General features: G+C 38.4%; 2 protein-coding genes across 3 annotated transcripts; both read left to right on the top strand.

Moving 5' to 3' along the window:
* Positions 1 to 11,821: 11,821 nt before the first annotated feature.
* TBC1D23 (TBC1 domain family member 23) lies at positions 11,822 to 74,490 on the top strand (the record flags this gene model as incomplete). 2 transcript variants are annotated; one of them, XM_079704687.1, is made up of 19 exons in its annotated part: positions 11,822 to 11,913; positions 37,910 to 38,021; positions 39,545 to 39,650; positions 40,677 to 40,881; positions 46,073 to 46,196; positions 49,695 to 49,819; positions 49,919 to 49,965; positions 50,993 to 51,096; positions 52,452 to 52,574; positions 53,735 to 53,827; positions 56,065 to 56,235; positions 59,087 to 59,129; positions 61,024 to 61,133; positions 63,965 to 64,104; positions 65,590 to 65,634; positions 68,729 to 68,817; positions 71,720 to 71,855; positions 73,317 to 73,511; positions 74,320 to 74,490. In XM_079704687.1, 19 exons carry the CDS (start codon positions 11,861 to 11,863, stop codon positions 74,399 to 74,401), a joined length of 2,103 nt encoding a protein of 700 aa, XP_079560813.1. In that variant the 3' UTR covers positions 74,402 to 74,490. The 2 variants fall into 2 exon arrangements, with proteins under 2 accessions (XP_079560813.1, XP_079560812.1); XM_079704686.1 differs by lacking the exon at positions 65,590 to 65,634 and having other exon boundaries at positions 11,861 to 11,913.
* A 6,033-nt stretch (positions 74,491 to 80,523) lies between these two features.
* Positions 80,524 to 101,809, top strand: NIT2 (nitrilase family member 2; the record flags this gene model as incomplete). Its single annotated transcript, XM_079705272.1, has 11 exons — positions 80,524 to 80,626; positions 82,612 to 82,890; positions 86,587 to 86,705; positions 88,264 to 88,384; positions 89,789 to 89,877; positions 94,627 to 94,720; positions 95,238 to 95,312; positions 96,410 to 96,488; positions 98,436 to 98,534; positions 101,279 to 101,334; positions 101,681 to 101,809. 11 exons carry the CDS (start codon positions 80,524 to 80,526, stop codon positions 101,770 to 101,772), a joined length of 1,206 nt encoding a protein of 401 aa, XP_079561398.1. The 3' UTR covers positions 101,773 to 101,809.
* Positions 101,810 to 111,660: the final 9,851 nt, after the last annotated feature.

The following is a 111,660-nucleotide window of genomic DNA, read 5'->3' as shown; positions in this document are numbered from 1 at the left end:
ACCTATTACTCCCAATATGAATTAACAACATGAAACTTCTTAAATCTCTTCTTAGATCTCACAGATTGAGATGCCAAACTTAGTTCCTCTATCTTTTATTTTTGTTGCTAAATCCTTGGGTACTACTACTGTGGTCCTTGATTGAGGGAGAAGCATCTGAAAGGTGTCTTGGGTGATTTTTGCTGATGAAGAAAGTATCACCTTTGAGATAATATCCTGATCATGAAGGTCAAGTTCTGAAGCCAGGTTGATCCAGACTGCATTCTTGAAATGAACCTAGACCAGAAGGAACCTCTTGGAAACATCAGGACAAACCAGCTGTGGGGAGCAAGACTTTGAACAAAAGCCATGTCTGGGTCACCCTGTTCGGGGGCAACTCATCGCAGGGAAGAATCTCATTTGCTTGAAGTTCAGTGCTGGGACAGTGGGTCTCTCTCCTAGAAGTTACTCGTGTAGTGGCATGTGACTGGGAGAACTTGGTACTTGCTAAGGTAATACCACATGCTCTTATGTCACACAAGCCTGTTTGTCTGGATAAGATTACAAATGTAGCTAAGCCATAGGAAATAGCTTTCTCTACAGTATTTTAAAATTTGAGATGGTAAAAAGGAGAGGAATATGAAATCAAAAGTACATTGTAAAAGTAGCTGGTAAAACACAACAGACATCCACAGATTCAAAAACTCTTCTTGGTGAAAGGAAGCCCAAGCAGTCTTCCTAAAACTGCATTATTTCCCAAGTTGCATTTATCATGTCCTTGGGTCTTTTAAGGGACAGAAGGAGCCTGGCAGCCAACATGTTCCAACCGTTCCCCACTGGAGTTACATGAGTGCCACCTAGTGTCACTTGCTACTGCTGAAGGGGGTTTGGATAGACCATATAGTTCAACTTAACCTCATCTGAAGGAACCGAGGCCCTGAGAGCAGAGGTGACTTAAGCAGGCCACATCTGTGGTGACTAGTGGCTAAGCCAAGACTAGGAATCAGATGTCCTGCTTCAGACAGGACACCTGGTGATAACCTCTGGTGTTTGGGAGTCAGGTGTCCTGGGAGATGGACTGTGCTGAAGAATAAGGCCTAAAACTTCCAGGGCCTCAGGTGCCCCATGCATTAAACTCCTAAAATAATACTTGCTTGTTCTGAAAGTCTTTGAGACACATGAGTAACAGAGAACAGAACCTGAAAGCTAATATGGGTCCCCACAGGCATTTAATCTGCTCTCCTCCATGAATGCCTGCCCCTAATCTAGCTGTACAAGTGATCAAACTATTTCCTACAAGCAAATGTTCTGGTCCAAAGTCATCAGCCTTAATTCAGGGTGATGCTTCAGCTGTCACCTTTTATGCTTTCTGCCTTCAGCCTCTACCTTTGTGAACAAAGCAAGTCTGACCCCATCTAAGAGATTAATGCCATTGGAACCACCCAGGCTTTGATTTCCATAAGTCAGGTGTTCTCCAGTTCTCCAAGTAGAGTTTCTGTTTCAAGATTAATCTCAGCCAGTGGTACTTAATGCTTCCCCCACATTAGCATCACCCAAGGAACTTTCAGAACACCCCTGTGTTTGGGTCTGACCCTAGACCAGCAGAATCAGAATCCCTGAGGGTGAATTCCCACATTTTTTTTAAAGCTCCTCAGGTGATTCCAATGCTCATGAGATTGAAAATCACAGTGATGGACTGAGCTTGCACTGAATAAGAGAGTAGAAGAGGAAAAAGTAGGAAAGGTGGGCGGTAAATAAGGTTATTCCACCCAGGGTCTCGAACAGAACTTAGTGCTCAATAAACGAGTGCAGAAAGGAATTTGTCCAAAGGGAAATTGTACAATGATACTGCAGGAATTCACAGTCTATTAATGATTTCAGGCTTCTCTTACCGCCCTGCATAGGAAACATCTAAGAAGAACCACAAGTAAACTTAAAAGTAGGAAAAGCAGGTAGACTAGACAACATAGATTAAGAAGAAAGGTTTCAAAACATGAATACCATTAAAGCATTAGTCACTCTCTGCTGTCCTTCTCCCTTCCCGTTTTAAATTTCTTGTTTTCCCATTCAAATCACGTGTAGCGTATTTAGAAACACATGTAACAAAGGGGCCTGCTGTATTCTGAAAGGCTGCCCTCTCACTTCTCTGAGGAAGTGACAACTGAGCTGAGGTGTGAAGTAACAGCAAGGTGTGTACATGTCGGAGGCTGTGTGTTTGGGGTGGGGATTTTTTCAGGGCAGAGACAGCATGTGCAGAGGCCATGTGTTGAAAGCCTTATTCAAGGAACAGAGAGGAGGCTGGTGTAAGGGGGAGGGGAAGGTGCTATGAAAGGGGACTAGAATGTTCAGGAGGTGCCAAACCAGGCAGGGCCCGTCTGCTCGTTTTCATATATCAATACATACACACCATGTACTACTTTCACATACTCAGTCCACCGCACGTTTTCCTGCCTTGCTTTGACCTACTTTTATCTCACCTTTAGTACCAGTGACTGAATGACCTCATTAAGAAAGTCTGAAAGTGTTTTTTTGTAAAATTCCAAACTTTTATTCTTATTACAAATAATACATGCTCAGTGGAAAAAACGTCTAACAATTTATAGCTGTAGAAGGTCAATGTCTGCTTAAGTCGAGCCCAATCTAAACTCACAGTTAACAATTCCACATATTCTTTTAGACCTTTCTGTGTGCTTGTCCAAATATATATCTCACTTTTTTTGAAAAGTGGAATTATATTAGACACACCATTTTGCAACTTGCTTTTCTCCCCACCCTTTTGTTTTATTTAAAAATAAATAAAGTGGTTAACACAATTCCTGGGGGATGGAGAAGTGACTTGCTGTTGGACCCAGCTTTTCAAGGCTAGGTAGAACCAGACAGAACATGCACCAACTGAACTCTTCTGTTAGTAGTCATGGGGTGGGAGGGGAATTTTAAGAGGTTTTTTTTTTTTTTTTGCGGTACGCGGGCCTCTCACTGTTGTGGCCTCTCCCGTTGCGGAGCACAGGCTCCGGACGCGCAGGCTCAGCGGCCATGGCTCATGGGCCCAGCCGCTCTGCGGCATGTGGGATCTTCCCGGACCGGGGCACGAACCCATGTCCCCTGCATTGGCAGGCGGACTCTCAACCACTGTGCCACCAGGGAAGCCCTAAGAGGTTTTTCTTTTTTCTTTTTTTTTTTTTTTTTGCGGTACGCGGGCCTCTCACTGTTGTGGCCTCTCCCATTGCGGAGCACAGGCTCCCGACACGCAGGCTCAGCGGCCATGGCTCACAGGCCCAGCCGCTCCGCGGCACGTGGGATCCTCCCAGACTGGGGCACGAACCCGTGTCCCCTGCATCGGCAGGCGGACTCTCAACCACTGCGCCACCAGGGAAGCCCCCTAAGAGGTTTTTTTAATTGAAAAATTTTCAGCTTTATTGAGGTATAATTGACAAAATGGAAAGATATTTAAAGTGTACATGAAAACAATAAAGTGTACATGGTGATGATTTGATATACTTATTCATTGTGAAAAGATTCCTCCCGTCTAGTTAATTAACACACCTACAACTTGCTTTTTTTTTGCTTAATACATGGTAGACACCTTTCTGTGTCATTATATATAGCTTTACCTCATTCTATTATATTTAACAGCAATGTAGTATTTCATCATATAGAGGTACCATCCAATGATGGACAATTAAGTTGACTCCAATTTTTTTTGCCATTACAAGCCAAACAGTACATCAATGAGCATCCTTGTATATACTCTTGCTCAATTGTGCAAATATCTCTGTAAGATAAATTCTACAGAGAATATTTCAAAAGGTACATATACTTTAGATGTTGATGAGTATTTCCAAATTCTAATCCAAAAACATTTGCACAAATTCACTTCCTATAGTGGCATATGAGAGTGCCCATTGCCAGTCTCTGTCTCCTGATTGGTTACCTCTCATCCTACAGAAAGAACCAGAATCAGAATTTTACAGGATTTGTATCCTTAGACCTAGTCCATTTTCTGGGCCACAGCCCTATTTCCAACTGCCTAATATATCCCATTTCCATCAAACCTCTATCCACAACAGATCCCTCCTGAGGGCTCTGCTCCTGCTGTGGCTACTGTCATCAGGACCACACACCCCTTCTTTTGATCAGGAATTCGGTCTCTCATAATCTTTCTCTTCCCACAATCTTTCTCATTTTTATTACTTTTTTCTAGCTCTATGGCTAATATCCCAGCTTAGGATCTTACTGGCCCCTGGCTGACCTCCCTGTCTCTGATCTCTTCTACCTTCAATCCAACTGTTCATCTTTGTAAAACTGTCCTTGGGTCATAGAGTCCTCTAATATTTGAGAACCTTCAGTTGCTCTCCATTCCCTGCCAGATCCTGGCTGAACTGTCTCTCCCATCACTGGCCTACTCTCTGAACCACCAACATGCCTGGTGCTTTTCTGCATTTGATCTTGTCAGTCCCTCCCTGAAGTTCTTTTCCTTATCTCTGCCTACCTGAACACTATCTACCCACTGAGCCTAAATATATCTGGGCAAAGAGATTTCCAGATGGAGGGAACACTGGGGTTGCAGATTATGTAGAGCCTCTTAGGACATTGTAAAGACTGTGACTAGACAAAACTGAAGCAGTATCATTATCTGTGGATATAGGCTTTGTCTCTGCTCACAGATTATCACCAAATGCTTTATACAAATCAAAGATTTAAAAAATAATAATGTTTTTATGGCAGGAAGAAATTAATTTGCTTCAGGTTAGAAATGATGACACAAGATTTTGCCTCTCCCAGGAAGGATTTCATTAAGCAGAAGCAGAAACACTCAATTGAGCAATTGCACCTACTTGTGATGTATAAGGACCCTGAAGTAATGTCCGCCCTCTTCTTCTTCTTTTGTGTGTCTTCATTAACTTATTTTTTTTAATTTAATACAAACATGACAATCATTTCTACTTCTAAAAAAATGCTTCTTAAATCATGATAGAAAACTACTTGCCTATTTGATCTAACTTGATTTCAGATTTCATATTTATTCATTACTAATTCATAGGGTTGTTGGGAGGATTGAATGAGTTAACAGAAGTGCTTAGAACAATGCCTAGGACATGGTAAATGGTCTATAAGTGTTTGCAGTAATAATGTTACACACGTACACACACACACACACGCATGCACACAGTCCATTCATCCATTTACTCATACAGCAGATTACAGCTATGTATCAAGTACTGTGCTAGGCACTAGAAATGTAAAGACATATTAAGCTGGTCCCAAGGATATCAGGTCTAGCAGAGAAAACAAATATATAAGCATATAATTTTGAGGAATATTTAAGGGGAAGTGATAGCAAAAGGCAGGAATGAATAATTCTGCTTGAGAGAGAGGGTTACAAAGAAAATGTTGCTCAAGCCATATGGCTAAGTGTAACCAGTTGAAGGAAGTTAGAATGTAACAAAGCAGAGGAAGCAAGTCTCAACAAAGACATAAAGTCATGGAGCAGCAGGGCGTATCTGGGGCCTGTAAATATAGAATGGCTGAGGGACTTCCCTGGTGGTCCAGCAGTTAAGACTCCACACTCCCAATGCAGGGGGCCTGGGTTCAATCCCTGGTGAGGGAACTAATCCCGCATGCCGCAGCTAAAAGAAGAAAGATTTCGCATGCCACAACTAAGGATCCCGTGTGCCGCAACTAAGACCTGGCGCAGCCAAATAAATATTTTTTAAAAATCAAGCAACTGACTTAAAAAATACAGAATGGCTGAAGCATATGTTAAAAGGGAAGATGGGAAAGTACTCAAGATTCTGAGAGTATTGTATCCATGATAAAGAATTTAGACATTCTTTATAGGGGATAATGGGCAATTGAAGGATTTTAGGCAAACTTCCATTTTAGAAATATGCAACAAGAGGCACAAATACAAATACCTCTGAGGATCAAGCAAATAAAAAATGTGTAAATTGGGGGCTGGTCCAAAGTGGTGGGGAATGGTGGAGGAGACAAACTGAAAAGTGTATAAAGGTATTCAAGTGATTAAAAATGACAAGAGAATAAAAATTGCTAAGTAAATCTAGCCTGAGGGCTGCCAGTTTGAACCCCTAGTGTAGAGCCTGTGTTGACTCTTTGGGGAAGAGAGTGGCAGGAGGTTGGAGACTAATTAAGGACTCCCTTCATGCAAAACAAAATGAGGAGCAAAAGCAAGAGAAAAACTGCGGGGGTGGTGAAGAACGACCTGACTTGAAAAATGCCTAGGGAGGAAAATATGCATAGGTCCATGATGACCCATGGGAAATAAGAAGGAAAGAAAGCTAGAATAATTCCCAAGTTTCTGGCTTAGATGACTAGATATATAATAAAACCATTTACCTCTATAGAAATGGAATGGACTGGGGAGCAGGTAGACATAATGAGTTTGGTTTTAGAAATATTGTGTTTGGAGTGTTTGTGGGTCATCCAAGTGCAAGCTCCCAGGAGATGGCTAGATTCATAGATGCAAACTATAAAAGGCCAGGGTTGGAAATACAGATTTAGGAGTTAGGTTACAGATGGAAATTAACAACACAGAAGTAGTTGATATTGTCTAGAAAAAAGTGTGAGCAAAATTATAGAGAAGAAATTCTTCATCTAAATGTTTTAAATGCTTTTGTTTCTGTGGTCATTTTCATATTCATTATATCCTAAGAATTCTTTTTACTTAATGTTTTAATTCTTCTTATGTGAATTTGGAATGTAGTAATGACAGTGATAAGCTGTATAATTTATTTATTTTTCTTTTTTTTTAAATTGAAGTGTAGTTGACTTAACAATGTTGTGTCAATCTCTGCTGTACAGCACAGTGACTCAGTTATACAAATATGGACATTCTTTTTTTTATATTCTTTTCCATTATGGTTTATCCCAGGAGATTGGATATAGTTCCCTGTGCTGTACAGTAGGACCTTGTTGTTTATCCATTCTAAATGTAATGGTTTGCATCTACCAACCCAGAACTCGCAGTCCATCTCTCTCCCTCCCTGCCTCCCCCTTGGCAACCACAAGTCTGATCTCTATGTCTGTGAGTCTCTCTGTTTCGTAGATAGGTTCATTTGTGCCATATTTTAGATTCCACATACAAGTGATATCATATGTATTTGTCTTTTTCTTTCTGACGTACTTCAGTATGATAATCTCTAGTTGCATCCATGTTGCTGCAAATGGCATTATTTCATTCTTTTTTATGGCTGAGTAGTATTCCATTGCATATCAGTACCACATCTTCTTTATCCATTCACCTATTGATGGACATTTAGGTTGTTTCCATGTTTTAGCTATTGTGGATAGTGTTGCTATGAACATAGGGGTGCATGTATCTTTTCAAATTATAGTTTTGTCCAGGTATATGCCCAGGAGTGGGATAAGCTGTACAATTTAGCATGGGTATTAGAGAAACCAGTCTGTAAATAACATATTCATAGAAATTGTAACACATAACTGTATTTTTTACACATATCATTAAAAGCATATATCATGCAATTTCATCCAATTACCTTAGATGGTTGCTTGCTAACTCTTTTATTTGGAAAGACATATGCCTAAAAGGAAGGGTGAGTATAAGTGTATGAGGTGAATGGAGACAGATCATACATAAAGAATAGCACAGTCATTGTCTAAAGATACTGTTTACATATTGTGAGTGTGTGAACTCACAAAAAGCAAGAAGTTAAGTTTTTAAAATGAAGGCTAGTTCCAGCTAACATATTGTTTACTATCTCTGTTTCTAACCAGCAGCGACTCAACCCTAATAAGAGCCTTTTGTCCCTTTTGTCTGGAACATTTGGAAACAAATCTGGAATGAGGAGAGAGTGAAACAGGCTCCCACGTTAAAGCATAACTATCCCAAAGCCAGAATGGGTCAATCCCTGTCCAAATGTTTACTTTGGGTCCATCTATATAACCTATTAAGAGTCAACTTCAATTAGCAAAGACAACTACTGAAAGATAAGGGAGAAATATTTTTTTTTTTTTTTTTGCAGTATGCGGGCCTCTCACTGTTGGGGCCTCTCCCGTTGCGGAACACAGGCTCCGGACGCGCAAGCTCAGCGGCCATGACTCACGGGCCAAGCCGCTCCGCGGCATGTGGGATCTTCCCAGACCTGGGCACGAACCCGTGTCCCCTGCATCGGCAGGCGGACGTTCAACCACTGCGCCATCAGGGAAGCCCCAAGGGAGAAATATTTTTTTATCACTGTTTGCTCAACACTTGCCCCCAATCCCAACCAGCTGTTTGTATATAGCTGAATGACTTCATCTATTCCAAAATACTTCAAAAAAAATCTTCAGTTCATTTAACAAATATTTATTGAGAATAGACTGTGTCATAATATGACTTAAGTACATATAATACAATATGAACTACATAATTACATAGTTATATGGCACACAACACCAAATAATAGATGAAAAATATTCTTTTTTTTACAGTTTCATTCAAAACCAAGAAACTTTAATTTTCCCTTTATAAAAATGCAATTCGATGTTATCCAAGGATAATATAGAATAATACCATACTTTTCTATTTGGGCACGGGAGTACAAATAGCTGCAGAATTGCAGGCCAATAACACACCCTATGTGGGTGATAGGATGTGCCTTTCTTGAAGACATATCTTGGAATGGCTGCATTGTGCACAGATCCAGATGGTCACCACCATTAGCATCACCAGGTCTATGAAAAAAGAAATTCCAACTTCCTCTGTTCCAGAAAGATATAAAGATATATAAAAGCAGAGAGAGCTTCTAGTGTCGTTGATGGAATCTTCTCATAATTAGGAGAAAAGAGTAAAGAAAGAAAATACAGGGAGATAATTTCATAATAAAACCTCTCTAGCTCTTGAAATTTTTTTTTTAAGCAGAGATTTACTACTAGAATTTAACAAATTCTACTTGTAATCCCATACTTATATTTTTTAAAGCTCATAACAATCCCGGTAAAAGGCAGGACTTTGAGATTTTTTTTTAAAGCACAAAAATACTCAGAAAGTTACACCCATAAAAACTTGTAGCCAGCTATAAAATGTTCTTTGGGCATAGTGATATCCTTGTCACCTCAGGAAGTGAGGCATGTTGGGGAAAATGTGGACAAACTGGATCCAAATGAAGAGGAAGGACTTACCAGAAAACTCATCAACTATGGAGTCTACACTAACTCAGGAGCCTGGATATCAAACACAAGCAAACACTTGATGTATTTTAAATGGAATAATACTTTTACCACATGGAGTATTAAGCAGTCACTGTTTTAATTACACTGAGAATGAATTACAATTGAGGGTTATGATCACCTTAATCAATGAACAACTGCTTGTCATGTCACTGAATTAACAGTTTTACAAAACATTGTAGAAAACTTTTGAAAATCCACTGACAGCAACTGAAGAGACCCAGCAGAGGTCCTGAATATCAGGATGGTAATTTGACCTAGATTCATGTCTTTTATTCTTTTTGATAGCTGTCATGTAAACTCTCACTCCATATTAAAAGAAATTTTCCCCATAGAAGGACTGAACATCATGCAGAGATCCTTGGCTTAGAAGTAGGTGCAATAATGTGGCTCTGTATTATCTCCCCTTTGGGAAGAGAATGAACATGTTTTTGGTTGTAAATGAAAGAGCTGTACTATGCTTTGTGCTTATTTAGTCAAATAGTTTTTAAAATTATGAAACATTTTAGATACCAAAGCATAGACTCTATAAAGAATACTGAACACCTATGTAGCCATTTCTCAGCTCTTTAGAAACAAAATATTAAAAATATAATTGAAGCCATTTCCTCTCCTTCCACAAATGTAACTGTGAGAACTGCAGAACTTTTGGCACCTAACAGCTCTGTCCAAACCCTTGCACTAAGAGACTTGATCAAACTCTAGCATGGTTTTTAGCAACTTTAGGCTGTGTCCCTAGGATGACCCTGGCCTCCAATGAACCCCATTAAAATGCCTGATTGAGAAAGTGCAATGGCTGCCAGGAGAGTTTACTGTTTGATCTAGCCAACACCTGATGATAGGTTACTGACGTCTCTTGGAGCATTTACTACAAAGGGCTTACATCTGTGAATATGTATCTCTTACAACTTAGACGTGTCCTTCTCAAGGACCTGAGAGCCATTCCTTTGAAATGTAATCATCAAGAAGGGCAGGGTCTCTGTCTCTCAGGCTCTGTGGGAGGGAAGAATCCTGACCTCGAAAATTGCCAGCTAGCAGACACAGCTGGTCTAATCACAACTACACTGACCAATGCATTGTAATTTTTCACTTGTCTGACTCTGAGTCCCGCTCTCCCTGCTCCCTCTTTCTCCCTTTAAAACCCCTAATCACCTCTGCACAAATCAGAATGGAACAGCCCATTCCCCTACTGTCCGTAGTTTCTGAATAACATCTGTTTTCACTACTTAACTAATGTCTGGTTTTGTTTATCTTTGAGAACTGCCATTCCAATTTTTCTATATATCATTCTTGCGCATTTTTTAAAAGCACATACATTCTATAAAAATGTATATTGTGCTGCCTATTTTTATTTTTTTTATTTTTTATTTATTTATGGCTGTGTCGGGTCTTCGTTTCTGTGCGAGGGCTTTCTCTAGTTGCGGCAAGTGGGGGCCACTCTTCATCGCGGTGCGCGGGCCTCTCACTATCGCGGCCTCTCCTGTTACGGAGCACAGGCTCCAGACGCGCAGGCTCAGTAATTGTGACTCACGGGCCTAGTTGCTCCGCGGCATGTGGGATCCCCCCAGACCAGGGCTCGAGCCCGTGTCCCCTGCATCGGCAGGCAGACTCTCAACCACTGCGCCACCAGGGAAGCCCTGTGCTGCCTATTTTTAAAGCCAAATATAAATGACACCATACTTTACCTACCCTTCCACAATGTTTTGTTCATTTAACATCATATTTTCCAGATTAATCCATATTGTTACACGTGGCTCTACTTCATCAGCATTAGGTCCAGGGCTTACAAAAGCATTTCCCTAGGTCCGTCTTCCTGAACCCTGTGCTCAGCCCTAGGCCCAGGGATGGTCAAGGGGAAACAAAAAGCCGGTGCTTTGCTGGTGACGGTAGACACCGAGTTTGGATGTGGAGGCCGAGGAGTCCACCCACGTGGAGTGAAGGGGAAGTAGGGTGGGAAGAGAAGAAACATGGCAGCTCTCCCTGCTTGGAAATCCAGAGTTCTAGAATTCTAAATTTGGACTTGACCTTCTATGTTGTTAGAAAGATATGTTTATAAAGGTGGGAGGTTAGAACATATTTCCTTTACTATTTAGCTTAAAAAAAAAACTTTTAAAGTATTCAAACATAAAGTACGTGGCCTCCATTTGTACTTCTGACCGCGCCCCACAAACAGGGGTGAGCGTGCCTTTTCCTTACATCCCACTCTTTTCTCAAACACAGCTGTTGCACTAGGAAATGGCCCAAATGTGGCTATGCTCCTATCTCCACCCTCCCTGTAGAATTCCCACCTCCCCTCGCCTCTCCACTATTTAAGACAGTCAAACATGACTTTAAGCAGGACGCCAAGACGCAGAGGAGACACTAACTGGACGCCAAGAAGCGACGCTCTCAAGGGCCTCCTACTGGGACGCACGCCCTCGCCAAGCCCCGCCCACTGCGCCTGGCCCGGGCCCCGCGGCATCCTGGGACATATAGTCTTTGGAGGGGCACCGGCTGTCCACGTCTCCTCCTTCAAGTTACCTTTCGCCCTCGGGACGTCGTGACGTTGCGTTCCTCGCGTCGTCGCCTCTTCCCTCTTCCCTTCCCTCTCCAGAAGCTGAGTCCCAGACTTCCGAGGACCTTTTACGACGTTGGGTCTGAGTCGGCCTCGGCACCGGGTCCACTTTTCGGCAAAGTGACGTGGACGTCAACAGCAATGGCGGAAGGAGAAGAGGTCCTGCCACTGCCAACGTCGGGCGGCGACGGCTGGTGAGTGAAAGCCCCGGGCTGCTTTGCACTGCCTTTCTGTTCTGCCTTGTCACCACCCTGCGGGTCCCCGCGGCACCGGCAGGCGCCGGCATGGAACGGGAAGACCCGTCCTCGAAGTTCGGCGCCCTGCCCCGCCCCCTCTGCTTACTGGCTCTTCTCTGCCAGCCCAGTCCTGCCCAAGGGGTTAAGCCCGGACTCGAAGGGAGAGGGGTGTCGTCCAGCTGCTGGGTCTCAGTTCGGCCCTCCCGGTTCATCCGACGGTTTCCAAACTGTGCTGGAGAAGGGTGGCTTCAGGGTTGGGTTTGGCCGTAATTCCTGGCCCGGGGAGTCAGAATAGGCTGGTGAGGAAGGAAGATTTGCGGATGCAGATCTCAGGCAGTGGAATACCATTTGAAGAAAAGACCACTTGAAATGATCACCGCGACCTTTGCCTCAGGGTTCAGAGGTTGAGAGATACACGCAGGGAGGATCCCTCCCACATAATTCAGACATTTTTTGTGCTAGGTTTTATTTCTCGTTTCGCGTTCCAATAGTTAACACCCTTCGTCTCTTGCACACAAGCCGTTTTTTCCCTTCCTATCACTTTCCTCACAGCTCGATTTCAGATCTTTGGGTGCGATATAAGACACTGCTCTTACTTTACTCAAGCCTTTGTATGCTTACCTGATCTATTCTCAGGGTTGTGGGAGGATCTCGGACAATTTTTGGTAGACTTTAGTCACCCAGTGTCGTTAATCTCTGGTCTCTGGGAAAGTCTCCTACATTTGAATTAGTTGATCTTCACAATACACTTTTAGGGACAGTATCATAAAAAAAAAAAAAAGTGGAACCTTTAGAGGCTTGTCGAATTTTTACAGTTGATGTAAGTGTATTGACTACTGGTATTAGATAGTTTTAGATCTGCTTGTTCATCATATATGTACAGCTCACTGGCACTCTGTCTAATTATAATCCAGGACATTTGTAGACATGGAGTTTAATTCCTCAGGAAGAAATGGAAATCGGTGAAAGGGATGGATAATACAGTAATTGAGAAGTTCAACTCTCAATTAGCAGACATCAAGCATCAACTTAGTACATGCACTCTCCAAGGTGTAGGATGAAAATTTATGTGACCTAGATGTAGTTTCTTTTCTTGATTTGCTTATCTTGGAGTTGGGGAGCTGTAATAGGGACACTCACTAAGAAGGTAAAATTGCTCTGGTTCTTTGGGAGTGTGAAGAAAAGTGATATGAAAGTTCAGGGAGGGCTTCCCTGGTGGCGCAGTGGTTGAGAGTCCGCCTGACGATGCAGGGGACGCGGGTTTGTGCCCCGGTCCGGGAGGATCCTGCATGCCACGGAGCGGCTGGGCCCGTGAGCCATGGCCGTTGGGCCTGCGCGTCCGGAGCCTATGCTCCGCAACGGGAGAGGCCACAACAGCGAGAGGCCCACATACCGCAAAAAAAAAAAAAAAGAAAAAGAAATTCAGGGAGACAGAAACCATGTCCACTTGGAGTCATTGGGGAAAGTTTTACGGGGCTGGAGGTGTTTGAATTAGGCCTTGAAGAATGAGTAGGATCTAGACCAGCACTGTCCAATAGAAGTGTAATGTGTACCACATATGTAATTTAAATTTTCTAGTAGCCACATTAAAAAGAAACAGGTGAAATTAATTTTAATTATCTATTTTATTTAATTGAATATATCCAAAATATTATTTCAACATGTAATCATTGTTAAAAAAACAATACGGTTACATCTTTTTTGTACCAAGTCTTAAAATTCGATGTGTATTTTACATTTATCATACATCTCTGTCTGGTTTAGCCACATTTCAAATGTTAAGTAGCCACACACGGCTGGTGGCTAACATGCAGGGTCAGATTAACAGAGCAGAAAGTTCTCTATGAAGTAATAGCATGAGCAAGGACATAGGCAAGAAAACTAATGATTTGTTTGGAGCGTAATGACTAGAACATCATGAAATTTGCTGTTTTGGAAGAGTGAATTTGTTGTATTATAAACTGGCTGTAATAGCTGATTGCAGGCCACAAGGGGAAGTGTTTCTAGAGCTAAGGTGTCTTTAAGTTTTTAGGTTAGGAGGATTGTGAGCAGGTGTCTGGTTTACAGGGGCAAGGACCATGGAGTGAATGGTTGCTAGAGGTAGTATTTTTTCTCCTTTTCTCTTTTTATTTTCACGAGTGGAGGAACCCTGAGTGTTCTCTGATTTTTATTCTCCCTCCATTCTCTTCTAATCTGTTTCTCTACTCACTCCACGCACTGGTCCCCTAGAAGTGAGTTTGAATAGAGTCAGAAAAGATTTGGATTTGGAGCCACAAGTTCAGTAAAGCCTCTGTTCTTAGAGTGCTTGTTGATTGGGTTGTTATAGAATGGAGAGGCTTTATTCTTTAAAAAAAAAAAAATGCTGTGACATTTTTATTGTAATTTTTTTTTTTTTTTTTGGCGGTACGCGGGCCTCTTGCTGTTGTGGCCTCTCCCGTTGCGGAGCACAGGCTCCGGACGCGCAGGCTCAGCGGCCATGGCTCACGGGCCCAGCCGCTCCGCGGGCATGCGGGATCTTCCCGGACCGGGGCACGAACCCGTATCCCCTGCATCAGCAGGCGGACTCTCAACCACTGCGCCACCAGGGAAGCCCTGTAATTTTTTTAGATAGAATTTTTTCTGAAATGTATTATACATCTCATTGCCTAACCAAACTCATCTTAATGCTTTAGGGTCATTCAGTTTACAAATATAAGTGTATAAGAATAAAACTAGGTCCCTGTCCTCAAGGAATTTGTGGTCTAGTTAGAGGAGACACATTTAAGAACATCAATAACTGTTATACTTCTGTAACACACTGACACCTTTCGGGCCTATTTAGGCAGAAAGGGTAGATTGTTGCTGTTTAAATGGTCCCCTATAGCCATCCCTTTCTGAGATTGCTTTTTATTAGTTTTTCCTGTTTTCTTTCTTTGTTGTCAGTGGTATCTCCCAGTTTGTTCCTGATCTGTGAAGGTAAGTAGCTGAACTTGTTAAATTATCTATTCATTTGTAAAAAGGCTCAGGATGGGGCCTGAAGAGCTTAAAAGTACAAGATGTCACTTTTACTTATTTACTGTTTTTCAATTATGTTCTAGATCATTGTTTCTCAAAAGTTAAATGTGCATTGGGGTTACCTGGAGAGCGTGTTAAAATGCAGATTCTGATTCAGTAGATTTGCTTGGGACCCGAGATTCCATATTTCTGACTGACCACCCACTGGGTGATGGCATTTCTGGTTCATGGACCATACTCTAGTTATCAAGGTTCTAGATGATGTGTATCTCCGAATGAGTTGGTTAGAGGAATATCTGTATGTATGTTATGTCTTTGTATGTTATAGTGTATCACCTAATACATTATACTATATATATTACATAATTATACTATAATTTATCTGACTACATGATTTATCATTGCTCTTTAGCTAGTGAACTTCTCATGGGCAGTGCTGATGGCAGGTGGCTCAGTAAATGTTTATTGTCTGAATGTGTGCATGAATGAATACAGACTTTTGTAAAATCATGTGCAGTAATATACCAAGCTGTCAATTCATATACATTTTCTGACTCCATTGTTTTTGTGAGCTGTGTAATTGTCTGCTGGTGTAATGCTCATTTTTTATGGAAAACCAGGGTTATCAGAAACTGCCTCAGCTCTCAAAACTTTCTGAAATTGCAGCCATGTAAGCTCAGAGGGCATGGAGAAATCCTTGTAAAAATGTTTACAGTTTGAAATGATTTAAGTTTAATTAAAAAGTTAGTATAAGCTACAGGTTTGAAAATAAAAGAAATGTTAAATTATTACAGTCTAAAGATTGGTCATTATTCTTCTTGGTATTGAAGAAACTAGCTTTGAAATTGAGGCTTTCATTTTCTGAGACTTTCTTTCTGAAATAACTCCTTAAGATCTAAAGTCATGATTAAAGAAAATTTTCTTTTTGGTGTACACATTGATTGTACAACAACTGTTGGTATTCTGAGTTTGCTTAGTTAAATTTTTTTGTACAACTTTTCTTAAATTGTTGCTAAACTTTTATTAAAATTGTAGAAATATCAGTTCCATAAAGAAGCTTCTATTGTTGTAATTTGAAATGTGAATAGGAATTGTTTTGAGAATAATGGGGTCTTTTTCAAAGTTTTGTGCACTTTGTGAATAGTACTCTCAGTGCTTTCCATTTCATAAGCATTGAAATAGAGATTTAAAGTGTCACTTAGGGAGCAGGTGATTGCAATTTCAGACATGATAAAATCAATAAAGAAATACATTTAATATGAAAGAAAATGTAACCCATTGCTTAAGAAGAATATTGGTAGCTTGTAGTTCTAGCAAGACTAGATATTACCTTACAAAAAAGGAAGAGAAAATGAACCTTACTGGCTGGAATTAGGAGTTTTTAAGTGACAACTGTTTGATTTTGTAAACTGTAAGTAGAGGGTAGACAAAAATTAGAAATTAAGACTTATTTTGTTATAGTATTTATATTAATGTTATTATTATAATTCAGATTTTACTGTTTTTAGAGGTAATTCCTAAAAAATAATTCACTTTTAGGATTTTGTTCCTGTAGATGTTTTAATATCCGCAGGTAAGAGTTAGTAATTGGTTTTTGCACGCTAAAGAAATGTATTCAATTAATTTATTTCTATTTATTTGTACTCACTGCTGAGAATACAGGTGCATTCCCTGAGTACAGTGAGGCAATTCAGGTAATTCTGGAGCACTAGTTAAGTGTACTGTGATACACAGCCAACTCATGAGTAGGCGTCTTCTGAACAGAATCGATAAAGTATGTTTGGCAAATCTTTTCTGCTGCTTATGATGAAATGTGGATCCTACTTGGTATAAACGAAAGACAGTGCGCCCCCCGCCCCGCCCCACGTATCAAAAAGCAAAATAGAGGCAAAGCATTCTAATTCATTCAGCAAACATCAACTAAATACTGGTTATATTCAAGCTGCTATGTAGTGTTGTAGAAAAAATTTGAAACATTTAAAACCAGAACTGTGCATTGTTCTGACATTCTTGGGCACTTCAGTTTTTCATCATTTTAGCCCTAGGAATAGATACATGAAGATATCTTCTGAAGATACTTAAGTACTTGTGTTGTTGGAAATTACATGCTTCAGTAGAGTAGAATAGGATTATACAGCTTGAAAAGGGACAGTGCTTGAAGTGGCTTATTTAGATATTGAGAATTACACATGGAAAACAAATCAGTCCCATATGTTAGGTTCATAAGAGCAAATTGTTGTTTGTGGAAATGCAAGAGCAGTAAGAGCCAATTAAAGAAAAACTATTTCCTGAAATTTAATGTATATTTGTTTTTAAGGGTCTGTCTTACCTTTTGACCTGAGTTGAGAAAATGATGACTAATTCAATCATTTGTTTCACATCTTCCTTCTTCTCGAAGGTTAAAGGAGTTTTTTCTTATCCTGAAGCTGACATAGCATTTCGTAGTTGGGTGGGAATGCTGTAGCCTGTGCTTTCCTTACTTTAAAGCAGTTGTTACATAAAACTAGTTGCTATGGTGGTATTTAATAATTTCGCTAAGAAGATATAAGAAAATACTATGTTTACGTAGAGCTTTATCCTTTGTATACTATCTCATTTTGGCTCTTAGAACAATTCTATGAAGAAGGGAAATTATGAATTATTTTCCTTTCCTTGTTAGAGATGAGAGAACAGGCATAGGGAGGTTAGACAGTAGACCCAGTGAGTGGAAAATCTGGGACTTAAACTCATGGCTCTTTAAGCCCTGTGCTCTTTCTAAAGTTGACTGCGTGTACAGTATATAGTTCACAAATACTTTAACAGATAGCTAGAGAGAACCCAGTTAAAAATATGTTAATCCTATACTCAATTAGCCATGTGTTTTGAAACATACAATATGCAAAGTTGTGCTTTGTTCAACATATGGTGTGTATTTTCTGTGGCACTTTACAAGGCTCTAAGGATATGCATAAGCTGTGAAACACATTATTGTTCTTGTATCCACAGGAAGGGACAATTCATGCTTGATATGGTGGGATATGATACAGAGCATTATATACTGTAACTTTATATCTCTATGGTTTTCATAATGTGTTCTCATATCTCTTGCCAAAAATCACTTAAATAGATTAGTTTTTTATCTTAAGATATTATGGTTACAGGGACTTCCCTGGTGGAGCAGTGGTTAAGAATCCGCCTGCCAATGCAGGAGACACAGGTTCGAGCCCTGGTCTGGGATGATCCCACATGCCGCAGAGCAACTAAGCGCGTGCGCCACAACTGCTGAGCCTGCGTGCCCTAGGGCCTGTGCTCTGCAACAAGAGGATCCACTGCAAGGAAAAGCCCATGCACTGCAACGAAGAGTAGCCCCCTCTCACTGCAATGAGAGAAAGCCTGCGCGCAGCAACGAAGACCCAACACAGCCATAAGTAAATAAATAAATAAAATTTAAAAGATATTATGGTTACAAATCTAGATTATATAATATGTTATATATTTAAATGTATTTATGTAATAAGTTATATATTAAATATATGTAGATATATAAGCAATACAATTATATGTATATGTATCATTTATGGAAGTAAAATTATAATTTTTTTTTTTTTTTTTTTTTGCGGTACACGGGCCTCTCACCTTTGTGGCCTCTCCCGTTGCGGAGCACAGGCTCCGGACGTGCAGGCCCAGCGGCCATGGCTCACGAGCCCAGCCGCTCTGTGGCATGTGGGATCTTCCCAGACTGGGGCACGAACCTGTGTCCCCTGCGTTGGCAGGCGAACTCTCAACCACTGCGCCACCAGGGAAGCCCTAAAATTATAATTTTTGATTTACTTATCTAGTTTGTGAGAGCACAGTAGTGGTATTTAATTAGAACATGTAAACAGTTACACAGTTTTAATAACTCTCACCTCAGTAATTTTTTCATTGTTTTTATTCAGTGATGTTGGAGAAATAAGAAACTTGCTTTTAAAATAGCTTGCTTGTGGTTATTGTCCCTCTTTAAAGAGTTTCTGGTCTCTGTTTTGAAGTATAAAAGTGACGCATAGAAGGATGTATTCATCTCATATGGGTGTGCAGCTGAATACCAAACATTCTTGAGCTTATTTTGTAGATTCCATTTAGATTTAACCACTGACATGAAAATAAATGAGAGCCTATTTTATTGAATAAGTTGTTACTAATGTTGGAATTCAGGTTTAAAAAATAAATCCGTTATGTATTTCTTTGCCAAGCTATGATCTCCATAGGTAAAGTACCTTTGGAAAGAATTGCCCAAATGTTGCAAATATTGTCACCTCATTTGCAATAATTGTTCCTTTATCTTCCAAAATGATGGTTTCAAGAAAAGGAATATTGGGGGTATTTCTTTTCTCATTACATTTTGAGTAAAGTGGAAATTTGTAATAGAAACAGGTAATTTGCTGTTTCATGTTGACTTGTGCTGTTTTCATCCCATTCTTTCTTTGAAGCAAAAGGTATACACTATTTTCAGTTTCCAGATAAACTAGTGCTTTGGTTGGGGGGTGAGGGGAAAGACGCTGATGCATTTCTTTGTGCCTTAAAAGTGCTAGAAAGTCACCTTATATGTATAGTAAAGAACAGTGTGTTGGGGACTTTTTATTTTGGGGAAGCATGGAAGAGGAAAAGGATTTAGAACACTCTCTAAAGTTAACTACTCATTAGTAGAGAGATATTCTTTCATTTTGTAAGCCAAGTCTTACAGCAAATGCATTGCAACATTACCCATATGGTAAAGTTATAAGCAGCTTTTTTTTTTTTTAATGCTTACACAAAAATTCCTGTGTTTTTTCTTAGCAGAGGAAGGTATACCATTGGTGCAATTTGATCCACGTGGATTATGGATCAAAAATAAGTTTATGAAAATTTAAAGCATCTGGTCCATTTGTACTGTAGTTAATTTTAGTAGTTTACAAAGCAGTCTGTGATCACTGTCTCCTTCGCCTATTGCACAGTGCTGAAATATTGTAGCTATCATGTTTGTTTGTCCTCTCAAGCCAAGAGGACTAGATTTAGCACCTTTTTTACTTGGCCAAGATCCTAGTTAAACACACATTCTGCAGAGGATTACAGTATTTGATAGGGGAGTCTCCCAAAGCTGCTTTTGTGGCTCTAATCCTGATACACAGTTTCACTTTTTTTTTTTTTCAAGCTCGTGGATGGGGTGTTTTTCCCCTTGGCATTCAAATATACATTTTGTTAAAATACTGTAGCAAGTGTGTCTGACAAGAATCCAGATAACTTCAAGATTTCACAGTTAACAAATTGTGCTCTCATGGACTGTAAGGTGTCACGGTCATTTCCAAATGTGCCATCATACTATTTGCTGTTAGAATGCTTTGATAATTTGAGATTGGTATTTAAAAATAAGTTGCATAATACATATTATGGTCAACTCCATCCATATCTACTGTACAAGTAAATCTGTAACAAAGTTCTGCTATTTCCATTTCAAACAAATGTCACACAAAATATTCAGGAACAAAGTAGGGAGTTTTGGTTTGGTAGTAATTTGTAACAAGTGTGCTAACAATAGTAGCAAAATAAGTTCAGACAAAGCTTTGGTGCTGATGTCTCATGACCTGGGCATTAAGAAATAACCAGAAGTCTGATGGCACAAATTAAGTCATGAAACCACAACTCAACATGTGCAACTTGTCACTGTTACACAATTTGCTGGTGCTCATGACTAGTTAGCTGGCTACTTTTGAGTTTTAAATAATTGATCAGAAGCTTGTGCCTGGATATAATGTGTATACATGAGCAAGCTGGCCTGTCATTGTTTAATCTGTGCTCATCAGCGGTTTACATTCTAAACAAATTGGAATGAACTACAGCTCTAAAAGAGCCGCTCCCATCTGTGTTCAATGGGATTAGATAATAGGACCTGGGCTAAAACCTTGGAGGAGCCAGCTAGACTGTAAGCCACATGAGAGCACCGGCTTTGTTTACTGCTAGATCTTCAGTGCCTCACACAGTGGTTAGCATGTAGTAGGTGCTTCAATACATATTTATTGAAGATTTGAAAAAAGAATACTTTTGTTAGGGAGGAAAGAATTCAGAGCATGGGTTAGAGAGAGTTACAGGAGAAGTACTGCAAACTGAAGGCAGAGTGTTTTAATGAGAGAGTCTAACTTTGCAGAATATGTGAAGAAGATGAGGACCAGGAAAGATGACTGATGACTCCTTGGAGCAGTTTTATTAGAGCAATGGAGGGTTTGAGTGAATGAGGAGAGATGACGTGGAGGCGAGTGGAGACTACAGTTTGCAGGGCGTTGAACCGTAAAGGGAAAGAGAGAGATGACTTTTTGAAAGGGAGGTCACATGTAGGACCTTTTGAATGAGCAAATGTGGAAATATTGGGGGAAAGGAGAATAATCATAGGCTATATTGTTCTTTATATACTTGAATGCTAGGAATACTTTCAGTGAAGAGTTCTGAGTCCATTTTATCTCTTGGCTCTGTTTAATACAGTAGCCCCTCTGTATCCTTGAGTTCCATATACAGGAGTGTAGAACCTGTAGTTTTGGAACCCGAGAATACAGAGGGCCGACTGTACTATGGCATTTTATATAAGGGATTTGAGCATCTTTGGGTTTTTGGTATCTGCAGCGGGCCCTGGAATCAATCTCCAACCAATACGGAGGGATGACTATACTACTGCTAGCAGTCAGAGGTTTGAACAATATCCTTTGCAGTAGAAATAACACATTTAAGATGTTTACACAGCAGGTGTTGGGCTTTTATTGATTTCCCCTGTAATGCGGCTTTTGTATTTTTCTTTTAATCACATAATAATGTATCTTAGATCCTGACCACTTTAAGACACAAAATTAATTTTTTTAAAAATTGGTAATTTGGGTTTTCTCTAGTTTCTCTGTACTCTGCATTTAAGCTTAGGTGATTATGTATATTCTAGGTCCTAAGTGGTCTTTTTGAACTACTATAATTTTTGATTTTTTAAATAATTACAGGAAAGGATTGGATTTTAAAGAATTTTCAAAACTAGTGAAGTTGACTTAGCTTACTTGGTAGACTGAGAAGCTTGATGAATTAAAACGATTTGTTTCCAACCCAGAAAACATTCTGTCTTAAGTGTTTTAGCAATTTATCTCAGTATGCTTTTGGGTGACAAGAGTCTATTTTGAAGTTGAATAGGCTAGGGGAAGTCATACAGGCCATCTAATAAGTTGCTGGGAATGATTGCTAATTGCTTAATTCTGGGGCTACTTCATTATTTCATATGTATGCTTTCTATTGAAAAAAACTTATTGAGTGCTTACTTTGCCTTTAAAGATTTAATCTTGACTTAAATGAAGAGTTACTTAGTATTCCTACACTCGTGTTTTCGCTTGTCTTCTAATTTTAGTTTTTTCCACATTTTACTATTGTCTCATTTGTGCCTCAGGATTTGTGTCACATGTACCCAGCAGTGGTTCATGTGAACAGCAACTCACTGTCTGACACACTACTTTTTGGGGAAACAGTGAATCTTCAATGCCTGCGGAGTCTTGTATGGAGACCGTCCTGAAAAATAAAGTTGGAAAGGACAAATTCAGGCAAAGTGTAGTCATTAAGATGGAATGAAAGAGGAGTGGGAGTGATAGTCTAGTAGAACAGAAGATAATTCATGTGCTGTATAAATACTCTCCACCTCTTTTGATTGGATGGTATCTGATACTATCCCTGTTCTACAGGTGAAGAAACTGAGTTGGTATCTTAGGTCACACAGCTGTTAAAAGTGTATAGAATCTGGTGTCATGTTTTCTGATTTTAAATTTTATATTATTTTCTCTGTAACACATTGTTTCTAAGCCTTTATATTCTTAATTCTTGATGCTTTTGCTATTGAGCTGCCATGGCAACTGTTTATGATTCTGTTCCTTTCCCACACGGTAGTTAGCAAGTAGTATCAATTTGAGAAGTTAAGAGACAAGGCAAGCTGTTATCCCCTTAACAAGGCTAAGGTGTGGCTTGGACCCTTCATAGTGATACACTCCCTTCATTGAAATAGTAAATGAGGGTTGACACAAAAGCTTCCTCTTAAAGCCCTAAATTAAAAGAGTCTGTAAACTATTTCTAATGAAGTTACTTTTTTGTAACATTTTTATTGAGATGTAATTTATGAATCATAAAAATACATCCATTTAAAGTGTACAGTTCACTGGTTTTAGTATATTCCCAGAGTTAAGCAGTCATCACCATGATCTAAGTTTAGAGTGTTTTCATTACCCCCAAAGAAACCCCATACCCATTAGCATCCGTCTTACTCCCCTGTCACCCCAGGGCATAATGATCTACTTTCTATCTCTTTACATTTGCCTATTTTGGACATTTCATGTGAATGAAATCATATAATATGTGGCCTTTGTGTCTGGTTTCTTTCACTGAGCATAATTTTCAAGGTTCACACGTGTTGCATGTTATCAACACTTCATTCCTTTCTATTGCTTAGTATTCCAGTGTATGAATACACATTTTATTTATTCATCAGATGATGGACATTTGGATTGTTTCTACTTTTTTGGCTATTATGAATAATATAGTACTGTTATAAATATTCTTTAGAAGTTTTTTGTTGTTGCCTTTTTTAATGTGATAAGACATACATAATATAAAATTTGCCATTTTAACACGTACAATTAAGTGACATTAAATACATTCACAGTGTTGTGCAACCATCACCACTGTCTGTTTCCAGAATTTTTCATCATCCCAAACAGAAACTCTCTACCTAATAAACAATAGCTCCCCATTGCCTCCTACCTCCAGCCTCTGGTTACCTCTATTCTACTTTTTGTCTCTATGAATTTACCTATTTTAGGTACCTCATATAAGTGGAATCATACACTGTTTGCCCTTTTGTGACTTTTTTTCCCACAGTTGGCATTTGTCTTCAGAGTTCATTCATGTTGTAGCATTTGTCAGAATTTCCTTCCTTTTTAAGGCTAACATTCCATTGTATATATATATGTACCACATTTTGTTTATCCATTCATACATCAATGAATATTTGGGTTGTTTCCACTTTTTTTGGCTGTTGTGAATAATACTGCTGTGAACATGGACGTACAAATACCTGTTTGAATCCTTGCCTTCAGTTCTTTTGGGTATATACCCTGAAGTGGAATTGCTAGGTAATATGCTAATTCTGTGTTTAACTTTTAAAAAACTGCCAAACTTTTCCACAGTTGGCTGTACCATTTTTCATTTCCACTAGCTAGCAATGCACAAGAATTCTGATTTCTCCATATTTTTGCCCCCTCCCCCCTCTTTTTTTGGATACTAGCCATCCTAATGGATGTGTTGTGTAGTATCTCATTGTGGTTTATGTACAAGTTTTTGTGTGGTGTATGTATTGTATTCTCTCCTGTGTATGTATACCTAGGAGTAGAATTGCTGTGTCATATTGCAACTTTAACATTTTGAGGGTCTGTCAAACCAATTTCAAAAATAGCTGAACCACTTTACATTCCTACCAGCAATGTATGAAGGTTGCAGTTTCTCTTATGACTTTTTGGTATTAGCCATCCTTGTGAGTGTGAAGTGGCATCTCCTTGTGGGTTTTCTTTTTTCTCATTGTGGTTTTGATTTGAGTTTCCCTAATGGCTAATGATGATGTGTGTCTTTTTATGTACTTATTGGCTATTTGTGTATCTTTTTTTTTTTTAAAGAAACATGAGTAGTTTTTATTTATTCATTCTTTCATTCACTTAGGCTGTGTTGGGTCTTTGTTGCTGCACGCGGGCTTTCTCTAGTTGCAGCGAGCAGGGGCTACTCTTCGTTACCGTGCCCGGGCTTCTCATTGCAGTGGCTTCTCTTGTTGCGGAGCATGGGCTCTAGGCACAAGGGCTTCAGTAGTTGTGGCTCGTGGGCTCCAGAGCGCAGGCTTAGTAGTTGTGGTGCAGGGGCTTAGTTGCTCCGTGGCATGTGGGATCTTCCCGGACCAGGGATTGAACCCGTGTCCCCTGCATTGGCAGGCGGATTCTTAACCACTGCGCCACCAGGGAAGTCCCTGTGTATCTTTTTTTTGGAGAAAGGTGAGTCGTCAGATGCCTTGGAAAGGTCAAATTAAGGTAAAGATTTGATTATTGGGAAGGAGCATAGGGAGAGTGGTCCCTCTGGATTTGTGGGTGTCAGAGAAGGAGGAGGAATGATTGGGTGCGTAAGAGGAGGAGTTGAGTGGAAGATGAGGGAGAAGTGGTGCCATACGTTGTCAAGAATACTTTCAGAAAGCTTTGCTGGGAAAGGAACAACCAAGAGTTTGGTTACCTACCTGAAAGGAAAGTTTGGAGAAGTTTTTGTGGTTGTCATTATTGATGTTGTTTCTAATAGCAATACTTGAGTATATGGCTCAGAGGAAAGAGCCAGTGGAGAAAGAGAAGTGGAAGATAGGAGAGAGGGGGATAATTGGTGGCACATGGCTCTAGAGGAGTTGGGGTGGGGGGGGGGTGGGGGAGGGAGGGATGAGGGAGATAAGACCCAGGTGAAGTTATCAGTCTTGGACTAGAGAAAGGACACCTAGACATCTGTGCATCTAGGGAAGAAGGAAATGATGTCTGGGATAATAAGTTACTTATGTTTGGTTTTGGAGAGTGGCTGAGATCAAAGGGAAGAGAAGCCTGCTGTCCTATATTTTCTCTTTGGAGTCAGAAGTAACGTCACTTGAGGTAAAGTGGCTGGGTAGGGAGTCTGAAGAAAGTGGTAAATAGAAGATTTTCAGGTAGCATTGATGCCTAGAAGAAATACATGGTGGTGAATCTATGATAGCATCATGAAGTTGTCTTAATTTCTTTTCCCATGAAGTCCTCAGTGAGCAGAGTATGGGAACAAAGAAGGCAGAACTGGTTAGATTATCCCAGTGTTAGGAGTTTGCAGCTTTCTGAATGTGGCAGGAAGACAAAGGAGTGAAGTTCAGGGTGTTAAGAATGTGCTTGAAGTCTTAGGCGATGGAACTAATACTGAGGACATAAAGTGAAGCCACATGAAAGTTCTTATAGCAAATCTGTGCCACCCTTCCACCCTCTACTTTTAACTCCTTACACAGGAAGCATGGGGAGGACATGCCTTCTCCAAAATTAATTTTCTTCCATGCTCAAAACTAGAAACAAATATTTTTACATCTTTTAACTTCCTTCCAAGTTTATCATATATTTAAACTTTTAGAAAAGTTTGTTGTCAGTATGGGTTGCACTTGTTTATTTTATTTTATTTATTTATTTATTTATTTTGCGGTACGCGGGCCTCTCACTGTTGTGGCCTCTCCCGTTGCGGAGCACAGGCTCCGGACGCACAGGCTCAGCGGCCATGGCTCACGGGCCCAGCCGCTCCACGGCATGTGGGATCTTCCCAGACCGGGGCACGAACCCGTGTCCCCTGCATCGGCAGGTGAACTCTCAACCACTGCGCCACCAGGGAAGCCCTTGTTTATTTTTTTTACACTTTCAGTATTCAGTATGAGAGAACTAAAATAAATTAATATATGTATGTTACATATGCCACATTGTTTTCTTCTTACTGATTGTTTTCTTCTTACTGATTATGTGAAATAGTCTTAAGTAGTAGATACTTAATACTTTAAGCAAGGACATGTATGTTTGAGGTGAGAATTATTATTTTTTTCTCCTTGCAAATATTTGTGCATTTTCGAGGATACAGATAATAATCCCCCCTAAAACAAAACAAAACAAAACAAATTAAAATTCCCCTGTAAGTAAACCACTAGAAATAAACTTTTTTTATATCCTTCCCCATGTGTATGGGAAAGACTGGGTGGGGAGTGGGCATAATGTACTTTTTCTTTTAAACATGTATGCTTGGATGTTTATTTTATTTTATTTTATTTTATTTTTTTTTTTTTTTTTAGTTATTTCTGAGATATACATTTTAAAGTAATAACTAGAATTATGACTTATAACATTATACCTTCTACTCCGCCATCTTGGTTCCTCCCTGGATGTTAATTTTAAAACTCTTTTTTTCTTAACTTAATACATTTCCTTAATATCATAAACATTTTCCATGTTATTAATTGTTTTTTAGCATTTTAAACTGTTGCTTAGTATTCCATCTGCTGATTTAAATCAATTCCTCATTTTAGGACAATTTACATTGTGTGTAGTTTTTCATAGTTAAAATAAGCACTGCTTTGAACGTGCCTGTAGCTGACTCACTTTACTCATTTTTTTTTTTTTTTTTTTTTTTTTTGTGGTACGCGGGCCTCTCACTGTTGTGGCCTCTCCCGTTGCGGAGCACAGGCTCCAGACGCGCAGGCTCAGTGGCCATGGCTCACGGGCCCAGCCGCTCCGCGGCATGTGGGATCTTCCCGGACCGGGACACGAACCCGTGTCCCCTGCATTGGCAGGCGGACTCTCAACCACTGCGCCACCAGGGAAGCCCTACTCATTCTTAATTATTGCTTGGTGAAAGATATATATGTTAAAAAGGAATCCATAAATGTTATTTAAATTATTCAAAAAGTACATACAAATATAATATGTATTATAAGTATACTCAAGCTGTACTGACTGATGCTATGTGAGAAGTGAAAGTTTCCTTCCCATTTCATTTCTCTGAAGTACCCACCTTTCACGATTTTGTTTTTTGTTCAAATGGATACTATCATAATTCTAAATAATATTTGATGCCTGCATTACCTAACTTTTAACATTAAAGAATATTGATTATTGAATAATTCTTGAGGGAATTTGTGCTAAGGATAAGTGGGAAAAGATTAACGCAAGGAAAATTAAATACCAAGCAGTAGGGGGACAGCCAAATCAATTACTCAGCCATTAAAAATCTTATTTTTTAAGAACATTGAATGGCTCAGAGAAATGTGTACGATATTTTTGAAAAATATAAATAAGTGAATCCTGCAGAGCATAAAATTATATATTCAATATAAGGACTTACCTGGTAGTCCAGCGGGTAAGACTCCAAACTCCCAGTGCAGGGGGCTCGGGTTCGATCCCTGGTCGGGGAACTAGATCCCTCACACATGCTGCAACTAAGAAGTCAGCATGCCGCAACTAAAGCTCCTGCATGCCACAACTAAGACCTGGCGCAGCCATAATAGATAAATAAATATTTTTAAAAATACGCTTATTAAAAATATACATATATTCAGTATAACAGTTTTTATGTGTATATATGTTTTTGTACACACACACATACACTTACATACATACATATATATGAAGAACTGAAAAGTTATTTACGGAATGTTAATCTTATGGTAATAGAGTTGTGGTTGTTTTTTTTTTTTTACTTGGAGTATGGTTGATTTACAATGTTTTGTTAGTTTCAGGTGTACAGCAAAGTGAATCAGTTATGCACATGCATATATCCACTCATTTTTAGATTCTTTTCCCATATAGGCCATTACAGAGTATTGAGTGGAGTTCCCTGGGCTATACAGTAGGTCCTTTTTAGTTATCTATTTTATATGTAGTAGTGTGTATATGTCAATCCCAATCTCCCAATTTGTCCCTCCCCCCCGACTTGTGGTTGGTTTTTAAATTTTTTTATACATTGACCAAATTCTCTAAAATGACTTTTAAAAATGGAATAATATCATTAAAATAAAGTAATATAAAGATAGTGTATTGATTTTTGTTTGACTGTTTTACCGAAAAAGGCCATAATAGAACATGTAAGTGCCATATAGACCAGTTAGCTGTTCAGAATTAGAAAAAGCCATTTTAGAGCCACATACTTCCCTCCAAGCCTTACTCCTTCACTCATAAATACTGGTCACAAGGAGTGCCGTTCCTATGAAAATGACTGAACAAAAATCTCACCAAGATAGTAAAGAAAGCAGAAAATTTATCCTCAGAAGCATTTTCACATTTTAAAGAGAGAGGCAGTATTTTAATGCATTTATTTACTTGGTTTAACTTAAACTTAAAAATAAATTATTTGACTATGTGATCCCTAAATTATTTTGAAATTCCATGTAAAGAAATCCCATAGTAACATGCTATCCCAAGTTCTTTATTCATAATAACACCATTAACTTTATAATGATGAAATATATTTGTAAGAATCTTAAGGTCCCTTACATATTTTTAGTTATCTTTTTTTGTAATATAATTTAAATACATGAAAATGCACCAATTTTAAGGGTACAGTTTGATGAGTTTTACCCAGCATGTACAATCATGTAGCCAGCACTGCACTTCCATCACCCCAAAAAGTTCCCTGTACTGCTTCGTAGTCAGTCCCCTTTTTTTCCTACCCCCGGCCCTGGAAACCACTAATCTGTTTCTATCCCTATAGTCAGCCTTTTGTAAAGTTTCAGTTAAATGGAACCATTCAGTATATACTAGTCTTTTGTTCTAGCTTTTTTCACTAAAAACATAATGCTTTTGAGATTCATCCATGTTGTTACATATAGTTTTTGCCTTTGAAATTCTGAGTAGTATTCCATTTTATACTACAATTTGTTTTTCCAATGATCAGTGTGATGGGCATATGTATTTTTCCATTTGGGGGCTGTTATAAACAAAGTTACTATGAATATTCATATATAAGTCTTTGTGTGAATATATGCTTTTGTTTTTCTTAGGTAAATATCTAGAAGTTGAATGGAAAAAATTATGTTTAACTTTATGAGAAACTGCCGAACTGGATACCAAGTTCAGTTCCATTTTTCATGCCCACCAACTACGTATGAGAGTTGCAGTTTTGCCCTACAATAAATAACATTTGGTACTGTTAGTCTTTCAGTTTTTCTGGTGGGAATGTAGTGCTATCTCATCATGGGTTTGATTTTTATTTTACTTTCCTAATGACTAATGATGTTGAGCTTCTTTTCGTGTACTTATTTGCCATTCATATGTCTTCTTTTGTGAAGTGTCTGTTCAAATTACTTGCCCATTTTTTGTTAATCAGGCTTTTGTCTTACTATTAATGTTACTGAAAGTGGAAGTGTGGCTGCTCCCTGCTCTGAAACCAATAAAGAGGCATGGTGGAAAGGAAAGTTTGTTTTATTTTGGGGGCCAGCAGAAGGGGGGTGGGGGGTGGACTCCTGCCCATAAGCCAACTCCCACCCACTGACAGTCAGTGGGCAAGAGCTTTTATAGGTGAAAAGAGGGGACTACATGCAGAAACAGCATAGTCAGCTCTGACAGTCACCTTGAAATTGGACATGTGGTGGTCTGATCAGCGTCACCTTGTTTGTTTTAAGTACAGTTAATCTTCAGTTCCAGGGTCAGTTTGTTCCCATTTCTTTGAGGCCAGCTCTCAGAATTGTGGCAGCTTATGTCGTGGCTGCAATCTGGTCGTCAAGTAGTTAACTTCTTCCACCTGGTGGGGGTTTTTAGTATCTATAAGACAGCTCACAGGTTATGGCTCGGAATACTATCTGTAGCCCTTAAAGAGGAGCTAAAGGTCCTTGACTATGCTTAATGACTAAACTATTATTATTTAGTTTGTTGGACTGTTTTCCTTTGTTTCTGCATTTTCGCACTTCTCTGATTAACCTTATTCTTTGGCTGAAGTTTTTCCACACACAAAAGGCTGGCTGAGGACATGGGGGCAAGGACCATAAGGTCCTGCTCCGTTTCATTAAGTTGTAAGCATTTGGTGTATTTTTTGGACACGTCCTTTATCAGAAATTTTATATATTTTTTCTCTCAATCTGTGGCATGCCCTTTCCTTGTTTTTCTTTTCAAGAGAAGTTTCTAATTTTAATGAAATCTAATTCATCAGTTTTTCCTTTTATGGATCATCCTTTTGGTACATATCTAAGAACTCCTTTGTAACCAAGGTTACAAAGATTTTCTCCTATGTTTTTCTTTCCAGAAGTTTTATAGTGTTGTTCTTGCTTTCAGATCTAAGACCTGCACCGTGCCTGCCTCTTGTCTGTGCTAATTTGAGATCCTTTCTCACTCTTCCCATTTGGTTCTTTACTTCCTTTTCTGTCTGTTTCTGGCTTTGCACACCTTCTGATCAGAATATATCCTGTTGCCTTTTCTGGGGACTCTGAGTTCCAGTCCTGTCCTATTTCTTCCTGGAGGTCAAAATACATTGGAAATCCCCTTTGATTTTGTTACGATAAGAAAAAGTCAATTTTTATTTTTCAATTTTTTAAAATGAATTATTTGTTTTCTAATGCTGGTCCTGCCTTTTAAAAAATTTTTATTATTTTAAAAAGTTTTTGGCTGCATTGGGTCTTCGTTGCTGCACACGGGCTTTCTCTAGTTGTGGTGTGCGGGCTTCTCATTGCAGTGGCTTCTCTTGTTGTGGAGCACAGGCTCTAGGCACGCGGGCTCAGTAGTTGTGACACACGGGCTCCAGAGCGCAGGCTCAGCAGTTGTGGTGCAGGGGCTTAGTTGCTCTGCGGCACGTAGGATCTTCCTGGACCAGGGATTGAACCTGTGTCCCCTGCATTGGCAGGCAGATTCTTAACCACTGCACCACCAGGGAAGTCCCAAAAAGTCAGTTTTTAAAAGTCAGCTATTGGATTCTCTTTGGTTTTCTATATAAATGATTTTAGTTAGAAATAATAATTATATATTTCATTTCACTTATTCTACTTATATTTGTTTGTCTTACTGCATTGGTCAGGTATCTGGTAATAACGTTGGTAAGTAGAAGCAACTCAGGCATTCTTGTCTTGTTCCCAATCTTAATAGGAATGCGTTTCAAGTTTTGTTTTTTCCATTAAAAATGACATCTGCAATAGGTTTTTAGGAGAAAGCCTTTAAAAAGCTAAAAAAATTCCCTATTTCAAGTTTGCTAAGAGTTGATTCCATCTGGAGAAGAAAAAAACTTAACTTTATTAAATGCTTTTTCTTTATCATTGATCACCCAATCTCTCATTCTTTGCCATTAATGTGGTAAATTACAGTGAAAGATTTTTTTAAACACTGAAACTTCCTTTCACTTTTATGATTAATTCAACTTAGTTACAATGTACTATTTTTTAATACGTTGCTAGATTTGAATTCTTTGTGTTTTTCAATGTCATAAGTCAAGTTGGCCAATATTTTTTACCTGTTTTTTGTTTTCAAAATTAAACTTAATGGCTTGGCTTTTTTCTTTGTTCTATAAGAAGTTTTATGAACAAGGATTTTCTGTTCCTTGAGAATTAAATAGAACTTGCTTGTCAAAAAAAAAAAAGTCAGCTATTGTTCAGTAATAATAACAACAGTAATAGTATTCGTGGCTTCTATTTATTGAAGAATTATTATGTGCCAAATATTGCACTGAATGCTTTGTGTTCAGAAATTTGTTTAAATGTTAACTGATCTAAGATAAGCACTGTTTCTAAATATGTTACTTGCTTAAGATTACATGGCTATTGAGTTGGGCCAATATTGGATCTCAGATCTGACTCTAAAGCCTGGATTCATGAACTTTTAAAAAAGATTTATTTATTTTATTTTTGGCTGCATCAGGTCTTAGTTGCGGCATGCGGGCTCTTTGTTGTGGTGTGCAGGCTTCTCTGTAGTTGTGGCGTGCAGGTTTTCTCTCTAGTTGTGGCGCGCAGGCTCCAGGGTGCGTGGGCTCTGTAGTTGTGGTGCGTGGGCTTAGTTGCCCTGCATCATGTGAGATCTTAGTTCCTTGACCAGGGATTGAACCCGCGTCCCCTGTGTTGCAAGGCAGATTCTTTACCACTGGACCACCAGGGAAGTCCCATGAACTTTTATGATATATTGAATATAGCTGAATTTTTAAAATTATGGTAGGATACATAAAACTTATCATTTTGACCATTTAAGTATACAGTTCAGTAGTGTTAACTATATTCCCATTGTTGTGCAACTAATCTCCAGAACTCTTCTCATCTTGTAAAACTGAAACTCTATACCCATTAAACATAAAATCCTCATTCCCCCACTGCCTCCAGTCCCCAGCAACCGCCATTCTGCTTTCTGTCTCTATGAATTTGACTATTCTAGGTGTTCATATAAGTGGAATTGTACATCATTTGTCTTTTTGTGACTGGCTTATTTCATTTTGTATAATGTCCTCAAGATTCATCCATGTTGTAGCACGTGTCAGAATATCCTTTTCTAAGGCTGTATAATATTCCATTGTGTGTGTGTGTATATTTATGTATACATGCATACATACATACATGCATATGTATACACACACACACCCTATTTTGTTTATTCATCCATCAAAGGGTATTTAAGTTGCATCCACCTTTGGCTATTATGAATAATGCTGTTATGAACATGAGTGTACAGATACCTGTTTAAGTTTCTGCTTTCACTTCTCTTGGGTATATATCCAGAAGTGGAATTGCTGGAGCATATGGTAGTTCTATTTTTAAATTTTTTTGAGGAATAGCCATACTGTTTTCCAAAGGGGCTACACCATTTTACATTCCCACCAACAGTGCATGGAGTTGCAGTTTCTCCACATCCTCACCAACATTTATTTTGGGTTATTTTTTCATTCTTTTTTAAAATAATAGCCATCCTAATGGGTGTGAAGTTTTAATAGACTTGATTTTTAAATTCTTCCAGACTTTCTTGGGAAGAATGAATAATTAGTAAGTATTATGTATGCATCATACACTTAACCAATTGAATTATTGGTATGAATGTTCAAAATTATGAGACAGTCATGGATTTCCCTGGTGGTGCCCTGGTTAAGAATCTGCCTGCCAATGCTAATGCAGGGGACACAGGTTCGATCCCTGGTCCTGGAAGATCCCACATGCCGCAGAGCAACTAAGCCTGTGTGCTGCTGGTATTGAAGGCCGTGTGCTCTAGGGTCCATGCTCGGCAACAAAAAAAGCCACTGCAATGAGAAGCCTGCGCACCGCAACAAAGAGTAGCCCCCACTCACCACAACTAGAGAAAGCTCACACACAGCAACGAAGACCCAACGCAGCCAAAAATAAATTTAAAAAAATAAAATTAAAAACAAAAAAGAGACACTCATAATAGCCACAAAGTTGAAACAAATCAAATGTCCATTAAGTGATAAATGGATAAAATATAGTACATTCAATGAAATATTTTTTGGCAATAAATAGCATGTGCTGATACATGCTACAACATTGAAAACGTTATGCTAAGTGAGAGAAACCAGACATAAAGACCATGTATATATGGTTTTATGTATAAAGTGTCCAGAATAGATAAATGTATAGAGACAGAGAGTAAATCAGTGGTTGCCAGGCTCTGAGAGGTGGGTATAGGGGAATTCAGAATGGCTGATGAGGAATATGGATTTTAAGTGCAGAAAGATATGTAAAAAAATTTTAGGCAATGGACTGTCTTGTTTTCATCTCCTATTTGGAGTGTGTACAATTAAACTTTGCAAACATTTTGAAATTATAGGGAAGAGAAGTGTTTAGAACATGATTAGGAAGAAAACAGAATTTAGAAAAAAGTGTAATATATAGTTAGTTTTTTCCAGTGGCAGATTTTCCGTAACTTTTTAAGTTTTAGGAACACAACGTATAGTATGATCTAGTTGCTTTTAAAAATTAAAACTTTAAATATGATTCAATGTACAGCTTATTTGGAAAATAATTACAAAATTTCAAATTGAATTTATTAATTCTAGAAGCATTTAGAAATGAATGCTTAATTTGGTAGTGTTTGAAAATTCATGTCCCCTCACCCCCTTAACTTGCGTTGTGCAAATGCTTCAGTGTGCTAGAAGTTACTCATCATTTGGTTGAGGAAGAAAAATCTAATTCAGTTGCTAACTTAAATATAATCATTAAAATAATTTCATATAAATTTAGTCACATTGTTTGCCTTGCTGTGATTAGCAGATCGGGTTACAGTGCTTAGATTAGGTGATTTTGCCACAGAACATCAGATATGGAGAAATTCCATTAGGATTTATTTAAGTTTTGAAAATATGTCATTGATAGATCATTGACAGAAACCTATACTATTTTTAAAAATTAATTTATTTGTTTTTATTTTTGGCTGTGTTGTGTCTTCGTTGCTGTGCATGGGCTTTCTCTAGTTGAGGCAAGCGGGAGCTACTCCTCGTTGTGGTGGGTGGGCTTCTCATTGTCGTGGCTCCTCTTGTTGCAGAGTATGAGCTCTAGAGCGCAGGCTCAGCAGCTGCTGTGCGCGGGCCCGCCCAGCTGCTCTGCTGCATGTGGGATTCTCCCAGGCCAGGGATCGAACCCGTGTCCCCTGCATTGGCAGGTGGATTCTTAACCACTGCGCCACCAGGGAAGCGCTATACTGTCATACAAACAAATGTTATAGTTTCAAGGTACAGAGTCAGGAAGAGATGCCTTTCTGCTTCTTGCCAACCCTAAAACTTTGGATTTGTTTTGCCTTAAATCTTTGAGCAAAGAAGACAATTACTTATTTTTCATATTTACTAGGATAAATGGACAAGGCCTGTACTTTTCTGTTTTTAAGACCTGTCTGAATATCCAGTACATTTCTATCAACTTTATCTTGTAAGGATAGTAAGAAGCCACCATAATCAAAGAAGACTTAAAAAATCGCAACCCACCCAGTCATACTCCACCAGACATGCGTTTTTCTTTTGGATATTAGGTATTGCTTGTTCAAAAGTAAAAAGAAATTTGCTTTCCGGGAAGGAAAGTTCTGTCTGAGAGCTAAATGCCATAGAGTTCCTATCTCTTGATAGGAAATTGACTCTTTTATGAATTAACTTCACTGTTTTCAGCTCTTTTACTACTTTTACATGCACATTTGTAACGTTGAAGGTCTGATAACTAAACCTTTGAACACCTTGTTCAGAAGATAACATTACTTTTAATTGTTTAGTTTGTGAAAAGTGCCTTTGACTACTTAAGGTGCAGCATTTTCTGGTCTCTTGCTCATAGTTGTGTTCCTGGAAACCACTTTTTTGGTTCCCTGGGGGCAGCATCAAATAATCCAATAGTAGTTGTATCAACAGAGATGTGCTTGTATATTATTATCATTATTATCAAGTACACTGAGGATTGGACATTTTGCTCCAAAGTACTGACTTTGTTGTCTGGAATAGTAAGGGATTTGGCAAAGTTCAAAAAGAAACCAAAGATTTTACACTGAAAAAAGGAAAAATTCTAGGGACTTCCGTGGTGATCCAGTGGCTAAGACTCCGTGCTTCCAGTGCAGGGAGCCAGGGTTCAGTCCCTGGTCAGGGAACTAGAACCCACATGCCGCAACTAAAGATCCCGCCTGCCACAACTAAAGATTCTGCATGCGGCAACTGAAAGATCCCGCATGCTGCAACGAAGATCCCACGTGCCGCAACTAAGATCTGACACAGCCAAATAAATAAATAAATATTTAAAAAAAAGAAAAATGGGAAAATTCTAGTTCTTCATTAATTTGGTAAAAAGAATTTTATCTCATTAAATGGTGTTTTCAGTTTATTTACACATTTAATCATTTAAAAGTATGGTATTTATTAAGAAAGATTCCATTATATTTTCATTGTGTAATGATTACAAACAATCCTTTGAATTCTAACAGGCTGTCATGTACATTTTGGCCAAATAGAATAGATAAATCCCAGTCTTTATCAACTATAGACCTTAATTAACTGTCTCAACAGTAGACATGACGTTTCTTTCACTTTCTCGTCCAACATTTTGGTGACCATATAGCAAAAGAACGAAATGTTTCTTGTGTGGTTACTAGTTAGATTCTTAAACATATGAGTTTGTAGTAGCTTTGTTAAGAAATCTTTCAAATTTGATCACTGCTTTTCTGTTGAATATGAGCCCAAGTGATTACATTTTCGTTGAATTCCTTTCCCTTAAGGGGGCAACACTTTGGGAAATTTATACAGTTAAACTAATATTCTTGGAATCCTATGCGTAGAGGAAGGGATTTACATTATCTTATTGAGAGAATGTAATGGGAGTAATTTATTTTCCTAAAAAACCACAAAAATGACAAAATCCTGGTTTTCTGATCCTAGTGGGACGCTCTGCCTTTTAGCCTGCTCCAAAGAATTTTAGAAATTGGCTAAGTTAGGGATTTTTATTTGTACAGATTTCTTATGTATTGTATACTAAAATTGTAAACAATGACTGGAACCTTAGCTTTTGAGAATTCTGAGGGAATTAGCTATTTTAAGTAGTTATTTCCTGGCTAAAAAACAATTCATACCTTTGTGAAAGTTTTTTTTTAAGTATTATTTTAACCATATACAAATGAAAATAAAATTTATTTCATACTTACTTTTCTCCTTAAACATAGTAGACTAAACATAACTGCTTGATGATTTACTTGATAATTTACTTGATGATGTGGTATTATTTTGCTTTAATATATAATAAATACAGTGATGCTGTTAGAGTTTTTTTAGTTCCTCTAACAGTTATTGAATATTCACTGTAAGACAGGTATTGTTCTAGGCATGAGATCTGTGTAGTTTTGTACTAGTATTCCCATACCTTGAAGTCTTGGCCCAATTTTATGGTTTCTCCTTCTTGCCAGTATCTGGCATAATGTTAAGAGCATAAATTCTGGTACCAGACTGTTAAAATTTGAATCCTAGTCCTACTGCTTAGTAGTTGTATGACTATAAGCTATACAACACCCCTTTGCCTCAGTTTTTATGTCTGTAAGCTAGGGCCAGTGATATAACCTGTTTCATAGGGTTATTGCAAGAATTTAAAGGCATGTGAAATGTTTGAACGGTGCTTGGCACAAAGTTAGTGCTATAGAAAGTTATTAGTCATTATCACTACTATGAACATTACTATTACTATGACTTCTCAATGCTGTTTGCCCTGTTTCCTGATTTTAAATTTCTTTAATCTTAGCAAACAGATAACTAAGCTTGCTAGAACTAAGTGTAAAATAATAAATTGTATGAAAGCTGAGATTTCCTTTCAAGAAAACAAAATGTGGTGTATGCCTTGGCATTACATTTTGGCTGCCAAGAACCTTTCTTTCTTAGACATAACCTTTAATAGGTCATACTTATAAATGACTACTGAGGAAACAAAAACAAGAAATAAAATTTTTCTTAATAAATGGGACTTGTTTTTCAGGGAAAAAGATCTTGAAGAAGCTTTGGAAGCAGGAGGTTGTGATCTTGAAACTTTGAGAAATATAATTCAAGGGAGACCACTGCCTGCTGATCTGAGGGCTAAAGTTTGGAAGGTAACTAGAAACTGAAACAAATAAAATGTAATGACTTAAGAATAATATTTTAGAATTTTTATTTTCAGTTGTCTTATTTGCAGAAGCACATGCCACACTTAGAAAATTTATCAAACAGAGCAGCTTGCTAAAAATGTGTGTTTCTGTAGTGTTTGGTATATTTAATAATTCAGGTTTTGAAAGGCAGTGCTTTCTTTTGTAGCCATTAGAAATGATGTTTATGAAGATTGTTCAGTGAAATGGGAAAATGCAACCAATGAGTAAAATAGGATATATAATTACAGATGTGGAATGATCTCAGCTATGTTTAAAAAAAAAAAAGGTAGGGAGAAGAAACAGGTCTCTGGGTGTTAGAATTACAGGAGATTTTCCTTTGCTTTATTTTCTGCTTCAGCTGTTCTCTAGTACATGTGTATTATCATTTTTAAATTTTAAATTAAGATTTTTTTATGATGAAAAAAGAAGTAGTTCCCTTTGTTAAAACGTGTAAGCAAAGGATAAGATAAAAAACCATCTGTTATTTACCACTTATAGGTAAAACACATAATAATGCCTTGGTGACACATCTTATTTTTTCCACTCTGCACATATATATGTAACAGAAATGGAATTACAACTGTATATAGCATTCTGAATGTTTTGTTATAGAAATTTAAAACACATACAAAAGTAGAGAGACTTGTTAGTGAACCCCCATTTACCCATCATTTAACTTTAACTGTTACCAACATTTGGCCAGTCTTGTTTGATTAGTATTCTATCCTTTCCTCCCCACCCCACCCACTGGATTATTTTAAAGCAGATCCTTGGTAGCACACTCAAATATTTTAGAATGAGTGTCTAAAAGATAAAGACTTTTAAAATAACCATAACACTATTAAATTGAAAAGAATAGTAATTCCTTAATGTGTCCTCACATGGCTGAAGGGACAAGGGAGCTAACTGGGGTTTCTTTTATAAGGGGGCTAGGGCTTCCCTGGTGGCGCAGTGGTTGAGAGTCTGCCTGCCGATGCAGGGGACACGGGTTCGTGCCCCAGTCTGGGAAGATCTCACATGCCGCAGAGCAGCTGGGCCTGCGCGTCCGGAGCCTGTGCTCCACAACAGTGAGAGGCCCACGTACCGCAAAAAAAAAAAAAAAAAAGGTTATAAGGGGGCTAATCCCATTCATAAGTGCTCCACCCTCATGTCCTAATCACCTCTCAGAGGCTCTGCCTGTAATTACCAAAACATCGGGGATTAGGTTTCAACAAAATGAATTTGGGTGAGGGGACACAAACATTCAGTCTATAGCATTAATGATGTTTGCTTGAAATAAATTTACATATATAATTATGTAAATATTTTGTGTAATTCATTTTATTCACTGGATTAACATGAAGTAGTAAAATTTGATATAGATACATTACTTTGTAATCTTTGAAGTGTGCATTATTCCTAAATTCAGGCCTCCATTATTATAGCATATTTTCCGAGAATGAGAAATAACATATGAAGCTATTTGCTTTTTTAAATCTTTCTTCCAGATTGCTCTAAATGTTGCAGGAAAAGGAGATAGTTTGGCATCCTGGGATGGTATTTTAGACCTGCCAGAACAGAACACTATTCACAAAGATTGTCTGGAGTTTATTGGTAAGTTTAATAATTGTTTTCAAACAGTGAAAAAATTTTCAAATAATAATTTTTGGATGGAGGAGTTGCTCTTTAGTAGAATTAACTTGTTATAATTTGGGATATGTTGAATTTGTAAAGGGCTAATAAATAGCTTTAGAACTTCTCTTTTGAAATTCTTATGAAATAATGTCTAATATTTTAAGAGAGTCTGATTTTTAGTGTTTCTTTTGCATTATGTTTGATTAAACATTAACATAGTTATGTTTAATTCTTCAAGTACCTTTACAGTTTTGTGGCAGTTTTAAAATTGGTTTTTGGATAATTGAAGATCTGTATGATTGTATACAGTCCTCAGATTTAAGGGGGCTGTGTTCCAAAAGTTTATCTGTAAGTTGTAAGTCACGATCTGCTATAGAAAAAGTATTGTAAATCATGGGTGAATAGGTTTCCAATCACCCCACAAGGTCTTTTGAAGATTAAATTAATTTGGTTTATATTTTTCTTTTTTAATTCATCTATAGTCCATTGGTCTTTTTGTTTCTCTCTCTGTCACATTTTAGTTAAATTATTGGCTAAATAGGCTTTTATGTGCTAACCTCAACAGAAACATTATTGCTGATGTGGGCAAAGGAAAGGGAATCCATCCCCTTGACAAAGCTGTAGTGGCAGCTGCCCATTTTGGGGCAGATGATAATCCGTTATTTGGAAAACACTTTTTTGCTTTCCAGGAATGCAGGTTATGCCTACCTTTCCTGCTTCAGATTATCTATTCTTGTATATATCTATATGTTATATAGATATATATAAGATATATATATATCTATAACATATATATAGGTCAAGTGTTATTAAGTTAGTAAATACTGAATAGCTAGTGAATATGAATAAGTATAAGGAAAAATGTGCTTTTATGTAGTTCTATTTTGCCCTTGACATACTCTAAATATAGTAAGATAGTATTGTATGTTTGTAACCCAGTATTTTGTCCAATAACTGAGCATCTAACAGGCCCTTGGTAACTTTATTTTGACACTTATTTTCTAGACCAGCTTTCAGTGCCTGAAGAGAAGGCAGCAGAATTACTTCTGAATATTGAATCTGTAATTACCTTTTATTGTAAATCACGTAACATTAAATATAGCACATCCCTTAGCTGGATACATCTACTCAAACCGTTGGTGCATCTTCAACTGCCACGCAGCGATTTATACAACTGCTTTTATGCTGTCATGAATAAGTACATTCCCAGGTAAAATATGATTTAGTTATTACACTTTTAAAAATGAATAAAGGTCTAGTTTGTTTTGAACTAAAGTTGTTAGATTTATTTTGATGGTAAAGTAAAAGGTTCAAATAATTTTTAAGGTTGTTTGAATCATAATTGTTATTTGACTTTATTTTTGTGGTTATAAACATTTTTTAAAGGATTCTTTAGTTAAGAATTTATGCAATGGAATATTACTTAGCCATAAAAAGGAACGAAATTGGGTCATTTGTAGAGACGTGGATGGACCTAGAGTTTGTCATACAGAGTGAAGTAAGTCAGAAAGAGAAAAACAAATATCGTATATTAATGCATATATGTGGAATCTAGAAAAATGGTACAGATGAACCTATTTGCAGGGCAGGAATAGAGATGCAGATGTAGAGAACCGGGGGGTAAGGGGGAGTGGGATGAATTGGGAGATTTAGATTGACATATATACACTAACGTGTAAAATAGGTAGCTAGTGGGAACCTGCTATATAGCACAGGGAGCTCAGCTCAGTGCTTTTAGATTGACATATATACATTAACGTGTAAAATAGATAGCTAGTGGGAACCTGCTGTATAGCACAGGGAGCTCAGCTCAGTGCTTTTAGATTGACATATATACATTAACTTATAAAATAGATAGCTAGTGGGAACCTGCTGTATAGCACAGGGAGCTCAGCTCAGTGCTTTTAGATTGACATATATACATTAACTTGTAAAATAGATAGCTAGTGGGAACCTGCTGTATAGCACAGGGAGCTCAGCTCAGTGCTCTGTGATGACCTAGGTGGGTGGGATGGGGGTGGGGTGGGAGGGAGGTCCAAGAGGGAGGGGGTATATGTATACATATAGCTGATTCACTTCGTCATACAGCAGAAGCTAACACAGCATTGTAAAGCAATTATACTCCAATTTAAAAAAAAGTAATTTATGCTTCTAGGGTTTATATATGCAGTATAACTCTTCATAGTTTTTTGATTTCTTTACTTATAAAACAGTAACATTATAGTGTCTAAGTAAAAAGTAAAATTTTTGGAGTGCTGCTACTTTAAATGAGGTGCTGGGGTTACAACTTGGAATATAGTCCTAGAAATACAGGCGTTGAACAAGTAATTAGAACTGCGCTGAGTGTCAGGAAGGTGAAATATAGAGTGCTATGGGAATGTATAATGGGGTGACGTAACTTTCCCTGGAGGTCAGGGAGGTCGCCTCTGGGAACGTGACACTTAAGTTGAGTCTAGACAGATGTGTAGGTCATTGTGGGAGGCAGGGGAAAGGAGGTGGGTAGTAGCAGGTGTGGCACTTACGAGGCCAGAAAGAATTCTTGTAGTTCTCAGTGCTCTGGATCAGGTAGTCAGAATTTTAGAGCCAAAAGGAACTTCTGACATAATCTAGACCAGTGGTTTGGCTGCACAGTGAACCTTTGATGCACATTGGAATCATTGGGGGGAGTTCTTAAAAATTCTGATGCCTGTTTACATACCTGACTAATTAAATCACATCTCTGAGGAGGACATCGGTGCACTGATGTTTGTTTAGGTTTAGAGCTTCTCGGTTGATTGCAGTGTGCAACTATTCTGGAGCTTGATAATTAAATGACTACCATTTTTTTCTGCTTTTCTGCACGATAACACACTATGTTAGGTGTAGGTCCTTTGTGTATTTTCTCATTTAAACAGTGACCACTGTAAGGTATGTATCTGATTTACAGCTGCAGAAACTGAGGCAAAGAAAGGCACTAAATGACTTATTAAGGATTACACTTCTGCTGTATGACTGTGTCAGGATTTGAACCTAAGTTTGATTGGACACCTGTGCTTTAAATAATAAGGTTCTCCACCCTCGTTGCTTATTAGAATCAACTGAAGAACTTTTTTTTCTTTTTCTTTTATAGCTTAAAGTATCATTCACATATTACAAAATTCATTCTTTTAGTATGTACAATTCAGTGGTTTTTAGTATGCTCACAGAGTTGTGCAACCATAGCCACAATCATTTTTAGAATGTTTGTCACCCCCAAAAGAAACCCCAATACTCATTAGCAGTCAACTCTCCGTTTTCCCCTAACACTCTCAGCCCTAGGCAACCACTTATCTTTCTCTATGGATTTGCCTATTCTGGAGATTTTATATAAATGGAATCATATAATATGTGGTCTTTTGTGACTACCTTCTTTCACTTAGTATAGTGTTTTAAGGATTCATCCACATTATGGCATATATCATTACTTACTTTTTTTTTTTTTTTTTTTTTTTTCCGGTACGTGGGCCTCTCAGTCTTGTGGCCTCTCCCGTTGCAGAGCACAGGCTCTGGACGTGCAGGGTCAGCAGCCATGGCTCACGGGCCCAGCCGCTTGGTGGCATGTGAGATCCTCCTGGACCGGGGCACGAACCCGTGTCCCCTGCATTGGCAGGCGGACTCTCAACCACTGCGCCACCAGGGAAGCCCTACTTACTTCTTTTTATTGCCAAGTAATATCTCATTGTATGCACAATATAAATAAAATACCACATTTTATTTACTCATGCAACAGTTGCTGGACATTTGGATTGTTTTCACTTTTTAGCTATTATGAATAATGCATTTGTGAACATTTGTGTACAAGTTTTTATGTGGACATGTATTTCATTTCTTTTGGGTATATACCTAGGAGTGGAAATGTTGAATCATATGGTAAATCTGTGTTTAACCTTTTGAGGAATTGCCAGATTTTTCTACAATAACTGCAACATTTTATATTCCCACCAGCAGTGAATGAAGATCCCAGTTTCTATGCATCCTTGTCAACATTTTTTTTAAAAATTATAGCCAGACTGAGTGTGAAGTGGTATCTCATTATGGTTTTGATTTGCATTTCCCTGACAGCTAATGATTTTCTGCATTTTTTCATGTGCTAAGTGACAATTTGTATATCTTCTTTGGAGAAAATAAATGTCTGTTCAGCCAAAGAACTTTTAAAACATACTGGTTCTTGAAGTTTCAAATATAAATAGACTATGTAGAGCCATGTAGGGTTTTTTTGTTTTTGTTTTAACTCCCAGGTGATTCTAGTGTACTCCAGAGTGGAGAACCTCTGTGCTACCTGGAAGCGATAGTGCTTCATGTTAGGAAAACAGACCCAGAGATGCCAGAATACAGGGCTAAGGTCATGGTAAAGCTGAGACTGGAATTCATATTTGGGAGTCATTCTGTTATACTAAGTCTCTCAACTGCTTATATTTTACCACCTCTCAGTGTAACAGAGCTAGTAATAGCAAGGGACATGGTATTCCAGCTTTTTCTCTACAGAATGTTGGCGGTGATAGTTACTAATAGAGGGATTGGGGTTTACATTGAACTGTGTAACATACCGTCTTGTCAGGTTCCTCCAGTTACTGTTTCCATGAGTTCCACATGTAACACAGTACTCCAGCCAGGGTCAGTGTTAATACCCCTGCATAGGGCCCAGCCCCACAAAATGTTGCTAGAACAACTCCACTATAATATATCTTCTTATTACAGATTCAGATATAACATGGGTAGAATTCTGTCAAGCACAGTGCTTTGCAGTGGAGAGTAACTTTGTAATACACAGCTATTAAATGAATAGATGCTGTTGCAATGGCTGACTCTCTGAGATGTTCCACTTTTTCTGATGCAAACTAGGCAATTGTCCTCACAGTGTATGTCCCTACTCTGCTTACAACCTGTGTTTATGTGTTTTGTTTTAGCAGTCTGTTGCCTTGCATATGTAGAGTGGGGAAAGTATTCAGACTAAGGAGGAGGTAATCTTGCCAATATGAATCCACTTCTGTCTTTGGGCATCTGAATTACCAATTTAGGGCTATTTCTACAAAACTTCCCTGTTTTCTGCAGTATTAGAAAATGGTAGATAGAGGGTCATACCAAATCCTGGCATTGACCTTAGAGCTTAGTTTTGTAGAAATTATTTTTCATTATTCCCATTGGAATAGCATTTTGAAACATTCTTTATCAATGCTTTTATGTTAAAACTGACATTCATTTCATTAACTTTTTTGCATGAAGCCTTTTACCTTGTTTCAGTGGTTTTTTTTTCTTTGGCCATGCCCTGCAGCATGCAGGATCCTAGTTCCCCGACCAGGGATCAAACCCCCACCCCCTGCAGTGGAAGCATGGAGTTCCAACCACTAGACTGCCAGTGAAGTCCTTCAGTTTTTTTATAGTTTGCTTTTTTTAGACTGTATATCTACCAAAATACCACTTGTTGAAATATTAAGTTACATATGTGGAAGGGTAGTATGCATAATGGTTTAATGCCCAGTTTCTGTGTACAAGTCTTAGCTCCATCACTTATTAGCTACATGACCTTGGGTGGACTGCTTGACCGCAGCTAAGCCTCATTTTTCTCATCTGTAAAGTGAAGATGATAATAGTATCTTTCATAGTTGCCTGTAAAGATAAAATGAGGTAACTTTGTAAAGTGTCTATTGTCGTGTCTGGCACATGGTATTTCCTCAATAAATACTGACTTTTATTATGATGGCCTGTGCTTTGAGCTGTTTAAATTTTTTTAAATTTTTAATGATTTATGAGACATAGGGGAACAAGGTAAGAAGTAGTACAGTTACTCAATAAGGTCAGTGTTTGGCACCTCCCAGGATTCACTCTGAGCACCTGATACCCAGGCCACTTCAACAGCTTCTAAGGCTCTGGGTCCGCTATTTTGGAATGTTCATCTGTGGCCATTTCAGATTTGTACCTTTGCTGAAGGATTTCTAATTGAGTACATTAACTGTGGAGCTAACCTGAAGCCTTTCTAGGAGTTTCTTCTTATTTGGCAGGGAAGAAGGGAACTGGACTTCCTCAGGACTCTCCAGATATCCTTTTGGGATCCAAAACTTATCAAAATAACCTAAGTGGTCCCACTGTTTTAATTGGTCCTTGTAGTTCTTTCTCCTGAGTGCTGCCTGGGTTCACCTGGAAAGATTCTGCCTAGAGTTGGCTGTAGACCTGATGTTTCTACAGACTTTCTTTCAGGTCAGGTATATTAGGTGTTAGCAAGAGAGGTCTGCCTGGTTGTATCAGGCAGGCTTGCTGTTGTCAGTGCTGTGGTGTTCAGATGTTCTGGGGTAGGGAGGGGAGGTGGGTATTGCAGGAGGATTGGTTACTGACATGATCATTTCTGACCTATTAATGAAAGAAACTTTGCTTCTTTTGTTTTTTAGGGATTGTTCCCTGAAGGGGAGACCATTTCATCTTTTCCGATTACTCATCCAGTACCATGAGCCAGAGCTTTGTTCTTTTCTTGATACAAAGAAAATTACTCCAGACTCCTATGCACTCAACTGGGTAATAAAGTGAAAGTAGGAGCACTTAATGAAAAATAGCTTTCTATAAAACTATAGTTAGGTGTTTTTTTTCCCCCAAGGAAGAGAAAGAAAAGCACTAAATTATAGACTCTTACTATTTAAACCAAAGGAGTAAAATTATTGGCATTTCAAAAATGATTTGTTTTGCTCTTCACTTACATTAGTTTAAATTATTTAATATGAAGTTTAGCCTTTTGTTGTTTTACAAATATATGTATATATGTGTGATATATTTACTTATGTATAATATATATGTAATATATATAAATATATATGTATCAGTTCACTTTAAAACTGTGATTAAATTGTTGATAGTATGTATAAGAATTGATATCCAATGACAAGGAAAATAACAAGATTATCAAGTGATTAATATAAAAGAATATAAAGTACATCTCAGGGACTTTCCTTGTGGCGCAGTGGTTAAGAATCCGCCTGCCAATGCAGGGGACATGGTTTCGAGCCCTGGGCTGCGAAGATCCCACATGCCACGGAGCAACTAAGCCCGTATGCCACAACTACTGAGCCTGCGCCCTACAGCCCGCGAGGCACAACTACTGATCCCACACACCACAACTACTGAAACCCACGTGCCCTAGAGCCCGTGCTCTGCAACAAAAGAAACCACCTCAATGAGAAGGCCGCGCACTGCAACAAAGAGTAGCCCCTGCTCGCTGCAACTAGGAAAAGTCCGTGCACAGCAATGAAGACCCAACACAGCCAAAAAAAAAATTAATAAATTTAAAAAAATTTAATAAAAGTACATCTCAGTACTCTGTCATTCTATATTTGTCTTTTTATTTTTTTAAATTTTATTTATTTTTGGCTGCGTTGGGTCTTCATTGCTGCGCGTGGGCTTTCTCTAGTTGCGGTGAGCGGGGGCTACTCTTCGTTGTGGTGCGCGGGCTTCTCATTGTGCTGGCTTCTCTTATTGTAGAGCACTGGCTCTAGGCGCGTGGGCTTCAGTAGTTGCGGTGCGTAGGCTCAGTAGTTGTGGCACACGGGCTTAGTTGCTCCGCAGCATGTGGGATCTTCCCGGACCATGGCTCAAACCCGTGTCCCCTGCATTGGCAGGTGGATTCTTAACCACTGCGCCACCAGGGAATCCCTATATTTGTATTTTGAAATGGGAAGTTTTATTATTCTAGGTCAGTGGTTCTTAAACCTTTTGGTCTCAGGACCTCTTACACTCAACATTTATTGAGCCACAATTTATGTGGATTATGTTGGTTAGAAATTAAGAAATTTTAACCATTTATTAATTCATTTAGAAGTAGTGATAAATCCAATACATGTTAACATAAATAGCCTATTTTTAAATGAAAATTAACTATTTTCCAAAAAGAAAATCAGAATAGTGACATTTTTTAATATTTTTGAAAATCTCAATATTTGGTTAGAGCACAGGCAGGTACATTCTCATATCTACTTCTCTATTTAATCTGTGATGATACCATATTTCATATAGCCTTTGGAAAATTCTGTTGTTCATTTGTGAGAAAATGAATATGAAAAAGGCAAAATCTAAGTAGTATTATGAAAATAGCTTTGACATCACAAATACTCTGTAAATACTCTTGGGGACTTCCAAGGCTCCTCAGACCATACTCTGAGAACTGCTCTTCTAGGGTAACTTGAAGATCTTTCTAAAACAGTGATTGGGTTCTAGAAGAATATACGTATATTCAAAATTTTTAATGTATTCCTTGATCATGTCTTACCTAGCTTTTCTTCAGGAAGGATTCCATTTCTGCCACTTATTAACCGTGTGATTTAATACACTTAGCCTCTGAGCTTCAATTTCTTCATCTGTAAAATGGAACTAATAAATAGTACCTATCTCAGAAGGTGATGAGATGAGTAATGAGGAAATGGTGACTAGAGAGTCACAACTGGTTTCAGCTCTGGCATACTAAATCTCATACTGCAGCAGCCTATTCTTTCATTCCCTCTCGGCTGCAGTCTTCTCACTTTGAGTAAAAATAATAAAATTGTAGTTTCTCTGAGATTCATATGTTGCTATTAAATCTACTTATTTGTGTTGAAGTAAGAAACTGTCTTTTAAGCATTCTGATACGTTAATAGAGATCTCTCTTGTCACGTCATGCCTGGGAAATGCCATTTCTGTGACCAGAACTCTGAAGTAGTACTCAGTGCTGCTAGCAGATTTTAACTGAGCACTGAAACTACCAGGTTCACTTTGTCAATGCCCCAAGTAGTTCATTCTTGCTACTAGTATCATGTCTATGGAATGGAGTCTTTTTTTTTTTTTTTTCAATCATGAGATGAAACAAAACGAATTCGTAAAATTTGAGAACTCATAACTGAATGATGCAGTGGTAGCTTTAGTTTAGCTAACTGAATTTAATGATGACCATATCTTGCTATTCTGTTTGTATTTGCATCTTCTGTATTTGTAATAGTAATTTTTAAACAGTTATAGAAAACATTAGAAGCATTATGTACTTTAAAAGCTTTGTGGTCAACTGTAATAGCAGTTACATCAGCTGTGGAGTGTCCAGCTTTTTCTAGCCCAAACATCACCATTTACTACCTCTGTGATGTTAGGAAGGTTATTTAATAGATGTCTGTTTTCTTACCTATAATATGGGAGGAAAATGTCTATTTTGAAGGACTGTTGTGAGAATATTTAGAATAAGAGATATTTAATAAAAGATAAGTGGCAGTAATTTAGTACCTGGCACAAAATATTCACTAAATGTACGTGTTCTCATTAGCTCCCTTTAGCCATTAAGAATGTTTGAAATTTAACTTCTAGATGGAATTGTTTCTGTATCTAATAAAAATGGAATAATCTAAAAATATCACTGAATTTATGCAATTTAAAACACAGTTGGGCTCTAGAGGAACTTACACATTAACAATTCTTTTATTTGAAGTAGAAAACCATAGAGCTCCTGAAATGTTTTGAGGGACATGAATGTTGTCTCATCTGTTTCAAATGATGTACAAAGTAAGATTGGGGAACAATTTGTCTTTAAATTGTCCTTACAATTTCATTTGGTGCTCTTAACTCAAATTACCATGCTTGATCCTTACAATTACCTTGCAAGTTAAGTACTATAATAGTTACCCTTACAGAGCTCGTGGGTAATTATGCTAGTTATTATGCTGTGGCAGATATGTGCTAGTTACTGTATATATCCTAGTTTAGTTGTCTTTCTCTTTACCACAACAGTGGTAGAGGATGGGTAGTAGTATTCCTTTTTTTTTTTTTTAAAAAAAACAAAAACAAAAAACAGAAGTAGAAATGGAAGCTCTGGAGGTTAAGTGACCTACCCTAAGTCATACAGCTAGTAAGTGGCTTCATTGTACCTTTACCTACAGTAAAGTTAAGGTACAAGTTAAATATCAGGTACAGACAGTTTGATATAATGTTACACATTTGCCTGAATACTTTTAAAAGAACAAGTCGTTGCCAGTGGTTTATATCTCTCATTTCATTTCCTGATTACAGCTTGGAAGTCTTTTTTCCTGTTACTGTTCCATTGAAGTCACTCAGGCAATATGGGATGGATATCTACAACAAGCAGATCCATTTTTTATTTATTTCTTAATGTTAATAATCCTTGTTAATGCAAAGTAAGTATCAAGTTGGCTAGTTGGCTAGATTTATTCCTCTCTGTTCTCAGGGTGCTCTGTTAATATTTAACTCAAATTCATTTGATTCTGTTTTTACAGAGAAGTCATTTTAGCACAGGAGTCTAACAGCAAAGAAGAAGTTATCAGTAAGTATTATTTAATGTGGAGAAAACATTTCAAGTCAGTTTTCTGAAACTCAGTTTCCTCATCTATAAATTTAGAAGATTACTCTAGAAGAGCTCTGAGGTTCCATTCAACTCTTACACACTCTCCAGGTACAGACCTTAAAGACTGTTGCCCCTGATTTCCCACCCTTATTCATTCCTTCTATGTATTTTTCACTCTTTCAGTTCTTTTCCATATACTCTTTCTTTGGTTTCATTGTTCAGATAAACTGCCCTCCTCTCACTCTCCCCTTCCTTCTTCCTTAATTTGCCTTTGAATACTCAGCTCTTACAAGCATATCCATTGTTGAAGTCTTGGTTCTTCTTTTGGGTTCTCCCCCACTCTAGCTCCCACACAGATTTAGTTACTTGCTCTCTATAGTGCCTGGCACTTTGTACTGTCTGTGTTACAGTGTTTATCTCACTATGTTATAATGATTTATCATCACATTTCTCAAACCAGACAAAGTTCCTTAAGTCAGGAACCATTTCTTGGTCTTTTTTTTCTTTCTTTTTTTTTTTGCGGTACGCGGGCCTCTCACTGTTGTGGCCTCTACCGTTGCGGAGCACAGGCTCCGGACGCGCAGGCTCCACGGCATGTGGGATCTTCTCGGACCGGGGCACGAACCCATGTCCACTACATTGGCAGGCGGACTCTCAACCACTGCGCCACCAGGGGAGCCCTCTTGGTCATTTTTTATTTCCAGGGGCCCTGACATTTATTATGTGTTCACTGAATAAATCACACTATTCCAATCGAGGCTAATGAATTTGATTTGATTGCCAGATACCGTCATTCACTAAGAGCAGAACTGTATTAACAGTTTCAGTTCCTTTGGGGAAAATCCACTTCTCAAGCAGTTTTCAATGCATCACTGTTGAGATTCCATTTATATAGTTCAAATGTTGAAGATAAACCAACTTTGATATGTAAATAATGTTCATTACTGTATTTTTCACAAACAAAAAACCTTTTTAATATTATAATATATTTGTAATCGTATTTCAGAGTGCTTGGAAAAAACTCCATCCAGTTTGAATCTAGAAGATACAGAAGACCTTTTCTCTCTGGCTCAGTATTATTGCAGTAAAACACCAGCTTCATTTAGGAAGGTATCAGACAAGAAATCACCTACTTCAGTATTTCACATTTTGTGCATTGTTGTATGTTTATGTTGTATCCACTTCAGTTAAAATACTCTAGGTTGTCCTTCTTTTCTTTTTATGTGTTACAGTTTTGTGTGATTTTTTTCACTGTAAATACTCTCCCTAATGGAGGAACAGACATTAAAAAAATACTATACAAATATGCTAGGAACCATTTCACCTCTACTCTGATTATTATTTCTGATCATGAGGCTATTGACTATAAGGTATTTCTTAAATTAATGCTTCCTTGACTCTAAAAAAATGTAAATATTACAAAAATCTGATGGAGGATATATAATTATGCCTTCTTTATCTGGAGTTTAGCTTTGCACAGCTTTAATGTTGCTGAGCTGTCTTTTAAACAAAAAAGGGTCACTTAGCTCCATAGAGACCTAGAGCCTTTCTCAGATCAGACAGGTGCTTTCAAGAGAAAGGACACCAGATTAGAAGCCCAAGTGCTGTGAGCTCCTAGAAAGTAAAACTCTAAGAAGCAAAAGCTAGTAACGGGGAGGCACAGGAGTACCATTTATAAACAATTTGTGACCTCAGGTGCTCATGAGAGCATTATTGTCTTTTTTTTTTTTTTTTAAGGCATTCTACCATCATAATTGCTAGTTGGAAGTTATCATGTCACTGAAACATTAAGATGAGATTAAATTGTGTTCAATATAGTGTGTTCAGGAGGCAGATAAGGGAAACCTTGCAAGAACATTTCCTTCAAAACTAATTAATTACAAAAGAGATTTATTTCTAGGGACTAGTTTCAGCTATTTTAATAATTGCCTTATGTAGATCACCTCATTTCCCAACAGTGTTGACTAAGTTAGATGGTGGGGTAGTGGTTATGCTACTGGATGAAAAAGAAGTCTCATCCTTTTCTTTCCAGTCTTTTAAGAGAATAGCTTTTATTCTTCAGACATAAATAATCTGCACTAGCAGTTGCTAATTAGAGCAGGTTTTAGCAGTATGTTACACAATTTATGCCATGTTTTTGTTTCTATTTTATTAAAATATAAAAAGTTGTGAGTAACCATTTAAAAATTTACTATTTAAATATAGGTGATATTATAGAAAATAGCTGTGTAGAATGTGTTATTTTTTCTTAGTCTTTCATTTTGTGTGAAATCTAATGGGGACTTTGTACGTGGACTTTTTGTAGCTTTTAGCCTGTAAGATACGAGAGGATATGTTAAATCACATGACTCAAAGATGTTATGTGATTATTTTACCTTTTGTCTTCATCTATTGAGAATAGTTTTAGGAAGAAAGTTTGATTTTATTTTTTCTGCATAATGTTTCAAAAATTCCTCTTCACACAGGATAATCACCATCTCTTTGGTAGTACTTTGTTGGGAATTAAGGATGATGATGCAGATTTGAGTCAGGCACTTTGTCTGGCCATCTCCGTGTCAGAGATCCTTCAAGCAAATCAGCTTCAAGGGGTAAGTAAAAAAAAAAAAACCCACTGTTTATCAGAAGACTATCCCCTTTAAATGCAAGGAATCAACATTTCCTCCCTGTTTGTTGATTCTCACAAAATTAATTTACTATAACAATGTAGTTGTTTTGCTTTTTTTGAATGATTAATGTGTTAGATCTTCTGTCCATATGCTCATTTTTAAACTGCCAGCTTGCGTGTTATTTTACTTGTCAACAACTAATTAATTTTGACACCAATTTTTGTAAATTGCCAAATCTTTTTTCTTATTTTAGCAAAGCAACTGAATGTTATATAAAGTACTTAAAAGGGTGGATTTAGCATTTAACAGTTAAATTCTGGATACTTATACAGCTAATTGAATTACATGGTTTAATGCCAAAAGTCATGTTACAAAGGAGAATTGAGGATATACCATGATTTTCTGTCTGTTGCTGTCTTCATGAATATCTTTTTGCTAATAGTGCAACAGTTAACCGTGTGTGTGTGTTTGGAAGGTGGGATGTATTTCGAAGATGGAGAGAAGAGGAACGGACATGGAAAGACAGACCTTTTACAGTAGATCTTTTTAAAACAAGCATTTCACATATTTTTCTTATTAGAACTATTACTTAAAAACAAATCAAAACATGTAATCTAGTTTAAAGAGACCCATGTGAACTTCTTCAGTTCAGACTGGCACTGGAGAACCTCCTCTCACCCCCAAAAGACATTTATTTAATCCTTATGTGAATTGCATTGTAGATAAGTGTGGGCTTATTTTCAGAAACAGGAATTGTATCTACATCTGTGTTTATTTTCAGAAACAGGAATTGTATCTACATCTGTGTTTATAACTACATAGTGTTTTTAAAAGTGTTTAACATGATATACATTAAATTATTAAATTCCAGTATAATTAGTTTTATAGCTCAAACTAACATTCTTCTGCTACATATTTTAAGAGTTTCTAGTCAAGAACAGTATATAGAGTATTTTAACTATTTAAAATGAATAAAACTATTTAAGATCTTGAGGTTATTTTCTTGAGTCTGTATGGGTCATCCTATGTGAGATCCATTTCTAATCTATCTGTTTCCCCTTCTTTGGTTAATTGTTAATATTATATTGTGTAAAATGGGACCCTCATGGCAAATTTTATTTTGTCAAATGTTTCCCTTTTAGGAAGGAGTCCGGTTCTTTGTGGTGGATTGCCGTCCTGCAGAACAGTATAATGCTGGGCATTTATCAACTGCTTTCCACTTAGATTCAGATCTGGTTAGTATAAATGCTGATTAAAAAATTTTAAAAAGTAAGAGAAGAAATGGATTTCTTTTCTTTAGCCCATAAATAAATATACATGTACCAGATTGGGGTGTTTTTCTTTCTGCTTAAGGAGGGAGTCTCTGCCCTTATAAAAGTTTTGCCTCAGGTTTCCTTTTCACCTAGAACACCCTTTTGCCATCATAAAGGGTAGATGAAAGCACTGTTAACTATGGCTTACTGTTGCTTACCATTGTTATGTCAGTAAATTCTAAACTTCTTACTGTGAGCTACCTGATGTAGCACTCAGCATAGTGTCTTGCACTTAGTAAGTACTCTGTGAATATTAGCTCTTCTTATGATTGGGTAATTAGTCTATAAGCCTTTTTTTCCATCATGAGTACTTATGCATATAATAAAGTAATATTTAATAAGGGTGGTGTCTGGTGTATAGGGGCTCGGTTGTTCAAATTGCTGTCCTAGGGTCACTTGAATTGAAGGACTAGATGAAGTAGATAATTAAATATTGTCAGAGATGCTTAGAGCATTTGGTAGGACTGGGACTGACATCATTTAAGCCCTTCTGGGGTTATTAGAGCCTCAGGGATGGAGAAGACAGAAAGAGGAATAACTTCTCTTGCTGACCATTCCATCTGCCCTTCTTCCCAACTTGTCTGAAAAAGTTGACGCTGAAGCTGAAAGGGCATGTTGAAAGGTCTAGGTGGTGTCAAGAGGAAACTCATGGAAAATGGAGGTAAAACAACCCAGAGAGTTTGGGGTGCTATAGGTGAAGAAGGCAGTCCTAGCTTGTTTGCATCCTAAAAGTGAACTCTGTGCCTTTCTCTTCCTTGATTCATCTAGGAAGACCTAAATGGTCCTTCTTTTATGCTTATTTTTAAAATTTATTCATCATTAATAACTTGATTATTCTTAAAAAAACTCAAAAGATGTCTCCAGAGTTGACAGTTACTCTCAGTTTGTTTAATCATCCAGACCTTTAATATGCATTTACATATTTCTTATTCACTTTTTTATTTTCACTTGATTTTTCACTTAACAGTTCACTCGCATTTTCACTTAACAGTTTTTTGGAGATCTTTTTATTTTAGTACATTGTTTTTAACGGCTGTATAGTGGTCCATGGTACAGATATACCATAATTTATTGTCTGATTGATGTACATTTAGAATGTTTTCAGTTTTCTTGTAATAAGACAATGCTGTTAACATCCTTATATATATTTTGTGGACTTGTACAAATATTTCTGTGAAATAGACTCCTAAAAGTAAAATTTTGGGGTTGAGAGTTGTGGGCATATACAATATTACTAGAATCTGCCGTATTGCCCTTTAGAAAGGCTGAATCAACTGATACTTTACAACTCTAAGTGAGAATGATTGTTTCATACCATCAGCATTATTGGACATTACCAGTTTTTTATTTTACAAGAACGGTGGTCATTCTTGTGGTCATTACTAGTGATGTTGTGCATCTTTTTTCAAGTGTGCTGTTAATTTGTATTTTTTCATCAACGCAAATTGTTTTTCTATGGTTTGTCCATTTTTCTATTGGATTTTCACTTGAACAAATTTTTGTATTTATTGGCATACTTGTTTTCTTGAGGGTAGGAAATTAATTTTTTCATCCTCGTATCTCTAGTATCTAGAGTAGTGCTGATGAATAAATGGCTTCTACTATTTCTGACTGTCCTCTAAGAAATTCATGGTTTGCCATGTAAGTGGAAACCAAAAAATATAGCTTGTTTCGATGTATTGTTTTTTGTCATGGACCCTTCCACTCAGTGTTAAACTTTTCTTGTCATGATACCTAAAGACACTGAAGCTTAGAAAACAAACAGCAAAAACAATTTTTTTTGTCTAGTAAAGTATTTTCTTTGCATAATTTAATCTTTCTGTGAATTTTCAACTTTTGTTTTCTGATGTATTATAGGTACATTTATACACATTTCTTTTATCCCAGGGATTTTATTTATAAGAGCCTTTGGGGAATTCCCTGGTAGTCCAGTGGTTAAGACTCTGCAGTTTCATTGCTGAGGGCCTGGGTTTGATCCCTGGCGGGGGAACTAAGATCCCACAAACTGCGTGGCGTGACCAAAACAAACAAAAAAAGGCTTTATTTTCATGGTGGCAATTTAAATATTGTTTTTTTTTCCCTCCCTGGGAAAATATTTTGTTTTGCAAATGTATAAGAAACACAGGCTTGCCACATTAAAAAAATTTTTAATTGTCTAGATGCTCCAGAATCCGTCTGAGTTTGCACAGTCAGTAAAATCCCTGCTGGAAGCACAGAAGCAGTCCATTGAGTCTGGCTCCATCGCTGGTGGGGAGCACCTCTGTTTCATGGGCAGTGGCAGAGAGGAAGAAGACATGTATATGAACATGGTCCTGGCACACTTTTTACAGGTATGCCGACAGATTATTTCAGTTTTCCTTGGTTACTGCTATCACCTTTAAGAAATTCTCCTAGGTAATTTTGTGCTGTTGTCTACCTTGTCAAATTTATCTGTATTTTTTTTTAACAATTTATTGGTTTTGTGTCTTGCCAACAAAGGTCTTCTCCCCCAGATTTTTCTTGCCTGCTTATGTGTTATACTTTTATGTTTAAATCTTGGCCCATCTGGAATTATTTTTGTGTAAGAAGTGAGGTAGGAATCAAAAAAAAATTTTTCCCCCAAATAGCTAACCAGTTGTGCTGTCAATATGAAATACTACCTCTTTAATACACTGAATTCCTCAATGAATCAGGGTCTATTGCTGGATTATTCTTTTGCATTGTTCTCTATGCCTATTCATGCCTCAGAACTTTTTACAGTTGCTATATAATTCATTTTAATATCTTCACTTTGAAATTGAATAAATGTACATGTATATGTATTCATGACACTTAGCCACCTTTCCTTTTTGTGTTTAAATGTTGTCTTCAGCACACCTAATTTGTATCAGCGATTTTATGCAACCTGTCCCCTCTACCTTTTCTACAAAGCCTCACTCAGTGATGGCTCTTTCTTTATAAAAATGGTTGTTTATTAGGTATTCTTTGGTAGTTTATACATTAAAGTCCTCATTTTGTGTGGCCCTGAACTATGGAATCAGGAAGACAATAGGCATGCTGTTACACAAGCCACTCAATTTACATCCACTTTACTGGGAATCTGGTTTGAGAAAATTAGTCTAAAGCAGGGATCCCCAACTCCCGGGCAATGGACGGGTACCACTCGGTGGCCTGTTAGGAACTGCGCCGCAGAGCAGGAGGTGAGCAGCGGGCGAGCCAGTGAAGCTTCATCTGTATTTACAGCCGCTCCCCATCGCTCCCATTACCTCCTGAGCTCCACCTCCTGTCAGATCAGCAGCAGCATTAGATTCTCACAGGAGCACAAACCCTACTGTGAACTGTGCGTGCAAGGGATCTAGGTAGCATGCTCCTTATGAGAATCTAATGCCTGGTGATCTGAGGTGGAGCTGAGGTGGTCCCACCATCCCCAGATGGGTCCATCTAGTTGCAGGAAAACAAGCTCAGGGCTCCCACTGATTCTGCATTATGGTGAGTTGTATCATTATTTCATTATATAGTACAATGTAATAATAATAGAAATAAAGTGCACAATGAATATAATGTGCTTGAGTCATTCTGAAATCATCCCCCACCCCACCCCCCATCCGTGGAAAAATTGTCTTCCACAAAACTGGTCCCAAGAAAGACTGGGGACCACTGGTCTAAAGGACAATCCTTGAAAGACAAAATCAGAGAAGGAGCAAGGTATTTGGGAGAGGGATTATAAGATAAAGTTATGTTTTACTGGGGGAAAGATTTTAGAAGTTTATACAGAATAACAAATATAGGTTCTCAAACTCATTTTGCTTATAAATTTAATTGACCTATTCTAAAAATGGCCTGGTATAGGCTGTATATTATGAAGGGTGTCAGATGGCAAGAATTTGGAATATTGTAGACTTCTTTAAATAATTCGAGTTCTTAATGTGGTTTTAGAAATTTTCCCCCCCAGTTTTTATTGTAGAAAATTTCAAACAGATCCACAAGTAGGGAGAATTGAACTCTATAAATTCTTTGTAAAGACATAACCACATTATCACTATTACACTTTATTATAAAAAAAAGTAACGAGTGTTCAAGTTTCCTTGGTTTTCTTAGGATCTAAAACAAGACATTGCACTCTGTTTGGTATCTTTTAAGTCTCTTTTAATTTATAGGTTCCCTTTCCTAATTTTTTTCCTTGTATATATTTGTTTGGAAAAACTGGTTACTTTGTCTTGTATTTTCCCACAATCTGGATTTTGCAGATTGCATTCACACTGTGTTGTTTATCAGGTTCTATCCCTGGTATTTCCTGTAAACTGGTAATTAGACCTAGGGACTTGTTAGATTACTTTTGAGGGTGGGAGGGATAGGAAGTCTTGGGTAGTGTGTACTTCCTCAGGAGGTAAATACTGCCCAGATATCATTCTTTTTTGTGTCTTTGTTTATCACTGCTTAGATTCATTAATTTTTAGTAGTTTGTAAAATGTTAACATTCTGTCATTTCTTCATAATTAGCTGTAGTATTTGCTTTTGTATTTCCTTTTTATAAAAGACCCAAAATATTTTTGCAAGCTTTTAAAAACCATTCTAGTAACATCCGAAAATACAGTGTAACTGATTTTGCTTTGACTCTGTATCGCACTATTGGGACTATAATACAAGTAAAATCACAGTCTCGTTAGTAGCCATGAAGTTGTCCCCTTCTTCCCACTCAAGCACCAGACCTTACAGTACACAAGATAAATATATGTACTTCTCTGTGCCAAAGTCCAAAATGTCAAAGAAGAAATCCAGAAATTTAGTATATAACCTTATATTACATTTGTCAATGCTTATAGAACTATCCGAAGTTTTATATAATTTTTAAAATTTTTATTTATTTAATTTATTTATTTTCGACTGCGTTGGGTCTTCGTTGCTGCACGCAGGTTTTCTCTAGTTGCAGCGAGTGGGGGCTACTCCTCGTTGCGGTTCGTGGGCTTCTCATTGTGGTGGCTTCTCTTGTTGCAGAGCACGGGCTCTAGAGCTCAGACTCAGTAGTTGTGGCACACGAACTTCATTGCTCTGTGGCATGTGGGATCTTCCTGGACCAGGGCTGGAACCCATGCCCCCTGCATTGGCAGACGGATTCTTAACCACTGAGCCACCAGGGAAGCCCCCAGAAGTTTTAATTAAATCGCATTTGGGAATAATTTAAAATTTTATTTTCCATTTCAGAAAAACAAAGAATATGTGAGCATTGCCAGTGGAGGATTTATGGGTAAGGTTTTAATTTATTAATCCCTTTGTCCCTACTTTTCAGAGGAAATTATACTATCACTGGAGCTGATTTAGAATGACCAAATTAGTTAATGGGTACACTTTCTCTTCAGTCATTCACTATTTTCAGAAAAGGCAAGGCCAGCAGGACATATAGATAAAGACAAACACAGTAGACAGTTTCAATGAGTGAATATATAGTGGAAGACTGTTAAAGTGGATGTGTATTAATTAGCTTGTATTTGTAGAAAATGTTTTTGTAAAGATGAGTGAAAAACTGCCCCACATGATTTGTTTCTATGGAGAAAGAAGGATAGATAGGACTGGGAAACAAGAGTAGGAAGAATAGTTTTCACTGTATACTCTGTGCTATTTGCTTTTTTGTTCTGTTTTCATTTTATTTTTGAACTACATGAGAGTATTAGGTGCTGAAAAAATGTTGACTGAATAGAATAAAACAAATAAGTTGATATTTTCAGGTCTGCAGATAATATCTGATAATTCAGGATAGTAAAATGACGGAATCCCTACCAGCAAATATTTGAGAATATATGAAGGAGTAGGTCAGGGTAGTAAGGTTAAAAAAAGACTATCTTTTTTTCTTTTCTTTCTTTTTTTAAAAATTACGTTATTTAAGGGTACAGACTTACAACTAGCAGATAAATAAGTCCTGGAGTACTAAGGCACAGTATACTAATGCACAGTATAGTGAATAGAGACAACAATATTGTATTATAATCACCAAACTTGCAGAGACTACATCTTAATTATTCCCACCACAAAAAAGAAATGGTAATTGTGTGACATGATAGAGGTGCAACTGTTGCTACAGTGGAAGTCATATTACAGTATATAAATGTATGAAATCAACATTTTGTATACCTTAAACTTACACAGTGTTATATGTCAAATATATTTCAATTAAAAGATAAGGAGCCTTTCATTAGGAAAAGAGATATAAAAATATTGAACTATAATTACTAGGAAAATTAATGATAAAATCAAATTAATATTTGTTGGAGACAATAGAACCCTGAGTTTGAATCATAAGAGTCTTATAAGGATTAAGTTCTGGCTTAATATGATTTTCTTATGTTACGACTTAGACATTTTGTTAGGTTAGGGTCTATTTCTTCTTGGTCTTTGTTGATATTAGCAAGAATTATTTCTCCTGTATATCATGGCCTGATAACTAACTACCCTTTAGGCTCATACCCAAAGTGATCTACAAAAGGGCTTATTTAAATAAGTACTAGTGTTAAGCAAGTATTGGCCTAAGGCCCAGTGTTATTTATTGGAAGTTCTGACAACATGATACAAAACTTGTCGTGATACAAGACACTTTTGAGAGTCTGAAAAGTATTCTTTTATAGCACAGATATTGTAGGTTTTAGGAACTTTTTTCTAAACTATGTATTATTTCTTTTCCAAGAATAATCTCTCTTTCCATAGCAGTTAATGCCTAAGACTGCTTCTTTATTATGGGAAGGATTAACTGATGTCTCCTTATGGTAAACAAAAGCCACCATAGGTTTTCTATTAATCTTTTATGTCATAAAACCATTGATAAGATTATTTATTAATACTTGAAGGATTACCTTCCAAAGAAGAAAGCATCAAGCCTATATATATAGTTACTGTTACCCTTAGGGTCAATTAAGAAAAGTTATATGTGTATAGAGAGAGGGCTTTAGAAGGAAGAGGAAAAGGAAGGCTTTCTGTAGCCTGGGGTCTTTTATTACTTTACAGAGGTGCTGAAAGAAATACCTGTGATTATGCCCTTGGATCCTTTTCATTCAGCTATGACATGTTTATTGTACTTCTCTGGTATTGAATCTTTCCAAAGGGTTTGATACGTCAGGATTTTTTTTTTCTTCTTCCTGTTTATCTTTAAGCACTGCAGCAGCACCTAGCAGACATTAATGTGGATGGACCAGAAAATGGATATGGCCATTGGATTGCTAGTACCTCAGGCTCAAGGAGCAGTATCACTTCTTCTCTTGATGTAAGTGTATATGTAGAATATGTCACCAGATTTGGATCAATGCCCAGGTGATTAACAACTAAACAGCTACCATAACAGAAACGGAGTAAAAATATTTCAAACACATGCAGTGAGGAATCATATTATTGTGAGGTTAATGAAATGATGGGAGCAGGCCTGCACAGCTAAACTAGCCGGGAGCTCTGGTGGTCTACCTGCTGAATTCAGATTTCTCCCTCTCCAGCTGCAGCTTGGTATCACCTCGTGACAATTTTCTACTCCAGCTTAAATGTCAGTGGAGATAATTCTGAGTCCCGTGACTAGCTAGGACTCTAAAGTGAGCTGGTTCTAGGAATCTCCCAAATAGTTTGGGCCAGGAGAATACTGAGGCTCATGTTTGCATCTCCAGCATACTGTCTCTGTAGCTCTCCTCCCCACCACATACCTACATGATTAAAACTTCAGTCCACCCATATTTGAGAATGGGCCAGGCAGAGGAAGACAGGAGCCAGTTGCCAATCCCATTTTATTTGAGTTTTAGTTATTGAGATGTACATTACTGCAGGGTTTTGCAATAGTGGGTAAATCCATTCTGTTTTACTTTGGAAATATTTGGGCAATAACTCTTGTGTGTTTTCAGTATTTCATGTCATTTGAACTAGGTGTCATTAAATCATTTTCTTAACAAGTAATGGTCCTCATCTACCTAAAGGTCATTCTTTAAATCAGAAATAGAGGGAAAACTTCAGTACAGGGTGATGGTTACAAGCTTGGGCTTACCAGTCTGACTCACCTGGGTATTCAGGTTTTGTCTTCACAGTTTACTTTCTTCATGATCTCTAACAAGATCTTTTCCACTCTGGTTTCTCCATCTGTGCAAATAGGGATGATGATAATAACACAGCTTTCTTCACAATAATGACATGAGGATTAAATGTGCAAGTGAATGTAAAGTGTAGTACCTGTCACTTATATATCTTATAGTAGTTATTATAAAATTGTAACTCATTAGATGATTAATTGAGGCTTATCTTCAGCCATGTAAGTCAAAGTAAATTATTGTCATATTCTCAGCTGATAAGTCTTCTCTGAGAATTAGGTTTTCAGCTTGATCTAGGTATCTAGGAGCTCACCATTTATTTAATAAGTATTTGCTGTTTTCATTTTAAATATCTAAATAGTATGGATGTATTATAATGTGTTCAGTTAGTCCCCTTATTGTTGAATATTTACATTGTTCCTAGTCTTTTTCTATTATATACACTACTACAATTAAGTTTGGTAGTAATATATTTGCATATGACATGATTATTTCATCCTAGAAGTGAAATAACGTGATCAGAAGATTACATGTCAAAATCCTTAGAATTCTGCATTATTGTCAAATTGCCCTCCAAAAAACATTATTCTAACTTATATTCCTGTCCACAGCTTTGGATAGTCTTTGTATTGAACTTTTTATCTTCAGATTTGAAAAACAATGATCGAGGCTATTAAAGATAACTGTCTTAAAGATGTGTTACATTCAGAAGTACAAAAGAATTTCCACAGTCAGTTTAATTTGGTTTTGAATTTGGATATGACAATGGGAACATGATTTTTGTGTTATTTAGTTAATGATTTCTCTTAAAAATAAAAATAATGTTCATTGTAGCATCATATATAAATATGAAAAATATAAAGAAATCAAAATTATTTATAACCCAACCATGGATAACAGCTATTCATAGTTTGAAATATTTTCTTTAAATCTTTTATAATGCATATTTTTTTTAGTATTTTAAAAGTAGCGATCAGAGTGTACATACAGTTTTATTTTCTGCTTTCTCATTGAACATATGAGCATTTTCTAGTATTTTTAAATGCTTTTTTTTTTTTTTTTTTTTTTTTAGTATCAGTATAGGTTTCCGTCAAATAGTTCCTAAATCGTAGGGCATTTTCTGATTATTTCCTCCCCATAAATTCTGAAGAAGAATTAATAAGCAGAAGATAGGCACATTTAAAAACTTTTGACATCTACTACCAGCTTCCCCTGTAGGGTATAAAGGAGCAATTATATACAACTCAAGAATTATACTCACATCTATTACACTAGGTACATAAGAGTGACTTTTCTTGAGAAATTAAAGGCCTAAGTAATAATATTTTAAACAGCAAAAATTTACAAGGAATAAACGTTTAAAAATTTAGCTATATGAATGATATTCTGATTATAATTTTGCTTATCTTTATAGAGTAATCTGAGTTAAGAAAAGGTCAGTAACTGTATTTCTTATTGAATAAATAAGGTAATTTCAGCTTCCACACATTTATGTATGTAATACATATCCTCATTTTTCATTTCTACCTTCCATTCCTAAAATGGTTTCACCCAGTATATCAGTCTGCTGGGGCTGCCATAACAAGATACAACCAACTAGGTGGCTTAATGTATTTTCTCATAGTTCCAGAGGCTAAAGGTCTGAGATCAAAGGGCTAGCAGGTTTAATTTCTCCTAAGGCCTCTGTCTTTGGCTTTCAGAGTACCACCTTCCTGTGATGTTGGTACATGGCCTTTTTTCTGTGCATGTGAATCCCTGATGTATCCCCTTCTTCTTGTAAGAATATCAGTCATGTTGGCTAGGGCCCACCTCATTTAACCTTAGTTTACTCTTTAAAGGCCCTATCTCTGCATTCAGTTACTTTCTGAGGTACCCTGGGGATTAGAACTTTAACACACGAATTTATGGTCGGGGGGGTGCACCCAGTTCAGGACATAGCATCTAGATAACCTTTAGCAGTAGTGTATCTTGCTAATCATTTGGAGAGCAGTTAATCCATCAGTAAGTTGTTGTTTGTTTTTCTTTTTTTCAGGGTGAATCTTGTAATGGCTCAAATGATAGAGGAATGAAATCACTAGTAAATAAAATGACTGTTGCTTTGAAGACAAAATCCGTTAATGTCAGGGAAAAAGTTATCAGTTTTATTGAGAATACATCAACTCCTGTGGACCGGTGAGTTGCTTATACAGTATGAATTTGTGATGAGTAATTAAAACTATAGAAAAGTATCTTAACAGTAAATGTTAGTTGAATAGAATATGCTCTAGAAAAGGATCATAAATTACATTTTTTTATTAGATTATTCCAGTTTTCATTGTCATCACAGAGATGTTCTTTATTGCTATAAACTTTTACTATAAAGATGACTCTCTCTTCTCCCACTGCTCAGAATAGGAGGCAAGTAATAATTCTGCCCCTTCATGCCATTCATTAGAAAAAAATTATTCCAATGCTATTATGTGTATGACACTTCATATAGCAGCTGCTTCCCACATGTCAAATGGTTGGGAATCATCTGCTAAGTGCAGTAATCTCATAGCAGGAATCTCTTTCTCTGCTTCAGGAATTTAAAACCTAGAAAATTTGGTCATACTAAATCAAGCAGAAACCTGTTTTTGTAAAGTTTTAAGAATTCAGATCTTCATAGAATTTTGTTCACAGCATGTGTGACCCCTATTTTCCCAATTACAAATGAAGTATCCAGCTAACAAATAATAAGTTTAAGAATGTCTGTTATATTGTTTCTTACTGGAACTGTGAGGGCACAGTATGTTTTTTTTTCCTAATAATCCCAGCGTGAAATTTGTTTCTAAGCAAGCCTGATCTTGGAAATGTGTTATAGTATTTAATTTCACTCTCATGTCTAACTTGCAGCACCCTAGGAAAGTTGAAGTATTTGATTTTAAGAACTGAATATAAGGCATTTACTATTTTTCACTTTATTAAATAAAGTACATATGCATACAGAGATTTTTTTTCCCATTTAGTAAATAGCAAAGAAGATATAGATTATTTTCACTAATCCAAAAAAATTGTACCTTGTCTACAATGGACTAATGTTAAAGTGTTTTATCAAGGCTGAAAGGTTTTTTTTGCTCATTAAAATTATGTCTGCTTTCAAAAGCCTTATTTTTAAAATTACTTTTAGTTAGTGCATTCTCAATTAGGGTACTTTTTTTTTTTTTTTTTCTCCCGGTACGCGGGCCTCTCATTGTTGTGGCCTCTCCCGTTGTGGAGCACAGGCTGTGGACGCACAGGCTCAGCGGCCATGGCTCACGGGCCCAGCCGCTCCGCGGCATGTGGGATCCTCCCGGACTGGGGCACGAACCCACGTCCCCTGCATCGGCAGGCGGACTCTCAACCACTGCGCCACCAGGGAAGCCCTAGGGTACTATTATTGGTACATTTTGTAGCATGAACTTAAAATTTATTTAAAAATGAACTAGTGATAATTCTAAATTGAAAAGACTTTTCTCTTTGTTAAAGAATCACTTGAAACTGGCTTTTCTTCATTTTTCTTTGTACTTGGGATGATCAAAACATTCTTTTTTAATATAACCTATGGGTTAGAAAAACTGATTATACTATATTTTTGTTTTAAAGCTTTTGCATTTTTAATAATCATATTGTTCTGTCCTCTGCCTCAATTTGCTATAGAATGTCTTTCAATCTTCCTTGGCCAGACAGAACATGTACCGAGCGGTAAGCCAATGAGTAGAGCAGCTTTACTGGACCATCCTTTTCCTTTAGCATGTGTCATGCTGTCTATAAGCCTCATGTTGTCTTGGCTAAAATTTCATGCAGCTGTTTCAAGTGCTAAACTTTTCTCATTCTGCTTTTAGGAGTGTGTGATGCTGATATGTTTTCCTTTTGGTTTTTTGCTCGATCATATTAATTTTTTTCCTTGCCTTCTTCTTTATATCTCCCATTCCTCAGATGAAAATCAAGTACATCCAAACCCAACAACTTCATAAAATCTGCAGTTTTTATTCTGAGACAGAGGAAGGTGAAACAAAGAAAATATGTAGTCTTAGAGTTAGGAGGGTATTAACTTTGGAGATCATTTACTCTTGTGCTCTAACAGTAGGGAAAATTACAGCATCTGAAAAAACGCACAGTTTGTGGTTCAAATTTTTTGTTATTTCATGTACACTATGTACACCATGTAGTTTTATAATATTGCTAGGTTTTTCTTAATAAGATGTATGTATTTAAGTTGGGGAGTTAACATTATATAAATTGGTGTCAACAAACTATAGTTCTAAGATTCTACCTTTGCTTTTCCTTGAAAGAAATTAGGCCATGGAGGACATGTTAAAATATAATCCATCTCTTCTCTGACCCCAATAAAACGGGGTCCTTGTCATTAGATTCCATAGGTTTAAAGTTTAGAAATCTACTGGATCTTCAATTAGGATAAACAAAAGAACATTATACTGTATGGCTTTACAGTTTTTATACTCATGATTTTTCTGCAATTTGAATTTGAATATCAATTATAGCAATCCCTATGAACATTTAAAAAGAAATTCTAATCATACTTTGAATGTAAGTTAAGCTTCGGAATAATGGAGTTGACTTTTTTAGCAGGTCATTTCAATATTTTCAGTGAGTTAGAAGTAGCATTTTTAACAATAGTTTACTTTGAACTTATGGATAAGAGTTGGCCAATGCCAATTACAGAGTTTCTATTATAATTTTATAATTTTAAAGGAGATTGCTTCTTTTAAAATTACAATCTATTTGTGAATCAACTTGCTGTTTTCTCTTGTTACAGGACCATTGAATTAGTCTAATTTTAACTCCCAAGTTTTATCGCAAATAATTTTTTACACATTCAAATTATCTTCTCTAGTCCACAGGCAGATATATCTATTTTGAAAATAGAGCTTAGTGAAAAGTTAGAATAAATTGGGTTGGTTTTTGAGGTCAGTAAATCAGGTTAAAATCTAGTCAAACTCTTGTAGATTTTGTTTCTGCTAAAAAAGCATAGATATACTGCTTTTTAAAAAGAGGTCCAGCTTTTTTTTTTGGATGTCACTTATATTCTGGTTCAAGCATTTACTGTAGACATTATCTTTGTTACTTTCTATGTTATAGCAGTTTATACTTCAATATCAGGAGAGCACCAATAACTTAATCTCGTACAATTTTATAATCTAGACGGCACTAAAGTATTGTTACACAAAGCTATATTATCTTTGCCTGTTTTAAGAAAGCTGAATCTGAGTTTCATAGGTATTTGAATTATTTCTTTCATTTTCTTTAATGAGCATAGTTTGATAATTTATAGGATAATTTTACATTAGATATGCTTTATCATAAAAATCAAATGATTTTATAACTTAAACTGTAAGCAGTGTATTGATTAATCTAATTTATAATTCTATTATATACTCAACTCTCATTGGTTTTCTGTTGAGGAATGTTGTTTTGGGAGAAATAAAGATTTAAGCGTATTTTAACAAAATTAGGTCTTGATTTTTATTGATGATATGTATTAAGGAATCATTTAAAATACAGATTTGATCTCTGTCTTCTGGAAAAATTGAATTCTAAGACTAAGTAAAGACACATAACTTGATTTTTTTCCACATTGAACTCTCGATACATGACAAGGAAAAAAAGCCACAGTTTTCCTTCATCATACATTATCTTAGCTGAACCTTATTCTACAAATAATACAATACTCTTTCTCCAGAAACATGTGGTAATTTGTCGAAATATTTTAAGTTTACTTATTGGTTTATTTGAGGTTACCTGAAAAGTAATGAGGTATTGATTTTTATATTAAAAAAGAGAGGTCATACTTCCTGCAGAACTTACTAAGTTTGAGTTTACATGTTTATGTTTCTGTCACTTGAAAGTGAAAGGCAAATTCATTTTCATGGTTTATTTATGTAAAAGAAGTAGCATCTTAGTTTCTGTTGAAACAAAAGAAACAGTAATGAAAAAAAAATGGGAGGAAAAACCTTAAGACATTTGTACCCATATGAGAATTAGGCACTCCTACTGGAATTTGAATACTTGGTTTTGTAAACTGTTTTGTCTAACAAACATGTATGTAGCACTTGCTGTATGCCAGGCATTGTTCTAAGAGCTTTACCAAATATTAACTGATTTAATTTTTTTATTGATTTATTTTTGGCTGCGTTGGGTCTTTGTCGCTGCGCGCAGGCTTTCTCTAGTTGCATGGAGCGGGGGCTACTCTTAATTGCGGTGCGCGGGCTTCTCTTGTTGCAGAGCCTAGGCTCTAGGCTCGCGGGCTTCAGTAGTTGTGGCTCGCGGGCTCTAGAGCGCAGGCTCAGTAGTTGTGGCGCACAGGCTTAGTTGTTCCGCGGCATGTGGGATCTTCCCGGACCAGGGCTCGAACCCGTGTCCCCTGCATTGGCAGGCAGATTCTTAACCACTGTGCCACCAGGGAAGTCCTAACTGATTTAATTTTCACAGTAACCAGGAAGGGTAGATATTGTTACCGCCATTTTACAGATAAGGACACAGAAGCACAGAGAGGTTAAGGAACTTCACAATGCATTGGTTTTATGTGAACATTAAAATTGTTTAAAATTTAATTTTTACAGATTTGAAAACATTCCGCATACCCAAGACCTTATGCCACTTTTGCTAACAATTTCCTTATCTTGTTTCAATTTCCTTAACATAGCTTTCCTGAAACTGGGTGGTACATGGTGGGCGCACAGAACATTTGTGTTTTGTTTTAATATTCAAACGATACTTGGTGAAAATCTTTGGTAACTTAAGTGATGATTTCCCTCCTAAAATTCTTTGAATATAGGCATGTGAGCAGCAGTGACAGAGTGGGAAAGCCTTACCGTGGTGTAAAGCCTGTTTTCAGCATTGGGGATGAAGAAGAATACGACACAGGTATAAGCAATACACTTATTTATAGACTGCTTTCTTCAAGCACCAGGAGTGATTATAGAGATAATTCTGGGAGTAGCTGAACAACTGCTTAAAAAAAAAAAAAAAAAAAAGACACAGTGAGATTCTGTAGAGGAGACTGGAGAGTCTGTAGTTTTTCTATTAAGAGTTTGGTTTTGAACATCTTAAATTATGCCATAGAAATGCTGAGTAGGCGGTTGATTGTAGGAGTCTTTAGCTGAGGAGAGAAGTCTAAGCTGGTGATAATCTGGGAATTATCAGTGTATAAATAGTATTTAAATCCATGGGATTGGATTTAAATCCCCCTGATCCACCCGGGTAGGAGATTGAGGGCTGTGGGGCCGAAGTTTGGGGAATTCCAAAATTGAGACATCTGAAAAGAGCCTTTTGAAACTGGAGGCAGTAGCCTAAAGGGCCACAAGATGGGGATATTATGCCAGGGAAGTTTGTTATCCTCTGTGATTGTCTTTCTTTATATTTTAAAAAATAATTTATTACTTTGGTTCATAATCCCACTGCCCAGATTACCCTGCTTAAGTAATCATAATTAATATTAATGTGTATTGAGTTAGAAAAAAATATATAAAAATATGTATGGTATGTAAAGTATATGTTGTATGTAAAAGTACAAAATAAGAAAAAAATACTCCCAAATCTCATCTTGCTTTTTCCACTTAGTAATATATGTTTCATATTTTCCACCTCAGCCTGTATACCTTCACAATTCTCTTTCTATTATACAAACGTACCATAATTAAATCATTCTGTTCTCTTTCTATTATACAAACATACCATAATTAAATCATTCTTCTCCCAGTTGACACTGGTAGTTTTCCAGTTTTATTTCTGTTTCAAATAGCAGTGGCTATCTTTATGCATATATCTAGGTTAACTTTTGCAAGTATATCCAGAGGGTAAATTCTTAACAGTAAGATTGCCAGATTAGAGGGACTCACATTTGACATTTTAATGGATATTACAGAGTCAACTTCCTGAAAACTGCATTGAGGTAAATGTAATTTTCTATATGTTATTTCTTTTTTTTGAAGCAAATACACAGAATTTTTATTTTCTCCTACACAAAATTTTTATATTCCTGTATATAAAATCCAAAAATATACTTCTTCTTTTATTTTATCTTATAGTAAAACAATCAGTACATTGTATTTTATTTCTATACAGATTTTTCCCCAACACCTTCTCTAGCTATTCTTTTTTTTTTTTTTTTTTTTTTTTTGCGGTACGTGGGCCTCTCACTGCTGTGGCCTCTCCCGTTGCAGAGCGCAGGCTCCGTACACGCAGGCTCAGCGTCCATGGCTCACGGGCCCAACCGCTCCACGGCATGTGGGATCTTCCCGGACTGGGGCACGAACCCGTGTCCCCTGCATCGGCAGGCAGACTCTCAACCACTGCGCCACCAGGGAAGCCCTCTAGCTATTCTTTATCTTCCGTTTCATGCACTTCTGTGTGCTATTTGTAATTGTTTCCTTTTCTCCTTTTTCCTCCCCCTCTTTTGCCATTTTCCTGTTACCTGTCAGTCTCTATCTCTCTCTAAATATTTGTTATTCCGTTAACAAAGGGAAGACGGAAATGGATGAATAAATGATGGTATATTTCACATATCATACATGTATATATACACATATATATTTACACTCTGGAAAATTGCACAGTAATGAAAAATAAGAAAACTAGAGCTATGTGTGTCAACATGGATAAATTTTACAATGTTGGGAGTAGGGTAGCAGTTGCAGAAGAATACAATTTGAACAGTGTACTATTTATATAAATTTTACTTAAAATGCAAAACACTACTGTATATTATTTAAGAATATTCATGTTGGGTTAAAAGTAAAGATGAGACACCAAATTCACATAGTCACTCTTTCTTAGTGGGGAAGAAAGGGGGTTGTGACTGGGCAGAAATGAATAGAAGTGAATAGATGTGTGAGATTTCATTTTTTTATTATGTCTTTATATTTTGATTTCTTAAAAAGCAAAGAGAAGAATATCTACAATTATTAACTCTACGGAGTGTAATTCCCCTTTGTTAAGTTAGAAAAACAAAATAACTAGAATGTCTTATATTTCTCTCACAAAAAATCCCACTAAATAGATTTTTACTTGTCTATCCCAGCATGGATTTTTTTGTTGTTGTTATTTTCCTTAAAATCAGAAACCAGGGCTTCCCTGGTGGCGCAGTGGTTGAGAGTCCGCCTGCTGATGCAGGGGACACGGGTTCGTGCCCCGGTCCAGGAAGATCCCACATGCCGCGGAGTGGCTAAGTCCGTGAGCCATGGCCGCTGAGCCTGCGCGTCCGGAGCCTGTGCTCCACAACGGGAGAGGACACAACAGTGAGAGGCCCACGTACCGCAAAAAAAAAAAAAAAAATCAGAAACCAGCAACTCTGCAGATGGAGTGCAATCTAGAACAATATTGAATCACTATGTTGTACACCTAAAACTAATATACTTTTGTAAATCTACTATTCTTCAATAAAAAAAAAAAAGAAACCAGCAAGAGAAAAAGAACTCTGCCATCTTTGCCCTCAAGATAGATGCTAATATTATTATTGGACAATTCTGCCATCTCTCGACAGACTAGTCATAGATTAGAGTTATGTTATATAAATCAAAAAAGTTGAAATTCCTCATAGTTTAATATTTTAAAAGTATATTCTCAGTATTTTCACACATATAGAGTGATGTTTCATTATAATGCTTTTATAGTAGTACCAGTGGCATAAGGAAATATAGTAGCTTGGTTAGAATTGTTTTTTTTCCAACATGTGTATTTAAAATACTACTGAAGTTTTTTTCAGGCTATTAAAAAATGTATCATTTTTAAAGTTGGTGATACCCACTTTTAACATAATTCTTTATAGATGAAATTGACAGTTCTTCAATGTCAGATGATGATAGAAAAGAGGTTGTAAACATTCAGACTTGGATAAACAAGCCAGACGTCAAGCATCATTTTCCTTGTAAAGAAGTGAAAGAAAGTGGACACATATTTCCTAGGTACTTTTTATAATACCTTCTTCAGAAGTAAAATTGAATTTAAGGAAGTAATGGTATAAAAGGTAGCTGCAAAAGAAATTTTATGTATCCAAGTACAATAAGATATAATTTCCTGGGGATTTCCCTGTCGGTCCAGTGGTTAAGACTCTGAGCTCCCACTGCAGGGGGCACGGGTTCAATCCCTGGTCAGGGAACTAAGATCCCGCATGCCGTGCAGTGCAGCAAAACACACACACACACACACACACACACACAATGAGATATAATTTCCCTCTGTCAACTTGTATTATTTGTCTTGATTTTAAAAAAATATTTCTAATGTAATTTTTTTATTTTGAAAAATTTAAACAAAAGTTGAAGAAATAGTACATTGAATATCTTTATAAGCCTCTCTCAGACTCACCAGCTTTTAACTTTTTTTCACACTACCCTATCTCTCTCTTTATATTTGTATATACATACACACATACACATACACTTTCTTTTTGTCAAACCATTCAGAAAAAGCTTATAGATATGACACTTTACCCCTAAATGCTTCAGCATAAATCTCCAAAGAATATGAACAGTCTCCTCCACAACTCCAGTAGCACTATCACATCTTTAAAAACTTTAAAATTAATGAACATCATTTAACATACAGAACACACTCAAATTTTTCAGTGTCTCTAAAGTATCTTTTATTGTCTTTGTTTTTTTCTTCCTGGTCCAGGATCCAGTCCTGTTTCACACATTGCATTTGCCTGTTATCTCTCTTTAGTCTCACCCAGTGTAGAACAGTACTGCTTCCCTCACTACACTTCCCCCTTTTCTTCATGATGAATGAATCCTTTCTGAGCCTAGGCCAACTGTTCTGCAGAATGTCCCACATTCTGGATATCTGATGTTTGTCCTGTTGTATTTCATAAAAGTCTGCGAGTATTATCACTATACTAAAAGTGAGCTGAGACATAAAGCAGGGTGTGTGTGTTAATAATTCTATCCCTATTTTGCCTTTAGGATCTAGTTACAGAATATTATTAAATATGTAAGGCAGCCCAGGTATTGCTTAGTGGTCTTTGACATAAAGTATATGTTATGGTATGTTGAATGAGGATAGTTTACTGTTAAAAGTCTGAAAGGTAGTATATTCCAAATACCATATAGAATAGATTCTAAAAATTTATTATTTTAATGATTTCTAATTGTAGTTTTTATTAAATTTAATTTTTGCTCTTAAACAGTTACAGGATTATCTGTTAATAAAACATTAATTTTGCATACAACTAAAGGAAAATTAAAAGCTGTTACTAGGTAGCTTATTTGTTTATAGACGATCCTTTGCCTTCACTTTTTAACTCAAAAGTAATGTCATCTGGAGTTAAACATTTTTTATAATTGGGGCTGTTGAAGTAATAGCTGTTTTAAATGACATTTCTTTAAATTCTTTTTGTTTTTTTTAATGCTTTTGTCCCTCTCAAGTCATCTGTTGGTTACTGCAACACATATGTACTGTTTAAGGGAGATTCTTTCACGGAAAGGATTGGCTTATATACAGTCTCGACAAGCACTAAATTCTGTGGTTAAAATAACATCCAAAAAAAAACATCCTGAGCTAATTACCTTCAAGTATGGAAACAGCAGCACTTCAGGAATAGAAATCTTGGCAATCGAAAGGTAAGATTTTCTTAGGATGATGTTATCTGAATTACTGAATTAGTTCATTATTAAACATGGTTTGTTTCTCTATTTTGGGGAATGGATGGTGGAACAGGATACTTGAACCATTTTTATTAGTATTCTCGCTATCTTTTTTCTTACAAATTTGTAGTAATATATGGTTTAGCCATTAGCACATGATTTCATTAAGTGCAGTAGCTAATTTCACAAGCTTTTTGACAGAAGGGTCTTTAGGAATAATCTACACCAGTGCTACACTAAATGCTGGTTTGCAATTAAATACGAGCTTGTATTTTCCTTCATCAAAAAATTATTGTTTTAAAAACTTATCAGCGAAGTAAGCAGTGTGCTGGATGATGTAGTTAATTTACAGTCTGGTATAAGTTCTTCCTTATCTCATTGTGGACCAGTGACAAACAGTTCATGGACCGGCACAAGGGCCATAGACCACACTGCTCTCGAAGCTAAACCATCTTTAATCTTACAGGTAAAAATGTGAAGCCCAGAGGGGTTGAATGACTTCCAGATCTTCACACTTGTGTTAGAACCAAATATAGCCCTCCTGACTCCAGATCTCCAGTTCATTCCACCTTGCTCTATGCAATATGAAAAATCACCTTGCTTTTGCATTTAGATTTTCTTTCTTTAAAAATAACTCTTTTGAGTATATGTTGAAATAAGTGATGGGGCGTACATAGGAGGGCATCTGTGCTTGATTTGTAGGTTACTTCCCCATTGGAAGTGATATCTAAGTTGAGTCCTGAACAGAAGGCTCTATATTAATATATATATTTTTCCCCCATAGGTATTTGATTCCAAATGCAGGAGATGCTACCAAAGCCATAAAACAACAGATCATGAAAGTTTTGGATGCTTTGGAAAGTTAATATAAAAGAAAATTATTTCAAAAGAAATTAAGGCAACCAAGAGAAATATGGACATATTTTCCTGACTGAATACTAACCGGAGACTTTCATTTGTGTATGGGGGTGCTTGAATAGCAAGTCTAAGAAGGTGTAAATTATTATAATCAATCTCTGGAAAGTTAAATTTTTTTAAAATTTTCTTTTGCATTTTTGGTTTTGTAAAATGATTTCTTATAAAGGTCAGTTATTAAATGACTTTGAAGTAACTGACCCTGTGCCCTTATGAACTAAGGGTGCAGAATGCAGTTCTGTTTTGAAGAGCTGTTTTAAGGGAACATGCATCAGTTTAGATTTAAAAACAACCATACACATATATATTTGCAGTGTCTTCACTGAAAATTAGAGATAGAATTCGTTGAAGAGACCCCTTTAATTGCTACATTTAGGTTTACCCACTGAGCAGTATCAGAAACTAAAAAGTATTACATAGATTAATAATTAGCTTGCTGTTTCTGTTCTTAAAAAGAGTGAAATCTTTTTTAATGCAATGGATGAAGATTCCAGCCAACTCAAATGCAGACCAGCTAGTTAAATGTTGAAACATCAGTTTCTAAGTCATCTTTGCACCATTAGCTAATAGTTTGAACACTTAGTGCTTCAGATACTAAACTTCATCCTTATTGTCTCTAAGGAGCAGTTAAAAGCATTATAATAAGTAGGTAGGCATGTTAAGATTAAAATTAACACTTGGGGGACTGACTTGTATCTTTAAAAATGTCATTGGTCTTTGTTACAAGAGGAATATTTGATTTAGAATGTTTCAAAACAGGTGTTGAGTACACATGGATTTATCCTCAGTGAGATTATGTCTGTGACCACACTATTATCCACCTAAAGAAAAGCCAAATAATCAGAGAGCTGTCTAAACTAGTTTTTATCATCACTTTCTGAAATTTCTTTTTCTTCTTTGGTTTTTGTTCTCTTACTAAAGTTCCAGTGGTTTGAAATGATTTTTAGTCTCTTAATATGACAAAACTGAAAAGTGGTCTGCTTTATTTTGCAGCTTTCTCAGTTTAATTCATTGAGGTTCATATTAGACACATTTGGTGAAAGAAATCCAGGAACACGTTTGAGGCCATGGAATTGGGAAGTAGCAAATCCTCACAACCTGCTATGTCCTAAAATGTAATGGATTGTCTCTAAGGGCTTGATAGAAATATTTAGATGTATTCTGTTTACAGCCAGTTATTTTAATTTACTTAATGGAAATCAAGTGAAAAAAAGGCATAGTTCAAGATATTTTATTCTAATATCTAAATAATAAAGTTTGAGTGGTTGAAGACATTTGCATGAAATTGCACCTGGTGCAATACTTGATATTTATAACTCTCCCCACAACTGTTGTATTGCATTTTTTCCCTTCTTTTGGTGCCCCTTTTAGAAATGTCTTGAAGTCTCATTTTTTGCCCACTTCAGCCATGGGACTTCTTTCATATTAGTGTAAAGATATTTGTGTTACTCTTTATAAATTACAATTGTAAATAAATCAGTACAGTTTGCTCAAAACTTTGTTCTTAAGGACAGTGTGTCTCTCCCTCTCTCTTTCTCCCTTTCCCCCCATTTGTAAATCTCTACGGATACAACAAAATTAGGAAATTGAGGGCTATCCTTTCAGTGGAATTTAAATGTTCAGATTTTAGGTTTGAAAGTATTAGATTCCTATTTCTGTTCTTCTAGATGGGGAGGAGGAAAGAGGTAGTTTAAAACTAATTACATTACATTCTACATGTAGTAAATTCCTCCCTTGAGCTACTCATCTGAACTTCAGTTTTCTCATCTGAAATAGCCCAGTTATTAGTCATGTATATCAAATGGAAAGACATTTCATTGATTGTATTAGGCACTTATGTAGCTTATCCTCCCTTCACTGTCCCGATAACCAGAGAACTAGAATTCACTCTGGGATATCCACCTCTCGTGGACCCTTAAGGATTGCAGGCGTTGCAGCATTATGAGGTTGGTATTTTCTGTATTTTCAAGATGAGAAAAACAAGGCTCAAAGAAATTGAGTGAAAAGAAAAAGTACCCCTCATCTCTCCCCAATCCCTGGGAATTATTATTGCTTATTAAGGTGTAAAATTAATCCCCTATGTAATATTTGATGTCACTTGTCCACCATTAATAAAACATGTTTTCTAGTAGAGATGATAAATTTTTACTGATATATACTCAACCATTTTGCCACTGGTATGTTTCATACAGGACCATTAAAACTCCTTAGCATGATATTCTAACATACTAAACTAACTGCCATAGGTTGACAGTTCTATTTAAAATTTGACAGTTTGACTTGGGGGAGACCCAACTCCATAGGTTGAATGTGTGATGAAAGTAATATCTCAACTTTACCATTAACATCTTGAACTTAAAAAACTTTATTGAAATATAATCCACATACTATAAGGTTTACCCTTTTGAAAAGTCTACAATTCAGTGGTTTTTAGTATATTCAGAGTTGCGCAACCATCACCACTGTTAAATTCCAGAACATTTCATCACCCCAAAAAGAAACCCCACACACATTAACAGTCGCTCCCCTCTTCCCCACTCCCTCCTGCCTTTAGTAACCGCTAACTTACTTTCTGTCTCTATGGATTTGCCTATTCTGGACATTTTATATTAAAAGAAATACAGTAAGTGGCTTTTGTGTCTGGCTTCTCTCACCTAGCCTGATGTTTTCAAGCTTTATCCATGTTGTAGCATCTGTCAGAATTTCATTTCTTTTTATGGCTGAATAATATTCTATTGTATGGATACATCACATTTTTTATATTCATTTATTAATTGATGGACATTTGAATTGCTTCTACTTTTTGGCTATTAAGAATAATACTGCTTTGAATATTCACATACAAGTTTTTGTGTTGACATGTTTTCAATTATCTTGGGTATCTCTGAGTTACTCTGTCATATGTTAAATTCTACATTTAACTTTTGAGGAACCTCCAAACTATTTCCCAGAGCAGCTTGACCGTTTTACATTCCATCTGGCAATGTATGAGTGGTCCAGTTTCTCTCTTTCCTTGCTTTTTTTGCCTTCCTGTCTTTTTTGTTATAGCCATCCTAGGGCGTGAAGTGGTATCTCGTGGTTTTCATTTACATTTCCCTAATGAAATGGTGGTTGAGTTTCCTGTGCTTATTGGCTATTTGTATAACTTCTTGGGAGAACTGTTGATTTGGATTCCTTGCCTGTTTTTAAATTGGGTTATTTGTCTTTATTGTTGAGTTGTAAGTGTTCTTTACATATTCTGGGTACACATCTCTTGTCAGATACATTTTCTCCCATTCTCTGGATTCTCTTTTCACATTCTAGATGGTGTCCTTTGAACCATAAAAGTTTTTAGTTTTGGTGATGTCCAGTTTATTTTTCTTTTTGTCACTTGGTGCTTTGGGTGGCATATCTAAGTAATCAGTTGTCTAATCAGAGGTAATGAAGATTTACTCCTGTGTTTTCTTCTATAAGCTTTATAGTTTTAATTCTTTTAATTAGGTCACTGATCCATTCTGAGTAATTTTTGTATATGAATATGAGGTAGGGGTCCAACTTTTTCTTTTGCATGTGGATATCCTGTTGTCCCAGCATTATCTGTTGAAAAAAGTATTTTTTTTTTTCACATTGAATAGTCTGGGACCCTTGTTGAAGACCAGTGGACCATAACTGTGAGGTTCTATTTCTGTACTCTCATTCCTATTCCATTGTCCTATAAATATATTCTTATGCCAGGAACACATTGTCTTGATTACTATAGCTTTGTAGTAACTTTTGAAATTGGGAAGTGTGAGTTCTCCAACTTTGATCTTTTTCAAGATTATTTCTTAGTTTCTCATTATTCTTAGCCCTTTTCATTTCCATATGAATTTTTAGATTAGCTTATCCGTTTCTGAAAAAAACTGGGATTTTGATAGGTATTGTATTGAATCTGTAAATCAATTTGGGGATTATTGGCATCTTAAAATTACTGCCTTCTAATCTATGAACACCGGATGTCTTTACATTTATTTAGGTCTTCTTTAATTTCTTTCAATGATGTTTTATAGTTTTTCAGTGTACAAGTCTTAAACTTCTTTTATTAAATACATTCCTAAGTATTTTATTCCTTTTGATGCTATTGTAAATGGAATTGTTTTCTTAATTTCATTTTCAGATTGTTCATTGCTAATGTGGAGAAATATAATTGATTTTTGTTAATGGATCTTGTATTTTCCAATTTTGCTGAATTTTGTATTAGTTCTAACAGTATTTTGTGGATTCATTAGGATTTTCTCCATTTAGGGTCCTATCATGTATGAACAGAGATAGTTTTACTTTTTCTTTCCAATCTGGCTGCCTTTTTTGTTTGTTTGTTTGTTTTTTTGCAGTACGTGGGCCCCGCACTGCTGCGACCCCTCCCGCCGTGGAGCACAGGCCCTGGACGCGCAGGCCCAGCGGCCATGGCCCTTGGGCCCAGCCGCTCCGTGGCATGTGGGATCCTCCCGGACCGGGGCACGAACCCACACCCCCCACAGCGGCAGGCGGACACCCAACCACTGCGCCACCAGGGAAGCCCCTGATTGCCTTTTATTTCCTTTTTTACATAATGGCCCTCTCTAAAGCTTCCAGTGCAATGTTGAATAGAAGTGATAAAAGCAGACATTCTTGTCTTGTCCTGATCTTAGAGGGAAAGCATCTAGAATTTCACCATTAAGTGTGAATCTCCTATAGATGGCCTTTATCAGGCTGAGGAAGTTCTGTTTCCTAGTCTATTGAGTGTTTGTATCAGTCAGCTCAGGCTGCCATAACAAAATACCATAGACTGGTGGCCTGAACAACAAATTTATTTTCTCACAGTTCTGGAATCTGAAGTCCGAGATCAGGGTACCAGCAGCATGGTTAGGTTCTAGAGAGTTCTCTTCCTGACTTGGAGATGGGCACCTTCTCACTGTGTCTTTGTATGTCTTTTCCTCTATGCTCTCAAAGAGAGCTCTCTTGCTCTTTCTTCTTCCTACAAGAACACTAATACCATGATGAGGGCCCCATCCTCATGATTTCATCTAACCCTAATTACCTCCCCAAGGCCCTGTCTCCAAATCACACTAGTGATTAGGGTTTCATCATATGAATTGTAGGGGTACACAAACATTGCCTGTGACAGTATTTTTTGTCATGAACAGTGTTGGATTTTTGTCAAAAGTTGTTTGCATCTGTGGAGATAGTCATGTGGCTTTTCTCCTTTATTAAAGGTTTATTCCATTAATTGGTTTTCATATGTTAAACCAACCTTCTATTCCCAGGGTAAATCCCAGTTGGTCATAGTGTGATCCTCACAACAGTCTTAGGCTATGTGTGATATTATTCCCATATTATGGATGAAGAAATAAAGGCACAAAGAGGATAACTATTTCTAAGATATACAGCAAATAAGTGTTAGAGCCAGGATTTAAAACCAGACCATCCAATTCCAGAGTTCATGCTCATGACTGATAGGCTATGCCTGACTTCTTTGCTGGGGTCTGGAAACAGTAGGCCAGAGCTAGGGGCCTCTATCAGGTCACTGCTCACTTTTCTCTCAAGTCACCAGCTTCACTCCATAGGTACCTTTCTAGTCCATGTAGGTATTTTAAGTTGCTATCCCTATGCTGCTAATAACTTGCCCAAAGTTACATGGCCTTTCGGTGATGAAGCAAAGTTTTGAACTCTGGTCTTCTGATTTGTAGACAGTTGCATCAGAAATTTAGAAGCAGTTATACATACATTTACATGCACACACCACCCCTCTCCTTCGACTCTCACCCTGTGCAAAGCTCTGAACCCAATATGATAATTCCCAAGTTTGAGTCTTTTGTCTTTTGTAGTATCAAACATTCTTGTAGGATCTCATCCACTCTTATAGTTTCTGCTCTTTTTCTGGTGCAGATGATTCCAATTCTTCCTCCTGATTTTCAGTCCTTCATCTCTCTTAGTCATTTGTATACCTACCTCACCCCCAAAATTGAACTCATGTTCCCCCAGACTAACTTCCCTAATACTACGAAGGACTGACTGGAGGGTAAGATGCTGGTGGAAAGGAGACCAGTTATGAGTTGCCTGTAGTAGTCTCCCCAAAATGCGGAAGACCTTGCTGTGGATGCTGGTCGTGGGGACAGAAAAGGGGGCAGCAATCAAGGGATGCTTCAGGAGAGTAAGAAGCGCCCTGTCGCTAGCCAGAGGTTGGGGGTAAAAGACTTGAAAGACACAGAAGTGACTTAGATTTTTGGGAGGAGGGTATGGGGAGCAGAGAGAACTGGAAAACAGTATAAAGGGTGGTGCCTGTGAGTGAAAGAGGAAAGTGGGGATGAGAAGCTCTTTTAGAGGGGATAAATTTAGTTTCAGACAGTTTTGTTTGAACTGGTATCAAGACATGTAAATAGAGATGGCTGGAGATGCTGGAATAGCTCCTCTGGAGTAAAAATGGAAATCTGATCAGTACCAGCCTGGACGTGGACATTAAAGCGGTGAGACATGGTTGGCAACAGCAGAATTTTAGCTAGGTTTTAGAGATCCATCTAGTGTAGTGATTTTACTCTTCTGCTGCTTTTCAAATATCTGATGAAAGGGAATATGGAAACATGCAGGCAGAGCTGCTGCGGTTGAAGGGGCAGGGAGCAGAGTGGTGGAAGGGCTGCACAAACTCAGCTCACCTGCCTCTCTCCTTCTGCCTCTAAATCCTTTTGTATTACACATGATGACAAGGTCCTGAGAGTGAGGTGATTTGCCCTAGGTATTCGCATAAAATAAGTGGCAGAGCCAGGACTGGAACCCAGCATCTAGCTTTTCTGTTATGCCCAGAAAGTTCTAAGGGAAAGTTCAAAAACAGTTTTCATTTTTATTACTTTCCTCTTCTCTCGAATCCAGGTTGGCAGTTTCCCTGCATGGGATGTAAGGAACACAGCACCCACCGGCTCTTGGGCTTGATGGTCTTCTCCTGGTTCTTCTGCCTCTTGGATGGCTCTTTCCCAGGCTTCACAGGCCCCTCTTCTGCCTGTGCCTTTCACAGTCCACTTGAGTTGTTGTCATTTGCATTCAGAGCTCCATGTTGGTCTAAACTTCTGATGACTCCTAAATCAGTCTCCAGGCTGGGCATCTGAGCTTGAGGCTTATGTCCAACCGCCTACTGGGCATCTCTACCTGGATGTTCCAATAACATGTCCAGCCGTGTTTGGAACCATTGTTGGATACAACTTTATGCCAATAAACTTCCAAGTCTAAAGGGTAACTTTTTTTTTTTTTTTTTTTTACAGATTGTAAGAGGCTAATATTGAATAAGGAACCTCAAAAGGCTATAAATATAGCAGAATTTAAAAGGTTATTAAAGATCTTCCTGCTGCCAAGCCAGGTCCAGATAGTCTGTTAAAGCTTCAAAAACCCCATAATTGCTATGCATTTCCCCTTGAGTTTATTATGAAAGTGTTAAAATTTAAACTTTTAAAAAGTCTTAAAATAGTACCATGAACAGCTATATATCCTCCTCCTAGATTTAATAAACATTTTGCCATATTTGGTTTATCTCTATATAAGCACATATTTTCAAGTCAGACATTCTGACACTTCACCCCTAAATACTTCAGCATGCATCTCCTCAGAGTGAAGACAATGTCTGGCATAATCACAGTTATCACACAAAATTCATTAAAGCATCAAATATCCAGTTCATACTTAAATTTCCTAAGTGTCCCCAGAATGTTTTTTATAGTATCCTTTTAAAAACTAAGATACATTTCAATATAGTTTATTCCAGAGCATTAAGAATAGCAAACTTTATTCGTCTTATGATCTTTGATCCCCAAGCCTGACAAAAGCACAAACACACAAAACACAAAAATCAAAAAGCAATCCTGACCAATAAATGCAAATATCCTGAAACATTATTAGCGGATTTCAGCATATTAGAGGACTGAATTGTTGTTGATACTCTGTCTGAACCCAGTTTCTCTTTTCCTTCCCCAATCACGTAGCAGCCTTGTAGTCCAATCCCACTGCTGTCTTGAGTGCCTAAATTAACCTAGATAATTCTATCCTCGTCACGGCGACTTGTTCAAATAGCCCAAGGCAATCAGCGTCTGGTATTTCCCCTGGCCACAGAGGTGATGCAACTAGCAAGAGGCTCAGTTCTTTCGCTGAGAATCGAAGAGGCCGGTTGTTAAACATTGACTAGCGCACCACTCGGATTTTGGTCGTCCCTTGCCTTTCGAGGATCTGACTACAAGGATGTTACATAAACAGCGGGCGATTAATAGGTGTTTGAGGCGTGCTGGAAGGAAAACACCCTCTCCGCGGAGCCAGCGGGCCCGGAGGCGGGGCGGGGCGGGGCGGGGCGGGGCGGGGGCGGATCCTCGGACGCTGCGGCCCTGCCCCTCGCGGCGCAGGCGCGGTGGCCCACAGACTTCCGCTCAGGCTCCGGTGCCAGTGGTGCTTCCCGGCAGAGCCATGGCAGGTAAGTAGCGCCGCGGCCCGAGCTCGGGCCGGAGGGAGGCTTCGGGCGCGGCGCCGGCGGACGGTCTCACCGGCTCAGCCCCTCGCCTCCGCCTCGTGTCCCCGGCGCGCCCATGGCCTTCCTTGCTCTGGTGGCCGCGGGGCTGAGGGCCCGAGCGGCGAGGCCGGTGGGCGCGGGCGGGGCGGGGAGGAGGAGGCCGCGGAGCACAGCGCGGCGCGCGTCGGGGATTCCGGGCTTCCGGGAGGGCCGGCGGGGCCGCGGGAGCGTTGGGCCTGCGTGCCGGAAGGGCCCGCGTGCCGGAAGGGCCCGCGCCTTGCGTCCCAGTGGGCTTGTGTGAAACGGAAGGCAGAGATTCCAGGTGCGTTCCGGGCGCCCCTACTCCAGATTCATCTGCGCGGGAAGGGGCGGGGGCAGGTGCTCATTTAAAATGCCACTTCCGCACACCCTCCCTGTGGTCTTTCCTGTTTCTCACCGCTGCCCCGGCTCCGCGACTCGAAGACTGTGCACTTTCAGTAATTATGATACTTCTTCAAATGTGAGAGTTTGTCCCGTGGGGTTCTTGGAGACTGTTGCTCGGTTTTAGATTGAGTTTTGAACGTGAGTTTTGCAAAGGCACCAACCCTGATTATTTGTAGTTTGAGCCCTGTCAGGCGAAAATGAAAGCACCTGTTTTCTTTGATGCGCGCTTTTATGGTAAGAGGACTGATTAATTTGCTCCTCAGTGCGCCCCCCTCACACCCACTGCAGAATGCCCTCTTCTATTGAAAAAAAAAAACAAAAAACTGGGCAAGTTTTTTCTGCCCCTGGACCTTGAGCTTTCAGGTTAGGTATTACATGTTACTTACACATCCCCATTCTGGATCAGCCCGAGGGATGAGTTTCTAGCTGTGTTTGTTCCCAGGTCTTTGCCTGATTCTTTTACATGAGGCAATAGAGTGCTCTAGGCTCAAAGTCTGGAGACCGGGATTATTACAGCCTTGGCTCAGCCCATGTCAACAAGTCATTTGATCTCTCTGGAGCTCAGTTTCCTGTCCTTTAAAATGGACATAAACTGTTCCTACCAAGGGCTAGTAAGGCTCCCTGAAGATGGTAAGGTTTGTGGAAGTGCTCTCTGTTTTTTATTTCAACCTCCTGGAGCGCAGTGCAAGTTAGTGGCTGAATGAACCCTCAGGATCAGAGTATAGAAGTCCTTTTAGGGACTTCCCTGGTGGCACAGTGGTTAAGAATCCGCCTGCCAATGCAGGGGACACAGATTCAATCCCTGGTCCAGGAAGATCCCACATGCTGCGCATCAACTAAGCCTGTGCGCCACGACTACTGAAGCCCCCTCACCTAGAGCCCGTGCTCCGCTACGAGAGAAGACCCCGCTCGCTGCAACTAGAGAAAACCTGCGCGCAGCAAAGAAGACCCAACGCAGTCAAAAAAAAAAAAAAAAAAAGTCCTTTTACACACCTCCCTCTGAGTGTGACTGTCTCTTTCAGAAGAGGTTGATGGACTTGAGAGCTGTGGTTCTTGGTGGGGTTGAGGGTGGTGTTGATCTGACTCCCTTGAGGAATGTTTTCAAGTTACATGACCTCAGCCCCACCCACCCAAAAACAAACAAGGTACTCATTCTGTCTGCAGTCTAGATTTTGGCTTGCTTCTGGCTGTGCCACTCACTTTGTTGACTGGCTTCATGCGGCTTTCCCTCTGCAAGCTTCTTGTTTCCTCATCTACAAGATACTGTTAATGATACCTCACAGATGCTTCCATGTGTAAAGGACCTGCCTGTTCCTTCTGCTGTTTCCGTGTTGGTCCCTTCAGTTAAGATGTTTTATCCTTTGTTCCCCATGGTAAGTCCTTAATTTTTAGAATACAATGAATATTAGGATAGCCAGGGACCTGAAAATGAAAAGTAGTTTCATTTTACTGCTGAGGAGATGAAGTGACTAGTGTCTCGTCCTCAGCCTCAGGGAACTCCCCAGTGGTGGAATTGTCCTGCTTCAGTCCCCCTGTGGAGCGGGTGCTTTGCAGCATGTCGGGCAGTCCCAAGCCTGGTGCAGGACAGCTGCCTTTCTGGGTGTGATGGGCGAGAAAGAAAGCCATCGCCAGAACCGTGGTGGACTTCATCTTACCCTCCTTCAGAAGCAGAGACAAACCCAGCTTCTGAGTTATAGTGGGGACCTTTAGTTGGTCTGTGATGTTTTAGTGACAGCTCAGGCTGTTTGCCCCAAAGTAATTATCCCAGCTTTTGTTTCCTGTTTGGTTTTCATCCTGTCTTTGAAACTATTTGACAAACTGCATTCCGGGTTAAATTTAGTTCCTCTCAGTATATTTAGGAGAAACCAAGGAATCGAACACCTGAGTTTTCCTCCTTTTGGGGTTAACCCTGAGCCAAGCAGGCCTTCATCAAAGGCTAGGGTCTGTCAATGTTGCTTCTCTGGGGATGTTTTTACAGTTACAGGAGAGACTCAGAGAGAGAAGTCACTAACGGTGGGATTTCAGACTCCACAGCAGAGGCCGGGTAGGGAAGCGAGGCCAGGCCATTACTGATAATTCCTGAAGTTTTGCAAAGCTTTGTGGGTTACGACATGGTTTGGAACCTTTAATGTAGCCTTCCGTCAGACCGTAAGCAAAAACTGTCAGTCAGGGTCCAGGCAGGACTCGGAAACCACACCAGTCACTTAACAGAGAAAGAATTCATATAAAGGACTATTAGCCACTAAAGGTGATTACTGTAAGAGCTAAAAGAGAACTCTATAGGAAAAGCAAACGTAGGGTGTGGCTACCACCTCAAGGAAGGAGCAAGCCTGGAGGAGCCGCTGACCTGCTTGCCCCAAGGCTGGCGGCAGGTCTGGTTGGCAGAGCGGGCCACGTAATTTGTGGGACTCAGTCTCCAATGAAAATGTGGAGCTGCTTGTTCAGATGGCAGGAAAAAACGCTGTTCGGTTTTCCTTCCACAGTGTTTCTCTCAACCTCTCATGGTATTTTTCATTTGCTACTTAATGTTGTGCTCCTTTGGGCACGGGAATATTCATGGGGTGAGTGCAGACCTGCCCAGGGGCCCTGCCCTGTGACTAGGCACATGTGCAGCCCACTGGTTGCCAGGCTCCCCCTCTACCTGCAGCTGGACCAGTGCACTGTGTCCCAGCTGGTGACGGGGACGTCGAGACAGGCGTGTCCGCTTCCCATGGGCCTGCTGCCCCAACTCATGGTGGAGCAGAGACTTCCAAAGGGATTTCACCTGCTACGCTGGGAGGTGCTCAGCACCTGGACTGGGGAGAGACTGGAGGCCGGAGGTCACATAATAAGGGATAGTCGCGTACTCAGACCTAGTCTTTCTTCAAGCCACGTTCTCACTTGTAAGGCAGAAGCTGGCCCTGCCTGCTTCACTTCAGATTCTTGTGCCTGGAATGGGCTTTGCCCACGGATGTGGCTCTGTCTCAAGATTGCTCAGCCTCAGCGTCATTGACATTTAGGACTGGATAACTCTTTGTTGTCAGGGACTGTCCTATGCATTATGGCATGTTTGGCAGTGTCCCTGACCTCTGCCCTCTAGATGCCAGTAGTACTGCATTAGCTGTGACCATCAACACTGTCTCCAGACATTGCCAGATGCCTTGGGGGGCAAAATTAACCTTCCATTGAGAAATGCTGCTCTATGTGATTGAGCAGTCAGATCTTCTGACAGCTGTTTTCTTTTATCTTCACCCTCAGCTTTCCGCTTGGCCCTCATCCAGCTTCAAGTTTCTTCTGTCAAATCAGATAACCTCACTCGAGCCTGTGGCCTTATCTGGGAGGCAGCAAAGCAGGGAGCCAAAATAGTTTCTCTGCCAGTAAGTATGGAGACAGCCACCCCTTTCTGGGTACTGTTGTCCCAGCAGAATAATGTCCGCTAGCTCTGGCTGTCCTTCTGTGTCCTGGGGTCCAGCAAGGTCCTTTGGGGCCCCAGGATTGTTCCATGTTTGTCTGGAAGATGACCCTAGCAAGAGTCTTCGTGGTAGGATGTGCCAGCATGCATACAGGTTTTTAACTTTAGGTCACTTACTCGGTTCAGAAGCCTAGTAGGCTGAGGGACTTACCTAAAGCTAAAATACTCAGTGCCTTGGATATTTACCTTCTTTCCTTGTGTACTTAAGTCTTCACAGGACCAGGACATACTGATTTTAGCGCTAAGCTTCCAGCATTTAAAAAAATTGTTGAAAGTTGTTGAAAACTGAAAATTGTTAGAGACATTTAGGAAGTCTGTGGTATCTTCCAAAGCGTGGTAAGCCAGTAGGACTCTGCATCTGTCTCCTACGTCATCTCTTTTAGAACAGAATCAGCTGAAGATTGCGCCACATTTGTTTGTCAGCAAATACAGGGTCAGCCCCAGAGAAGGTCCTGCACGTGTCAGGACATGCATCTACTGGCAGAGGCCTGCTGGGGTCAGTGGGAGAACTATTCCCGACCACCCACTACCCCACTATGGGGAGGAGGCAGCCGTTTGCAAACCTGGAGAATTTTCAGGGCTACCTTGTATTTTATTTTAGGCTCCAGGCCATTAAAACGTGGCCAGTGAGTAGGAATCCTCAACAAGGGAGCTCGAGATCTTAATTTTGCACCACGGGACTCACCTGTACTTGCACCTGATAACAGTCTCTTGTTGGTTTAAGTTGCTAGGGGTAAGAGTCTAAAGGCCAGGAGTGAAAGCACTTGAATTCCCCTCTACCTAACACGTGCTTTGTACAAGTTGGTGATCCTCGGCCTTGAGTTTCCTAGCACAGTGCCTGGTGCACAGGCAATCTCAGTAAATGCGAAATGAATGAACTAGAGTCGAAATCTAGTAGTTTTGCTTTTCTTTTATCACAGAGCTGTTGAGACGTATTCAGGAGAGTGAGAGATTTTGCAGGATCAGAATGATAGTGCTGGAAGGGAGCTTAGAAATAGATCATTTTATACATGAGGAAACACCCTAATCTCTGTGGCTTTCAAAGCTTCTGTATTTTTTAAAAACACAGGCTTTATTACTTTACATAGTTAATAATATAGTACTGAGACTGTGGAGTCATCCTAACACCCGAAGTCCTATGAGTAAGCCCAGTGGTAGTGGGGCCTGGGTGCCCAAGGCTGGGAAGGCGTAGTTCTCCTGCGGACTCAGGGAGAGGCAAGTGTGGCCTTTTGCCAAGGTGACCAGGATCTGGGCGAGCAGCTGACTTGTCTCCTCCAGCGCCACCTGAGCCAGGGGCCGAGTCCTGTCTGTGGCCACAGGCTCTTTAGCCCTGAGGTGTCCATGTTTTTCTTATCAGTTGTGTTTTACCCCTTTGAGAGCTATGTCTTTTTACAGCAGAATTTTAAAGTGAGTTGGGTGTTTTGGTGTTTTTTTCCCCTTTTTCTCTTCCAACATTATTCTAGGAATGCTTTAATTCTCCATATGGTACGAAATATTTTCCTGAATATGCAGAGAAAATTCCTGGTGACTCCACACAGAAGCTTTCTGAAGTAGCAAAGGAGTGCAGCATATATGTCATTGGAGGTAACTTCCTACCCTCAAGGTATAATGGCCTAAACATTAAAAACATCTGAGTAACTTTTGTTGTTACATTTAAATCATGGAATACAAATTAGCTATCAAAAAGAATGAGGTAGATCTGTACTTAGGAATGCGGAAGGATCTTTGAGACACACTGTTCAGTGGAAAAAGAGCAAGTTTAATGTGAAATGAACAGGTACTTCCACAGAGATTAATGCCCCACACAACAGAAGGCTGTATATTTTTATATGTATTTATGTATGTAAGACATAGTAAATACTGTAGAAGGACATACACCAAACTGATGATGATTTTCTCTGGAGAAGGAGTTGGAAGTACAGGGGCAGGTGGAAAGAGAAACCATATCTGAATGTCTTTCATTAATACAGTGTTAAGAATTTTTTTTCCCCCATAAAGAGGCTGCATACATCAAAGGTAGCTTAGAGTATTAGGCTTAGTGAAGTAAGTCAGACAGAGAAAGACAAATACTGAATGCTATCATTTACATGTGGAATCTAAAAAAAGAAAACAAAGGAATGTATATAACAAAATTGAAACAGACTCACAGAGAGAACAAACTAGTGGTTACCAGTGGGGAGAGGGCAGGGGGGAGTGGGAATATAAGGATGGAGGATTATGAGATATAAACTACTATGTATAAAATAAATAAGCAACAAGGATATATTATGCAGCACGGATAAATAGAGCCATTATTTTGTAATAACTTTAAATGGAGTAAAATCTAAAAAAATACATTGAATCACAATGTTGTACACCTGAAACTAGTACAATATTGTAAATCAACTATACATCAATTTTTAAAAAGTAGCTTTATGTGGTTTTGTTTAAATAAAGTGTTCTATTTGTTTAAAAAAAACTCTGTTTAATATAGCAAACAAAATTATTTCTGTATTATCACATAGTAAGAATTAGAAATGAATAAGAGGAGGAGAAAAGAAGGCAAAGCAAGAAGAGATAGAACTGCAGGAACCACATTCAGTGATGGAAAGACTGGCTTACATTCCCACCTCAAGACCTTTTTGGATACAGTTATGTTGCAGGACCTGGTGAATTTAAGTTGAGCAACAGTGAATTCCCCATGTTGCACCAATGCTTCAGATGAAGTGTTGCTCAAGATCAAAGCTGAATTCAGAAACAGTTTGGTTATTTTTGAAACCTTTCTTTGGCATCTAACCTAACTATATTTCACCTACACTCTGAAGTTGGTCTCTGAAAAATCATATTCAAGAAGAAAAAAGCATGATTAAATAATCCTTAGAAGATAGTAAACCTTATTGTTGGACTCAAGAAGATAGTAAACTTTATCAAGCCTTTGTCCTGTTATCATGAAAGAATGCTTTATTCAGAGTGTTTTCTGTGTCTGTGTGTTTCTCCTCTCAATGAAAGGTTCCATTCCTGAAGAGGATGCTGGGAAATTATATAATACCTGTGCCGTGTTTGGGCCCGATGGAACTTTACTGGTAAAGCACAGAAAGGTAAGTAGAGAATGTGGCAAGTCTCATTGCCTCCTGAGAATTCGCTTTGAAGTTCCCAGTAACTCTCATCATATGGTATACACATCAGGCATTTGATTAGTTGGCACAGGTGGCTATTCTTGGCTGTTGGCATTTTGATATAAATTGTAGACTCAGCCTATTGATTTCAGCCAAGGAAAAACCTACAGGAATTTTGATTAGGATGGTATTGAACATATAGTGATCACTTTGGGGAGAGCTGACATCTTTGCAGTAGAAGTGCATGCATATACATTTAGGATTGTTAAGTCTTCTTGGTAAGTTGACTCTTTTATCATTATATGCCTCTTTTTTTTTTTCATCGTAGTACTCTTTGTCTAGAAGTTTAGCTCTGATATTACTATAGCCACTCTAGCCTTCTTGTAGCCTGCTTGTACGGTACATCTTTTTCTAATCTTTTATTTTCAGTCTATATGTTTCTTTATATTTGAAATGCTTCTCTTGCAGACAGCATGTAGTTGGGTCTTGCTTTTTATTCATTCTGACAATCTTTGCCTTTCAACTGGAATGATTACTCTATTTCTATTTAATGTAATTATTGATATGGTTTGATTTTAAGCATATAGACATTCAATTATTTTTTCCCTTTGTTCCTCTTTCCTGCATTCTTTTGGGTTGAGTAGTAGTTTGCTTTTTTTCCCCCTAAGTTGTTGCCCTGAGACAATATACACGCTTATATTGTCACACTCTACTTAGTTAATAATATATTTCTTCATGTGAAATTTAAGAACCTTGCGATCGTATAGGTCCTTTCTTTATGGTATGGTTTTCATATATATTGCATCTATATACATTATGAATCCCACAAAACACTAATTTTTAATTTAAGTAGTCATGTGTATTTTAAAGAAATTAAGAGAGAAATATTTTGTTTACCCAAATACTTACCATTTCTGGTATTTTTCTTTTCTTCCTGAAGATCTTAGTTCTGTCTGGTATGTTTATCTTCAAACAAAAAGACCTCCTTTAGCATTTTTGTAGTGAGGATGTGCTAGCTATGAATTATCTTAGTTTTTATTTATGAATGTACCTTTACTTTGCCTTTATTCTTTTTTTAAAAATACTTATTTATTTGGCTGCGTCGGGTCTTAGTTGCGGCACATGGGCTCTTCATTGCGGCATCTTTCGTTTTGGCACGCGGGCTTTTCTCTAGTTGTGGCGTGCAGGCTCTAAAGTGCACGGGGCTTAGTTGCCCCACGGCATGTGGGATTTTATTTCCCCGACCGGGGGTCAAACCCGCGTCCCCTGCATTGGAAGGCGGATTCTTAACAACTGGACCACCAGGGAAGTCCCGCCTTTATTCTTAAAAAAGATTTTTGGTGGAATAGAATTCTGGGTTGACAGTTTTCTTTTTTTCCTCAGAAGTTTGAAAGATGTTATTATTCAGTTATCTTCTAGACTCTTTTTTTTACCCCCAATATGAAGTTAGTGGTAATTTGTATTGTTCTTCTGCATGCAATTCATGTTTTTCTTTACCTGCCTTCAAGGTCTTTTCATAATCTTTAGTTCTCACTCTTTTGACTCTTATATTCCTAGATATGGTTTTCTTTGTATTTGTCCTGCTTTGTGTTTCTTGAATCTGTAAAATTTAAGTCTTTCTCTGTATTTGGGAAACTTGGGGGCATTATTTTGTTAAATATTTTTATGTCCCATTCTCTTCTTATGGGACTCCAGTTTTGATACTGTTCACCAAACCAGGTCACCAAGGCTCTGTTTTTTTTTTTTTTTTTTTTTTTGCGGTATGCGGGCCTCTGACTGTTGTGGCCTCTCCCGCTGCGGAGCACAGGCTCTGGAAGCTCCGGACGTGCAGGCTCAGCGGCCATGGCTCACGGGCCCAGCCGCTCTGCGGCATGTGGGATCCTCCCGGACCGGGGCACGAACTCGTGTCCCCTGCATCGGCAGGCGGACTCTCAACCACTGCGCCACCAGGGAAGCCCAAGGCTCTGTTTTTTATTTTTGTTTTTCAACGCGTTATCTCTGTCTTCTTCAGATTGGGCATTTTCCATTGACCCATCTTCAGATTCACTGAGTCTTTCTTCTGTAATCTCCACTCTCCTGTAAATCAAGCCAGTGAAATTTAAAAAAATTTCAGATGTTGAATTTTTCAGTTCTAAAATTTTCATTTCATTCTTTTTCATAGCTTTTATTCCCTACTGTATTTCCTGTTTGTTTATGCATTAAGAGCTTATTTTTCTTTACTCTTGAGCTTAGTTTCAATAGCTGCTTTAAAGTCTTTGATAATTATCACATCTGGGTCTTACTGGGGTCTGCTCCATTGCTGCTTTTTCTTTAAGACTTTGGGTCATATCTTTGTGTATCTAGTAATTTGGATTGTATATTGGATTATATGTTGTTGAGATTTTAACTTCTATTACATTCCCCTGAAAAGTGTTGAATTTTTTATTTTAGTAAGTAGTTAATTTGGGCATACTCAAACACCAAACTCTTTTTCCTTTGTGAGGTGGGTAGCAACTTCAGCTGCTCTTTTCTACTGTAAAGTTGTTTAGCTTTGGCTGGGCTGCTTGGAGTCTGCCCCACACATCTTTAGTTCATTGGTTAGTCAGAGATTTGGACAGATTTTATATGTAAAATTTAGGGCTGTTCTTTGTCTTTCTCCTTTTCAGTATTTCCCCCTCACTTTCCACCTGCCATGAAACTCTATTCTCTGGTTCCTCAGCTGGTATGATTGTGGGTAGTTGTCACCACCACTCCTAGCAACAGCTGGGGCCTTGCTTCCAACTAAAAGCTGTAAACAAATGGGAAACTCACACAGCACTAGTCCCTTCTTCCAAGTGTTGACTTCTCTTCGGTTTCTGCTTGATTTTGATTATTCTCAAGTGCTTTTAAGTAGTTGTGTTTTTTATTTTGTCCAGAGTTCATAGTTATCTGTGAGAAAGCTGGTCTGATAGCAGCCACTCTGCCGTTAGTGGAAGAGGACCCAGCATTGAGCTATGTTTTTTTTTTTTAAGTTAAGTATTTCTTTTAAATTAATTAATTAATTAATTTTTTGTCTGTGTTGGGTCTTCGTTGCCGTGCAGTCTTTCTCTAGTTGTGGAGCGCGGGGTTTACTCTTTGTTGCGTTATGCAGGCTTCTCATCGCAGTGGCTCCTCTTGTTGCGGAGCACGGGCTCTAGGTGTGTGGGTTTCAGTAGTTGTGGCATGCGAGCTCAGTAGTTGTGGTGCATGGACTTAGTTGCTCTGCGGCACCTGGGATCTTCCTGGACCAGGGCTCAAACCCGTGTCCTCTGCATTGGCAGGTGGCTTCTTAACCACTGAGCCACCAGGGAAGTCCCAGCATTGAGCTATTAACCCAACTCTTTAAAGTGCTTGTTTTCAGAATTGAGTTTTCCAGGCCATGAATATGATATATATCTCTCTCTCCATTTACTTAGGCTTTCTTTAATTTCTCTCAACGTTTTTTAATAGTTTTTTGGGTATAGTCTTATATATCATTTACTAGATTTATTCCTAATTGGTATTTCTTGGTGCCCTTTCATTTTCTGTTTCTTGCTAGTGTACAGAAGTAGAACTAATTTTTAAAATATTGACCTTGTATATAGTACCCTTGGGTAAACTTACTCATTCTAATCATCTGTATATTTCCTTTGACATTTCTTAGGTACACAATTATATCATCTGAGAATAATGGCTTTTAATTTTTTCTTTCTAATCTTTATCCTTTTTATTCCTTTCCTTTGCCTTGTTGCTTTGGTTAGGACCTCTGGTACAGTGTTATAGCAGGTGTACTTACCTTGTTCCTGATCTCAATAGGAGAAGGGTGTTAATGTTTCACCATTAAATATGATGTTTCCTTAGATTTCTTTTTTGCAGATATTCTTTATCAGATTAAGGAGGTTCCCTTCCTAGAACAGTTTTTCTGTTCTGTTTTTTAAATAAGAATGGATGGAGATGGGCTTCCCTGGTGGCGCAGTGGTTGAGAGTCCGCCTGCCGATGCAGGGGACACGGGTTTGTGCCCCGGTCTGGGAAGATCCCACATGCCGTGGAGTGGCTAGGCCCGTGAGCCATGGCCACTGAGCCTGCGCGTCCAGAACCTGTGCTCCGCAACGGGAGAGGCCACAGAAGTGAGAGGCCCGCATACCGCAAAAAAAAAAAAAAAAAAGAATGGATGGAGAAGTTTACCAAATGCTCATTATGCACCTCTTAGGATGACCATATGACTTTTCCCCTTTATTTTGTTCATGTGGTAAATCACATTGATTGATTTTTTAATGCTTAATCACATTTGCTTTCCTTGAATAAATCCAATTTGGAACTGATGTGTTTCTTTTTAATATGTTGCTGCATTGGGTTTGCAAAATTTTACCTATTTGTGATTGCTCACCCACTCTCCACCTCTTCTGCCAGTGTATCAGTTTGATTCTGATTCTGAGAAGTCTTCATTTCGCATTTATATTGAGTAAAAAAGCTGCACATAAATTGCTTTCCGTAAGAAATCTAGATGTTGATTTGCACACCACTAAGGAAACAAGGGTCATAAAACCTACAGCATCATTTTTCCAGTTCCCTGTGTTAGAAATTATTTTGATATGATGTCAGTCAGCTTGTGGGGTGGGTTGTGGGCAGATTAGGGGTGCTGTTTGTACAGTTGATCTTAGAACACCCCCATTGCTGGCCATGGAAAGATATTTGTTATTATTGCCATGAACCCTGCAGAAAAGAGGTAACCGAATCCATTATTTGTGATGCAGCTCCATCTGTTTGACATTGATATTCCTGGGAAAATCACGTTTCAAGAATCTAAAACATTGAGTCCTGGTGATAGTTTCTCCACATTTGATACTCGTACGTACCAGATAAATTCACCTCTTTTAGCAGTCCCTGTAGAAGAGGATCGGGTAGTCCTATGTTTTTCACTTCTCTCCCTTCCCAACCTCTTTACAAAACCTGACTGAAAGGCCAGAAGTGAGAAGGGCAGAGAATGGTCAGAGATCTAGAAAGGGGGTGCTGAATGGAGAACTGAGGGTGTGACATGATTTTGCTCTTCCCATTTGGTCACAGCCTTTTATTAGTATGATAGCTTCCAGCCTGTACCCATTAGGCCACGATTGAACACCTCCCACTTATATAAGGAGCCTTCAGTTAGAACGAATTTCTCATCTCTGCTTTGCTGTTGTAAATGATGTCTTCACGAGGTGAAGTCCAGGCAAGAATAAGCTTATACATTTTCTCCTTCCATGGGCCCTGCATGAATGTATTCCCGTCAGTGTTTTGTGATCATTAGATCTTGGAGGCTTTCCCCTGCTGCACCATGAGGCAGGAGCTTAACTTTTTGTTTGTACATTTTCTGTTTGGAAAACAGCTTACTGCAGAGTGGGCCTGGGCATCTGCTATGACATCCGCTTTGCAGAGCTGGCACAAATCTATGCACAGAGAGGTAAGGCAGCACTACAGTTATGTTGTGTAAATGCTTGGAGGTTTAATTTGGGCTGGTCTTTGTGGGTAGAGGGAACCCTTGGTCAGAAAACCTGGAGGAGAGGTCTTAATTTCTCTACCTCGATATGAATTCTCAGACGTCTCCTGCGTATGGACAGTATGGTTTTTTGGGGGTTGTAATTTAACATGCCACATAGCTGAGGGAGGAGCCATACTCCTAAACTAAACCTCTGCTCTACCCTTTGAGCCCTTCCTGCTACTGTGTTTGGAAAGAGTCACTCGGGGCCCAGTAGAAATGGTCTGCGTGCACATGGCTTTCACCACTTACTAGTCCTAGATGTTGGGTATTTGAAATGTAGTCAGTGACATTTTGGTCCAGAGGAGCGTGCTACCATCCTGGAGAAGCACCAAGTCAGATCAGAAGATTTAGGTTCTGGTTCCAACTCTTCCCCTTAATTGGCACAATACTTTGGGTAAATTACTTAATCTCTGGAAAAATGTGCATCTCCACGGGAACAGTGTGAGGATTAAGGAGAGAGGACTTACAGAATTCCTCATATGGTACTCAACAAATATTAGCATCCCTACTAGACTGCCAAAGATACTCTGATTCCAATTTATCTGTCGGTGAAAGTGAAGTGGGTGCAAACGGTTTGACTCCCTGCTCAGCAGAAGGTGGAGGCACAAGGGCTCTGGGTTGGCAGTCTCAGTTGAGTCTTAGCAATAAGCAGTAGAGCCCCTACTCTGCCCCTCGTTTCAGTTGACAAGCATCACAAAACATGGTCCTTGGCCATGGGAGCTGACCACATGATGCTGAGGGGAATTCGAATGACAGGTTCTCCACTTTTTTAAAGCAAAGTCACATGTTGTGGTTTTGGTTGTCAATACCACTTTTCTTGTGTGTATGTGTTTTGTGTGTGTGTGTCCAGAGGAATTTAGAGCCATATGTAATGCTGCTGACCCTGTCTGACTTGGCTGAATCTTTTTATGCTTGGGGAAGTTGGAGTTTGGTCCCTGCTGGGTAAGGAATAGAGGGAGGGGCTAGTGTGGTTGGGTGTCTACCTGCATCTGCTCTTCTTTGGCCTTTCTCTCCCCAAGGCTGCCAGCTGTTGGTATATCCTGCAGCTTTTAATTTGACCACCGGACCAGCCCACTGGGAGTTGCTTCAGCGAGGCCGGTAAGAAAGCATCTCAAGCGTACCTTCAGGAGTCTCAGTGTTTCTTTGTGGAAACATTTTCAGTTTGGTGGGAGCACCAACCTTCCCCGTATGGAATGCTGCCTCTGACTCAGAATGCCCCGGCATCCAAATGCAGTTCAAAAAGGTGACTCTTTTCATCTTCCAGTCCAAAAAGAGGGCTTTTAGTGTAGGGCACCTTCTCCTCAGAAGCCACAGCACCAGTCTCATGGATTTTGGGGACTGTGATTTTTGAATTTTGAAGAGCATTCACTGCATCAGGTGGGCAGCAATTTCATTCTTTTGTGTTCAGGCATGGATTGGTGTCTCTGATACAGTTGCCAGCAACTTTTACAGAGAATTGGAGACCCACGGAATGTATGTGTCCGAAGCCAAGGAAAAGGCAGGGGTATTTTAGCCTGAGAGCCTTAGGGAGAGACTTGTGGTCTGCACCCCGCGACCCTGTGCTGCTCAGATTGGGTGTTTATCCTACTCCATCCTCCATAGTGTCCTGCTGGTCTTGGCACTCTGCCAAGAAACTCGTCAAAACTTCTCGTTCTTCTAACCTCTAAGTCCTGAGCGTTGCACAGCTATGTTGTGCATGTCACAGTTGCTGTTTCCCTAGTCCCCTGAGGCTGAGGAGTGGTGAAGGGCAGATGGCAGAGGTGAGTGTAACATGAAGGGAAAAGGAGTGTGACTGTGTAAAGTGCTCCGCAAAACAAATGCTGCTCAGAGATGACAGTTTTTTTCATTAAAAGATTTTTAAAGTGAGGTGTTATATACTTACAGAAAAGTGTACTAGTTTTAAGTTTACAGGTTAGTGAGTTTTTACATATGTACTCACCTGTGACCAAGATCAACATCTTGAACATTTCTAGTGCCTTGCAGTGCTCCCTTTTACTCCTTCCCAGTCAGTACCCTCTTCTCTCTGCCCAGGGGTAGCCACTAGCTCATGTCTGGAGGTGATGGTAATTTTTTTTTTTTTTTTTTTTGCGGTACGCGGGCCTCTCACTGTTGTGGCCTCTTCCATTGCGGAGCACAGGCTCCGGACATGCAGGCTCAGCGGCCATGGCTCACGGGCCCAGCCACTCCGCGGCATGTGGGATCCTCCCGGACCGGGGCACGAACCCGTGTCCCCTGCATCGGCAGGCGGACTCCCAACCACTGCGCCACCAGGGAAGCCCTAATTTTTATTGGAAGGGGATGTAGAAGTGTTTGGCTGGTTGTGTGATGGAGGGCGGGGTAGGGGTACATGATACCCATGAGTATTAATAAACGCTGCCTTGTTGAAAACAAGAAAAGCTTGGGAGAGACTGGGATGGTCTGCCATGAATCTGTTGATTGAGCCCAGAGGGCTCTGGGTCAGGTGGCTTTGGTGCACCCAGGCTGCCACCCGAAATTCTTGCCTAATTTGAGATGATGGGGCTGCCACATTGGCATGGAAGGGCCCTGCAGCCCTGCAAGGTGTGTTGTCCCAGAGCAAGGCCAGTCCGTTCTCTCTGGCCACCTTGACTGCATTAACCAGCGAAGCTCTGCTCTTTACATGTTACAGGTTGGCTCAGGCCAGGGTTTCTCGGCTTTGGCAGTACTGACATCTTGGGCTGGATGACTCTTTGGTGTGGGGACTGCCTGTGCATTGCAGGGTGTTTAGCAGCACCCTTGGCCCTCTACCCACTAGATGCCAATAGCAATCCCTTAGTCGTGACAGTCAAAAATGTCTCCAGACACTGGCACATGTTCCCTGGTGGGCAGAATTGCTCTAGTTGAGAACTGGCTTATGCAGTAAGATCTCTCGAAGAGAGGGTTCTGTGGCTTTGGATGTTTCTTCCACATCTGAACCAGCCTGTCCTATCCTAGTGTTTGAAAGAAGGATCTGTACACTTAGGATAAAAAGTCACAGATCTATGTAATCACTGTATAATTTACCTCTTTTCTGTCCATTAACTACAGTGCTGTTGATAATCAGGTGTACGTGGCCACAGCATCTCCTGCCCGGGATGACAAAGCCTCCTATGTTGCCTGGGGACACAGCACCGTTGTGAGTCCTTGGTGAGTTGGCTACACAGGGACAGGCTCACTGGGAGCTCGGGAGACGGCACCTGGGCAAGTGGTTGTCTGATTCCTGACTGGTCCCGCCCCTCCCTCCACCCCCATCTCCCCACATGCCTACCAGGTCTCCAGGTCTCTCAGTGAGAGAAGCTTCCACTTGAAAACCATGTGAGAGAGAAACGGTCCTGCTCTCCTGACTGAGTGCTTGGCCTCAGCCCTCTTCTGAGTTTCTAAGTGACTTTTAATGTCAACCAAACTTGGAAACAAGGCAGCAGTCACGGGTGGGTGGTTTTAGTAAAAGAGGCTCCCAAACTCTTGGCTTTTGGTTAAAGTTTAGACTGGGTCAATGGTCCTAGGGCAGGAATGAGTTGCAGGTTGAGGATTTTGCTCCCTGCATAATGATTAGAGGAGAGTGGAGGATGGGATGAATTAAGGGGAGCTGTGAACTTGTCCTCTGTGAGAGGGAGAAGCATTTTATTACTTAGTGAAAAACCAGCATGGAAGTCTGCCCAGATACATATACAGTCCTATGTCAATAGACATATCTTACTGGCATTTGTATAGTTTACATAGTACTTTCACACACATTATCTCAATGTGAACTCTCAGGGACTTATCTTTATTTAGCCCAGTTTATAGATGGTAGACTTGAAGTTTACAGGATAAAGTGGCTAGAACTGGTGTTTGGATCCAAGACTTTTGTTTGACTCCCTGCTCAGCAGAAGGTGGAGGCACAAGGGCTCTGGATTGGCAGTCTCAGTTGAGTCTTAGCAATAAGCAGTAGAGCCCCTACTCTGTTTGAATTCAGAACTGAGATTTATTCCATACTACTTCTCATGTCTGTATGATTACAGACACACAAGCACACACACACAGATACGTATTTCTACAATTTCAGGATAAATATACCAGTAACAAGGCTGCAAAGGCTTAAATGTCACTGTGGGGTTCCTAAAGTTTCTCTTTGCTGACTTTACAGGACCCACAGATTAAAGTGTGTGGTGGGGAAGGCCTTGGAAGATGTGACCAGCGAGAGTGTCCCAGTGAGCCTCTTGCGCACTAGGATTTGGGAGGCACTGAAAGACTGGAAGGATTGGGTTGGCTTCAGAATTTTCTTAAACTTGACTCAAGTTCCTCTGCAGATGTTAGTGATCAGCTTCCTGACCTTTTGGGCAGCTCCGCTCCCCAGCTGGTTCTCCTAATGAACTCTGTTACTGATCAAGCTGGCTGCTCTGACACAAAGTAGTTGTATAAGATTTACCGTTATTTCTTCCTTTTTAGAATTCCCCCCGTTCGGTTTGGGAGCCCTCTGGCTTATATCAGCATTGGGATAGGTGCCTGGGGTTAACGTGGAGATCTTTGAACGCCAGGGCAAATGGGGAAGAAATAGAAGAGACTAGAAAAGGATTCAGTTAAATGGAATTAATGATGGTGTTTGTAGCTCATTGTGCCAAAAATTTGTGGCCATCTGGTAGATGGAACCAATTATTATGTCAGATTGTTTGTTGTATTAGATTACTTTGTTTTGTGCTTTGGAGAAATTTCATTTCAAAGATATGTTTTTGAAGCTCTCTTTTGGGCCAAGAGCCTCAGCACTGGGAAGAGTTTTCCAAATCAGCTTTTCCTCAGATTGATGGAGTGTTGCTGTTTCCAATGTGGGGTTCCTGCCACTTCTACCGAGGCCCCATAGGTTGAAACCTTTCCCTCAAAACCTGAAAGCCATTAACATAGGGATCCAGGGATCACAGGCATGAGACCAGAGATCCAGGCAGATCTGGGCCCTGCCCAGGCCTAGTCTCACCATCCGCATGGTTGGGTAGCAGCCTTGGGAGGTGTGAAGAAACAGAGGCAGACTACCCTTGTAAGGGGGTCTTGAATGTACTCACGAGGGGACAGATGGAGCTTCCTGTTGGTTATAGGTGTCTCTATTCCCAGATGTTTACATCCATCGACAGAAATAATAAATAATCTATAATAGGAATAGAAAAGAGTTTTATTCAAGCCAAACTGAGGGCTGTAACCTTTGAGACAGCCTCTCACTTAGCTCTGAGGAACTGTTCTGAAGAAGCATGGTTTGCGGCACAGTTTTATATCTTGTCAGAACAAGGAATGTCAAACACGACAGGTGTGCATTCTTTCAAGATTTCAAAAAAAAAAGATCAGCATGTATACAGCAAGTGGTATGGCCTTGGTGCTTGGGAAGGGAGCCTTATATAGAAAGAGTATTAGCATTGATGTCTTAGGAAGGGAGGCATTTATTTCCATCTTCAGAACGAACATTCTTTACTTCTGGATAGTGCACCCTTTAATAGTTAAAGCAGATGTACAATGTATGTGTGATAGGCCACAAGACAGGCTGTTCTAGTTAGCATAAAGTTTAATGATGTATAAGCCAGAATGACTTCCCCATACCTCACTATGTGAAAATTTCTTCCATCACATCTTAGAATAATTACCATTCCCTAGCAGTTTGTGGGTTACAAAATATACTCCATCATTTTCTCACCAAGTCCTCACAGAGCTCATATTTCCACGTTATAGATCAGGAAATGGAGATTCCAGATGACCTGCCACAAGGCCACACAGCTACTTCAATGGTAGAACAGGAATTTATGCCCCTACCTTCTTGTTTTAAATCTCAGATTCCTTCCCCTTTGGCCTGTGAGATGGGGAGGAAAAACAGAGACCTTGAATATCAGCAAACATCAGAGAATCCACTCATTCTTCCCCTGAATCTTTTTCAGGGGGGAGGTCCTCGTCAAAGCTGGCACTGAAGAAATGATCGTGTATTCAGACATAGGTAAGATTAGCTCTGGCACAGTTTAGGTCTCTGGTGTCCCCATTCTCTGAGGCCAGATTCTATAGCTGTGACACCCTGTCACCTGGAGGGGCTCATTTATGCCCCACCCTCCTCATTTATCCTTGGTTCTCTGGCCAAGCCCTGGGGCTGTATCTCAGCCTGAGTTTTCTTGGTTTGGTTTGAAATGACTACAGGGGCAGTGCCAGGCTGTCTGTGCCTCCAGACAAGGCCTGTGAGCAAATTACTTGCTGAGGCTCTGGTTGTTTTTATAGTGTTTGGGGAAGAAATCCCCGTTGGTCGGTAAGGAATTACATCTTACTAATAGTGCACTTTTCTGTTTTTGCAGACCTGAAGAAGTTGGCTGAAATACGCCAGCAAATCCCCATTTTTAGCCAGAAGCGCTCAGACCTCTATGCAGTGGAGGCGAAAAAGCCCTAATGTTTATGTTTCCAATGTGTCATGAAACAGGAAGATATGTTTCTACAACATAATCAACTCCCTTCTGAATTCTTTAATGGAGATTCTTTTTTTTTTTTTTTCCCCAGCCTTTTTCCTTCCTGGATAGGGAGGCTCTCTGTTGAGATGGTGGAGCATCAACTGATGCTGGTATTCTCCACACCATATTAAATAGTCAGAAAGGACTCAGGCTGGCATAGACGAGCAGAAGGCAAGGGGATGGCTGTAAGTCTTCCATATTCAAGTTATCTCAAAGCAGTTAGTAAAAGTATCAGATCTTGGTATCCTTGATGGTTGATTCAGCAGATATGAATATATCTGTGTCATGAACCTCTTATCTGATTGTTGGAGTTGGAATCCATTACGTAGAAAACTTGTTCTTTGAGCAGTACCTTAAAGTTACATTTTTGGTCTGTGAGAGCTATGGAAAGCAAGGTGATGGATCCTTGGTGTTGGCTAGAGGAGATGGCAGCACCTTTCCTAGCAGCCTTTGGGCTCTTCAAATTCAGGAAGGAGCTAACTATTTAAGACCCCCTTAGTTTTAGGGGAAACAGTGTTTCAATAATGAGCCCCCTGGGAGAATGGCAGTAGCATAATTTGGTCAAGGCAACTAAAGTGTGAGTCTCTGCAAAAGATTTTCTTGATAGGGGTGAGTGTCTCTTTTTCTTTTTGCTTTTCTCCCTAGTAACACTTTTAGCTTGATAAAGGTAAGTTTTTAGCCTAATGGTTTTCGGAATCCTTTTACGTAATTAAAAATTAAGAATTCCATTGAGGTTTATGTATGTTATAGCTAGTGGTGGGTTGGTAAATGTTTAATGACCAGCTGTCTGAAAAAAGTCGATTTTATAGTAGCATTTGCCAATTTCCATGGTGTACTTACTGCCAAATTCAAGCTATCAGTGTAACACATCTAAACACAGAGCTGGGAATAGATGTGCTCGATTGGCTCTTGTGAGCTGGTGCAATTCTACTCTAGCACACCACTGTTTACATATATGTAGATATTTGCCATACTGGAAAATAAAATTTAAAACAAAAGAATACACGAACACGCATCCCATTATCTATAAGAATGATGACATTATCATGTGCAGTTTAACCAGCACTGTATACGCAGAAGTGTTCTACAGTGAAAAAGGCAAATGACTTTTTAAAAATAAGTGTACAATTTGGCAAAATTTGACGTGTATATACATGAAACCACTTCAGTCAAGATAATGAATATACCCACCACCCCTAAAAGCTTCTTTGTGCTCTTTTATAATCTCTCTGGCTACTCCTCACATCCTCAGGCAATCACTGATCAGCTTTGTCACTACAGATTAGTTTGAATTTTCCAAAATTACCCAAAAGTGGAATCATACTATAGTTTTTTGTGTCTTCTTTTCACTCACTCACTAATTATTTGGAGATTCTTCCGTGTGTGTGCTTCAGTAATTCATTCCTTTTTTATTGTTGAGTTAGTAGTCCATTGTATGGGTGTACTGGAATTTATCCATTCACCTGTTGATAGACATTTGAATTGTTTCCAGTTTGGGGCTATTACACATAAAGCTGCTAGCTACATTTTGTACAAGTTGTTCATTTCTCTTGAGTACTGTCTAGGAGTGGAATGGTGGGGTCTTCTGTGTCTTCCACTGCCAGTGCCATTTTACTTAGCAGTCTGTCAGAGTCCTAGGTGCTCCACATCCTCATCAGCACTTGGTATGATGAGCTTTTTAAATTTTAACGATTTTAATATGCATGTAATGTTATTTCATTATAGCTTTAATTTATATTTTCCTAATGACTAAGGATGCTGAAGCATCTTTTCATGTGCTCCTTTGCTGTCTGTATATCCTCTTTGGTGAAGTGTCTGTTTGTATCTTTTTCCCCTATTTTTATGGGGTTATTTATCCTCTTATTGATTAGTAAGTGGTCTTTATATATTCTAGATAAAAGTTCTATGTTAGGTTTTAATTTTTACAAATATATTCTCTAAGTTTGAGGGAAAACAGTCTTCATTTTCTTAAAAGTATTATTTAAAAATAAAAGTTTTAAATTTTCATGAAGGCCAATTAATTGTTTTTTTTAATAAAGTTTGTCATGAATTTAGGTCTATGACCCATTTTATTTATTTTTTGATTTTTATTTTACATTGGAGTATAGTTGATTTACAATGTTGTGTTAGTTTCAGGTGTACAGCAAAGTGATTCAGTTGTACATATACATATAACTATTCTTCTTCAGATTCTTTTCCCACGTAGATTATTACAGAGTATTGAGTAGAGTTCCTTGTGCTAAGTAGTAGGTCCTTGTTGATTGTCTTTTATATATGGCAGTGTGTATATGTTAATCCCAACCTCCTAATTTATCCCTCCCCCCCCACCTTTCCCTTTTGGTAACCATAAGTTTGTTTTCTAAGTCTGTGAGTCTGTTTCTGTTTTGTAAGTAAGTTCATTTGTATCATGTTTTTTAGATTCCACATATAAGTGATATCATATGATATTTGTCTTTGGCTGACTTCACTTAGTATGATAATCTCTAGGTCCATCCACGTTGCTGCAAATGCCATTACTTCATTCTTTTTTATGGCTAATATTTCATTGTATATATTTACTACATCTTTATCCATTCATCTGTCCATAGACGTTTAGGTTGCTTCCATGTCTTGGCTGTTTTAAGTAGTGCTGCAGTGACCATTGGGGTACATGTATCTTTTCAGAGTATGGTTTCTTCCAGATAAATGCCTAAGGACTGCGATTGCTCGATCATATGGTAGCTCTATTTTTAGTTTTTTAAGGAACCTCCATACTGTTCTCATAGTGGCTGTACCAATTTACAGTCCCACCAACAGTGTAGGAGGGTTCCCTTTTCTCCACACCCTCTCCAGCATTTATTATTTGTAAACTTTTTAAAAACTATATTATTTTATTAATCTTTTTAAATATCTTTATTGGAGTATAATTGATTTACAATGGTGTGTTAGTTTCTGCTGTATAACAAAGTGAATCAGCTATATGTATACATGTATCCCCATATCCCCTCCCTCTTGAGCCTCCCTCCCACCCTCCCTATCCCACCCCTCTAGGTGGTCACAAAGCACTCAGCTGATCTCCCTGGGCTATGCAGCTGCTTCCCACTAGCTATCTATTTTACATTTGGTAGTGTATATATGTCAGTGCTACTCTCTCACAAACTTTTTTTTTTCACAAACTTTTTGATGATGGCCATTCTGACCCATGTGAGGTGACAACTCATTGTAGTTTTGATTTGCATTTCCCTAATAATAAGCAGTGTTGAGCATCTTTTCATGTGCTTTTTGGCCATCTGTATGTCTTCTTTGGAAAAATGTCTATTCAGGTCTTCTCATTTTTTAATTGAGTTGTTTTTTGTTTGTATGTTTTTTGATATTGAGTTATATGAGGTCTTTATATACTTCGCAGATTAATCCCTTGTTGGTTGCATTGTTTGCAAGTATTTTCTCCCATTCTGTGAGTTGTCTTTTCATTTTGTTTATGGTTTCCTTTGCTGTGCAAAAGGTTTTAAGTTTCATTAGGTCCCATTTGTTTATTTTTATTTTCATTACTCTAGGAGGTAGATTCAAAAAAATGTTGCTGTGATTTATGTCAGTGTGTTCTGCCTACATTTTCCTCTAAGAGTTTTATAGTATCTGGTTTTACATTTAGGTCTTTAATCCATTTTTAGTTTATTTTTGTTTATAGTGTTGGAGAATGTTCTAATTGCATTCTTTTACATGTGGCTGTCCAGTTTTCCCAGCACCACTTATTGAAGACTGTCTTTTCTCCATTGTATATTCTTGCCTCCTTTGTCATGGATTAATTGACCATAGGTGCATGGGTTTATTTCTGGGCTTTCTCTCCTGTTCCATTGATCTGTGTATCTGTTTCTGTGCCAGTAATATACTGTTTTGATTACTGTAGCTTTGTAGGATAGCCTGAGGTCAGGGAGCCTGAGTCCTCCAGCTCCATTTTTCTTTCTCAAGATTGCTTTGGCTATTCAGGGTATGACCCATTTTGAACTGGTAATTGTTTGTAAATGGTGTGAGGTGAGGGTCAAGATTTTTCTTTTTTTGCTTATAGCTATCCAGTCATTCCACAGAATTGCCTTGGCATCTTTATTAAAACGAATTGGCCATATGTATCCTGATCTATTTCTGGACTCGTCTCTTCTTTTGCATTTATCTATCTATCTTTACACCAGTAACTTACTATGTTGATTACTGTAACTTTATTATTTTTTTAAAATGGTTTGCCTCTTTTAAAATTTATTTTATTTATTTATTTTGGGCTGCGCTGGGTCTTCGCTGCTGCGCGTGGGCCTTTCTCTAGTTGTGGTGCGTGGGCTTCTCACTGTGGCGGCCCCTCCCACTGCAGAGCACTGGCTCCAGGTGCACGGGCCCCAGTAGTTGTGGCTCGCGGGCCCAGTTGCTCCACGGTATGTGGGGTCTTCCTGGACCAGGGCCCAAACCCATGTCCCCTGCACTGGCAGGGGGACTCCCAACCACTGTGCCACCAGGGAAGCCCTGTAAATTTATAGTAAGTCTTTAAGTCAGATAGTATTAGCCCTCCAACTTATTTTTCAAAATGGTTTAAAGTAAGTCCTTTGTATTTCCATACAAACTTCAGAATCAGGTTGTAAATTTCCCCAGAAAAAAAGCCTGTCAGGGTTTTCACTGGGATTGCATTGAATCTGTAGAACAGTTTGGTGGAAAGTTGCAGTCTTACCAATACTGAATGACTGACTCAGGAACATGAGATATCTCAATTATTTAGGCCTTCCTTAATTTCTCTCAGCAGCATTTGTTAGTTCCAGTATGAAGGTAATGCAAATCTTTTGTCCATTTTATCCCTGAAGACTACAAGTGTTTTGATGCTGCAGTATTGTTTTGGAAACATTTCTAGTTTTTCATTGCTAGTGTATAAAATATAGTTTATTTCTGTATATGGTCTTTTATCCTGAAACCTTGCTAAATTCACTCTAGCAGCTTTTTATATGTGTGTATTCCATATGATTTTTCACATAGATGATCATGTCTGCAAAAACAGTTTACAAAATAAATAAGCTTCTTCCTTTCCAATCTGGTTATTTACTTATTTATTTATTCTGGCCTATGGCATCGGCTAGAACCTCTAGTACAGTTCTGAATAGACTAGTGAGTGAATGTATTTGTGTTGGTCCTGATCTTACAAGAAAGCACTTAAGTCTTTCAAAGATGCTTTCTGTGAGGTTGGAGAAATTCCCTTCTATTCCTAGTGTGCTGAGAGTTTTTATCTGGAAAGGATGTTGGATTTTTTTTTCAGATGTCTTTTCTGCCTTATTGAGACAAACTTACCTTTTTTCTTCTTTAGTCTATGTTTATATATTGGGAACTATATTGATTTTGGAATGATAAACCAACCTTACATTCCTGGGATAAATTTTACTTGACCATAATATATTAAGTTTCTTTTAAAATGTATTGCTGGGGCTTCCCTGGTGGCACAGTGGTTAAGAATCCGCCTGCCGATGCAGGGGACATGGGTTCGAGCCCTGATCTGGGAAGATCCCACATGCCACGGAGGAACTGGGCCCATGCGCCACAGCTACTGAGCCTGCACTCTGAAGCCCGTGTGCCTAGAGCCCATGCTCGGCAACAGGGGAAGCCACCTGAATGAGAAGCCTGTGCACTGCAACGAGTGGCCCCCGCTTGCTCCAACTAGAGCAGCAGCGAAGACCCAACGCAGCCAAAAATAAATTAAAAAAAAAAACCCCAAACTCTCTGCTTTATGTAAAAAAATAAAATAAATTGCTGGGTTTGATTTGCTTACATTTTAAGAATTTTCTTTCCTTGTAATACCTGTGTCTAGTTTAGGAATCAGGGTCTCCTGGCCTCAGAATGACTTAGGATTATTTCCTTCTCTTCAGTGGACTGAGAATTATGTGGTAATTTGTATCTTGTCTCTTAATTTTGATTATTCTGGCCATTTATCAATTTTGTTGATCTTTCAATAGAACCAGCTTTTGGTCCCATTGACTTTTATCTGTTTTTCAGATTTGATTTTGCTTATTTCTGCTCTTATTTTCTTTCTTCTGTTTACTTTGGGTTTCATTTGCTCTTATTTTTCTAGTTTCTTAAACTGGGTGCTTAGGGTCATTGAAGACTTTTCCTCCTTTCTAATAAAGTTGTTTAATGCTATAAATTTCCCTCTAAGTATTGCTTTAGTTGCATCCCCAATCTTTTTCATTTTCATTTAGTTTAAAATATTATCTTATTTTCCTTTTAACATTGTCTTTATCAAAAGGTTATTATTTATGTTAATTTCAAAATATTTGGGGATTTTCCAAATCTGTTATTGATTTATAATTTGATTCCATTGTGGCCAGATAACATACCTGTATAATTTGAACACTTTTAAATTTGTTTAATGAGATTTGTTTTATGGCTCAGAACATGCTCTATCTTAGTAAATGTTCATGTGCAGTTGAAAAGAATGTGTATTCTGCTGTTACTATGGGTGGAGTGTTCTGTAAATGTCAATTAAGTCATATTGGGTGATAGTGTTTTTAAGTCTTCTATATTTGTAGTCATTTTCTAATTTTTCTATCAGTTATTATCAGAGGGGTGTTGATATCTGAGTATAATTATGGATTTGTCTGTTTCTCATTACAGTTCTCTCATTTTTTGCTTCAGATATGTTGAAGCTGTCTTATTAGTGCATATTTAGGGCTGTTATGTTATCTTGATGAATTGGCCCTTTTTTCATTATGAAATAACTATTATTTTTGCTCTAAAGGGACTCTGATAGTAATAATGCCAGTCCAACTTTCTTTTGATTAGTATTATCACGATATATTTTTCCATCAGTTCTTTTAATTTTAACTTACTTGTCTCTTCATATTTAAAGTGGATTTCTTTTAGGCACCATACAGGTGGGTCATACATTTTTTTATCCAGTTTGATAATCTCTACCTTTTAATTGGGGGTTTTTGACCATTTATATTTAATGTGATTATTGATATGGTTGCATTTAAAAATTTTGTATTTATCTTATTTGTTCTTTGTTCCCTTTTTCCTTGTCTTCTCCTTCTTGGATTAACTGAATATCATTCTTTGATTCACTTTGTCTCCTCTGTTGGATTATAAATGATAATTCTTGGTGGTGTTATTTTAATTGTTCCTTTAGGGTTTGTAGTATGCATCCTTAACATGTCTGTCAGTCTACCTTCAAGTAGTATAACACTTGATATGTATGGATCTTACTAGCAGTATACTTAATTTCACTTTTTTATTGTCATATTTTGTATTTCAACATATATATAAACCCCACAGCACATTGCTGTTTTTGTTTTAAACAGCCAGTAATCTTCTAAAGAGATTTTAAAAGTAGGTAAGTGTCTTTTATGTTTACCAACACATTATCATCTCTAGTACTCTTCATTAGAATAGATCCATTTTCCTTCTGCTTGAGGGACATCATTTCTGGTAGTGTAGATCTGGTGATTAATTCTTTCAGCTTTTGTATGTCTGAAAAAAAGTTTTATTTTGCTTTCATTTTAAAAAATGTATTTTTATTGATTATAGAATTCTAGATTCACCTTTTTTTTTTCCTTTGAATAATTAAAGTATTTTGCTCTACTGTTTTCTGGCTTACTTTCTCAGAGGTGAAGTGTACTGTCATTTGTACCTGTTGTTCCTCTTGTAATGTCTTTTTTTCTCTTTCTGTCTTAAGATTTTCTCATCACTGATTTTACAGAATTTGATTATAGGATGTGCTTTAGTGTAGTTTTCTTCATGTGTCTTATGCTTGGGGTTCTATGAGATTCTTGCATCCTTGGGTTTAAGTTCTCATCAAATTTAGAACATTATCAGCTACTATTTCTTAAAAGTTTAGGTTTCTGGGCAGATGTTCTGCTCCACTGGCACTAGTTTTAAGTCTTTTATGCTGCTCCTTAAGCACTGCTGTATAGGTTTTGGTGGTGAATGGGTTTGATAAAGCCAGGTGATGGAAAGGAAAAAGATGTGTTCTGTGATGTCTGCACTCACCAAACATATTGCCAGGGTGGCAGGCTTAATATGGGCTTTTCTCCTTTATGCCTTATGAACACCTTTGTGTCAGAGTTTCTTGTCAAATTATTATCTTCATTCAGGTCTATTTCTTCTTGAGTGAAGATTGGAGGGTAAGTAAAAAAAAAATAGCTGTTGAAGAGACTTTAGGAAAAAAAAATGGTCTTGTTAAAATCAGGAAGTAAAAAATTAAGCCCCAGATCTACAAATTACTAAAAACACATACATACAAGGACATTACCTCTTGTTCAATGATTACTTGGTAGCTGGTTCATAATTCACCAAATGAATAGGAATCTGGAACAACGGAGCATGGTGGGCAAGGTGCAGTTTGTGATCCTAGCTTTTCCTGAAATATTTTAAACCCTACAAATGCATTCCTTTGTGTGCAACTATTCTAACTACTATTGTATCTGTAGGATCATTCTGAAAGTTTCTCCCTCAAAACAAAACAAAAACCATGCCATCCTGTAAAAAACTTTTCACCCCGTTTCTTAAAGGAGTCATTTCTACTCACCAGTTAATTCTTTTCAGTTACTTTACACTTTTAGACAGATTCTCCCCTCACCATTCTAGTTACAGTTCTCTGGCAAAGACTACTATGATCTATTTGCAGACCTGTCCATTTGGCCTCTTGAAATGCAAGACCATCAACGTGACCTTGGTCTTACTCTGTCTCTGACCACTTTTTCATTGCCAACTTTGTCCCTTAGATGTTGATGTTTCCCAGTTTTATTTTAGTCCTTTTTGTCCTGATGTAATCTCATCTACATGCATGGTCTTAAGTATATGCTGATAATCCTCACACAGGTAGTTCCACTATTGGTGTCTCCTAACCAGTTTAAAGAAAACAGCTTCATCTTGCTGGAATCTAACTTGGATGGCTTATTTTCAGCTCAGACTCATAATATCCCTTAACTTAGTTTTTGTGTGTGTTGTTTTGTGATGTGCCCATCTTCTAGAAAGCTCCTTACCTAAATCCTAATTATTACTCAAGGCCTAGCAGAATTTATTACTGTCATGTATTTCCATACCACAGTGTATATAACTTCATGACACTGAAACTCATCCTAGTTTTGGAGCTCCTTGAGCCACCCAATGAGTATGTGCTCAGTAAATGCTGAGTTGCAGTGAATTCATTCCTACAGTTTGTACTTGTGTATATGTGCCAGTTTTCTGGTTAAATAACTTCTGTATATTCTGGAATGGTTCCCTTACCCTAAGGGATTCTAATCTGGGAAGATCTAGGACATGGTATAGCTTTGTATAATTTAGAGCTGGATGGGAACTTCATTTACTTAAGATCACACAGCCAGCGGAAAGCTGTGTTAGTTAGAACAAAGGTCAACTGATTCTCAGACCAATAAGACTTTGCCCTGCACTGTGCTGTTGTCCAAAATAGACACTGTAATCTTCTAAACTCATGACAGATTAAGCTCGAGATGAATTACTAAGAGCTAGGAACATGTAGAGATGGGTAGTCCATTCTCCATAGGTCTCTTTAGTTTCTGCATGTCTCACAAACAGAGGCACTGATAGCTTTTATTCCAGACTGGTATTTCAAAGATGTTTGTATAAAGTGAACAGCTTTAGAAGACAGAGACCGTCTCTTTACTAACCAGTACAATAAAAATGTTTCCCTCTGATGCAAAAGTTAGGTAGGTTTGCGTGTGGCCAGCTCATTAAGATTTGGGTTTCCTAAACTCAGAGTTCCTCAGCTGTGATACAAACCCACTCCATGTGCAGCCTCCATCTAGATTACTCCGGGTTACCTCTGTGGGATGTGGGGTGCGAAGCAAACATGAAGCTCATGTTGCTTACCA

The sequence above is a fragment of the Hyperoodon ampullatus genome, assembly GCF_949752795.1.
Source record: "Hyperoodon ampullatus genome assembly, chromosome: 5".
Taxonomy (NCBI): Eukaryota; Metazoa; Chordata; class Mammalia; order Artiodactyla; family Ziphiidae; genus Hyperoodon; species Hyperoodon ampullatus.
Note: the sequence above shows the minus strand (reverse complement) of the source record. Positions and strands in the feature narration are given on the sequence as shown.